Raw genomic sequence first — 144,179 nt, forward strand, 5'->3', positions numbered from 1 at the left:
AAGTGTGATTTCTTTCAATTGGAGATACAGTATTTGGGACATGTTATTTCAGGCGAAGGTATCTCTATAGACCCTACGAAGATCCAGGCAATAGTAGATTGGCCTGCACCCACTACTATGTCGGAGATTCATAGTTTCATGGGTCTAGCTGGGTATTATTGCAGATTTGTTCAAAACTTCTCCAGAATAGCTCACCCTATTACCTCCCTTCAGAGGAAAGGAAAGAAGTTTCTTTGGACAGAAAAGTGTGTAGAAGCATTTCAGAAACTCAAAGAGCTTCTGACCAGTGCACCGATCTTAGCAGTACCTGATCCAGAAGGTGATTTCATGGTGTGTACAGATGCTTCCCTTGAGGGTATTGGAGCAGTTCTAATGCAGAATGAGTGTCAAAAAGTGACCATAAGAATGTATGTATGGTGGTGGCCTTACACACACACATATATGTATGTGTGTGTGTGTGTGTATACACACACACACACATATGTATGTGTGTGTGTGTGTATACACACACACATACATACATACATACATACATACATACATACATATATATACATATACATATATATATATATATATATATATATACATATACATATATATATATATATATATACATATACATATATATATATACATAGATATATATGTATATATATACATATATATCTATGTATGTATATATATGTATATGTATATATATATATATATGTATTTATATATATGTATATATGTATATATATTATATATATATATATGTATATATATTATATATATGTGTGTGTGTGTGTGTGTGTGTGTGTGTGTAATCAAGATCCAGAGGATGGAGGAGGCGAAATGGATAAGATGTGATGGGTATGGTATGAATGGGATAAGTGTGGTGGGTAGAAGAACTTGGCCCCAGGTGTGCAGAGTAGTTGAATGAAAGGATTACACATGATTCTTTCTTGCCAATTTTTCATCATGGTAGTTATCTAAGGTGCTTGTTTGCTAAGTTTTCACCATTGGATGATTTTTTTGACTATTTTTTTAATTGTTAGATTTTTACTCATAAATGTTTGTGTTAGAATATATAGTCAACTGATATAATTGAGAGGGTAGGTGAATCAATTATCTAACTAATATCATAATTATCAACCTTAAACAATCTTAACCATATGAGTAATATAAACTAAAACCACAACAAGATACTCATACATAATAACACCAGATAAGTTAACTAGGAAAACCCTTGATCAGAGGGAAAACCTCAGTGAGGATGGTGCCCACAAGATGATGTATTAATATAAATATTTCTTGTTAGAGGATACACCCTATTATGAGTCTATTACAATATTCAATACATATGAGTCCCTATTAGGAGACTTTCAATCCCTATTAGGAGATTCCAACCCTGTTAAGACTTGTGGAAGATAGCTAAATGCAATAGCCAAACAACTTCAAGGTAAAGACCAATGAACCCACAATCAAAATGATCTATGTATTACTCCTTCCAAAATAACATAATGGTACTGTATTGTTCCTTCCTCTTTCTCTTTCCTATCAACTAGAGCTCTTCTCCTAATGATCCTATAACCAAATCATAAATCTCACATCCTATAATCCCTTGGATTGCTTACATGCATTCAGTAAGGAATCTACTCCTTTTCACACTTCACACTTCTTGCAACAATAGATACAATTTATAATCAAGGAAAACATCATTCCTTTATATGACATCTTCATAATAATTCCTTGAGTTGGCCTCGAGGCTTTCTCAAATAATTATAATAAGATATCTTATTAATTATAATTATAATAGAATTTTCAACTCACAGTCTATAAAAAAATTCACACATGCAATACTAAGGCTTGCACATATGCTAATGTCATCAACTAAATCTCCTCCACCACTACCTAATTGCGCATCTCTTCATTACATCTTAGATGTAAGATAGCCAACAACCATCATGAACTACTTTCCTAATACTTTATCTCTAAACTACTCTATAAATTAGGTACATATTTTTCTTAGACTCTGCTCACTTCACCACATCATCTAGACATTGTACTAAACATGTCCATAACTATGCACAACCAAATAATCAAACTATTGTTTTTACCATCAAGATATATGTCTATTACTTAGCCGATCTTTATAGAAACCATTCTATGATGACATAAATGACAAACACAATATTGAATGCATTTCAATACTCATCAAAGATCAAGATACTCCCCAAAGTAGTATCGTCAACATTCATGCTAACAATCCCCCCCTTTGGCATTGATGGCAACATAGATGAAAAAATATATAATTTCCAAGAATACCAAGTAATATTCTATTGTTACTTCTACTTCCTTTCATGAATCTTTCTAAATCTCTCTAAAAATATTTCTCTACCACATACTTAGGAAATGTTCTCCCCCATACCTTAGGAGACTTTTTCTCGTGCATCATACTCTCCCCCATTGACATTAATGTCAATGGCCTCAAACACATACAAAAGTACCAATTGTTATAACTACTTCTTCAACTCTTAAACTAGCTCGTGTGTCCAAATACACTATTCAATATCAAATAATAATAGTTCTCAATGATTCAGTACATATGAGATACTCTCCCATACAAGAAGAATCAACATTCAATCTAGGCTAATAATAGTGCTCTGTACCACTAGATTGATGCACTATCTACATCATCTAGTTAGAAGTAGGTAGGGGCATAACCCCAAGCATACCTCTCAAGTATTGAAATGTATCTTTAGGAAACCATTTTGTAAAGATATCTACAATCTGATCTTTAGTACGTACATACTCCAATCTAATCTTCTTTTCTACTACTTTCTCTCTCAACACATGATACTTAATAGATATATGCTTAGTCTTAGAATGCAATAGATAATTCTTAGACATACTCACTATACTTGTGTTATCATAGTAAATGATAATAGGTTCTTCAAGCTCAATTCTAATATCCTTTAACATTTTCTTCATCCACATAACTTGATTGTAGATATTTGTTGCTGCAACATACTCTATCTCAACTATACTCTACAAAATAAAATATTATTTCTTTCTTATCCAAGAAACCGATGTTCTTCCAAGAAAGAATGCTCCACCACTAGTGCTCTTTTTTTCATCCATACTACCTACCCAATCCACATCAATATATGCACATAGAGTGAATCACTCAATCTATCATACCAAATTCCATAGTTAGATGTCCCTTTCAAATATTTGAATAATGTCTTTAATGCTACAAAATGATATTCCTTAGGAATAGCTTGAAATCTAGCTACAATCCCAATTGCATTTTTTATATCTATTCTAGTGTGAGTCAGATACTACAAACTTCCAATAATGGATCTCTACTTCTTTTGATCTACTGTAGGTGTCTCATCTTTTTTGGATAACTTGTGACTAGTTATCATAGGTGTACCAACAGGTTTACAACTTTCCAAGCCAAACCTCTTCAACAAACATTTCAAGTAATTAGCTTGTGAAATGAAAATACCATCATTATTATGTATAATCTACAATCCTAGGAAAAACTTCATTTCTCCTATCATGTTCATTTCAAATTCATTCTTTATCTCTTTAACAAATCTATCACTTGCATCATCACTACCTCCAAAAATTATTTCATCAAAAAATATTACAATAATTGAAAAACCATTTTAAAATTTCTTTCAAATACAAGTTATTGTCTGTCATACCTTTAGCAAGTCCAAGCTTTGCCAAATAACTATCGAACCTCACATACTAGGTTCTAGGTACTTGCTTCAAACCATATAAGGCTTTCTTTAATTTTCATACCATGTCTTTATCTTTTGATAATGGAAAACCTTCAAGCTTCTCAATATATACCTCTTCTTCAAGTTCTCCATTTAGAAAGGTTGATTTAACATCCATTTGATAAACCTTGAACTTCTTATTTGCTGCATAAACTACGAACATCCTTACCACTTCCATTGGGCTATAGATCCATATCTCTCCTCATAGTCTATGCCTTCTTGCTGTGAATATCCCTTGCATACAAGTCTAGCCTTGTTCCTCACAACTTTTCCTTGTTCACTCATCTTGTTCTTGATCACTCACTTGGTTCCTAACACATTCTTGTCTTTAGTTCTAGGACTAACTTCCATGTATCATTTTTCACTATCTAATCCAATTATTCCCTCATAGCTTGAATCCAATGATCATCTTTAACTTCTTCATCTGCACTCTTAGGTTCAACTTGAGATATTAGACATATTGCCTCATTTACTATGTTCCTTGTCATCACACCTTTGTCTCTACTTCCAATTATCTATTTAGGAGGGTGATTCTTTGTCAAACTCATATTAGAAGTAAGATTTGACATCTCAACTCTTATCTCTTCTCTTGATTTAGATCTTTGATCTCCTCTTTGCATGCCATTGTGCAAATAATTATTAGTCTCAACGAAAAATTTAACATTCTATCTAACGATGCCAAAATTATTTTCTTCTCTATTTGAATTATAATCTATCATCTTTTCCTTAGTTCCAAAATTCTTATCAATCCTTATATTTGTGCATTTAACTATTGTCTTAGTTCTATAGTTGAAACATCTATAATCCTTTCTTTTCAATGAATAGCCAAGAAACATACCTTCATCACTTCTTGGATCAAACTTACCAATGCCATCATCTCTCTTAATGTAACATTTTCTCCCAAATATTATGACATATTTAATTGATGGTGAATGTCCAAACCATATTTCATAAGGTTTCTTGTCCATACCTTTTTTGATCTCTACTTTGTTTAGAGTATACACTTTTGTATTGACTACCTCTCTCCAAAATGTCTTAGAAATATCATTCTCAAACAACATCACTCTTGCTTCTTCTACTATAGACTTATTCCTTCTCTTAGTAATCTCATTTTTCTCAATTTTTATAGGTATAGATAGTTTCCTTTTGATTCCATTCTTTTCACAAAATATGTTAAACTCTCTAGAAGTGAATTCTCCTCCTCTATCAAATCTTAAACACATTATCTTAACACTAGATTCATTCTCAAATCTATTCTTAAATATCTTAAACTTCTCAAAAGATTCATATTTCTCTATAAGATCTACTACCCACATAATTCTAGTGAAATCATAAACAAAAATTATGAAATACATTTCACCATAGAATCCTCTCATTCTAGAAGGATCACTTAGATCTATGTAAACAATCTCTAGCTTCTCTATGGTAGTGAACTTCTTGCTAGGGAGTGATACTTTCTTCTGCTTAGCTAATATACATTCCTTACAAACAACATTAGTAGGCTTAACAATTTAGGCAAGTCTTTAACTAGAAAAGTTCTACTAACCTTCACAACATTATCAAAGTTTATGTGATAGAATCTTCTGTGCAATAACCAACTGTTATCCACATTAGCTACCAAACATGTCATTTTAGTAGAATTCAACTGGAATACATTACCACTAGATCTAGTGCTAGTTCCAATCATCTTACCATCTCTATCTTTGATAATGTAGGTCTTCTTAGTGAGCTGCAATAGATAACCCTTGTCTACGAACTGTCCAACACTCAACAAGTTATGCTTCAATCCATCAACAAAATAGATGTCATTAGTGTTAGTTTTACCATCAAGAGTAATGGATCCAATTCCTATTATATGGTAGGTTTCATTATTACCAACTCTAACAATACCTCCATTAGGATTCTTGAATTTAACAAACTTATTCAAATCATTAGTCATGTGATGTGAACAACAACTATCAATTATCCAATTAGATTTCTTTTAGCTTGGGTAACTAGAGCTCTTTCTTCTCTAATTTTTCTATCAAGATCATCCACCTTGATAGCTACAAATCCTAATTCATCATCACTTTCACTTTGACCTTCATCTTCATTTGCATACAAATAATTTCTAAATTTATCTCTTCTAGGGTTAAGCTTTCCTTTATACCTTTTCTCTCTTGTGTTACATTTAGATGCATAATGACCAAATTCATTACAAGTAAAACATTTAAATATTTTCTTCCCATCTTTTTCTCTTCTTACTAGAAGGTCTATTCCTTCCTTAATCTTCTTGTCTTCATCAGCTCTGTTGCTACTAGAAAAATATCCATGAGTTCTTGCACTCCTTATCAAATTAGGTTGAATGTTCAAGTCACTGAAAGTTGTTTTGGCTCTTACAAGTTCACCAAAAGGTCTTAGATCTGATTTTGATGATTATAATCTTCCAAGCAACATTTCTTTATGAAATCCTTAGTGTAGGGAATTACTAGTTAAATCATCTGAGTTATCGGCTTGAATGGTGGTGTCAAACTTTTCAAGATCTTCCATATGACTTCATCATCTTCCTTGGTTCCACCATGAGACCAAATTCCTACAATTATTTTTGATATTTTTCCAATATAACTTCTTACAAATTTATCTTCCATCATTGTTGCAGCTTTAAATTCACATATCCAATTCTATAATCTCATTCTCTTTGCATGATCATCACCTACAAAAGTAGATTCTAAAGCTTTCCAAATTTCATAAGATCTTTCAGGTGACTTTAATTGACTATACTCATTCTCTAGAAGAGTTGTTAGTAGATATTATCTTGCTCTCATGTTACACTTGGATAGATCTCTCTCTTCTTTATGACAACCTTCTAACTTTGCTTCTTCAACAATTGTCTTCTTACTCTTTGTCAAGATCCAATATCCTAGACCCATTCATAGTAGATGAGTCTTCATCTTCTCCTTCCAACTATCATAGTTGGCCCCATCAAATATAGGACTTTCCTTTCTAAAAATATTCACCATTGATCTTCCAAAGCTGTTAAGCTCATCCTTCAAGGATTTGATGCTCTTATCCCAATTGTTCGAATATATAGTCCATTGATATAACTAATCAAGGTGGTGGGTGAATCAATTATCCAACTAACATCACAATTATCAACCTTAAATTTTCTTAACCATATGAGTAATATAAAATAAAACCACAATAAGATAATCATACACAATAAAACTAGATATGTTAACTAGGGAAACCCTTGATCAAAGGGAAAACCCTAATGGGGATGGTACCACAATATGATGTACTAATATAAATATTCCTTGTTAGAGGATAGACCCTGTTAGTAGTCTATTACAACATTTAGTACATATGAGTCCCTATTAGGAGACTTTGAATCCCTGTTAGGAGATTCCAACCCTATTAAGAGTTGTGCAAACCCTATTAGGAGTTGTAGAGGACAACTAGACCCACTACCCAAATAGCTTCAAGGGAAAGACCAATGAACCCATTTTCCAAATGATCTCTTTATTATTCCTTGTAGAATAATAAAATGGTATTGTATTGTTCCTTCCACTTTCTTTATCCTATCAACCAGAACTCTACTCCTTCTAATCTTGTAACTAGATCACAAATCTCACATCCAATAATCCCTTCGATCTCTTACACACATTTAGTAAATACGCTGCTCATTTTCACACTTTCCACTTCTTGCAACAATAGATACACTTTGAAATCAAGGAAAAAATCTTTCATTTATATCATGTCTTCATAATAAATTTTCCTTGTGTTGACCTTGAGGCTTTCCTAATAAATTATAATAAGATAATTAATTAATTACAATTAAAATAGCACTGTCATCTCATAGTCTATACAAAACTTCACACATGCGATACTAAGGCTTGCACATATGCTAATGTCATCAACTAACTCTCCCCTATCACTACCTAATTGTGCATCTCTTCATTACATCTTAGATGTAAGATAGCCAACAACCATTAGGAACTACTGTCCCAATACTTTGTCTTTGAACTATTCTCTATAAATTAGGTACATCTTTGACTTAGACTTTGCGCACTTGACCACATCATCTAGACACTATACTAAACATGTCCATAATTGTGCATCACCAAATAATCAAACTATTGTGTGTATCATTAATAGCTTTGTCTTCTACTTAATCAGCCCTTACAAAAACCATGCTATGTTGAAAACAATGACAAACACAGGCATGAATGTAACATGTCAAAGCTCTCCAATGCTTAGGATACTTCCCAAAGTATTATCATCATTATTCATGCTAATAGTTGGTAGGATAGGTGGATAAGAAAGCATGGAAAAAATGGATTAAATAAGTGGAATGGTGGATGTGAGTTGGTAGATAATTGATGGGAAAACATAAGACTTGTCAATAAATGGATGAGGGAATTGGAAAGATTATTAGTGGCACACACCTTGAAGGGTGATGAAGTAGTGGAAAAGATGACATTGAATGAGATTAAGGATAAAATGGAGTAGGAGGAATATAAGGACCAAAAGTAAAGTTGGAAGATAGAGGATTGGTAAAGTAGAATAAGAAGCACAAGGACTAAGAATGAATTGGGTGGATGGAGGATGTATATATGGAGATTTTTATAAATAATCAATGGATGAGGCTTTTTGAATAGTAGGAATGGATACCAATTGACTTTTTTGTTTGAGATGCATTTCTTTTATTAGTATCTTGGGTATCCACATGGTTTTTGACTTATTCATTTTGGGCCTTTGTGGTATTTAAAAGTTTTCTTTCTTTTGGATTAGATGTTTACCTTCTTGAACATGTATTTTAGATGGGACATGTTCATGCTTGGATTTTTGGATTTATGCTTTTTAATTTTCACATCCAATTTTCTTTTGTTAGCCATAGTATGGGAACAAGAGAATGGAGCATATGGAGAGAGTATGGATGGAATTATAAAGGTTGAAGGTTGGATGGAATTCAAGGATGAGTGCCTCTGATGATCTATCTTATGGATTGGAATACAAGATATGGATGCATGTAAGTACCCAAAATAGATGGAAGTAATGAAGTATAAGGACTTAAAATAGATGAAAATGAGGAAAGAGTAGGACCCAAAATATATGGAGGAGATAAAGGATTTGGATTAGTTATATAAGGACCCAAAATGGATGGAAAGGGTGAAGGATGTAGATAAGGGATATAGCAACCCAAAATGGAAGGATGGAAAGAAGTAGTACAATAAGGGCCCAAAATGGATTTGGAATAAGATGGATGGGAAATTTGGGGTGAAGATGGAAGGACTTGGGATTTTAAAAGGATAGAAGGGATACCAACATCTAGAGATGCACTTTTATTTCTTTTTTCAATATGATGATCATTATTTGGAACACAAGACATGAGTCCATTAGTAGGTGGAGGAGTAGAAGTTTTAGGTATGACAATTATTTCTTCTCCTCTAGATGTATTACCATGGATTATAGGAGGTGTTGGATCATGAAGTAGAGGGAATGAAGTTTTACTATCTTTTATTGAATGGTTGGATGGAAATGGATCTTGACTTGGAGGGATGAATGAGACAATTGGATGTTGAAGTGGAGTGGTAGATGAAAGGGTAAAATCTTGATATGGAGGAGATGTTGCATTCTCTTTAGATGGAGTGGATGGTAAAAATGGATCATGATTAATGTCAATGGATATCTCAACATGATTTTGGACAAAATCTTGAATGGATTGGTTGGGAGTGGATGGTGTGATAAGAGATGTATGGGTGAAATCTGCAAATTATTGAATGGGATTTTATTCAATGGGGATGTGTAGATGGAGGATGGACTTATGAGGTTTATCAGATGGGTTTTGGATAATGTTATGAGGAGGAGATGTAGATAGGAATTGCATAGATTCATTAGCTAGGAGGGTTTTAATGGTGGTAGTAGATGGAAGGGGGCCTATAAGTGGGTTGGATCAAAGAGGGATGATAGCTATGGGAGATAGAAGAGGAATGATGGGTGTGTTTGGTGAGAAGTAGTTGATAGTAGGGGTCATTCTTGTCTTTTACTAGCATTGTGGATGAGTTTTATAGCCACTTTTGAGTGGTGATAGGTGGAATCATACATGAAAGTGGTGGTGATGGTGATTGTTTTTGGGAATTTATTTGTGGTGGAGTTGGCACAATGGGGGTGAAAATAAGGATGTTAACAACTTGAATTTGTGATTAGCCTAATCCCCATGGTGATTAGTAATAGATTGTGGGGTGGCATATTGTAGCCTAATACAAGCTAGAGGAGTGATGAAGGACAGAGTAGATGGAATTATATTCAAAAGACTAGGTGAGTTACATTGATGTATTGCATAACTAGGATTGATTTGAGGATTTCAAAACTGGGTTAGAGGATATGAAGATGGTGGATTTGGACTAGGGAAAAGCTAGTAGAATTTCTCTGGAAAGGTGGAGATTATGATATGACTATGGAGGAAGATGGAGACATGGATGATGTATATGGGGGATATATGGGTGGGACATAGGAAGATGGTGTAGATGAATGCAAAACTAGATTTCCCTTGTCAAAGTTAGGATAAGGAGTATTTTTGGGAATGCATGGAGGCATAATGGGTAAAAGTACAAAGTTGTGTCACCTTTCGGGCTAACTTATTAGAACGAATGAATTTGTGTATTTCTATCTAAAAATCAATTATGTTCAAATATATGATCTTGACACTAATACATTTGGCATCGATTTGCGACAATTATGTGTCATAGTTACGACAGCAATGTGTCGCCACTATGACAGTAATAGACGTCATTGTTTTTTAGTCACAAATTACAACGTCTACCCTATACTATCACAATTATGATGCCTATCTATTTCTATGCAACCACTTTATTCAGACGTCAACCCCATCACAATTCTTATGGCTGATGTCACAATTGCGATGGATACCTTGGAAATTGTGATGGTAGTTGGCATCGCTGCTATAGCAACCCCGTTGCAATGCTTGTGGCTGATGTTTCAATTGTGACAGGCACCCTGACAATTGCGATGGTAGTTGGCATCGCTGCTACAACAACCCTATAATAATTCTAGTGGTGGACATCACAATTACGACGAATACAAAGTAAAACAAAAAAAAAATTCTAGCTTACTCAATTGCATTAACCATTAAAGTGCCTAAACTTTTAGGCCATGTTTTACAATGCTGTAAATAATCTTGATCTAAGATGGAGTACTATCAAGCATGGGAATCACATGAAACTAATTGTCAGTTTATAGACATACTTCAGTTATTTTGTATCATGTGCATGTGTGCTACCCATATGTTGCTTCTCTTGGCAATGTAATGATGAGAAGAGTTCACTAACATGGGGAGTCAAACTTACAGAGAGAAATGACCCCTAACAGATATATACTACACCCAAGGCAAGGTCCCTAAGGATGAAAACCAGATATTTGAGACATACTACTTCAATTGGAAGTCTTCCAAATAGGGAAAAACATAAATATATACTTAAGTATTATAAACGAGATAAAAGTTTCTCACACCCTGGTAAATTCTAATATAGATTGTATGAGGAATATTTTGTAGGAGACAACTATTAATGTCAATACATTTACACCAAAGTTTAGGGAATGTGCATTATGTAGAAAATTCATGACTTCTTGAGTAGAGTAAAAAAATCCTTATGTACGAATAAGAATAGCTAAAGATTTGCTAAGCATTTGAGAGTCATTCAAAGTATTCCATACTTCAAAATTTCAATTAGAGAAGGAAAATATATTTAATACTTGATAAAGCCTATGCTATAAATAATCAAATAGATACAATCGACAATTCTAAAAGATGAGATAGGTAAACATTCTGCCTTATGAATACATTATTTCTAGAGCTATATAATTAGATTGGAATTTTTTTTAAAAAGTATACTTTTCTACTTGGATAAGGAAAATTGAGCATGAAGATAATACATACCTTACCCATAATATTGCGCTGTCGACTTATTCCCACCCATTCATAAGTTTTCCCATCAAAATAGTGCACAGTTTTCATACCTACCCATATACCTTCACAAGAAAGAACAATAATGACATTAGGACTAGATTTGTATACTGCTTAAACAATCCATTATACAAAAGAGTGGAAATCAAAGTAAGGTTTGTGAGTTTTTTTGAAGATTGAACTCCCCAATTTAGGCTCAGTTACAATGAGGTGAGACATTGATTATGACATTTGTGGCCCTGATTATATTATTCATAAGCTTTCTTTTCTTTTCCACATTCTATGAGCATTCTATATTACTTGTCACAACCCAATTTATTAACTCATTATGTGAATAAAAAAATTGATTATTAACTAACTATTTATCTGTGTGCATTTGATGTTTCAATACAATGAACTAAATGTGATGACACTAAATACAAATTTATGTCAATCATAAAATTTATTTGAAAGTTCCAATCATTTCTGTTGTCCTTCTGTTGAGACCTTTCTACATTCTTCTTGTCAAAAACAAAGCCCAACCATCAAACTATCATGATCATTTTAAAAATTTACTATTTAGCTTTTGACTTCACATTTCAGAAGTTAAATCACAACAACAACAAAAAAAAGATCCGTTTTGTGAATTTCATGAACAACCCTAAATCCAAAGGGGCATGCTTGGGAAGTAATTTGTTCCCTATCACCTTAGAACTGAAATAAGAAACTAGTTTGTGTTTAAAAGAAACATTGAGAGCATAAACAGACAGAATCACAAAATAACACAAAATTCAGATATTATAATTTATTATCATAGTTTGAAATAGGAAAATTTCATAACAACAATTTATTAGGGAGATCCATGAAAGTTGGCTTACATGTGCTTTTTTTAAAAAGTAATTTCATATTAGCCCTTTTCAACTTTCACTAAAATAAATACACAAAACATATCAAGATACAACCCAAGCTAACTTCAGTAAATAAACAAGAAACAATGTTTAGGAAAGCCATGAATAGTAATAGCTCTTTTAAGTAAAAGTTGCAAGAAACAACTTATATAAAATAGCCTACTAGGAAGCTGTGGTGAAATTTAGAAAAAAAAATGAGGATACAATTCATAACTTTGTTGAATGCTAAGGATACAAATCCAGTTAGGACATGCTTGAATGGGAAGATAGTTGGATCGAAAAGATTAAACATTGAATCCATAATTTTTTTTAAATGTGGAGTATATAAATTGAATAAGGATAGATTTTCATCTTTTCATTAAAGAAAGTTTTAACCAAAACCTACAAGAATCTAATAGTTAAGATTGATCTTAAATCTCTTCAATCCAACTTTCCTACTATTCAACCCAGCTTCTTGAATGCTTTTCTACTTGAGCTTCAACCCATATCAATGGCTTTACTTGCAACGTAATAAAAAAATATGATATGAAACCTACTTTAGAAGGATATCCTTCATAACAGAACTTCAAATATTTGACAACAACCACATTCTCTTGAATATATGAACAAATTTGTGTGCTAAGCCTATAGTTCATAAGATCAAAAGTCCCATCAGGAGGTATGAAGGATATAGTTCTATCATTTTCAAAATGAACAAGATGAACACACCTAATAGAAGAAATAGAAATTAACATATGCCTTTTCTATATACTCCAAAAGTCCCATTAAGAATGCACCTAACTTGACATCTATATACTCCAAAAGTCTTTTCTTGGCCTTATTGACAAATTTATTAAAATTGCCAAAGCTCATTGCGCTGATGTATGAACTGCCCTTAGGAGAGGAAATAAATGTGAGTGAGTCCACCATTGTTTTTCCCAACATTGGCATGGTAGGCAAACTGGATGTCCATCAAATTTTCCAAATCAAAGTTCATATACTTGTCTATTATCTTGGTTTTCCAATTCATTGGAATTATCTTGCCTTTCTACAAGTCTATGGAAAGTTAGTATAAGAAGAATAAAGAATGAACTTACACACTATGAAAAAATGGTTTAACTTTCACAGGAAGAGTCTTATTGATGGTTTTCTTTCTCCAACTGTATGTCCATCATTTAATAGTTGTAGACTCTCCTATTCTTTCTTGTTATAGTTTTCTGTAGTACACATTTCCTCTTTCTATAGTTGTATGTAGTCTAAATTAAATCCATGCTTTTAGTTGAATGAACAATTTTTAGGATGATTTTAGCATAAGGTTTCTTGGGAAATTGGTAATTCTCATTTTCTTCTAAGTTGTAGGTCATCTACTATTTAGTAACATTTTTGGGGGTTCTTTTCGAGGCATTTGGGTATATCATTGTAGACATATGTCTAAACAAGATTGTAAAGTTCATGTCCTGGGCAATTATAATTATTTTCCTTCTCTGATACACTTCTCTATTTTATCTCAGAATACACTCTAAAAGATCCTGAACCATTTAATACTGGGAGTAGAAAAGTTATTCCAATTAGGACATGTAGAATGCATCTTGAGACTTTTATTCTACATCAGCATCATTTTCTATTCAAACTCATGTAGCTTTATATGTTGTTGAAAGAGCCTCATTGTTTTGCCTTCTTGTGATGCTTTCCATCAGTCCTATCCATCACTTAATGTTTTCTAAAGCTCCTATACATATTTGGATAACTATCAGAATAGTCATGAAATGTCTAAACTGATCTTGTTGAGGTTCAAAGCATTCCTTTTAGGCATTTACTTTACAGAAAAATATTCAACCCCAAAGCTTCTTTCACATTCTTTTTTTGCCTGTCATGAATGTTCAATTATAACTGTCTTTGGGTAACCAAACTATGGGAATTTCAGCATGATCAATTTCTTCCATGGATCCATGAGGAAGCTTTTCTAATAGGCCAGAAGATCTTATTATGTTTCTATCTAGGGATTGTGCATTAGATCCCTCTCATGAATGTCAACTGTTGTATCATTGCTGATAACACAGTCCCAAGACAGTGCTGAGATCCAAGGATGCAATAAAAAAGCTACAAGTTTAGAACTTCATGACAATTCAAAGCATGAAGCCTTAGATGCATAGGAAAACAATCTAAACATAGGACAAAATAGAGAAATATTTAGTATCTTATTGACCTTCACTTTGTTTCGAGAATAGTTTAATATTCTCTACTCAACAGGGCCAACCACGTGAAGGTGGAAGTTCATTTGGCCCCACCCCCCTCCCCCTAACATGACTCTACTTTGTCCATTAACATCTAATGTTCATTCATTCTTTCAACCATAAATAAAAATGTAACATTCAATCAATATCACATGATAACATTCATTAACACATTAGATTCATTAACATGCAACATTCATCAATATTCTGCATTAACACATAATTCATGAACATTCATTAGCACATAATTAAATTCATTGAGACATAAAATTCAGTCATTATCAATGAAGGTATGTAGATGACAATCATCTCTTTTTTTTCTTTCTATTTATTTTTTCTATGTAACCTCTAAGAGGAGCATTAGTGTCATCATCAATTCCCCCCTCATCAGTTGTTCTGTTCTCTGTTCTTGATGATCTCAAATTCCTATGCTGTTGCAAAGGGGGGTCCTCTACAATAACAAATAAAAGAGTTAAATTAAAAATAATTTATTATAATTGTTACAAGTATTTAATTATTTTAAATAACATAACTGTGGCTCTTTTTACCTAATCTGACCACATCATTTTGTCTCAACTCAATGTCAACATGCTCATGAACATTGACCCCTTGATCCTCTATGACTGCTATACAAAATGTTATGTTAATCCAAACACCAATTTCAATTACATATAAATTTTTTAATAGCAAATGTATACCTCCACCACTAGGATGCACATCATGTGAACCTTCAACATCCATAGATTGTGTAAAAGGATTGTCAGGCTACATTCTGGAACATCCTATGCATTGTTATCATTGCTTGCTTAAAACAGATATACTCACTTTATATTGGAAATTAACATCAAATATACTAATTGGTAAAGTATTCAATTTGAAATAAATTTCATTTAGCTTATTTACATGTGGCTCAAATGCATCATTATTAGAACCTTCCACACTGATTTCAGCTCGTAGCTGTTTAGCCATGGCTCTATAGCCTTGTTGGAAGCCAATTCTCTTATCCTCTTCTGTGAGGCATCTCTTGAACTTTGAGCCCTGCATTTTTGCATGGTATGGTGAATTTTACTTTCATTATTTCATCAACCAATATAGGGTAGTTAAAATATCAAAAGGAAATGGTAAATAGTTAGTAGGGTTTCCAACCCTTGTTACACCTTATTTTGGTCATGTTGGAGTTGTTCTAAACTATCTTTGGTGTTTGGGAGTCCTAGAGGATCCAATTGCACTCTTGGCTGGGTGTGTAGAATAAAGGTCAAGTGTTGTAATCTACCCTGTGACTGGTAATAGCAAGTTTTCCTTAGACCTGATTTGTTCTGGTTTCCATTTATGTTAGAGGGTTGGAGTTTTCCAAAACACTTGGTGTCAAGGTTGGCTGTATGAGGCCTTGAATGGTACAAGGGAGAAGTAACTAGTACACATCCTTATGTGATGAGTTGGGTCCATGAATTAAAGGAGTAGTTGTAACAACAGATTAGTTCCTTGTTTGAAGGTGAATCAAGCCTTGAATGTTCTTGTGGAGAATAGAGGATTGGGGTCATAACTTGAATTGCTAAGTTGTTCCAAGGTGCTAGGATTTTGTTGGTGCTTCCAAAGCATGTTACTCTGCATCATATATTGGTGTGGAGGAACACTGAGATCCAAGTTGAGGATCAGGAGCATAGACAAGCTAGTCTATCCTAGCATTTCCCATCACAATATGTAAAAAATTTGATACAAATTTTCATTTACTAATACTTACAACTCATTCTTGAAGTTTCAAAAAAACACCAGAGTCGAGCTTGTGTGTCCCGTGCTTCTCTAGTCTTGCCTTTGTTGCCTTTGATGTGTCAGGCAATCTATGAAAAGTTTGAAATATGTTAGATAGTATAAATATAGAGGTTAATTAGTACATTATTACATTCTCAATAGTATCACATACCGTGTTGTACTCTCTACTAGTGTAATATTATTTTTCTTGTCAGCTTTATATTTTCCATCCAAAATCAAAGCCTACCACTTAGCCTTAGGAACATAGGGTAGATGCTCATACCTAGGTTTATCCTGTAATTTTTTTTGTACTGGTCCCTAATATACTTCAAACATAAACTAGCTTTTTCAAGGAGCTTGTTTCTCTCGAATGCATGAGGTCCAAAGAGTTGGGTCATGCTCTCTATAAGATCATCCTTCTTTTTTTAATCTTGGTTATTCCACCTTTTAAGTAAAAAAAAATATGTTAGACTTATAAATGAAGTGAAGCTACCTTTATTATAGTTCAAGAAATGGATGAAAAGGAAAACTATTCTAGCAATGATATGAAATCAAAATAGTGGTTTGGGGTTTTAGTTAGGATATGATGTTCCACTAGGTACATAAGGTGGGCCCGAATATTCACAAACACTCATCACCAAGTTTTTTCCAAAAAACATCATTCCCTACAAAACAATCATGGGATCATTAGTCGATGAAGAGTGATCAAAAACTAAATTACTATTATATCACTATAGAATAATAATAACTTTAAAGTACCTGGAACTTTGGCTACTTTTAATGGAATGCCTTCATCGTCATTGATGATCAATATGACATCCTTTACTGTTCTCGTACTAGGAACATAGGAACATCTAGGAAATGATGTTGCAGCTCCTATAGCAAAAAGTTTCATAAGTTTCATAAGTCTTTGTCACGAAGTATAAAAGAACGAATGATAATTGATGTTAAAATTTTTTAAAAAAAGAACTATTAAATGATAACACTTAAACACATAACAAAAGAGAGAAAAGAGGGATTTGTGTACCAGTAGATGGTGCAATAGTCAATGCCTATAAGCTACATCATGTCGACTTAGCAGTCAAAAAAAGATTTGTGGTTGTCTTGGATGGAGGCAACATCATCATAGGATACAATTGATTTGAAGCTAAAGAATAAAATTGTTAGAGCATGCATAAATATAGAATGCATGGACTAGCATGCACAAGATTGTTAGAGCATTAAAAAAAAGGATTGTTTGAGCATGTATTATCAATGATTATGATCATTCCTATATATATTCAGTGGAGAACACAAGTGGGGAATGGAACATGCGATCTACCTAAACCACCTGCAACACCCTCATCATGGGAATGGGGCTCAAAATCACACACAAAACTCTGTAAAGACAATGCATCCATAGTTTAACTAATGCCTTTAAAGAGCATACCATAAAAACCATTATTGAACTCTTTTTATAATTAAAAATTTCATTAATACTTACTTTTAAGGTTTCAAAGGTGTGCAACAATTCATATCCACTATCTTTTATTTCCTGAGTAGTAGGATTTATGGTTGCCAAACGTATAATTTCTCTGCCAATTTTCTTTAGCACCTTTTTAATCGAACAGATCAGGTCATCGATCTTTGCTTAATCAATATAGAAAGGGTCCTCCTCAGGGGGGGTTGCTGAGGGACTGCAGGTTCCTTTCCCTCCCTCTAACCATTAGCCCTCTATTACAACAATAGTATTAGTATTATTAAAATTACTCCAAAAAAATGAAGAAAACAACATTAAAAAAATAACATTTTGCTTCTATCTAGTTTGCACGATTACAATGAGTTTTACCTGCTCATGTGTAGATGAGTCAGGAACATCGCCAGCATCCCCTCCAAGAAATTGCTCCATATTGTGCCCCTGTGTCAAAGATCAAGTATCAACATTTTAGCCAAAAATTTAATTTCTAAATGGTATGTTGGATTCATTGATTAGAAGTTGGTTTAATAGTATGTACCACCCCCATGATAGTAGCCTCATTTGTATCTATGTGGTTCAAATTGTAATCAATAAGAAGCTCTTCCTCTGCATGTATTGATTTTATCGCACAAATGAATACATGCCTCAAATATGCAATTGGGTTGCTTTATAGTTGACCCAGGTCGTGTACTATTTATAAAACTCACAATATTCCCTATTGCTTTTGGCCTTCCATAAATGTATATATCCACACTTTTACTTTGTCTTGTTATTGTATATAATTTTCCGAGAGGGCATAACTATGCATACTTTTTTATATTGAACAATATGCATCCAACTTTTGTAATCATAGCATGGTCCAACATACTCCATCAATTCATAAACTTTGTTGTAATACACCTTTATGCCATCCATAGAAAATAGGCCCAAACCATGTAATGATGATGGTGCTATGTGATATATCATCTCATTAACACAAAAATCAATGTTTATTGGAGGAAGTTCCTTGGGTACCCAATGGTTTTGTAGATGTTGGTACCTCAAGAGCACCTCAATGTCACCTTCCATCTCATCATCATAAGAACATGACCCCCCTTGAGCAAGTAAAAAATTCATGCATTTATTGAATTTCCTTCTACTCCTTTGACCTCTAGTTAATCTCCCTATTCTAGATAAACTGCATGTCTCACTTTCCTCTTCTATTCCTATATTTCCCTCACTCGAGGAAGACACTTCTAACAAATACCTATTTGCTAGTACCTACAAATGGGAGAGATCTTAGAAGAAATCAATCTTACTATTGATAAGTGTGTTAAATAGACTGTCTATAAGGAGTATTGACTTATACCTATTGATCCATGAGATTGTGTGGGATGCTCCTGAAAGGGATTCAGTTTCTTGAAAATATAATTCAATTATCATGAGCATAATCACATCATAATAATAATCACATCCATCATAAGAATCACATAAAAATTAAAAACATTAAAAGGTACACAATATAACACTTAAATCAGGCTCACATTATAAGCCTACTAGGGAAGTAGGCCTAGTGAAGGGCTAAAACTGGGTTTCTGTATTAGCTGATGAGTTGAGGGCTTAGTCACCTTGGGGAAATGCTATTTGAAGTTTTTTGATGTGTGTGGAGGTGGAGGAAACACCTAGTTAAGGTGAAGTCAAGTTTGGAACCTATTGAGGCATTGTGAACATTTGATAGTTTGTTGATTAGATTGCTTGGATAAATCCATTGGATGGATTGAGGGACATTCATGGGATTATTGCAAAGATGTAGGACCTAAGGTGGCATAAGGATTTGGTGTGCACTCTGATAGGTTATGGAGTTGGCTTGGATCAAGGAGAGGGATCTTATGAAGATTGTTGGTTGGTGTTGTGAGAACACTATGGAAGTCCCTCTTGTTATGAATGATTGCAAGTCCACCTAGGGTCTTTGCATCACCTATAGAGGTAGAATTATTAACAAACAAATTGGGTAAGCACTTATATTATGTTTTCCCTATGAATTTTATTCTAGGTACAACTCCCTTTTATAGATATTTAATGAATTCTCTTTTCTAAACTAAACACTTATAAATACTTTTGACTTGAAAGAAAATAAGGCTCAATACATTCGCGTATCAATATGTGTTTTAAATAATTTTATTTAATTAATTTAGATTAATAGTTAATTTAGATTAGCAATATTCTATTTGTAGTTGAAACTTGTAGCTTTTAAATAGATAATGAATAAACTATGTAACCATATAAGACAAATATATTTCTATCAAGAAATGAATATTAAATAGATTAAGGATTGATGGCATACCTCTAAATTTCATCATAATCATTGTCGTCATCATCATCAACCTCCTCCTCATCATCATCGTCGTCATCATCATCATCCTTGTCATCATCATCATTGTCGTCGTCATTGTTGTTATCATTTTCATCATCATCATCAACATCATCATCATCAATATCAACATCATCTTCATCATCATCATTAGTAGCAGCATCATCATCATAATTTTCTTCTTCTCCTTCATGAAAATTTGTGTCAGGAACATCATCCAATAACTGTCGATCGTGATCACCATCTACATCATCTTCTACTTCTTTGGTATCTTCTTCTTCCATCACATTATACTTTATTGGCCTTCCTCTTCATTCATTTCTAACAACAAATGACCAACTTGGTTTATGTGAAACCTCTGAGTAAAATACCTATTCACATTGGCTTGGAAGAACATAGGGCTTATCCCCAACTGGCTCAAACGACCTTGTATTAACCATTGTAAATCCATTATCATGTTCAATAACAGTTCTATCAAGATCATTTGGATTAATTTGTAGCCTGTACCATTTGACAATGAAGAGTACTAATTTGAAGGAACTAAAGTCACACTCAAGTATATCATCCAAAATGCCATAGTATCAATTTTTAGACTCTCGAGAATGTAAGTCATTTCTAGATGAAATATTAGTCACTTGAAAGACTGTAGTTATTCTTGAATCACAAGATTTTTCATGTCATCCAACACTTTGACATGAATTTTTTGACAATTATAGAACATAGCCTTGTGGTGTTTAACCTACAATAATATGTGAAACATGTCAAAATTATTGTATCATGAGTTGATAAACATACGGGTGATTAATAAATTTGCACATACCTAAAAATCTCTTAAACCACGTGCTAAATCTATTTCCCTTTGCATAACATTGGAATCTCCATTACAATGAGTTTCTTTAACCAATGAAGATACACCTTCCCATGTTAATGTGCGACCAGAATGTTGACATCGTTCAATCCATACTATCATCCAATCGAGATTGTTTGCAATATAAAAATGCAGTGCATCCCACTCTCAAGCACCTGTACAAAAAAAAAATACAAAACTTACAACCGATTTATTTTGAAGATTAAGAAATAATTTATTACAATAACATCTTATAATTTATTACCTCTCACTTTCCTCAATGTACCTTTCCCCATCAAGTACTCCCCTTCTAATTTTTTAAAAGGCTCAAGATCCCAAATGCGATCTAGATGGATATTTGATGCAAACTTAGGAAGATATTTAGTAATGTACACCATAGTCTGATATACCATACACCCCTCTACCATAGAACCCTCAGGATATGCTTTTTGTTGAACCAAAGCCTTCAAAGATTTCAAGTGCCTCTCAACCATCCACATTGACCTAGTGTGTACAGGTCCACACAATTCCATCTCCTCAACTAGGTGTATGAGGTAGTGTTCCTGTGCATTGAAAAAAGTTGGAGGTAGACACTTTTGCATTTCAAATAGTAAATGAGGAATTTTTCTCTTCCAATAGTTTATATCTTCTTTATGGATTTCTTTAGATGACAACCACCTACATTAAGAGATTCAAGTCACAAAAAATATATAGATACGAGACTTTACAAAATAATATACAATAGATTACATAGCAAGAAAAAAAAATCACGAATATAATAAATATATACAACAAATTGAATATATATTACTGCTTACCTCATTTATTTTCCAATATCATATATCACTTGTTTGATGTTATTGTTGAAGTGCTCTGGGAGAGATAGAGGAAGCACATACTACAGTAATATAAACCAATCATTCCATTGTTTTATAACATAACATAATGAACAATACATGTAGTTTATGAATATATTATAAATATAGAAGAACATAACTTACCTTGACGAAAGTATTCCAATCATGCATTTTGAGCCCTGGCCCAAATTCAATTTTTTTTTATATGAGATTCTTTATGTTTGCAGCAAATCCCGTGGGAAATCAAATTTTTTATATGACTTCTTTTATGGCATCACTTTGCTGCTCCATTAATAACCAAGGAAGGGCACTTATATTAATATGATCTCTATTGCTATTTGAGTGAATGAAATTCTTCAATGCATGATTGGATTCATGAATGTTATTACAAATTTTGACAATTTTTTCTTTGTCATGCCTTCCATTCAATATTTTCCACAATGTCTCTATTATATTCTTTCCAATATGCATAGTATCAAACAAATGCATAATTTGTAAGTGCTCATAGTAGGGAAACCTACTAAATTTTTTGGTATAGCTTTTTAGTCCCTTTGGAAGGTTGTTAGTACTACCTTGACGACCTTCACGATCATCAATTACACAATTAGTAAACAAAAATCACAATAGAAATATATAAATTACAAACATAAACCATTAGGTGGAACAACATTACCTCGATGATTTATTCTATTAAATTCCAACTTCCATAGGTGACGTGTCATTCTTTGTGGCTTTGATGTAGTCTCTTCTTTCCCATTGAAAAGATGTCTTTTCATACTTTGATACTTATGATTCCTGTGGAGGAAGTGTCTACACTCATCAAACACCTACTTTCCTAAACTTTTTGAATGATGATATTTCATCTTTGAACCACAAACTGGACATGCAAATTTTCCCTTTGTTTGAAGACCTACAAGATAATGATATAATTGGATTATTACATATGTTGATTTTTATAATTAGAATTATCGTGCACAACTTGAATTCACTATAACATACCACAAAAATGTGTTAGCCCTAGGGCATCATGTATTGTCCATGCAAGTATTGCATGGAATTGAAATTGTCTTTGTCCTATTGGTCTAGACATGTCATACATAGTGACACCATTCCATAACTCCACCAACTCATTGATAAGAGACTCAATATATACATTCATATCTTTTACTTGACATTTACCTACTTGAATGAATAGTAACATTACATAATTATTGTGGCCATTTTACTGCAAGATTTGTAAGTACATGTAAATTAATAACTATCAAATGATAAGATACCTAGAATAATCATTGCCAACATAATGTGCTCCCTCTTTATTGACATTCACAGAGGAATGTTATTGTTGATAAACAAAATAGGCCACACTGAGTAAATAGATCTCATCTCTCCAAATGGATTTACACAATCCACTGCAAATGAAAGCCTAAGATTACAAGGTTCTTCTTTGAAGTGTTGCCACTTTTTCTCTATGTGCATAAATGCCAAACCATCCACAAGGATTTGAATAATGTCATCTCAACTTCTATTGCATGCATGATAATCCATAAATTGAGCCAAGCTACTACACCTGAATAATTGTAGCATCCATGGAATAATGGGGATGTAATGAAGAACCTTTTGAGGCACCCTTTTTGTTAGTTGATCAGTTCAATATCTACTCGTATGACATATAGGGCATTGTGTTGCAAATTCATGTTCTTTATAATATATAATATGATCATTGGGACAAGCATGTATTTCTTCATACTCCATTCCAATATCTTTCATAATAGTAGATAATTCTCGATACGAACGAAGTAGAATATTTGATGGTGGTAACAAAAACTTGCCTATGAATCTACAACAAAAAATATAAGTTGTTAATATAAACAATATTAGTGGTACATTATTCACCCTTTGTTAACTATAAAGACATATATGACATACCTTAACATACGTGACATTATTATGTTGGATAAACCATTCATAACCTTCAAGTTCAACAACAAAAAAACATCAGAGAGAAGATTTGTTTGGGAGTCTTTGTATAGGGGCTCGTATGCCTTCTCAAGTAGAGGTACATCGAGGCTATCATCATAATCATGATCAGATACACTTGGACTAAATGTGTCATGGATCAATGTATGTATACCATCATTTTCAATTGTGTTTTCTAGCACATGATTGTCATCTTCCATGGGATCATTATCTTCACCTTGGATATTTGCACCTCCATGTTCCTCCACTTTGAAAAGCATATTCTTCAGATTGTTGTGGTTCATATCATGTACTTCCATAGGGAGATCAACCTATATAAAATTGATTAACATAAATAAACCATGATCATCAACTCATCATCAAGTGATTTCATATGTATATAAATTGTTAAAATGATATAATGAACAACTTACCAATGGATGATAGTCATGCTCCCCTTCAATGTGACCATTCTCCCTACAATGTCTCTTAACTATTTTGATTAGCAGTCTTCTACGGTTTAAGCCCTTGCAAATTTTGCAAGGATAATAAAATTTTCCATCACCTGTTCTTTTCAAGTTAGACCAAAATCTAGCGATTGTCTCCCTATTTTGTTCTTTAGTTATATTATCTGACATGATCGTTCTTTGTAGGAAGCAAAAATTGGGCTATGAAAACTTCGGTCTACAACTTTCACAAACTAAGAAAAATTGTCAAAAGTACACAAATCTTCTTAGACCTAGCTAAATACTTTAATATTTTAAAAATACTTTCTTTGACTTTATTCCTAAGACATTTAACCCAATCACCTTTTATAACATTCAATCAATTGCTCTAGACAAATTTGTGGATAAGATTATTTGTAAAAATTTGACCAACTGCCTGAAGGTCTTATTTCAAGAGACCTTACAACATTAAGCCACTAAAAGCAATTTCAAAACATATAAGCTAAAAGTATAGTTAAAATATACATTAGATTAAAAAATATACAATTTTCATACCCAAGCGTGCACTATAACTTGTGCAACGGCCTTCTTGCTTAGCTGTAGAAGCTCTCTAGTAATCAAATTATACAAGCTACAAGGCCTAACAGAAATTTCAAAACATATAAGTGACAAGGTAAGACATATTACATGACATGGAAAAAGGAACAAAATTTACAAGCTTTAGCAAGACATATTAAATGACATCATAGTGCTAGAGAGATCACAATTATATGAGTCAAACATAGTCATGAAAAAGAACATAAATTAGTTATTATATGCAATTAAAAGATGTATAGTTAGATAGGGACATCCATAGGGCATATTGAAAATGGAGTAATGAGATCTGGTGGAGGTGAAATAGGTGGCCAAACAAAAAGGAACAACACAATAGTGATAGATGCAAATGAGATGGATTGATGGTGGGTAGTTTCAGTGGCGTTGTGTTTTGGAGTTGGATTTGCCAGCATGATTGCAATGTTGTGCTTTCACCTAAAATCAAGGTACAAGTGTTTTACTTTGATGGATAGTTTTATACAATATCTTTTTGAACGCTGAATTCATGAAGGTTTTATGTTGGTCCTGATGTATTTGAATTTTTATATTTAACTTCTTACATACAGTTAGAAGTCTCATGAAGTAGTTGTTATATGGGTTGAACTAATTCTTCCTCTCCTTTATTTTATTGACCAAATTTCTCAAAATTAACTATTCACATATTGCATTTGATTCCAATTTTCCCTAAATTCTTGTAATTGAATGTTAAATATATAACATTTTGTTAACAATCAAGATAATTTTTCACAATCAAATTTTATTCAAGAAGCAACTTCTTATCACTTTGAAAGGTGACCAATATTTGGTGGATCTACACAATAAAATATATAATTCTTGCATAATTTCGATAATCAGTAGAAAGTATGTGAGAATTTCAAAATACATTTCAATTACCCCAAATACATATTCTTGATAGAATCTTCTTAACAATTTGCATTTCAATAGTACAAACAAAAGAGCTTATTTATACTGAATTAAATATGATTAATGTTGCTTGTTGATATTCTTTCTGCTGAATTTTTTTTGGGAGCTTTGTTTAACAATCTATAGTAATATATTACAAATATTACAAAAAGTAAAACATGGAGGCTCTTCAATATATTTCTAGTGACGCGAAATTTGCAATTGTCTTGTTAACTGGCTCTATTCCACTATCTATATGTCTTGCCAATAATATTTTAGTATTTGTGGACTTTTCAAAGAATGCACTAAGTGATGTCACTCCTACAAATTTGGTTAGATGTTTTCAATTGAGAATTTTGAATTTGACTCAAAATTATTTTAAAGGTGGGGTACTAGAAGAGTTCGGGAATCTTCCTCTACTTGAGACACTAAATCTGAGTAAAGAAAAAATTGCAAGCTATTATTCCTCTTCCTATTGCAAATTGGACAAAACTTTGAGTATTTGACTTGCAAAACAAAATTCAGGGGTGTATCTCAATTCGGATTGGAGAACTAGCAGAGTTACGATTTCTCAGCTTGTCCTTTAATGAGTTGTAAAAAATTCTCTCACCAAAGTTGTTTATGTTCAAGAATCTTCAAATTCTAGATTAATCTCATAATAATTTATGAGGACTGATTCTTGAGGGTTCAGGGATGTTGAATGATACGACAAATGTGACACAAAGTGAAAAACATAGAGACAACATTTAGAGTTTCAGATTGGATTTCATGTTGGCTCCATGTTTCAAATAATGTTTATGAATCAGACACCATTTTGTATTAAAGGACTAGCAACGCCATACCCTAAGATTATCAATGCCTTCCAAATTCATTGATTTTTTTTACAAGAAGCTCCCAAGAAATATTCCTAAGGCACAAAAACTAGAGCCAAACTACCAAACAAACCTTGACAAAAGAATTTCTCCTAAATTGACTATGATTTAGTTTTCTGAATCCCAAACCTTAATAACCTGTAAATCTTGTTAACTTAAACTGCCCTTAATTTTTCTTATCAGCAAGTATCCCTGAAATTGGATTAAAATAACCTGCCCTTAATTTTGTTTGTCAGTAGGTAGCAATCAAAACTAGGGTTTTACTATCATATACTTGGATTGAAAGAAATCATAGAAGGAGAAAATGTGTAGGGCAGAAGAATGCGGTGTTAAAGTTAGTGCTTACCAAGTCGTATTCATGGTGATATGCACTGGTGCAACAACTAATATAAATGAAAGAGCTAAAGGGTATAATTGCTCTGAACATTACAAGATTGTTTTATTCAATATATTTTTCTACATTGAATCCTTGAAGGATATATTATGGATACCATTTCAAGTCTAATACCCTTGAACATCTTCACCTCTAATGACTAGGTGTGTGGAACAATTCTAGACACCAATTCCATTTTTTGTCAGATTAGAAAGTTTGTTGCTTTGCTCTAATATTGCTCCTTTCGTATTGGATTTTCTAAAAATCAACTTACAAATAACATCTCTTGTAGTTGGATTCTATAGTTTTCACAACTGCAATAGTATCTAGGGTTGAGTTCTTGTAATAATAAAATAAAATGAAAAGATGAAACAAGGGAAGTGTGGATACTCACAAAATAATACAAGACCTATAGAGAAAAACTGAGAAAAACCTATGGGGGGTTGGCCTGGGAGGCTTTCCACTCTATCTGCTTCTTTAACGGCTCCATTGATCCCCTTCACTAGCAAAACCAAAGCCAACTCAGTCTGAAAATGGCCTTGCCTCAAACTTGTCCTAAATCATCCACCCATCCATCAACATTGTGTTTGGTAGCAGAACGGGTTCAATATCAAATGAGGTGATGTTGTATAACAAATGAGCAATGTTTTCTTTTCTTTTTTCTCTTATATCCCATTAGCGTCACAATTGCAACATCGTCAGGCTATAATTGAAAAAAAGAGAGCCAAAAACACATTACATTTTCCTACCGTTGCAAATTGACCCCTAATCTATTAGTGTGATAAATTTATTCTAGCTAAGTTATATATGGTCTCACACTTTTCCAATTGGAAATGTCTATTAAATGCATATTTTATACTATTTTCTATCTAATTACTAAAGAAATAAAATTATTTCAAAAAACAAACATTTTAATAACTCTTACTATTTTTTATGTTTTTTTTTAATAACATATAAATACCATTTATTGAGCTTAAAGTCAAGAATAATCTCATATAAAGTTCATAGTGTTTTAATTAGTTATAGTATATTGTAATTAAAGAATTCTACAAGTATGTATTTTAACACTCAAGAAAATATGAATTTTGAGAAAGAAAAAAATATTAAATCATATCAAAAAATTTAAAAATTATATAAAATTCAAGAGAAGAGATTCCTCTTCAAGAATGTATAAGTTTCCTTTTGGTTGGAATAGATTTATTTTGAAAAATGTGGTGGGAGATGAAAACTACTAATTTCAGATGATTTGATAATATAATCGTTATAAAAGAGAAAATATAGGTCTAAAGCTAGTTTTTATTTTGATTTTTCTGGCTACATATGTTATCTATATTATAATCTGTGATCAAAGGGAAATAAGTTTATTTCCACATAGTTTTGTGGTGGGAACTAGATCCCTAATTTTCAAAATTTTCAGTAACTAAAAAGTTATCTTTAAAAAATATGACAATATATCAATTATTATTCCTAATAGTTATTAAAATTTATAATTCTAAATTTCATCCATTTTTACACATTTAACTAGCTTACTTCATATTCAAATTCTAAATAATAATACCAATTTTATGTTATTGAAGGTGAACAATTATACCTTTGTTAGCATTTTCCTTTGTAAAAGGATGACATAGGTTTGTACTTTTACCCTAATGGGATAATTTGGAGGAATGTTTAGATTTTGGAGGATGTTTGGAGAAAGATCTGTCAGATTTTCAATGTATGCATCATAGTTAACAAGACTCTCATCATCACCTAAATAAGATGGAGTGAGATAAAATGTGGGATGACCAAGCTCATCATAATAGAATTTTGACATCATAATTTGATGATGAGTTAGAAAGGGATAAAGGATGAAGATGGACGAGAAAAAGGGGGATTTACTAGAGGACTAGAATAATGATGCTAGAAGAAAAATGATGTTGGATGATAGTAAGGATGAGAATATGAGACTAGGATGACCATGTTGGGAAATTTGGATTATTTTTTTGATGAGGCAGTGACTGCAGTAAGTAAACCTTAGCTTAGGTTTAGATGAAATGTATCTCTAGAATAATCCTATAGTTATTGCAAATGGACTGGCCAGCAACCTTTCAGTAATTAGTGATACAAATGTTAGCAACAAAGTGTAAGATGTGTGATGAGGCTAAAAGGAATCATGATGGTTGATGGATTTGTGGTCAATAATCCTATGGTTTACTCCTTTCATAAGGATTAAATTGTAGACTTTGTTATCCCACTCATTTTGTAATGTTTTTTGACTCCTTTCTATTGGAATATATAGTCCACTAATATAACTGAGATAGGGGGGGAATCATTTATCCAACTATTATCACAATTATCAACCCTAAACAAAGTTAACCATATGATTAATATAAACTGAAACCACAACAAGATACTCATATACAATAACATGAGATATGTTAACAAGGGAAATCCTTGATTAGAAGGAAAACCTCAGTGGGGATGGTACTCACAAGATGATGTACTAATATAAATATTCCTTGTAAGAGGATGGACCTTATTAGGAGTCTATGAATACATTCAATACATATGAGTCCTTAGTAGGAGACTTTGAATCCCTGTTAGGAGATTCCAAATCTATTAGGAGTTGTACCAACCATGTTAGGAGTTTTGGAAGATAGATGGACCCATTGCCCAAAAAACTTCAAGGGCAAGACCAATGAACTCACTATCCAAATGATCTCTATATTATTCCTTGCAAAATAATAGATTTGTACTATATTTTTCCTTCCTCTTTGTTTGTCCTATCAACTAAACTTTTGTTCCTTCTAACCTTGTAACTAGATCACAAATCTAACATCTAATAATCCCTTGTACCACTTACATGCATATAGTAAACACTTTGATACTTTTCACACTTTGTACTTCATACAATGATCACAACACTTATTCCATATTACAAATAAGGAAAACAACTTTCCTTTATGCCATGTCTTCACAATAATTCTTTGAGTTGGTCTTGAGGCTTAAATCCTATTTAATTGTAATAAGATAATTAATTAATTACAATTCCAATAGCACTATCGGCTCACGGTCTATAAAAAAATTTACACGTGCAATACTAGGGCTTACACACTCATTGATGTCATCAGCATATTGTCCTCTATCACTACCTAACTATGAATCTTCTTATGGCATCTTAGATGTAATCTAGTAAACATACATCAAGAATTGATTTCCCAATACTCTGTCTCTAAATTGCTCTCTATAAATCATGTACAACTTTCGTACATCTTTGACTTAGACTCTGTGCACTTAACCATGTCATTAGGACACTATGCCAAGCATGTTTGTAACAATGCATTACCAAACAACCAAGCTATTGCCTATACCATCAAGATCTTTATCTGCTACTTAGCTAGTCTTTACAAAAACCATGCTATGTTGACATCATTGACAAACATAGTCATGAATTCAAAATTTCAATACTCTCCAATGTTTAGGGTACTACCCAAAGTAGTACCATCAACAGTCATACTAACACTTTCTCAATTTTTACTTCTTTTTGAAGTCTAGGATTGGAGGGTGCTAGTTTTTGGTGTGTTGACTCTCTTTCTCCATATTCTATGGATGGTTTAAGCTTGAACATTGTAAACTTGGGATTTGGTTGGTTGGACATGAGTACTTGACTTCTCTATGCAAAAAAATATAATTGCAATAATAAATAGGACAAGTAGTCTTTCAAATAGATAAAGCAATGACATGATTTTATAATTTCAACCAAAAAAATCCTAGGGTTATTGCGAATGAACTTTCTAACAACCTATTGGTACCCAAAGATAGATTTCTTAATAATAAATTAGATAGATGTGAAAAAATAGTCTCTCAAAGGACATAGCAACTTTGAGTGAGACAAGTACATAGTCTATTCTGAAAAAGGATTTTAGAAAATAGGACCAAGAACTATGTATGTTCAATAAATGTTTTCATGAGGTTGAATCACAATGCAACCACTTCAAAAACACATTATCCCTAAGGTCAAATTAGCTTTTTAGAATATGGCTGAAAAGGTAGCTACCATGTTGGTTTGTAACTAGATCCATGGAGTCCTCCCAAATGGTTGTGACACATGTGACCTACTTAAGAGTCTATTATGACCATGTTGAAATCATAGGAAAGTTTTCCTATCTTAGACTACCATAAAAAATGCATCACCTGACCTTGTGTGGATATAAAGAAAGAATTGTTTTTAGTGCCTTGTTTTCATACTAGCCAAGGAATTTCCTAGTGTGAAGTCGTTCTCCAATTGGGTTACAATTTCCAATGGACAGACCTCTCTAGAAGTACTCGTAGGGTTTTTATAGATGATCTTGCTAAGAACCTTCCAATACACACATCGCTTAATTAATTGGATTCTAAAATGCAAGAAATCAAATGAGCCCACAGAAATGTTGTAGTAGAAACACTCCTACAAATACACCAAAAAATTTGTTCTTTCCAAATTGAAGAGTTTTAAGTTGGCTATCTTTGATGAAAGACACATATGATTAAGATGTAATATTCATTTTCCCAACTTGAAAATGCACGTAGTCAACTTAGTAAATCAATCATCAATGCATAAATCATTTGAAGGGGTCAACTTAATAAATCATTTGAAAGGGTCAACTTTAAAATAAATTGAATCATGAAAGTTGGAAAGAGAAGGGAATAAGAGCATGTTAATGTTAGTCATTAAAGAATTGTGCATTCATTTTAAAAGCAAAGTTGAAGTGCACAATTTGCAATATTCTTTGAAACTATAGCATTCAAGATTATGTGACTTCATTTTAGACCCAAGTCAAAAAATTCATTGTTTGGTTCATTCTCTTAATCATTTAAGATTGTGTATATGTGAGGCTATGTATTGTTCTTTTTAGTATCCAAAATGAAATGTGAGTTAAATTTTAAGATTAAAAAATTTAACTCCTAAACCTTTGTTTAGATCTGAACTTTTTAATGCAACCTCCTAACAACATCTCCAACCTACAACAAACATTCATCAGACAATGCCTTTATTTGCTCCTAAAAGAATTTTTTAATGAAAATCATGAAAAAATTATTAATTGATAGCAACTGATCTTAAACTTTTATTTTTTTACTTTAGGTTGTTGACATTGACAACAACCTCCAATATAAATTTAGCTTCCAATTCTTTTATTTGCTCCCAAAATATTTTTGCAATGAAATATCATGGAAAAAAATATAAAAAATAAAAAATTCCTAAAATAAATCTGATTTTTTACTATAACATGGTGACATAACAAAAACCTTTAAAAAAATCAGCTGTTAGTTCTTTGTTTTCACCAAAAATATTTTTCTTATGAAAAATCATGCAAAAATATATAAAAATTTGTAAATTGCTCAAAAAAATGTGAATTGTTTGCAACACCATGGCGACATAAATAGTAACATCCAAAAATCTTTTCACCTCTTATTTCTTTTATTTGGTCTTGAATTTTTTTTAATGAAAAAACATGCAAAAAATATAAAAAATCTTAAATTGATCAAAAAAATCTAAATTTTATACTATAGGTTGTTGACATTAGAAGAAATCTCAAAAAATAAATTTCTAATTCTTTCATTTGTTCCAAATATATTTAAAAAAAAAGAAAAATCACTAAAAAAATTATAAATTTCAAAATTGATCCCAAAAATTAGATTTTTTTTGAAGGATCCTAATATCAACCTTGACTTGCAAAACTCAAGAAACTATGTTATTGAATCACATAAACATAAAAGTGATTGATAATGTTTTAGTCCTTTAAAATAGAAAACACATTTGATAGTGAATGATCCATGTGTAGGGTCTCACCGGGCATACCAAAATGTATGTGTTAGACTTAGGAAGAAAAAGATATGAAGCCAAAGCCAAACATATAACAAACTAAATCAGTGAACAAACATGTATGATAAACCAATAAGGAAACTATTTATAACAATACATGGAAACCTACATCTCCATATAGCCTCCTTGATGTGTTGATGTGGTTGTGATTATGGATGTGTGCTCAAATCTACTGCTCAAGCTTCAACAATGGATGGATTCAATAGATGCATGTAAATCTTAGTATCGCCAAATAGAGTTTTGAAACTAATTAGCTCTTAGAATGGTATAATAATTCTATTTAGAAGGTGGATCATTTCTAAAGAGCATATGATTCAATTTATATACAATTGAGTGAGGAGGAGATAATAATTCCTAATGGATTGTTAATTGAGTGAGGTGTGAGATAGACTTCCATTAATTGAGATAGGTGGAAGAGATAGACTTCTGTGTTTAGAGGTAGATAAGAGAGATGTGGCATGAGAGTGGACTTGGGTTTGAGTCAGGAAGAATAAATCGTGCCTTAATTCATACAAGTGATATATAGAGGGATTTAAGACATGGAAGAGGAGGTGATGTGTTTCAATTAAGGTGGGTGAGGTGGCTCAGTTGACTTGATGATGTAGGAGGTGGATGAATTTGTTAGAGAAAAGGTTGGTGAGTGAACTTAATTAAATAAATGAATTATTTAATTAAATGAATGAATTGTTTAATTAAAAGGGAAATTATTGGTACATGAGATTTAATTAACTAAATGAATTATTCAATTAAAAGGGGAATATTTGATGCATGGGATTTATTTAAATAAATGAATTATTTAATAAAATGAGGAATTATTGGTGCATGAGATTTAATAAAATAAATGAATTATTTAATTTAAAAGAGGAATATTTGTTGCATGAGATTTAATTAAATAAATGAATTATTTAATTTGAAAGAGGAATATATGGTGCATGAATTGAGTTTGTGTAATTGCTAGGTTGAAATGTTAGTTTGTGGGTGTAGGGATTTATTTAATTAAATTAATTAAACAGAGAGGAGTTTTAGAAGATTAAATTAAATGAGTTTTGTATTTATTTATTTTAATAGAGGACAAGGGATTTTATTAATAAAGAAGACTATTGGTTGTCTGTTAATTTATTAATTGGGCTATAATTAATTATTTAAATTAATCAATTAGGAGACAATGCTAAAAGGATTAAATATTTAATATTTAATTAAAATATACTTTAGAAGATGACTAAATTTTATTACAAATGTATGTGATTAGATTTAAGTGTCTACATTTATGAGATGCTAATGTTATTTATGATTTTTTATATTTATGAATAGTATCATCTAGTTAGTTTGTTATATTCTACGGTTATTAAAATTCTATGGGAAATTGCATTTACAAGAGGTCTTTTTGGATATGACATGCTACTGCAACTCCAATTTGTTTAAAATTAAATAATTTTGGTTGTCCTTTTAAAAATTTTTTGTTAAATCAAGGAACTTTTCTACTACACCACTTAACTTAGTGAAAATGTATAGTATGGAAGAGTATTTAAGTACTTAACTATAAAGGTGTAATGTTTGGGAAAATAGTGTCAAGTGTTTGGGAAATTGATATATTATTCATTAATTTTTAACATCTTCTCCATTATGTGTTTCATTTGTTGTGGTGAAATTATTGCTTTATTTAATGACACAACATTAAAAATAAATATAATAAATATGGTATTTCTAGTAAAGTTAGTCTTATACTATTTTGTTGACTGTTATACAAGAATAAAATATTGAAATATAGTGAATATTCAACTAGATGTTTGGTAACATTAGATGTTAAAATTTATTTTTTTAAATAGATTTTTTCACATTGTCTCCTAGAGACATTAGTTGAGATTTAAAAATATATTGTCTTTCAAGAGACAATAATTATGACTAAAGAACTATTGTTTCTCGAATGACAAAAGTGACATTTTCTTAAAGAGGGAATAAAAACTTAATTTGTATTGTCTTTGATAGAAGATATTTAAAGAAAAAGAATTTTTGAAAATATTTGAGACAATAGACAACATTTTTTCCTTCTACAATTAAGATAGTCAGCTCAACAACTATCTTAATAATTGTCTTTAACCACCCCTCTATGTAGTAGTGATTTTTGTCCTTCATCAAATCCTTTAATGATTGAGTTTAGAATCTTACTATCCACCTTTTAAAATGGTCATATTTATCTATCATCTAACTTAAAATATTACTATTATTTATGTAGGGGAGAACATCAGTTAAGATTTTAGAATGGACAACAGAAAAAACTAATATCTGTACATTAAGTCATTTGTTATTAGGAGGCTCATGTGACACCTTATGATATCATAATTGATTAAATGTAATAATAGATTTAATGGATATTTAGAACTATAATAGTTAATTAAAAAAAAATTATTTGATTGGTAAATGTAGTGTTTGGAAGGAATATTTAAGTTCACAAACTTTACATAAGGTTTGATATAAATGGTCTTTCATTTTACAAACACTGTATAAGACATGATCTTAACTCTATTGCTTATGGTATTATATTTTCTATTATAGTCTTAAATTAAATTTGTTTCCCTTTAATATTTGTTCAATTACTACAATTGTACTTTAACATGCTTGGTTTCTATTCTTTTATTTTTCATGCAAGATTTTATGTCAAATTTGAGTTTTTTTTTTTTGTTTTTTTTTTCTTTGTTCAACTTGAATCAAGGGTACAAGTCTAGATTGATAACTCTTTAACTAAAAATTAAGCTCTAATAGGTGAAAGTACATTGGGCATGATCCCAAGCTTATTGTTTGTGGCATTGTGGGCTCGCACTTAATGAGTCTTGATCTCTTTTAATTTCATCCAACTTCATAGATAACTAAAAATTATTTGTTTACAATTAAACCACTATTTGAAAAGTACACTTCATTAACAATCTAAAGCTATTGTCTTAAACATTTGCTTTTAGGTAAATTTGAATACAAAATTATTGTGCCAAAAGTTTGTGTTTGAAATGGTTCAAAATAATTAGTTATAATGAATGTGTGTTATAAGTTGATTCGTTCATGCTTAAAGGGTAAAATTTTTTAGATTCAATGATAACCAAATTCAACACTATGATTAGGCATACATGTTTCTCTCTTAGATGTATCCCACACATTCTTAAAATAATATGTTATATAATTGAAAGCATGATGATATTATGTTTTAAATTTTAAAGTATCTAAATTGATGAAAATCTTTATTATTATTTAATTAATTAAAAGTAAAAGTCTACATTATAATTTAGAGCTATTAAAGTTAACAATATTTATAATTATTTAAATTCAGATATTCCTTGTAGTTGTTTAGGTTCACAAATGGGTATTACTAATGTTAGTTCCTCTCGTGGGCAGTAAAACTAATAGAACTATTTAGTTCTATTAAAAATAAATAAAAAACTTTTGTGCACCAATCAAGTTAAATAATTTCTTAAAGTTTTCAACTTTTTCTAAATTTTGAATTTTAGATGTACTTATTAAAATTTTAAAAGCTTCTTTATTTAAAATATTGGTCACAATGGGAAATTGCAAGGAGAAAAATTATTTCAAACATAAAACAAGAAAATGTCATGTGTATTATCTATCTTTAGTTTTCCCCACCCACACTTGCTTGTCCCATGTGACAATTAAAGATTATTTAAGTTATCATATCTTATATATCCTTAAATTTGGATGGGTATTAAAAAGAAATATTTTTCTTTTTAAATTAATTATATTTTGTAATAAATAATAATATCAAATTATTTATATAAATATATTTTATACCATATAATATGAAGATAATATATTTACATTTAAAGTGATTTATCAAAGATATTTTAAATTTTAAATTTAATATATTAATTTTAAAGTAAATAAAAAAGAAATTAATTACAAAGTAGATAGTGAAAAATTATTTCTTAAAAGTATTAAACTTTTTTCATTTAAAAAAAATTATGATTAAAATGAAATCTAAATAATTTCTTAATTAGGAATATGATCTTAAAAAAATTGTATATTGTTTCTTTTTCTAATTTCTATTTCTAAAATATATTTGTTACTTCTAGTTAACAAATATTATAATATTTAATAGATTTAAAAGAAATCATTAATTAACAATTGTATTCTTTTACGAAATCTTTCATAAATTTTTCTTAAAACTCTAAATTGAAGATGAGTTTCCATTCAATATATATACATATATATACATATATGTATACATATATATACATATATATACATATATGTATACATATATGTATATATATGTATACATATATGTATATATATGTATATATATATGTATGTATATATATGTATACATATATATATATATGTATATATATATGTATGTATATATATGTATACATACATATATATATATATATGTATATATATATGTATGTATATATATGTATACATATATATACATATATATATATATATCTATATATACATATATATGTATGTATATATATACATATATACATAAATATGTATATATACATATATATATATGTATACATATATGTGTATATATCTATATATATACATGTACATGTACATATATATGTACATGTATGTATATATATATATATATATATATATATATATATATATATAATTGTATTTAAACCTTGGACATTATTTAAATGACCTCTAGATTGAAATTATTGCTTACTTGTTCTAATTCTTCTATTCATGCAAATAATTATTCACTATTTACACTTTAATTAAGTTTACTTAGGCCAATGCATAATTTTATTATTTCTTACGTGAGACACTTACAATTTTGCATAGTCTTATGAGTTGTCATGTTGACAACATTGAAGTAAGAAACTCTAATTCAGCACATGGTGTCTACAACACTGGAGTTTGCATAATTAACTAAGTTGTCATGTAGACAACACAGTTATTCACACTCCTATTTTAGCACATGGTGTCTACAACATAATTTTGCATGCTACACCTTTGTAGGCTTATCCTCTCATCATCACACTTACTCCCATGCTTAATGGAGGATAATCCACTTCTGGTGGACATGTACTTGGTTGTAACACTTATTAGTATGCTGATTCCTAGGCATTCTAGAAGCATTCTAGAGGCCTTTATATACAGGAAATCCTAGTGTACTTTCACATTGAATTGAATATCATATCATTATGTTGATCATACTCTTTTGGTCTATTCTTGTGCTTGTGCTTGTGCTTGAGTTCCTTGATATTGGGTGTTTTTGCCCTAAGGAAAATTTTTACATGGTATTAGAGCTTGGAGAGATTCTCTTCACATAGCCATTCGAGATCATTCCTGCTTTAGTACTTTAACCCAAATTAGGAGTATCATAGTCAATGGGAGTGTCTAGAGCCAAAGTAGACCTCACCATAATGTCTAGAATGTCGATTTGGTAAAAAATGACTATAAATTTGCCTATGTTGGGCCAAAGTCAATTTTGAGACAATTTTTTTTACAAACTGCCACCCAAAGGCCCAATTTGCAAATTTGTTGTGATCATTTTTTAGATCTACAAATTAATTCTTTAGATCTAATTTGATTTCTTTAAAAAAAAATTTATATTTTATTTATAATTTTCATGTAAATTTTTTGAATTTTTTAGCCTATTGGGGCTGTAGAGAATTTTTTTTGCAGGAACTGGGCAATGAAACCTTGGCCTCCACAAAATATTCTATTTTATTCAGTGAATATTCCTTACCAAATTTTGACACATTTCCTACTGCAAGCACACATCCTACATTTTCTTAGTGAGCGGCACCATATTCTTGGTGGTGGCCATGCCACTACCCAATAGCTGAACTCAACATATTGGCCAATCACCAACGCCTTTTTTTATTACAAGCTCTGAGGCCTTTATTTTTAAAGTTATCACAGTGTTTCCACTACATACATATGGGATTAATCCCTATTTCTCAAGCACTATGAATCACACATCGCCGACAAATTATGATTCTAACCACCACTGCTCAGAGACATCTCAACGCTAGTGGTCCCCTCACAGTAGTTTGCCAACTAAGAAAGCCCTCAGCCATGTCAGTGACCAAATCCCCACCCTCTACATAACACATGGACCCCTCTGCAACCCCTTGGGCATGTTGACCTCCACCTTAGCAGACCCTCCACAGAGTTGTTCCACCTCAACAAAAGACACATGACTCATCTAGTTAGCCACCAACAAGGAAATCTGTATGCTGAGTCACACTCTTACACATCAGCAATGACATGTAAGTAGACCAAGTTGTGCCCTATCAAAATCCACATTGGATCCATACTTGCTGACATAAGTAGCCATATGCTTACATCATTTGCCATGTTATTAGGGTGGTTTTTTTATTGACATCAACATTTTACAACATTAAATTTGATGACCATTTGACCATCATTTCTAGGAAAATTTGAACTACAATGACAACCATTTGACTGTCAAATCTAACCTCATCTTTTGTTGCTTAGACCCCTCTCTAGATTCATTTTTGATTTGATAGTCTTACTTTAGGAGGCCATATCTCAGTCATCTAGGCTGCAAATCAAGTGCAATTTTATTTATTTTGGCTAGAATTTCCTAAAAAATTTAGTGGTGTAGTTTTTTTCTAGTTTTTGTGCAAAGATTTATCTGAAGTTACATCTTTTGGTGACTATACCTGTCTAATCTTGAATTTTTCAACTTCAAATGCTCCATATGAGATCATCTGGACTTGAAATTAGTTTTCATTTTTTTGAAAGTACATTAATTTTCATCTACATTCTAGATCTGCAATCAGATTATAGGCTTGTGTGGACAAAAATATCACTTTTAGAAATAGGTTCTTTCTTTGCTTTGTATTGCTTCAAAATTTTTGTATATTGAAAAGTTCAAGATTTGTACTCTATAAGGAGGTTGTAAAAAGGCAAAATCAAAAGTCCACAAAGGTCAAAATTAGCAAGTGGCTATTGTAAATGCACTAAATCTCCTCTAAATTTATCAAAACACTCACTATGGAGATGGCAATAAAGTTGAGTTCCTTCCTAATTTAGTAATGGTGCACAATCTAAAAGATGATTCATTGGTTGCAATGGGGAAAGTTAATTATAACACAAGTCTATATTATTTTTCCCACTTTGTGCCTAAGTCTCCTTTACATGCCTTGTTGACTCAATCTCATTCACAAACCAAATTATGGAATGAGTAGTATGGACATCTTGTCTTCTGCTATCTTCATCAACTTTTCTCAAACAACATGGTCAAAGGTCTACCTACAATCAAATTTCCCAAGATGAATGTTCAACATGTTTAGTGGATAGGAATTTAGAGGAGAAGTTTGCTAAAGGGAAGTCTTCAAGAGCACCAATTGTTCTTTAGTTTGTTCACATGGTACTAGCAGGTCCTTTCATAGTGACATTAGTCAACCAGGGTTGCTACATACTCACTTTCATTGATGAATTTTTATGCTACACATGGGTCTACTTTCTTCATCACAAGAATGAAGTGTTGGACAAGTTTCTTTCCTTCAAGATTCATACTAAAAAGCAATCAAAGTTCTTTAGATGGACAATAAAAGTAGATATGTGAACATGAGACTTAATGACTTTAGTAAACTTGAGGAGATTGATCTTCAAAATCCACTAGCATTCAATCCACACAAGACAAATGTTGTAGCACTGAGGTTATGAACTCTTAAGTCTATGGCAAGTTGCATGATACAAGCCAAGTCTCTTGATCCTACACTTGAAGCTGAACCTATAAGTAGTGACAATCACATACTTAATAGGTCTCTTCATAATGCCTTAGATGGAATGACTCCTTTTGAGGCATGGTGTGGGAAAAAAGCAGTTGTGAAACACTTTAGAGTCCTTGGTTGTCTAGCATGGGCAAATATATCTTCTAAGGGATGCAAGAAACCACCACCTGGGCCTTGTACTTTCATCGGATATGAAGACAACATTAATACATATAGACTTAAGGATCCTAAGACACATGAAATTTTCATGGAGAGGAATTTTCACTTTGAGGAAGGTTCATCTAGCCTATCCTCTAATCCTCTCTGCACTTCATATATTGTGGAAACTGATAGTGATACCAACGATAGTAATTCAATAGATCCAGATATGTAGGTTTCTATTGAAATTTACAGTGATAGGTCCATCATAGTAGGGTACACTTTGTTTTCTAGCTCTAGTATCAGTGTATAACTTCTTGCCAGATATTTCATGTTTGTTTGTGGAGTCACACATAGTAGATTTAGGAGATATAATTGATGATATACATCTTCTTCAATTGTCATGAGGGCTCACTCTGACTCTCCTATCCATTCTCTACATGATCAATCTTCATAGGTTGATATGATTGTGGATCATTATGAACAACAGTTGTAGGAGGTCTCTTTATCATTTGAGGAGACAATTGGTTCTTTGGGAACTGTTCTACATCCATCCCTATTAGATCTTCATTTGTTCTTTTCAGCAATGTTGGAAGGGGCAACCATCAACATCAACATAGGGATAGTTGAGCATGTTTTAGAGACATCATTCATCTTTGGGATTCTTTCTACACATAGGTAAAGCATCTCACCTGTACCTCTACCATTGTTTCTTCTAAAAGGGAGGAACATTATTCAACAATCTTGGATTAACTTCTACATTGGAGCAGCTATCACTAATTGACATTCTTCATTTGGGGTGGGTGGGGGGAGGTGCTACCTTGTCTCCTTTCTTCTCTTCCTTTGGGATTGTGTTCTTCTCATACTTCTCTATTGTATATAATTGATGTATGTTGTAATGGGGGGTCTTGATTACTCCATCCATCCATGCATCTTGATTTTTCATCTCTCTTTTTAGGGGAGGGTTTTCCCACAAGATTTTCCCTCTTCCTCCACTTTATAAGAGATTGAATTGCACTCTTGTACATGGGTATCTAACATGGCCTAGTAGCCAAGATCCATCTTTCATTCTTCATCCTAGCATTCATAAGCTTAAGTGCATTCCCCTAAGTTGTATTTAAGGTGGGGGGGAGGGGGGGTGTTGGTGTAAATAATTATGCACTATTTACACTTTACTTAAGTTTACTTAGGTCAATGAATTATTTTATTATTTCGTAGGTGAGACACTTAGGAGTTGTGTACTCTTATGAGTTGTTATGTTGACAACATTGGAGTAAGCAACTCTAATTCAGCACATGGTGTCTACAACACTGGAGTTTGCATAATTAACTAAGTTGTCATGTAGAAAACACAATTAATTATACTCCTATTTTAGCACATGGTGTCTACAACATAATTTTATATGCTACACCTTTGTAGGCTTATCCTCTCATCAGCACACTTACTCCTGTGCTTAATGGAGGATAATCCACTTCTAGTGGACATTTGCTTGGTTGCAAGACTTACTAGTATGTTGATTCCTAAGCATTCTAAAAGCATTCTAGAGGCCTTTATATACATGCACTCCTAGTTTAGTTTCACATTTGAATATCATATCATTATTTTGATCATACTCTTTTGGTCTATTCTTGTGCTTGTGCTTGAGTTCCTTGATCTTGGGTGATTTTTCCCTAAGGCAAATTCTTACATCTTCATTACCAATATACCATTTCCAAAGTTTAAATTTATTAACTTTAATTTCAAAATGTATATACTACATAATATAATAGCGTTTAGTTTACAATTAAATGTACAACTTCACTAACTCTTACCACAAAACCCACCTCACTAAAGGTAGGAACTTTGGCGCTTGAGGCCCTTGTTTTAATTTGGAGCTATTGGAATTTCTTAATTGATCAAGATTTTTTGTTATGACATCAATTTACACTTTGTATTTATTAGAGTATCTAAATTAGCAAATATTTTATAAATGCTTTCAATTTATAATTATTAAATTGTAATGATTTGTTTCTTGATTCGATTGTGTTAAGATTTTTACCATCAATGTTTTGAATCACACTTTGTTTTGCATCTCTTGCTCTTCATCCTAATGATGGGTCACATAGTATGATTCAAAAATTTGATGGTAAAATTCTTAACACAATCAAATCTAGAAACAAATCACTACAATATAATAGATCTTTTTAATTATTGAATTTACAAATGAATGTAATTATTTTAACTTAAAATTGTCAAAATTCCCAAATTAACAAAATTCTCTGTTATCATTGCACGTGAATGCTTTGATTTCAAACCATTAAAAATCTTAAACTAATAAGAAATTAAATTGATTATTGTCAGTCCATTCATATATATGCACATTACAATTGAATAAGTAATAATATTAAGGAAAAAAAAAGAATGGGAAATTAATCCATTAGCACATGGCTTAACAGTTGTATTTAAATTCAAAATACAAAAGTAGTCATGTTAAATGGTTGGCTTGAGATGAACGAATTTTTGGGTGTACGACTACACAATAAACATTGGGGTAAAACAAACAAACACATTCTTGTATACACATGTTTAAACATTGTAGTTTTGGATTTCATGGATTGGTGTAGTGGTTCATTTCTCACCATTGACAGTTGTATTTAAATTAAAATTTCTAGCCATCCATTAGTAATGTTATTTTCATATATATCATTTGATATTTTTTAATTGGAAGATGCAAAAGTTTACAATTATATAAATATATTTAATTTTTTAAACAAAATCTTTAAAAATATATATATCTTTTAGTGACAAAGTTAATGTTCTAACCATTTAGAGAGAGTTGAATTTGAATTTTCACAATAAAATTAAATATTTTATTATTATAAAATATAAATTTATTTAATTAAAATATATATAATTAAATATTCTATATAAAAACCTAAATAGTGACATTATTTATCCATTTGAATTATTCAATAAAATACGCCATCAATGCGAGTGTCATTAAGTTGTGTAGCATTGACACTTATGTTGATGGCATATTTTGTTGAATAATTCAAATGGATAAATAATGTCACTATTTAGGTTTTAATGTAAAATATTTAATATTTTTTTAATTGAAGATGTAAATGTTTACAATTATTTAAATAGATATATTAAAAAGTAATATTTTATCAAAGAATATTTAGTTTAATGAAAAAATCTATGTTGTAAGCATCTAAATAGTGTTCAATTTGAATCTTGTACAAGAAAAATTGGCATTGAAAAATGTGTATGTATATATATTAGGATTATATGTGTCACTCAACTTTCAATTCTAAACTTTCATTATAATTGCATGTGTTAACTAGTATATGTTCTAAGGAATATGTAGTGGGTAAAAATGGTGTTCCTTATGTGTTGAGATATTTTTTGAACTATGAGAATCTAATATTACATGAATATTTATTTTCATGCAACTACATACAACGGAATCTAATATTAATCAATAAGTAGAAGAAGATACATGTGATAGATCATTTAGAAAAAAAATATATTACATGTGCAAGATCAATACACAATTTAGGTGATGAATTTTCAATCCTAAACTAGAGTAGATTTGGACAAGTGATGAAGGATGAAACAAAGACCAACTACTTTTTGGTGAGCCCTAATCCTACCATTTTACAATCTGGCAAGTGTGGTTGTCATGGACCCCTTGCAAGACAATGAGTTTTCGCATTTAATGATTCTTGGAGCCCATTGCATGCTTAAAATAAAGCCACTAAAGATGAAAAAGGACAAGAGTGTAAGGTATCATGGATATAAAAAAAGGCAGGGGAGATTTTTTTTTTTGACACCCACACCCATTTTGATATTTGGATATTGAAAATGAGTGTTTTATTAGCTAAAAGGAAATCTAGTAATTGTTATCCTCAAACGTAACCTTTTAGCATGAAAATGCCAACACGGGATGTTAATGCTTCACCTACTCATACATGAACCCTAGGATTTGTAAAATCACAAGATAAGGTAAGGTAACTAATTTTACCTTACTTGATAACATAATGAAGGTCATTTATGATTGCAAAGAAAAGGCCATTATTCTATCTTTTCTCTTATGCATTCCTTTGGTTTATGGTTTCTTTTTAAATTAACTTGAAATAGAGGGAAGTAAAAGTTTGAGTAATTGAAGCCTTTAAGGGTCTTGGTAGAGGGTATGTAGTCTATAGCTTTTTTGAAAATGACCATGTTTGTATTGTGCTCCACTATGGATCTTGGATTATATGTAGACAAACATGTTATACAAGCTTGAGACTTAGATTTACATCCAAAAGGGATTAAATAATAAAAATATCCCATGTGGGTTGAGTTTTATTTTCTCAACCTATTTTTTCCCTCTCTTTTTCCTTAACATATTGCAACACAACTTGGAAAATTTCTCTGGTATAAATATAATTCTTAGAAATGGGAAAGTCTATATTATCACACCAATTAATGTATTAGATGTGGATTTAACTTGTCCTCTTCCGAGCACAATAAAGTGAATGCAACCCAAATTTGAGTTTAAATAGGCCAAACATGCATTAGTATTACTATAGAGAAGGGCAACATATTTCCTTCTTCTTTTCTCTTTCTTGTTGTCCCTCCCACCACCAAATTTCCTGCCTTCACTCCTTCATCCACCTATCCCATTCTTTTTCCTATCAATTCTTAAAAGATTTGATTTTGGTATCTCAACGTAGAGCCCCAAAAAGCAAAAAGGAAACTGCATCTTGCAATGACAATTTAGAAATGTGATGGTTGATGTAGGGGTTCTCCCTAAGGTTACTTGTCTCTTGAAGGTGTGAAGTTCTAAAGGAACTACAAGATTTTTTAAGCATTACTAAACTAGTTTACTGAGGAAGAAGAGAAGCAAAGGTTGGTTAAGGTTAATAAAAATTACCAATCTTCTAAATCCATTATCAATATATATGTGTGTGTCTATATGTATGTATGTTGCCAATTTTGAGCTTTTCCCTTGTCAACCACAATTGTTCATATTCTTTGAGTTTCTATCCTAGATTGATGTCTAAGTAGCATTTAGGTAACTTACTTTTCATTATTACTGAGGCTCTCACTTTCTATGTTTTTTGGGTCTCCTTTGCTTTGCCTTTACCTATTCCTCTATGCAAGCTTTTTGTTATTCTAATGCATTGAGGGTGTAGGTGATTAGGGTGTGTATTGGATGTGTTTTAGTTATCTTCCCAATGAGAAGTGAATCTTCCTTGTTTCTGTATCTTCTATCTTGCTTCAAAATTCCATGTCTTGCAGATTCTAACAAATTGGCCTAGTTTTCCCCCTTGGTGAAGTTCATCGAGTATGCACCCAAAGAGCGAAGTCACAATGGTATCAAAAAAATTTACGCTTGATTGTCTCATGATTAAATGATCCATGAAGGTGAAAATCAAAGTCGTGAAGATCTCAAGTTAAGTTGCAAGGGTAAAAATCTACTTTTGTGAAGAGAGATAGATCTGTGGGTTTCTAATAGCTCACTAATGGAAACACGATTATTTTGTTCTACTTTCAAAGCTAGTATGGCTTGTGCTAATTTTAAGTATTTGTATATACAAGAAAGATGAGCATGATGTTAAAAGGAACTATTCTGAGGCCATGGTGAATGATCCATGCTCGAGACCTCGTATCATAGCCATCAGATCAAGATTAAAAGGAAGATGTTGTAGAGTTCACTTTGCTTTAAAAAATACTACATTCAAAGGGGTTTTATATCCTTGGGTAATGTAAAAGACTACTTCTCCAAAGACTTTGAAAATATAAAGACAAGTCACTTTAATAAGTGAATGCTCTTTGGAGATGCTCAAAAGGTACTTTTGGCAAAGCTAGCTATGAAGATGTGACCTCAACATAAGGCAAATCAAGTCTTAAGTGATTAGGGCAAAGAATTAATGAATGAAGTGCTCAAGTATTAAAATATCATTTTGCATAATGATTCTTAATCAAAGGAAAGTTGGGCTTATGAAAAATTTGATACATGTTCTCTTCCCCACACATGTTAAGTTATCCAATATATCTTCATTTTGGACTCTGAAGGAAACAAGGTACTTTTCGCTACCCTAAAGTCCTTATTTCGGTAAGTGGCTTCTAAAGATAAGACTTTACTTTAATTAATGTAGCAAGGATTTTGGGGTTATGATTTTTTATGTGCATGAAAAAGGAAACTTTAAATAGTCATGGATTATGATATTTAATGTAAATCATGTCATTATGATCATTGGTTGAATTTAATTTCATTCATGTAGCACTAATATTTGGATTTATGTATCTATTTCATTAGAATTTCTTGAAAGTCATTTCCTCATGTATTTTAAAATGACTATTTATTGAGAACTACATCATGTGTAATCATAGCAAATGGCAATCAAAGCTATAGGTTATAATAAGCTTATAGGTTTAGAGAGTGAGTTAAACAATTTGACAAATACATCATTCAAGTTTTATGATTTAGGTGATCTCCATAGAAGACTTAACTCTCAGCCTATTCACCCAATTACTTAGAAGTTAAAGGAAATCAAATTGGTGGAAGCTACTAGTTTTCTCATGGTTGTAAAAGCTCCAGAGCTAGTAAGGGAGTGCATAAAAAGATATGATCTAGAGACCAAAAAAATTCTACTTCTTTCCCAATCTATCCCCCTCTCAATCAACAAGGCTTTAATGAAATTTTCATTAGGTGTGCCCATGAAAGAGGAATATTGTGACATTTACTTTGGCTCCACTATATCCATGTTCAATGAGAAGAAGACCTTGAGAAGGGAAGATATGCAGAGGACTTAGTTCCAAATGCTTTGTTGAAAGAAGAAAAAGATGCCAAAAACCCTTTTTGGGACCAATATAAAAGGGGAGATCATTGGCATCCTAGCACTATTACTCAAATTAAAAGGAAAGGAAGAAATTCTATAATTTATTGAGCACAGCTTCTTCCTAATGCAAGCCATTTTTGCCAAAGGTCTACAAATTGATTGGGCCAAAATAATACGCAATGAGCTTGTCTCATGGTTGAATTTAGTTAGGGGATTCAGGAAGTTTTACATGTCTTCATACTTAATCTATGCCCTAGCTATGCATCACCTATGGTCAGGTCTTCCTGGAATTGAAGACCACAATGATAATACAAAGGTGTATGAGTTCTACCTACACCTTTAGCTACAGAGGATCTATGAGGAGTATGTCACACTCAATGATGTTTTCACAATGTCATTGTGTCAATAATTACAACGCTACCCTAAAAGGAGATTTTCACCAGAAGTCATTTCAGCTATTAGCCAATTTGGATTCTCATTCATTTAGTTTCTAAGCTTCTCCTACCTATGGATAGGTGCTTTTGATGACTTTCCCAAAATACTTCCTAGGTACCTAGAGGACTAGGTTGTTCTTGTCAAACTATATTGACATATTCTTGAAGTGAAGACATTGTGTTCAAATGTGAAGAAAATAGTTGAGATTTCCTTCCCCATAGTGGTTGGACCTTATTCCTATGTCTCTAGATCTGATGCTCATAATCTAGTGAAGATCTTTAAAAGTACAGTCAAGTTTATTGATTACAAGGTACTCATGCCTTAGTATGACCCACTCAACTTTGTGAGAGATCATGTGAAGTTGGGATACACCTACAAACATATTCTGCACATTGAAGATTACTAGGTTGGATGTCTCAATGAGTGCCAAACTTGGGAGATTTTTTGGTCCTATTAACAATTGTTGAAGTTAAATTGTATACTAATTCTACTAATTTTTTTGACCTTGTAGATGATGGTACCTGCATGCATCCCTCCTCTTATGAATAGATTACAGTCTCTCTCATTGTGTCTACCCCATCTACAGGTCTTGATATTGACACCATGGAGGTCTTGATGCACAAAATTATCAAGAGGATAGACACATGGTTAGAGTAGACTCAAGAAAGGAAGAAGAGAATGGGAAGAATTGATTGTACTAGTGGAATATCTTTTGGAGCTACCCAATCAACTAAAGCAACTACCACTACAACTACTACTTCAACATTTGCAAGCCCAGCTTAGCCTATAGGCCAAGGTAGAGACTAGCCCCTGGATAAGAACGTCCCAATCACTCCTACTTATGGAGGTAGGTCTCTTTAAAATATTGAAAAAATTATGGAGAAGGAAGGGGACAAGGACAAAGAGAAGGAGAAAGAGAAAGAGAAATCCATGGCCAAGCCTACCGCCCTTGTTCAATTCATCAATTTGGATGTCTACACTAACCCCATGGATGGAAAAGATATATCATAACAAGGTGATACTTTGGCCCTCTTAGTGATCAAAGTCATTGTCTTCCCCACTGCTTCTTAGAGCAAGCAAACTCCCCTATTCCTGACAAAGTTATTTGATCCTACTACCCTGTAGTCTATAATCAATCTCCTCTCAATTGAGTCATGGTTGGAGGGTACAATTGATCAAAAGAAGTAGAGGTAAGAAGAAGCTACCCCATTAAAGGATCTTATCACATACAAAAATTCTTCTCAGTCACCCTCCAAGAAGACTTAAGAAAGGAAGAAGAGAATGGGAAGAATTTATTGTACTAGTGGAATATCTTCTGAAGCTACCCAATCAACTAAAGCAACTACTACTTCAACATTTGCAGGCCCATCTTAGCCTATAGGCCAAGGTAGAGACTAGCCCCTGGATAAGAATGTCCCAATCAATCCTACTTATGGAGGTAGGTCTCTTTCAAATATTGAAAAAATTATGGAGAAGGAAGGGGACAAGGACAAAGAGAAGGAGAAAGAGAAAGAGAAATCCATGGCCAAGCCTACCGCCCTTGTTCATTTCATCAATTTGGATGTCTACACTAACCCCATGGATGGACAAGATATATCATAACAAGGTGATACTTTGGCCCTCTTAGTGATCAAAGTCATTGTCTTCCCTAGTGCTTCTTAGAGAAAGAAAACTCCCCTATTCCTGACAAAGTTATTTGATCCTACTACCCTGTAGTCTATAATCAATGTCCTCTCAACTAAGTCATGGTTGGAGGGTACAATTGATCAAAATAAGTAGAGCTAAGAAGAAGCTACCCCATTAAAGGATCTTATCACATAAGAAAATTCTTCTCAGTCACCCTCCAAGAAGACAAAGAAGTAGAAGTCAATTGCAAGATTGGCTACTTATCCATCTACTAGACACATGTTGGTGGAGATAGTAGAGAAACAAAAAGAGGGGAAGTTCCATTAGCTTACTGTGAATGACTTCCAGATTAGAATGGTGGATATTGGGATCCCTATTCATGAATCTATGGTTAATAAATGGAAGTCTACTAATGATAAGATTGAGGATAGGCTAGAAGAGCTGAGAGAGGAAAAGGAGGTCCTCAAGGTCTCAAACAAATAATTGATGGATTATATTAGGTCTACACTCAGGAGTACCTCAGCAAAACAATTTGACTTGAATGTAAAGGAGAACAAGAATTTACTTCTGAAGCAGTAGCAAGAAAGACAATTCAAGAAAATTGGCTAAACATGAGTGGATCAAATGAAGGCTCAAGGTCCCCGATTGATTGAAAATTTGGGAAATCTATTGTTGGATGTTGCCAAGTTGAGGAAGGCAACTTCTATTCATCAAATAACAATTCAAAATGAAGCGGGTAGACTAAAAGAGAAATTGGTACTATTGCAAAAAATGGTCGATATGAAGACCAATGTTGGCATCTCCCATGGGGTCCTTAAAACAAGCATAGATCCATTATTTCAGCCATTTTTTCATTGGAAACAATATTTGGAGTGTATAGTGGAAATCTCTACAAGATCTATAAATGAGCTTAAGGACATGCATGAAGTAGTTGAAAAGGTCATTAAGAGGCTATTTGAATATGTGAAAGTACTTCACACAAAATCATGTGTCCACCAATGGAAAATTAGTAGATATTTGGAGGATAAAGTCAAAGTTCCTAGCATTTCTTGATGAAGCTACTGATCCACTCAATTTCTAGATGTCTAAAATCCAAGAGCTCTCATTAGTGGACTCAATCATAAGGAGGGCATTGGAGAACTTCCAGTCAAAGGTTAACAAAATGGATGAATTGATAGAGATGCATGACTTTTGGATGATTTGAACTGATAATATCATTATCCCTAGTGTCAAGGAGCTAGATAGAGTAATAGATGCAATAAAGGCTTATAGAGCTAAGATAGTTACTCCAAAGAAGGCATGTCACTCTAACATTCTTGCAAACATCTATCATTCCCTTCTCTCTTTCTTTTTGTAGTCATTTATGGCATTCTATGCTGGAATTACAATAGGAAAGGTAAACTTCTGAGAGGATGGGGGGGTGTGGGGGGTGAATTAGTAGTTTAAACTTTGACCCATAAAACTTTCAACATATCCATCTCATGCATTCAATGAGTAAACTAAAATAACATGTAAATCATATACATCTAAATCATGCAAACATGTACAAGAATTCACACACATAACACTAGATATGCTTACCTCGAAACCCTCTAAGCGAGAAGGTAAAACTAGGGTGGGGATGACACCCACAAATCTTCACTACTATAGCAATAAAGTGTATCCAATGAAGGTTACAATTTTTTGACCATGAAACATGATCTACCCTATGAAAGGTCTTCCATATTAAAGGAGTTCATACAACCTATTAGGACTACTCTGTTAAGAGATTTGATTGAAATCACTTGTTAGAATGTCTTAGCATAGATCTTGTGGTTTTCACTCACTTGCCTAATAATAGATCACCTCTAAATAATGTATTCCTGATCCTTCTTGATCAAATTTCCCAATGTTGTATCCTTTTCTCTATCCTCTATTCTACTCTAACTAATTCTACAATTCACTCTCTCTTCATAAATTCTAAGTCACCATGAATGCTCTATTTTCTCATGCAAACTATCCTCTTCACTCCTTTGATTTCCTATACACTCAATAGATAGTTTATGGTTTTTTTCTTCCTTAAGAAGAATTTGGTGGCTTAGCGCTAGATATGAATATATGGGTGAGATTCATTCATTTTGCCACTTAATCCTTCCCATTTTCTAATTAGTTGCATATAATTGCATAAATAATCCAACTAGAGATTTGTTCTCTCCAAAATATCATAATTTACCTTTAATTCAACTCAAAAATGGTTTACAAAATTGGCTGTGCCATTACAAACAAATATGTCAAAACTATGTCACTCAGCATCTAAAGTCTCTGATGCTTGACATGAACTAATCTCTTTGTTGTGACTCAACACCTACATTGCTTAGCATCCACTATTTACTTGGCTCCTAAATCACTCGCCATGGTCTATCTACTCAACACTTGAATGACTCGACACATGAGTGGCTCGATACTCACTGTGACTCGACATGGTCTAATATTTACATGTTGTGCTTGGTATGTACTACTAGTTTGGCATGAACTAAGTAAATAACTTAAGTGTGTTGATACTCACATGTCAAAACCCAATCTAAGATCAATAATCCCCCCCTTTGACATGAGTGTCAAAAACACTTGAATATACATTAATATCCTTGATCTCTCAAGAACAACATATCGACGACTTGGCTTATATACAAAACTTCAAAATTTCAAAATTTTGCAATAGATTGTATACCTCAAAATTTGATAACTCCCCCTAAGTTGATATGTCTATTCTATAACCAAAATTCTATGCTCCTTCTAAGTAAATGTGTCTTTGCTGATACACTTTGACTTCAATGTGTTCTATTACTAATACTCTTTCTTCTTATATTTCTTGTATACTTGCTCTTCCTTAGCTAATATTTCCCCATTTTGTACTCTCTCCCCAAAAATATATATCTCTCCCCCTTTATTCTTAATCTCCCCCTTTTTTGACACTATGTCAAATGGGCTATACACTTATTATGTGTTTGCCCAAAAAGGATTTATGGACATCCAATATTATCTTGAGGGTTGCATTTCAGTTATTACATGCAACATCCAATGACTTGAGTTGGATGGAAAGCTTGGCAACAAGGTGGACTAGACCATCTAAAGTGGATAGGTTGGGATCTTTCTTCAATAAAGTTTTAGCAAAGCCTAGCTCCTTATGCAATATTTCCATATGTGGGGTGAGCGTTGTTTGTATTCTAGTAAGTCTGGCTCTTATGTTAGCCTCATCTTCTATCAATACAGCTAACTAACTTTTTGTTTTAAGTAATTTCTTGAAATTCTTCTCACTCTGAGGTTGATTCATTGGTAGTCTTGACTTGATATAGAAATTTGGATCTCTAGACTCAGAATGTGACTTCTAGTCTCTTGGGTAAAGAGTGATGGGTTGTATAATTTTGTGTATAATGAGAAGATTTTCTCAAGTAACTTCTTCACGTCCTCAACCTTATTTGCCAATGCAACTTGTGTTAGTGTTATCTTAGTAGATATTTTCTCATTCACCTTGTTTTGAAACTTCTTTTCTAACCATTCTAAGAAATTGGCATTTGTATCAAGGTCTTCATTACTAACCTTTTCCACTATATATGTTAGATGTTCCATTAGTGGCTTGGTCTCTTCAGGAGTTGGTAGACTAAATGCACCTAGAAAGATGTCCTTAATGTCTTGAAGTACTTGCTTCTACCTATTTTCTCTCCTGAGAATTTCTTGATGCTTTTTCCTTTCTAGGGCTTGTTGTAATATGACTATTTGTTCTAATGTCATGGTGTCATAGTCATATTTGGGTATAAAAATTTCTTCATCAAGGCTTATATCTGCATAGTGAATTATCTTTTCAACCTTTGATGAACTTGAGCTTGACACTAAGATTTGCAATGGAATAGCTTCTGTGCTCAGCTTCTGAAGAGTTTGTGTGGAAGGAGTGCCAGATGCTAGTAAAGCTACTAGAGCTTAAATGACAACTTGTTCCTTCACCTTAGGTGTTAGCTAACTCTTTTTAGGTTTTCCCTATTCTACCACTACGGCTTGACTTGCACACTTTTCCCTTGTTTTGTAGGTTTAGATAAGTCTATCTAACCTATTTCCCGTCATCTTGTAGTGGTGGCTTGTTCTGTTGTTGTCTTCTTCTCAATAGTCTTGTGTCTTGTCATCTTCTTTCATTTATGTTCCTCCTCCAATAGTATTATCTTTGTCATTATCTTCCTCATCATCATCTTTGACCTTAGAAGGTTTAGGCTCTCCTTTATTTACTGTGGTTAAACCATAAATGAGTTTCCATACCTATGTTAACTTCTTGACAACATCCTCAATATTATTTTGTAAAATGTTAAAGGCTTTGTATTTAGGTGCAAACCTAACTACATACTTTATTACAACCTTAGTAATTTTTTCCTTTTTTAATTCAAGTATCACTTGGGCCAGTGTGGTCTCCCTAATTTGTCTTTCCAAATTTAGACAGTACAACAATTTTTGCTCAACTATGTCATATAGACTCTTAGGTATAGAGTTGGAAAATTCTAGTGGTCTTGTTTTGAATTTTTCCATCATGGCATATAAGGCCTCTTCCACTTTGTGTTTCTCCTCTTTACCCAATTTATCAAAATCAACATGACTAAATCCTAATAGATTTGCATTATTCTTAACATTTTCACATAAATTTTCAAGATCTGAAAGAGGGTTGTGACTCACCACCTGGACTCTGTTTTCTCCTCTTTAAAATTTGGTTGTGAAATGTACTTCCTTCTTGGTCTCTTTTTCTCTTGACCTCCTTGTTCTATTTGTTTTGTATTTTCCTTGACCTTTTGTGTAGTAGCACATGTATTGGCTCTTGTTGTAGGTGCACTATGTTCACTTTTATGCTTTAAGTGTCTTTTTATGTTGTTTAAACAACTATTATTAAATGCTTAAATAATTAGAAATGGATTGTCCTTCTTGGGTTCATTGGTTATGTGTTGTGGATATCTACTTATGTTATGTTTTATAGTTGAGATGACCTAAGGGTTAGATGTTATACCTTGATGCCATTGTGAGATGATAGTGTTTTTTATGATGAGATCTAGTTATCTGGTATTTGGACATATCACTAATTATGTTATGTGATGGATTTAATGATATGGTTATTTACTTCATTCCTACATTGTTATGCTTTATGCAATCATGAGTGATGTAAATAGGTTATTTTGATATAATTAAATAAATGGTTAAATTAGGTGATTTAATGCATTTGTTGCTTCGGCTATGTTATTAAATGCAATTGCACTTGATCGTGTTGTCATCCCTGTATGGTCAACTTATCTTTATTTTAATTATTTAATTAAACCTTTCAATGAATATTAAATCCAAATTCAGGTGCATTATGTGATTAGACTAGTGAGCATGTATGTGCATTTAGAATTTCACAATGTCACGAAAGTTGTTAAGGAAATTTCTATGTTTTTGGATTTTTAGGCTTTTAATTGATTTATTTTAATTTATGGTAGCTTTTCCATAGATGAATTCCTATTTCTAGGAATAGCCTATTTTCATTTGGGTCGATTCAGGGTTTAACTAGGTTGGCTAGTTATTTTCCCTAATTGATTATTCACTTGAAAAGTGAATAAGTATCCAAAAAGGAATTTTAATTTGTCATTTCTCACTTTTGAATTAGAAAGTTGGAGAGTAAAACCCAAAATCCTCTTCATGAGGATTTATTGTTTTCTTCATTGTGGGAGCTATGGGCATGGGATCCTTGCAAGGTTGAGCTTGTTGGATCAGCTTGGGGAGACCTTGGATTGCCATGATTTTCAGCCACTCCTGCCGACATTTTATTTTATGGCTCAGATTTCCATTTTGCCCTTTTGGCTATGTGATAGGGCTTTCTCTTTTTGTTTTTTTGGATCAATTTCTACTTCTATTTTTGGTAGATGTTTGTTAGGAGGCTGAGAACTAGTGTTCCCCTGTACTTTTGTTTGTTCATTTTTTCCAATTGATTGGGTATGAGCATTCCCCTATTTTTCAGGATGAGGTTTGAGGTTTTGTGTCGTTATGCTGGCCATTTTTACATATGGTGTCCAAACTTATTTTGATTTTTGGGATTTTTGTACCCAAAGGCCAAAATGGGTTTTAATTTTTAAGTTTTCCAAAATTTGGGTTTTTTTATCTCATTTTGCATGTTGCCCTATTTTCTTGGGTTTTCTTGGCATGAGTTGGGTCATGGACCTAGATTATCTATTTGGATATTATTCAAACCTTTTTTTTACTTTTTTCTTTGCATTGGGATGTATGCCACATCCAAACTCTTGACTTTGTGTTCGATTGAGTGATTTTATACCTGGTGTTATGGTTTCCTTTGGACCTTTGTTATTATTTTGTGGACACTAGGATTCATGTAGAATCCATCCTCCTGAGTTCATTTTGGTTGAGTGTTATTTTGCATTGTGTTCTCATACTATCCTTATGTTAAGATCTTCATGACGGTGGTGCACCACACATGAGTATGTATGTGTGTACATTTATCAAGTGAATTATGGGGCCCAATCTTCTGTGGTACTTCCAAAAGTTATCATCATTGGGGTTGGGTTGGGAATATGCATGCCCATGGGAACATTTTGTAGCATGAGCATGGGTAGAGTATGGTAGAATATGGAGGGGGCTCCTATCTCATAGCCTAGTAATCATGAAACCATAGGTATGGTAGAGGGAGTTTTAAATAAGTGATAACTAAATAAAATGTGTGAGTGGTAATAAAATTTAAGATAATAAAATGTATGTGTGAGAGTCTTTCCATTAAGGGATGTTGTATCCACATGATCTGAGCTTGGTTTTGTTGATGTCAAGTGACTCTCCACGATGTCAACCCCTACTTAGTAGCCTATTTAGTGTCTCACTAGGACCTATACTTCTTGTAATGTTGTAGGTTCTTGGTTACATCTATCATGCTATCTAGCATGAGTGTTAGCCATGGATGTTGGTTTTATGTGTTTGTGGTTGGATCATTATCTCTATTAGCATGGTGGATGTGGACCTATGGATGCCACATGGTTGGGAGTCATAGCTACCCATACCACTACTAGGGATTTATGTATAGAGATAATCTTTTATCCTAGTGTGACTATTGCTGGATGTTTTCACTTGGTACTTCAGGTTCTAGAGTATGCTTTCTTATGATTTATGCTTTCATTGGAATGCTTCGATATCATATTTAGATGATATTAGTTTATTTGATGCATTCCCATATTATGATGTTTAACATATGACTAAATGATGTGAATTGATGTATTAGATTATCTATTGCTTATTGGTTTAGCATGTTAGATTTCTTTATTATGATGATTAGCATGTGATAGGTGATGTTATCTCTTTTTAGTATTATCCTATGATTTTCTACTAGCATGTTAGATTTCCTTATGCTTATATTGTAGCATGTTTTAGTAGTGATGTCCCTATCACAATAGTATCAATGATCAGATCGGTGGCTTGGGGTGTTACGTGTGGGGGATGGCTAGGATCCATGATGGTCTTATGATGTCATTGATGGTTGGGAGGAACCACATACTTAGTTTTTTTGTTCATTGCAATGTTATTTCTATACATTGTGATGTTTCTTCTATACACTTTAATGTTACTTTTAGTACATTCTTTTACTACTATGGTTTAGATGGATAGATGCTCCTCTTTCTAATTTCATGGTATTTTGTTGTTTTAGCACTTGAGTGTTTGTTCCTTGCTTTATGTGGATCTGGTACTCCCCAACATGAATGTTCTAATATTGGTTTACCTCTTGTTTTTTCTTTTTAATAGTGTTTCCTTATTTTTTGGGTGACCACATGTCAGCATGGGGTGATACAATAATGTATCAAACATCCATTAAAGTTTTGTCATGCAATACTAGAATGTATCACACCCCTTAGGAAGAAATGTCGTGCGATATTGGAAAGTATTGCACCCTCTTTGAAGAAGTTTCATATGATATTGGTAAATTATCACACACCCTTGAGAGAGGTGTCACACAATCCCTAAAAGTGTCACTCTTTTTTTTGAGAAATGTCACGCAATACTAGAAAGTATCACCTAGTATTTATGAAAACCTATCCGGGTGAACAGTGAGCATTTCTCAGTAAGACTCAAACTTTTTGGGAAGTGTTTTGGGTACCGTATTAGGTGTTCTTCAATCCTTTGGTGTTGCATTTTGAATCTAGAATGTTTGATTTGAATTTATTTATGCATCTCTCATTACCAATCGTTTGATTGGTAGTGGCATTCAGAGATTTTTTGGTTGCTTAGGTTGTTGGTGAAGTCTTCCATTGTGATCTATGTGATCCCTATATGATTTTTTCATGTGCATTCATAATTGTAAACTATATATATATATATCTTGGCTTGAATTGAATCCTTGTTCCAAAGATCTCTAGGTGGGGCATTACAACTTGGACCCATAAAACTTTAACCACACATCCATCTCATGCATTCAATGAGCAAACTAAAATAACATATAAAGTATATACATCTAAATCATGCAAACACATAAGCACTCACACACATAAAATCAAATATGTTTACCTAGAAACCCTCCAAGTGAGAAGGAAAAAATGGGGTGGGGATGAACCACAAATCTTCACTATCGTAGCAATCAAGTGTATCCAATGAAGGTTACAATGCTTTGATAATGAAACATGATCTACCTTGTGAAAGGTTTAACCTATTAAAGGCTTACAAAGACTATTATGTCTCACCTTGTTAGAGGATTTTAGGACCCTATTAGAAGTGTGCCTTGTTAGAGGACTTTAGCTTACAACTAAGTAAGTACCTTGTTAAAGGATTTCATACAGCCTATTAGGACTACTCTATTAAGAGATTTGATTGAAATCGCCTGTTAGAATGTCTTGGTATAGATCTTGTGGTTGTCACTTGCATGCATGATAAAAGATCACCTCTAAACAATGTATGATTGATCCTTCTTGATCAAATGTCTCAATGTTGTATCCTTTTCTCTATCCTTTATTCTGCTTTAACTGATTCTACAATTCACTTTATCTTTATAACTTCTAAGTCACCATGAATGCTGTATTTTCTCATGCAATCTATCCTCTTTGCTCCTTCAATTCCCTACACACTCAATAGATAGTTTAGGGTTTTTGTCTTCCTTAAGAAGACTTTGGTGGCTTAGGTTTGGGTATGAATCTATGGCTAACATTCATCTATTTTACCACTTAATCCTTCCCATTTTCTAATTGGCTACATGTAATTACATAGGGAATCCAACTAGAGATTCATTCTTATCTCCAAAATATGATAATTTACCTATAAGTTAGCTCAAAAATGGTTCACATAATTTTTTGTACCATAACAAATAAATATGTCAAAACTGTGTCACTCAGCATTTGAAGTCTTTGATGCTCGACATGCACTGATCGCTCTGTTATGACTCAACATCTACATTTCTCAACATCAACTATTTACTCAGCTCTTGAATCTCTTGGCATGGTCTATCTACTTTGCACTTGAGTGACTTAGCACATGCATGGCTTGGCACTCACTATGACTCCACATGGTCTAATATTTACATGTTGTGCTCGGCACGTACTACTAGTTCAACATGAATTAAGTAAATAACTTAAGCTTGTTGACACCAACCTGTCAAAATTAATTTGAGGTCAACATTGTATTAGTTGGCTTAGTCTCTATAATAGACAATTATTCAATCATTTCCTATTTTTATTTTATTCCATTTAAAGATTCTTTGCATTGCAATCATCTAATGTAACTAACCATTTTGGGAAGGCCAATATATGTAACTTTTTGTGAAGTTAATAAGATCAACAAAATTATTTATTGGCAAACCCCTTTAGTTGGGACTACTACATTTGATTCTAAGTCTATTTTTAATTTTTTTGTTCATTTCATTACTGTATAATATTTGGAATGAATGTGTTGTTGTTGAAAGTTGAATGATTGCAAGTAAACTTGGTCTAATTTCTTTCTTTCAGTAGATTGTAAGCTCTACACTCTTCAACATAAGCATTATTATATTCTTTGTGATATACGTTGTGGTTCATATGTGTAGTTTGATACATTGCATGAGAGGGCCAAAATTTGATTAATGGAGTAGCTAAAAAGGGGAAAATATTGTCAATTATCAGTTCACTTAGTGATCTGGGAATTGCCCATTTTGTCATTCCTTCTACTCTCTCTTGTAATCATAACTAGTCTTGCATGTTCCCATCTCTACATTTAACTTAGAATAGTTTTCATTTCAAGAGTTAGTCCCTATTTTCAAACTGCCTAGGTTGTTAAAAGTGTTGAACAATCTGGTTATTGGCCTCTTCTACTCTTTGGTTAAGAGCATACCCCCAAAACCTTAAAAAAAATCATTGCAAATCTTGCATCTAAAAGGAAGTTGTACCTTTCAATTTAGGGGTGTTTGATAGATTATTACATTTCCCCATTCTATTGGTAAATTCTTTGTTCTCCATTAGTTATTGGGAATGTTAAGAGTCAATTCATAAACCAAAAAATTAAGGGAGACAAACTATTACCCAATAGTTTTTGGAGACTGTACTAGGGATGAACTCATATGTCCTAAGTTTTCTTATTAAGTTTGTTTGTGGCTTTATTGGATAACTTAGAATTTATTTCTAAGGCACTCAACATGTTGAGTCATGCATATTAGCTTGTAAGGAGAAATGGTGTTGCCACACGAAGGACAAATCCTAATAGTGCAACCTAACCTTGGCTTTCAAGATGAACAAGAAGACATAATAAACTAGCTAAATACCCTTCCTAGAAAAAATTGAAAGTCCCTTGACCAATATTGAAGAGTTAGCTTCTCCCTCAAAAGAGAAGAGTCCAATGTTAGGTATTGGGAAGGAGTATTATGAGAAAGAAGACTAAGAGAAGTGTGTCTGTTGTGAATCAAGAAAGTTCATCTTGGATCCTAACTATACCCAAATTACTCATGGCAAAGGGAAAATTGATCCACTATTTGAAGAACTAAAGAAAGTTGAGTTTCTTGTACTAGAAGATCCTCTAAGAAGAGGAAGAGCCTGTGCATAGGATCCAATGTTTCAAGGTATTCATGGAGCTCTATTTCTACCACCCTGGCCTATCTCCTAGATATGAAGTCATTCCTCTTCTTCTCCTATTTTCCATACTCAAATCCCATCATTGTGTAACTCTCTCAGTCTTCATGGAGTAGTTGTCCCTATTGCTATCATTTTTCAGTGCATACCAATAAATCTTCCTGCTTCCATGGTCATGCCCTAGGGTAATGTTATTGGCCCTCTTCGATTTGTTGCTAACAATGACCTACCAAGATCTTCCTGAAAGAACTTCCCCAAGTTCAATAGAAATGGAAAGGCCTCTACTAATGATCAAATTTCTTCTTTCTTCACAACGTGTAGCATCATTTTTTCTTAGCATGAAGATGTAGTAGTAACGATATTTGTGGAAACCCTAGTTGAGAATGTAGCTGACTAATTTCAACATCTTCCAATGGGATGTATCATGACTTGGGATGATATGTGGAATCCATTTGAAGCATGCTATAAGAGTAGAGAAGATGAAAACATGTTGTTGACTCAACTCACCCAAATAAAGAAGGAACCTAGTGTTCTTATGAGAGACTTTATCGTAAAGTTTGACAAGTTGGTCAATTAGATTCTTGGTTCTAGTAGACCAACAACAGATAATCCAAAATTGATTTTCAATGGCTTCATGCCCTTTGACATTAGTTTTCAAATTAGAAAAGAACATGTGGCTAATCATCTAGCTATTTAGATCTTGGTGATAGAATTGGAGGATGATCTAATAGCAGCTAGGAAATGGAAAAGAGAAAGTGGAGCTTCAAAAAGATTTTCTATAGGTATAATCAATAGCACTAAAGCAATGCTTCAAAAGCTATCAAATGAGATGTTTTCCATTAAAAGGAAAATGGGGAAAGTTGTTCCCTTAGTCCAACAACCTTATCAAGATATTCCCAAAAGGCAACATGAAGGCAAACCATTGCAATTGCCATCTACTCAGCAAAAGCTTGTCATTGAGGTAGCTCCCAAAAATAAAAGCATGCATATATTTCACCTAAGAGCATATCATGATGGTAATTCTTGTCCAAAAATGAATAAATATAGACAACTTGATAGTAGTAATGAGATAACAATTGAATATCCTAAAAGTGAAGATAATTCTGCTCCCCTTGGCAACTTTGGAACATTTTTTTTTGAGTATGAATTGGATTAGAATGTTAGAGGTGACTTCTTTGCCACTTTGAATGGAATAAAAATGGTTGTGGCAAAAAGAAGTCAAAGGAAGAAGAACCTAGTCAACTCAATTTTTTCCCGAAATAAAGCCCCTAACTCTTCACCAGCTACAACTAGAGAATCTAGTTCTTCATCTTAGAGGAAAGGACAAACAAGATTTAAACCAAATGTAAGCCTCATTCCTCATTTAATATAATACAATAGTGTAAAGATGCTCATATCTAGGTGTCTCCCCTCAATTATCTAAAAACTCACCCTACCAAATTGCAAAAGCTTGTAGATTACTATAAAGGTGAAGCTAGTTGTATAATACAACCCAATGTCAATATTGTTGTTAGCAATGACAAACCCAAATTGAATGGTGGCCCACTAACTAATGAAGAGCTTGGCTTAACTTTTCTCTTTAAAGAGGAAAAAGTGTCAGTCTTTGCTAACTCCCCTAGTTAGAAACTGAATCCATTTTACAAGTCATTGTACATAAATGGTCATAAACATAGTAACTACATAATTGATTTTAGAGCCTCTGAGAATGTCATGCCTTCCTCTATTGCTCACACTCTAGGGTTGACCCTAGCCAAAATATTTGGATGTTTCTATTCTATGGGTACAAAATAGGTCCCCCTTTTAGGGCAACTAAAAGATGCACAAGTAGCATTAGACACACACCCTACAAAAAGAATGAAAGTGACCATCCTGATAGTTGATATTTTGGCTAGCTATGACATGCTTTTGAGAAGAAGATTTTGTATGGATATAAAAGGTGAAATCAAGATGGATAGGTCTCATGCCATAATTCCCATTAGTAATAAGAAGACCAAGTTAGAACCTGAGGAAAAGTCCAAATTCACTATCTTAAATTTTGATGATCTTAAGGCTCAAATCCTATACCAAGAGATTGAATTTGGAAATTACATGTTGTTCTCTGAATTTAGTCATTCAAAAGAACAATAAGATCCACCTATTAATTAGAAGATTTGGATGTTAGAGTTTGATGGTAGTTGTGCCACTACTAGATTTGGAGCTGGAATTATGCTTGTTTCCTTGGATGGAGAAATAACATAGCTTTCATACAAGTTGCAATTGAAGAATACCAATAATACACTAGAGTACAAAGTATTGTTTTTAGGTATCATTTCTACAAAGTAGAGAGGAGTAAAGATCCTAGAAGCCCAAGTAGATGGAAAGCTTATAGTGCAACAAGTTTGAGCTTAGTACACTATGAAGAATGCAAGGCTTTGAAGCTATAGAAACAAGGTCTTGGATGAGATTGAAGACTTGGACACCTTCTTGATACAAGTTTTTCCAAGGGAGCATGATGTGAGGGAAGATATGTTAGCTACCTCATCTTTGCTTCTACTTCCACATCTAAAGTTCATATATTATTAGTAAAAAGTTGAATTTTTTCTTAGATCGAATGTTCCTAACAATGCTAAATCATTGCAATTCTTCAACAATGACAAGAAAATTCAATGTCTTCTAGAAGGATCCAAACTATTCAATGACCAATACTTCGAAGGAAGTAAGAATGCATGTCAAGAATTTTCCCTTGAAAACAAAAAAGAGTTGGATCTTGGTGCTAAACAACTTAAAGGTAATAAGATTCCTAGACACCTCATTTCCCTTGAAAAATTGTTTGATAGGCATGATGCATTTATCAGAAGGGAAAGGGGTGGAAAAGGGAGAAATTTTGGAGAGTTTTAAGGAATGAATATTGACACCAAGTATAAACCTAAGATAGCTAATATTGGTAGTAGCTACTCAAATGAAGAAAGGACTAAGGCTAAAGGACTACTTTTTGAATACCAAGATGTATTTGCTTGGGGATATGAGGACCTAAAGACCTTTAAAAGTGGTGAGTTCAAGCATTAGATTCCCCTAAAGTCTCAAACAACTCCTTTAGCCAAAAGAAACATAATTACAACCTAATGGTCTAAGATGCCATTTTTAGAGAGGTTCACAAGATGCTAGAAGTAAGAATCATCTACCCCATGCACCATTTGACTTGGATAGCCATCATTATCCTTTTCTGGAAAAAGAATGGGGAGATCAAGATTTGTGTGGAAATCAAAAATATAAATTAGGCATCTCATAAGGATAATTGTACCTTGCCTAACATGGATCATCTACTACAAACAATGGCTAGCTTAGAAATAATTTCCATGTTAGATGGCTTCTTAGGTTTCAACCAAATAGAGGTTGACCTGAAAGATCAATTTAAAACAATGTTCACCGCCCCTTGAGGAATGTTTTCTTATAATAGAATTCCCTTTGGGATCATTAATTTTGGAGCCACCTTTCAAAGGGCCATGAACTCATCCTTTGCTAACCTCAAGGATAAGATTATCTTCATATACTTAGATGATTTGAAAAGCTTTTCCAAGAAAAGAGAAAATCACTTAAGAGACTTGGAGAAAGTGCAAAGAAGATGTAGGGAGCATGAGATTTCACTTAATCCCAAGAATTCTATTTTTTGTGTTACCAAAGGTAGATTTTTGGGTCATATAGTCTCCCAAGAAGGCATCAAGATTGGCCATGCATGTGTTAGAGTCATCTAGCAATTGAATTTTCTGGCAATTAAATCTAGAACCAAGTCCTTCTTTGGATAGGTAAATTTTTTAAGATGCTTCATCCCTGATTTTTGCAAAATCACCAAATGCATAGTTGATATGATGAAGGGTAGCCAAATATTCAAATGGAATAACTCTAGGAGAAAGGATTTTGATTAGATCAAGGATGCCATAGCCAAAGCTCCTATACTAGTCCACCCAGATTACACCAAAGAATTCATACTATATTGCTATATATCGGCTCACACACTTTCTATAATAATCATGCAAGAAAACAAGGAAGGCATTCAAGCATCAATTTCTTTCATGAGTACTCCTCTAAAGGAGCATGAGTTGAGATACTCTCAAATGATAAAACATACTTATGTAGTGGTAAGAGCCTTCTAGAATTTTAGGTTTTACATCTTACACTCTCATTCTATTGTATATGTACTTGATTTTACTATCAACAAAATATTAACCCAACAAGAAATAGGATGTAACACTAGAAGAGCATGGATAGCCAAAGTTCAAGAGTGCGATATTGAGCTAAAACCAACAAAATTGGTGCAAGGAAATGGCCTATGCAAAGTGATTGCAAAAAGACTAGGACTCAAGTCAAGAAGAAGAATCCTCAAGTGCATTAATGGCCAATCTCCAAGACCCATTATTCTCAAATATAGCCTATTTTATCACTTATGGAGATTTCCTTGATGGACTAACATACAAGCATAAAAGAGAACTCCAAATTAAAGAAAGTAGGTATGTCATATATGATGACTAACTGTACAAGAGAGAAATTGATGGAACCTTCTTAAGATGTGTGGATAAGCTGCAACATGAAAGATTGCTTCATACTTTTTATAATGAGGCCTGTGGTTGGAATTTCTCTTCTATAGTTTCAGCCTATAAGATTATGAGGCAATGCTACTATTCGCCCAATATGATTAAAGATTCTTATAAATGGGTGGCCAAATGTGATAATTTTTTTCTAGTAAGGGTCAATTAGCTACCCTACTACTGAAGCCAATAGTAATAGAAGGCCCCTTTTAGTAGTGGAGAATTTACTTTATTGCACCAATAAATCCTCGTTCTTCTACTAGTCACTTATACATTATCACTATTACTAACTACTTCACCAAATGGGTAGAGGCCAAGCCTACCAAGAGAACTACTTCTGAATTTTTCTATGAGTTTATCAAAGAATAGATCCTGGTAAGATTTTGAGTGCCACTATTAAATATTGTCATGGATAATGCAATGTATTTATCTTCTATAGAGATTATAGAATTCTTCTATGAAAACAACATACATGTCACTTATTCATCATACTACTTCCCTCAAGGGAATGGTCAAGTAGTATCATGTAATAAAAACTTGATTAACATCATGAAGAAGTTAGTTTTTGAGAATTAGAAGGACTAGTAAAAAAGACTACATGAAGCTCTTTGGGCAGATAGGGTGACACCCAAGAAGGCCATCATAATTTCTCCATTTGACCTAGCATATGGAGTTGAAGCTAGCATTCCACTCTTGTTGGAAATATCCATCTATAAAATCCAACAACTGATTGAGGATCCAATATTCCATAATGGTCTAAAGAAGCACATCATATATGTAATTAAGCTAGAAGAAGAACACAAAAAACTGGTTGATCACATTATAAAGCATCAAAAGTGCATGAAGAACTTCTTTGACAAGAAGGCTAGACTAAGGAAGTTCATGGAGGGTGATTTGGTCCTATTATGGGACAAGAGGCATGAGCCTTTAAAAGGTATGCAACATAAGGTCAACTCCCTCTAAAAATTCCCTTTCAAAGTTTTTCAAATAAATTAGAATAAATCTTTCACTAGAGAGATTCTACCATTATCCTATAATGGCTCAAATCCCTCTAGAAAGGCCCTTTCAAATTTTTGCAAATAAATTAGAATAAATCTTTCACTAGAGAGATTCTGCCATTATCCTATAATGGCTAGGATCTAAAGCTTTATCAAGTTCATAACTGAAAGTAGGTAACATTTGTAGATTAGTGTTACTCTAGGTAGGCTTTTTCTTTTGCATCTTTCCTTGCTTTGTTTTCCTATTTTCTAGGTTAGTTTTCCTTTTTGTTGCATGTGTAGTTTAGTTTTTCCTATTGTACTTTGTCATTTGAGTTATGTAAAACTAGATATTCTAGGCCCCTTCTCAAATATTTGCAATGCCTAAGTCCCTACTTAGAGCCAGCTATTGGCAACTTTCAATTTTTCCCTTGTTAGCTATAATTTTTTGTATTCATTGAGTTTTTTCCTAGATTGATGCTTAAGTAGGCTTAAGGTAACTTACTTCTCATCATTCCCAGGGCTCTCACTTTCTATATATTTTTCAGTCTCTTTCACTTTTCCTTTACCTATTCCTCCATGCCAGTTTCTTGTTATTCTAATGCATTCAAGGTCTACGTGATTAGGGTGTTGACAGGATGTGTTTTAGGAATCTTCTTAATGAGAAGTAAGTCTTCCTTCTTTTTTTATTTTATATCTTTCTTCAACAGTCCATGTCTTGTAGATTCTGAGCAATCAGGCTAGTTTTTCCCCTTGGTGAAGTTCATCAAGCACATACCCGAAGATAAAAGTAACAAAGGTATCAAAATTTTTTTCACTTGATCATCTCATGATTAAATGATCCATGGAGGTGAAAATTGAAGTTAGGAAGATCTTAAGTTTTAGAGGTAAAAATCTACTTTTATGAATAAAGACAGATATGTGGGTTTTCAGCTGCTCACTAATGGAAATATAGTTATTTTGTTCTACTTCAGAAGCTAATATTCCTTGTTCCAATTTTAATTCTTTAAGTACAAGAAGGATGAGCATGATATTAAAAGGAACTATTTTGAGACCATGATGAATGATCCATTCTCTAGACCTCACCTTGTAGCCATCAGATCAAGATTAAAAGGAATATGTTATAGAGTTCTCATTGCTCTGAAAAATATTGCCTTCAGAGGGGTTTTCCATCCCTGGGTAATGTAAAAGACTACTTCTCTAAAGGCTTTGAAAATAGAAAATCAAGTCACTTTAATAGGCAATTATTCTTTGGAGATGCTCAAAAGATGCTTCTAGCAAGGCCAACTATGAAGGTGTGACCCTGACATAAAGAAAATCAAGTTTTAAGTGCTTAGTAGGGAGAATGAAAGAATGAAGTGTTCAAGTATTAATAGATCATCCCCTATAGTGTTTTTGAATTAAAGGAAATATGAACTTACAAAACAATTGATATGTGCTCTCTCCCCTGCAAATGCTTAGTTATCAAATATATCTTCATTCCAGATTCTATATTGAAACAAGGCACTTTTCGCTAAACTAAAGTCCTTATTTTGGTAAGTGGATTTTAAAGATAATATTTTACTTTAAGTAAAGTAATGTAGTATGTAAAATGCTACAAATAAGAAGCATAAGAAACTATACTACTTTCTACATCATTACATACACCTCAAAATATGGAAGTAAACATGTAAATAATGATGACATGAAATAAAAAAGAGTTTAAACTATTCAAAACAACACTAATGCAAACCTCCTATAATCACTAAGTGTTGATGATGTTAATGTTGGAATGTGGTTGCTCACAACTTGTAGCATAACCATGGATTGAAGATTTCTTAGGGAAATAAGGAGAGGTTTCTTCTTTTATAGGAAATGGGAGGAAATGATGATCAAGATTCAATGTAAGATGAAGGGATAGGATCTCTTAGGATCGATGAGGTGTCCATGAGGTAGAGGCCAAGTGGACTCCATGTGGATTATGGATTTGACCATTCAAAGGGGGAAAGATACTCACACATATGTGGGAAACCTTTGATGTGATGGGTCAATGACATGTGTAAGAGGTTGGAAGCTTAAGGTTTTCCCACACATGTGTGAGCAACATTGGTTCACATATTAAGGGGGACAAATCTATAAGTTTGTAAAAGTCACATGTCACATGTGACTAGGGTTTGCTAATCTCTTGATTACAATTGTGTAAATGATTAAGGATATGATTAGATGGAAAGCTAGGATTAATTAGTGGCTAAGTGGATTGACCTAGGTTCGAAGGATGGGTTAGGTTACGAATGTTAGGTTAGGTGAAGGTTAAAGTTAAAATTCATGTGCTCAAATAGAATTAAATATAATATTTAATTTCAAGTGGAATTAAAATGAATCAATAAAGTTTAAAAAGTCATTTACTTAATTAAAGTGAAGGATTAAGATGCAAGTGGGATGAAGGATTAAATAAATGTAAATTTATTTAAATTAGGGATAGGGGATAAACATGAAAGTAATTAAATAAATATAAATTTATTTAATTAGAGGTAGGATAAGGTTAAAATTAACTAAATAATAAATATCTATTTAATTGGTCAAGATAGGGGTATTTGTGCTCAATTAGAAAATTTTAGGTGCCTACATTTTGCCCCTCTTTGATATAGCATTAGTAATGTTATATCAAAGAAAAATAAAATAGAGTAGATGGAAGGATTAGACTAGTAGGCTAATGACATAGTCATGGAAAGATGAAGAAGGATGATGAGGACGGAATGGTCCTCAAGATGACATGTGAGTTAAGAGAACATGAATGTTCTCTCAAAATGGATAGGAGTATGGAAGGGAGTGGAAAATGATAAGATTGATAAAGTTATTCTGCAATGGTGTAAACAACCAAAGTTTGATATTGTATTCAACACTACGTACCAAGGTATGAGGAACCAAGATGAAAATGTGTCAAGTAAGTGATAAAAAGGGGTCTAATACAACCATATGCCTTATGAAACCATGATATGGAAGATCTTGATTCCTTGGAACAATAGGATGCAAAGACATGATAAATGCAATAAATACTAATACATACAAGTAACAAGAAATCATGTACAATAAACTAAAAGAAAAAAAATAAATTTCCCTTAGTCAAGCTAAAAAAAAATTAATGGATTGATTAATGATGATTTATTGAGGATGACAAAGTTAGTGATAAGAACAATGCAAAACCAAGGATTGTGAAGGAAACATCCCATGATGATGTTCAAATATGGTCAATAGATTATCAATTGATTGGGTTAAATTGATGAATTGATTAAGGATTGATGTACAAGATTGCAAGATTGGATTGATTAGATTAGTATTGATTACACATTGATTGGGATTTTTTTATTTATTTTCAACTTTTTAATTATATGGAGATTATGATAAATATATTGAATTGAAATGCAATTAGAAGAATGAACTTGGATGAGATTGGAAGAATGATTTTGATAGGATGAAAAATGATTGGAATAGAAGATAACGTGATTTGATGTGGAAGGACTAGAAGAAATGAAAATTTATTGAATTAGAGGATAAATGAATTTGATTGAATTGATTAGAAGAATTGGATTGAATTTGATATGAACGGATGTAGGATATAGTAGATTGATACCAATGACAAGGGAGAACCAAGGCATGGTAAATGGATGAGAAGTGTGGGGATACTTCTATGGATGGGATGATATATGGATGGAATGAAAGGTGAAAGAATATGGGAGACCAAAGCATATGGTATCAGAAAATGGGGAGCCAAAGAACATGTTTTAAAGGAGTTGAAATGCCCCATACCAAGGATAGGAAAATAGAGATGGAGTGATTTAATCTTGACATGGAAGAATCATAGTGGATGAAGTGGAGGATCAATGGATGCTAACTCATGAGATGGAGGGGAATTAGTGAAGTGTGCAGTACATGGAATGTCTTGATCTTGATTAGGAAGGGGATCATGAGATATATTAAGAGGGATAAATGGATTTTGAGGGAGAAGGGAATTATGGGATGGGGAATTTCTTGGATCTAGAGGAGAAGAGCAATTCATAATAGCATGCTTTGGAACAATTTATTGAGATGGAATTGGGTGTATGACTTTGGGTGATTGGATAAATTTATTTTTAGTTTGGTACTTAGAAAATATTTCTACCAATGGTTGTCGGATAGAGACATACTTACAAGGTGAGGATGATGTTAATTGTGGAGAATTAGGATTGTGTGGTGATTGGGCATTAGCTAGGGGATTGGGATGATGGTTTTGGACATTAAGCTCAAAGTATGGGGAATTACATGGAGGATTTGGGTTGGATGGAACATTAGGATTATGGACTTGGAAGCATGGGGGAAGAGGGCATATGTTTTGGAAGATAGATGTTTTTTTTTTACTCCCATTTTGTAGGCTAAGGATATAATTCTTCAGTCCTTCACATTCCTGGACAATGGAATTTATGTTTGAGGAATTATATGGGCTATGTGGTGAATCATATGTGGATGAAGGATAATGAGGTGGATCTCCCATGTCAAAGGTAGGAGAATAAGGAATGTGAGATGGATTAGGACTAAACACGTAATTTTGAGGACTGATTTGGTACATGGGTTGAATGGGAGGCATAACTCCATATTGCCCTTGAAGATCTTGAACCATTTTGTTGAGCCAATCCTCAACCATGGAGCTTAGATTAGGGGTGATGAAAGATTTGATGAAGGGTGAAATATGAACTTGGGACTAGGAGCAATTTTGGACTTTGTGTCTGATTTGATTTGGATTTGATTTGACTTGATATTAATGGGATTTGACTTTATTTGATTTGATATTGGATGAAGGTTTAAGATAACCTTGATAACATTTGGGTCACTCAAGATAACTAGGATTAAAGTCCAAGCATTATGATGGTGCTTCTAAGTCCAAAGTGTTGGAATATTCAAATAGGAAAAATGCTTTTGAGAGGGGGGGGGGGGGGTGGGTTGAATCAGAAGTATTGCACTTCAAACATTAAAACTTTTAACTGAAAGTAAATTGCATGCATGTAAACATATCAAAAAACCATGAAAAAGCAAACATGTACCATCACATAACACTTGATATTTTGGTAACCCAAAAACCCTCTAGGAATAAGACGGTAAAATTGGGGTGGGGATGATACCCACAAAATTACTGCAGCAATAATGTTTGACCACTTCTGATGGTCTGCCATGTTAAAGGCTTTATGTTGTGTCAATAGTGACCTGGTTAAAGGATTTAAAAACACTTTACATGAAGTGTTACCCTGTTAAAGGATTTAATCACCTATTTAAAGGATCTACAAAATAGTTTTTAAGCTAACCTATCAACATAGGATTTCCTTTCTAATACAATTACTAGAGAATATTATGTATAATAAACCTGATAGCTTACAATCCTTGATTGCTGAATTCAAGTACTTGATGTACTTTCTCTGATCTTGATTCTATGAAATCTAATATATGTTTGTGTTCCTTGCTTAGTTCTAATCAAACGAATATCTATTTGTTGCTCTTTTCCTCTAAGTCTTTTACTCTTCACTTTGAACTCCACTATAGTTTTTCCATACACTTCTCCATCCATCTCTCGTACAATGAGATTTTGTCTTCCTTATAAAGACATTCAAAGACTTAGGATTATATATGGATCTACAATCCATATTGAATCTTTTTTTCCCGCTCATTCTTTGTAGTTCTATTATTGGTTGCATGCCTTCTCCAATTTTCTTATTGGTTACATGTAGATTGCATAGGAAATACAAAAGATTCGATCTTATCTGTTTGATCCTTTGAGATTCATCATATGTCGGCCATAAAAATGATTTACATATGAGTTTGTGCCTTTTCAAACTCATATATGCATTATGTGTTACTCGAAACTTTACTGATTCTTGATGCTCGACACATATAAGAAACTAGCTTACTCGACCACTGTAGTGATTATATCCTGCTCGATGTCATCTATGACCTGAAACCTAAATATTACTCAGCACTTGTATAATGCTCGGCACCTAAAGTCACTCGACACTTGTATCATGCTCGACACTTGAAGTCACTCAGCACTTGATCTTCACTTAGCACCTAAAGGCTACTTGATGCCTGAAGATCACTTGGCACCTGCTGGATTTTCTGACTCAGCATACATAGTGTACTTGGCTTCAATGTAGAAAGTGGTTAAGTGTGTTGGCACTCAAATGTCAAAACCATTCTGAGACTAACAATCTCTCGCTTTGACATGAGTGTAAAAAACACTTAACTAAGCATTATTTATCTAACCTTATGAGTACATTCACTAATCTGCTTGGTATATATATATACAGAGGTTTTAAAAGAAAACTTGATCAAAATTTTGTAACTTACAATATATACCTCAAAATTATTGTAACTCCCCCTGAGTTGATTGTGCCATTATCTATTCTATCTTGGTAACCAAAATTTTGTGCTATATGTCATTCTCCCCCTTTTATCTTGTCTCCCCCTTTCTCTTTTATCTTATCTCCCCCTTTTTGACACTTATGTCAAAGAGTGCTAAGGGTTAAGACCATATTTTGCCAAAAATGTATTATTTACTTCCATAATCATCTTGAGAGCTGCATCCCAATTATGCAAAGAAATTTGCAATGACTTGTGTTGGATGGCAGTCTCTGCAGCAAGGTGAACAAGTCCATCTAAAGTAGAAAGATTAGGATCTTTCTTGAGAATAGTTTATGCATAGACCTATTCTTTATGGAGTACTTCCAAATGTGGGGTAATGGAGGATTGGAGCTATATCAATTTGGCCTTGATGGTGGCCTCTTCTACTATCAACACAGCTACTTCTTTCTGGGTGTGAAATGTTTGAGAAAAATGCTTCTCATTTTGAGCTAGATCGTGGGGTAGTTGCATGCTTGAAATCTTCAGATTCCTCTCCAGGCTCATTATTCTTTGGCTTGTCTCCTGTGTGAAGTATGAAAAGTCACACAGCTTATTTTATAATGAGAATATATTCTCAAGTATCTTTTTCACTTTGTCAAGCATCTTTGCCAATTCAACCTGGGAAAGTGCAATTTCATTAGATATTTTCTCATTTACTTTCCCTTGGAATTTCCTTTCAGACCATTCCATAAGTTTTACATTTGTTTCTTGGTCTTCATTTGTCACTTGGTCAACAATATTTGATAATTGTTCTATTATATGCTTTGACTCATTCGGTAACTAAAAACTAAAGGCATCCATAAAGATGTCCTTAATCTCATGTAATGTTTACTTTTGTTTATACTCCTTCCTGAGTATCTCCTGCCTCTTTCTTCTATTTAATACTTCATGCACCTCATTGATTTGATCAATGATTATTTTTTTTTAGTCATAACTTGTTATGACTATCTCCTCATCTAATTTAAGGTCTCCATAGTGAAGCACCCTTGCAACTTTTGTAGTACTTGATCTTGGTGCTGACATTTGCAGTGGCATTGCATCATTGCTTGGCTATTTCGAAGGAGTTTTCGAGGTAGGAAAATTTATCAATGTTGGTATTGCCTCCTTCTCTTTAGGGGTTTCCTTTGCTTTCTCCTCCTTCTGTGTACTATCTTGATCAATTATAGAAATTTTAGGAAGTGCACCTTGTGTTTGTGTTGTAGGATCAGATGTAATAGTCTATCTTGTTTGTTCTACTTCTTTGTCTCTTGTTGTACTCGGCTTCTATACTATGGTATCAACTATTCCTAATGAAACAATTATTTGCATTTGAAGTTGACTACCAGTCACTATAGAGATGATGGAAGGTGGTTCTTGTGGATTCACCTTATCTCTAACTATGTTCTAAGAATTGATGTTAAAGGATTGATGTTCTAAGAAGAAGTGTCAGGAACATCTTGTATCATTATAGTATCTACAGGTGTGATGGGTACATGAGGTGGGCTAAAAGGTTGCAATTGTGTGTCTTGCACACTCTGGTTTTGTTGTTTCTCCTGCTCAGCTATTGCCATTTCATCTTGTTTTTTTGTTTCCTCCTCCTCACCTTTTTCTTTTGCCTCTTCATCTTTCTTTTCTTCTTCTCCTTTTTCTGTATTCTTTACTTCTTCCTCCTCTTTCTCACTAGGCTCTTCATGTTCTATGTTTTGTCCCTCAAGGGGATCTTCTTCTCCATCTTTGATAGTAGTCAAACCATATATCAAATTCCATATTTTTGTTGACTTACTAACAACATCTTCGATCTTGTTTTGCAAGATATCAAAGGCTCTATAATTTGTTGTGAAATTTCCACTTTATTTCTTATTAGCCTTTGTTATTTGACCTCTTGTTAGGTCAGGCATCACCTATGCTAAGGTAGATTCTCTTATCTCCTTTTCAATTTTTAGGCAATAATGCCATTTGTTTTTAATTTTCTCATATAATTCTCTAGGGATGGTATTGTCTAGCTCTAGAGGTGTAGACTTGAATTCAGCTATCACGGCATATACTGATTCCTCTATTTTGTTTTTCTCTTCTTTACTTAGCTTATTGAAATCAATTCTTTCCAAATCAGTAAAATTTGCATTCTTAATATTTTCACAAATTTTATCTAAGGCTGATTTGGGAGGATGACTTACCACTCTGAATTGGCTGATATCTTCTAACTTTGTTCTCTCCTCCTCATAAGAATCTGGTTGTGCTACATATTTTCTTCTTTTTCTTGGCACTTCACCAATCTATTCAATAGCCTTCTTCATCTCTTTGATTTGTTCCTTGGCTTTTTTTGAAGATGCCCTTGTGTTAGCCCTTGTGACTAGTATCTATGGCTTGGCTTGAGTTGGCTTAGCACCCTTCTTTGTTTTGGGTTGGGCCGGAGGCTGTACTGTTGCCTTTATTTTCTTTAGCTTAGCTTGGGTTGGTTCTTCCTCATCTTCTTCTTCCTCCACACCTATCTCCTTATCTTCACCTAGGCCTTGAGTCAATTCCATTTGGCCTTGTTCTTGTTCATCCTCATCATCATCATCTTAATAATAATCTTCTTCTTCTGCTTCAGCCTCAATTACTTCACCAAATTTGTTCTTTATTTTCTTCACCAATTTATCTTTCTTCTTCATTAAGGAGGCAGTATTTAATTATGTTACAACTCTAGATTTAACAACATCATTTGTGCCAAAAGGCTTGGCATTCTTATCTATTTCTTCTGCAAGCAATGTAGTGATTGTTGCTGATGCTTCATCCACATCTAGTTCATAACCAAATGGCCTTAGCCATCTCACCCTTGGAACTACTGCTTGTATGTAGGTGAAATCAATATCAACTAAGAAGCATATATCATTAATATGTTTTTTCCACTAAGGAAATTGGTATTCTTACTCTTTGCTTCATGGATTTCTTGAAATCCTCAAAATAGCTTCTCATATGGTCTTCAAAGTTGTCACCCATCTGATCAATAAACTCATTAATTTGTGTAATTATAGTTTTGTTAGGATTCTAGTTTGCCTTTTCTATAGAAGGAAACTCTTCCATTATATAGAAGAATATACACATAAGAACTGAACCAAATTTGCATTGAGCACCTTTTGTTCTCCTTATGGCTCCTAGGTTTTCAGTTATCAGTTGTAGAAAAAGTTCTGAGAAATCATGTGTGTGATCTCTCTTTACCAATTTGTAGGCCACATCAACTGCTATGCATGGTACACTGTTCAATCTGTTGGACTAATAGAATTTGTGGGATATTATCCTCACAACAAAATCTAGAAGGGGATCAGTGATGGTATCAATAGTCATACGTCTCTTATTGCATTTTTCTCCTGTATTCTTTTCAATGACTTCTTTGGAATCACTACGCATGGTCTTAGCCTGATCTAGGGTTGGAAAACCAGTAACCTTATATACTATCCTGTTTGTAATCTTTACTTGACCTTTTTCTAGCCAAAAGAATCCATCATGAATTCTACTTAAAATAATTCGTATCCATTCAATTTTGAATCCTATAGGGTAATTTAGGGCATTGGTCAAACCCTTTCTTTTGAATATCTAGAATTCATCCTTCACAATATTATTCGCACATAATTTTTCATAGACTTGGAATGTTTCAAGATCACCTATGGCACCAATTTTACATTTTTAACACTTCTGTACATCCTGCACCATGACTACGTTGGATGGAACAATGGATAATGCGCCAGTAGGGTTGTTTTTGTAGGCAACTTATGGAATTGGCCTAAAGTTAGGTTGTTTAACCTCATTACTAACCAACTTAACCTCATGACCTTCTTTTCCCTTGGGGTTTTTAGAACTAGAAGCCATTTGTGCAAACTAGGGTTTCCTTTATAAAGAAATATGAAACTGCGTAGCTCGGCACAAATGAAAATACCTCAAGATTGATGAAATCGCATTGTAAGAGGTTGAAATCTTCTTGAAACATTGGATTCTCTACCATGAAGTCACTCCACTCTCTTTCTCTTCTTTTCTTCTCATTCATGATGAAGAAGAATGATTAAAATCGTGATATTATACCCTATTTCCATTGCATTAAATGCTCAACTACCCACTCAACTTCTGAAGGATTTTTAACATTACTCGGCTTGCACTACATTTCCACTTCACTCTGCATCCATTGGAGTTATTTAACTTGACATCAATTATCAACTCAGTTGTTGTTAAGAACTTGGCACCCACTAGAGCTTTACTCGGCCTTTGAGGACAACTTGATAGTTTTGTAAGAATCTTTATATTATGACTTGGCATCTCTACTTATGCTCATTTTTCTTTGCAATACTTCTTTTTCTTAGGACTGATGTATGATTTAACTGTGTATATCAGTCACATGCATCTATTCATCTTTAGTTTGATGAAGTGTGATCACTTGACCCATTGGATGAAGTGATCCCTTCACTTGATGTGCTTCACTCATCTTTCTTTTGCCAAGTCTTATTCATTTTCCCTCTTATCTTTTCAACATCAATCTTTTCTTTTCCTTTGTTGGATTTAGTTTTTGGTGCTTTTGACCTTGTATGATAGTTTTGACTGATATGACTAGTTTTCAAGCAGCTGAAACAAGTGGTTTGACTTAGCCACTTGCTATAATTCCCTCTGAAGTGTGTTCTTATACAATTTTCAAGGATATTTCCATATTCTTGACAATAATGACAGCTATACCTGGTGTTGTAATCCCAACAATAGTGATTTCTATTATCTTTTGTATTTTTGGGTTGATTTGATGTCCACATAGGCTTTGATCTGCATTCAAATATTTTATGTCCATACTTCTTGCAATTATGGCAATGTTCATCAAATCTTTGTGTCCTTGTGACTTTAGTCCTACAATCTTGTGTCATATGTCCTTACATGTTGCACTTGTGATAGTAACCCTTGCTTTTGGGTGTATTTGGCTAATTGATTCTTCTACTCCTACACACATTAGTAGTATGCCCCTTTTTATTACAGTAATAACAAGTGGGTTTAGAATCCTTACCTTTGTCACTTCTTTGTTCAACACTCTTTGATGATTCCCCAACTTCAGTGCTATTGTATCCAATTCCTGATGTATCATGGGTTGATCTTGGAAATTTCAACAACTGTTCAAAGTACTTGATGGCTTCACTTGACCTGTTGAGATTCTCTACTATCTCTTTTTCTCTATTTAATTCATTTTGCAGTTGTTCATTCTGCATCCTTAAGGTAGAGATCTCAATATCCTTCATATTGAGTTCATGATGAAGGTTCATTATTGGGCAAGTGTATCCATCTGCATGTTTGAGATCCTTGTTAATTCAATACATTTTTCTTCTAGTCTGTTTGCAAGATTCCTTTTGTCATCTTCCATCATGACTCTATCCTCAACTACTCTTTTCTTTTGTTTAGTGATTTCACATAATGTTATGGCTTGTGATTCATGTTCCATCTTGAGAGATCTTATCTCTTCTGCTTGAACTTTATTTTTCTCCATTAGTTCTGCTATTGCTGTATCCAACTCTTTAGTATCTCCATTGGAAAACACTTGTGTGGTATTAGTCTCCTTGTAGTTTATATCATTTTCAACTATGACTATCTCCTTTCTTCTTTTTAGGGATTTTCTTAATTCCTCTCTAGCTTCCTCTACCTTGTGTTTAGAAAGATGCACATCTATCACTTGGTTCTCAATGATCTTTCCAAGTTTGAAAACTTCCATCTTTAGATCTTTTCCTCCAAGTTGTTAGCTTTTTCTTGAGAGAACTCAGCTCTAATACCAATTGTTGGAATATTCAAATAGGAAGAATGCTTCTAAGAAGGGGTGGGGGGGAGGTGAATCAGAAGTATTACACTTTAACCATTAAAATTTTTAACTAAAAGTAAATTGCATGCATCTAAACATATCAAAAAACTATGAAAAAACAAACATGTACCATCACATAACACTTGATATTTTGGTAACCCAAAAACCCTCCAGGAATAAGAAGGTAAAACTGGGGTGGGGATGATACTCACAAAATTACTGTAGCAATAATGTTCGACCACTTCTGATAGTCTTCCCTATTAAAGGCTTTACACTGTGTCAATAGTGACCTAGTTAAAGGATTTAAAAATACTTTACATGAAGTGTTACCCTGTTAAAGGATTTAATCACCTATTTAAAGGATCTACAAAATAGTTGTTAAGCTAACCTATCAACATAGGATTTCCTTTCTAATACAATTGCTAGAGAGTATTAGGTATAATAAACCTGATAGCTTACAATCCTTGATTGTTGAATTCAAGCACTTGATCTGCTTTCTCTGATCTTGATTCTATGAAATCTGATATCTGTTCATATTCCTTGCTTAGTTCTGATCAACTGAATATCTATTTGTTACTCTTTTCCTCTGTGTCTTTTACTCTTCACTCTGAACTCCACTATAGTTTTTCCATACACTTCTCCATCTATCTCTCATACAATGAGATTTCATCTTCCTTATAAAGACATTCAAAGACTTAGGGTTAGATATGGATCTATGATCCATATTGAATCTCTGTTTCCCACTCATTCTTGTTGGGTGATGCGACGCGCTCCCCTGCCCATTGGTGGTTAATTATGTGGTGTTCCATGTTCACTAACAGTCATGGCTTTTGGTGCAACAGCAAATGGGCCCTACAATTGGTATCAGAGCTTGGTTTTGGCCTGGTCATGGGTTCAAATCTCCCCGGTGCCATCTCGACCCGCGTAAGCACCTGGTATGCGCGTCAAGGGGGAGATTGTTGGGTGATGTGACGCGCTCCCCTACCCACAGGTGGTTAATTATGTGGTATTCCATGTTCACTAACAGTCATGGCTTTTGGTGCAACGGAAAATGGGCCCTACAATTCTTTGCACTTTTATTATTGGTTGCATGCCTTCTGCACTTTTCTTATTGGTTGCATGTAGATTGCATAAGAAATACAAAATATTTAATCTTATCTATTTGATCGTTCAAGATTCATCATATGTCAACCATAAAAATGATCTACATATGAGTTTGTGCCTTTTCAAACTCATATACGCATTCTATGTTACTCGGTACTTTAATGATTCTTGATGCTCGACACATATAAGAAACTGGCTTACTCGGCTTCTATAGTGATTATATCCTACTCGGCATCATCTATGACTCGATAGCTAAATGTTACTCAACACTTGTATCATGTTCAGCACCTGAAGTCACTTGGCACTTGTATCATGCTTGGCACCTAAAGTCACTCAACACTTGATCTTCACTTGGCACCTGAAGGCTACTCGGTACCTGAAAATCACTTGGCACTTGTTGTATTTTTTGACTTGGCATACACAATGTACTTGGCTTCAATGTAGAAAGTGGTTAAGTGTGTTGGCACTCAAATGTCAAAACCATTCTGAGACTAACACAAAGTAGAAGATTTTGTGAAAATTGAATTAGAAGACTATTTGAATAGATGAAGAAAGATTGATTGATTTTTGATGAAGATGCAAATGGATTGAATTATAAATTTATTAGAAAGGAATAAATTTGACAAGGAATTGGATCAAGAATCATGATGATGAATCATTGGATGAAGGAATTGCATCTTGATGTGGATTATGAACCATGACTAGGATGAAGATTAGGGATTTCATTGAAAGATTAAGAAAATGAGAAAATGATTAAGACGATTCAAGGTTTTGAGGAATGATTTGAATGATTAAGACAAGATATGCACAATGGCGATGAATTTGATGGATAGAGGAAGTGATATGGAAAAATAGAGCTTCTTTTTGTTTGTTGATTTTTGAAATGTTTTTGAATTTTAAAATTTTATGATGTTTTTGGATTTTTTTGAAACATAACATACAAAGGATACAATGAAATACATACAAGAAAATTTTTATATGGTGTGTCCCTTCAAATGGGGTGGGTTTCGAACACTCAAGCACATCAAACACACCAACAACCCTATAAAATTTTGACTAGGATATACAAGCTCAACAGGGGTGTCCTTGATATATGCAAGGTAAGTGAGGCCGAAATCTATAGATGAAAGAAAATAATGCCACATAGCCAGGAGGAGATGGTAACCCAAATCTACACCTTCACTTCCCAAAGGTATAAAGTTCTTTGGGGCTTAGGAAAGAGTGACAAGATTTTACTTCCAAGAGAGGTGTCTTTTGATTCACCTCCCGATATTTATACTATGCATGTACACTAGAGTTAAGGTCATCCCAAGGGGTGATGAAATCTCCAAGTATGCCTCCTAAAACTGTAAAATAAGGCCACTTATTTCTTGTGAACTCAAGGTCAACCAAAGGAGTGAGAGGACTGAATATGTAAGTGGTCTTGGGTTTAAAAGACAGTTGTTCTTTTCCAATGGAGCTTTAGGTCATGTAATCTAGTTTTGAAGACACTCACATTTATAGAATACAATATTCTTTCCAACTTGGTCACATGATCAACATAATAAATCAAGGGTTCACTAACATAAGTAAATCGAGCATCATCAACATAATAAATCAAGGGTTCACCAACATAAGTAAATCAAGCATCATTAACATAAGAAATTTGATAGGGGTAGAAAATATTCCTTTAGGTAATTCAATATTGTATGAGAAAGTTTTAAGCCCAAATCAAAATATTTCATCACATTCTTCTTTGATCTTTAAGCATTCAAGACTATGTTTTTGTTATCTAAGCACCCCTTTTAATGAAAAATTCAATTTCCTTATGGAATTCAAGATTGTGTTTTAGCAACATTCATCCATACAAAAGGTTTGTTCATTCCTTTAAAACATTCAAGATTGCGTTTGAATATCTATTCCAATGAAATATGTGTAAATCCTCTTCAGGACATTCAAGAGTATGTGTGTAATAAAACATTAAGAGAACATGCAAGAAAACACAGTTAGGTATTTTTGAAATGCTCCCATCTATAATGTTTCAATAAAAAACTTGATTAGCTTCAACAAAATCCCAAAAAAATGAAAGCTAACTATGAGAAAATTTTATTTTAACTTTTATTTTTATTTTTTATATACGTAAATAGGCTTAGAATAGCCCCTATCTTGCAAAACCACCAAAAGTCAAATTTTGATTTATATTTAAAAATATATATATTCTAATACTATTGAGAGTGTGCAATGAAAAAGAAAAACAATTAAAAGAAAAAGAAAAAATGAAAAAACCAAAAAAATATATACCTTCCAATGAAATAAATAAATCTGGCCATCGGTGGCAAGGTTCGGTGGGGGTTTTGGGGGTAGAGCTAACTAGACGCCACTGGCGGCTCAGCTAGAAATGTGAGGATAGCGACTAGTGGGACATGACTATGAGTGGTTGTGTAGGTAGAAATGGGAGTGGAAGACATCAGAGAGAGAGAGAGGTTTTAATAGGAGGAGGAGTAAGGCAGAGCATGGGGCATAGTGTGGAGAGGCCATAATGGCAATTTTTTAGGTGGAGCCATGGATGAGAGAGGGTTTGGAGACTATAGTGGAGGTTACTAGTGGTGGCAATGGTGAAGGAAAAGGGTTTGATGGCCACAGGGAGGGTAGAGAGGTTGCATGAAAGTGAAGGAAGCTATGGATGATGAGTGGATGGCTATTACAAAGCTCAGTCGAGAGCCATGGGTGGCACTAGGGCATGGGCTATAGTGAAGATCAGAGATGACAATGAGTGGCATTAAGAATCATTGGTGGCACTAGGGCATGGGTTGCAATGAAGATCAGAGATGGCAATGAGTGGAGGCCATGACTATGAGTAGGGAAACCATGCAAAAGAGAGGTGGGGTGTAAAGTACGTAGAGAGGAAAGGGCTGAGGTGAGCCACAGGCTGTGGGAGCTAAAAGGGCAGCAGCCATAAGGAGAGTAGGAAGAGCAAGCCATGAGATTGTAGGGCATGACACAGGGAAGGAAATAGAGTTGAGGAAAAGAGGAGCAGCAGAGGTTGATGACCAAAAGAGAGGAAGCCATGGGAAAGGTTGAAAAAGTAGGTGGAGGGTTTGGGCAGAGCTAGCGATGGCTGGTGGAGGAAGAAAGATTTGTGATGGTGGCATTTGGAAGAAAGGGAGCCACTGGAGAGCAAGAAAGGCCATCGGCTAAACAACAGAAAGACAAAGCTACCAATGGCTATTGCTACGGGCTGGTGGCCAGCCGATGGAATTGTCGATGGTGGAGATGCCTAAGAAAATAAAAGACAAAAATAATACCCCCTCTATATTTTTTTAATGTGTTTTTAAAATTTTTTTTTGGGATTTTCTAATTCAAAGATTTATATATTGTATATATTTAAATAAAATATATATATTATATATATCAATTTTTATTTTTAAAAAAAACAACAAATGACTTTCAAATAACTTGGAAAATAAGAAAATGAAAGATTTTTATTTATTTTTTCCTATTTTTCTATGAACAAATAAGTATATTCAATGTATATTCACTTCTATAACTTGGAAATAGAGAAATATATGGTGTTATATATCAAAAGACTTATGTCATGTGCTTCAAGCATGATGGTGGGTTTTTTGGCTTGATTTGAGACTCCTCATGGAACTTGATCTCCAAGTGTAAGCCTTCAACCTACAAGCTTAAAATCACAAAATATACTAAAAAATACATTAGATGGTTAGTTTGAACTCGTGAAGTGGGTCCCATCGGGTGTGCCAAAATGTATATAAGAAAACTAAACCTATTGGGAGCACATGTAAAAAAGAAAATTTTAGTTGTACATGTATATAAAAAATTCAAAATAAGTCCAAATAGAACTAATCCCATACTTGAGTTTTACAACTTAATGCAACCAAAAAGAAAGAGTCCTCATGCAACCTCAGAGAAGCTCAACAAGGGCACCCATAAGAGGCCTTGTTGGTGTGCCCAATGATGAGGGATGTGGATATTCTCTTCTCAAACACAACTATGGCTGAATCCCTTAAAATTGATCTAATGAATGCAAGAATGAATGTATGAAACTATGCTAAGATGTTTGTGGAATAACTTCAAGAAATGGCTATGACTAAGCCAACCTCAAAAGGTTTCCAAGGATGTGAATGGAAATGAGATGCAATGAAGAAAGAAATCTAACAATATTATGCTACCACAAAACTATGCAAAATCTAGAAATTGAAACAATGCAAACAACTACCAAGGATTAGCTCCAAGTGTGAAAATCTCTAAAAACTCTAACACTATACTAGCATGATAACAATGCAAATGGAGGAGATCATGAATGCTTGAGACAAGGGCTCTATTTATAGGTTGGAAAAGGGTCTTGGGGAGGTGGAATCTATGTGGCATCCATATATGTGCCACAAGGGAGACACATGGGCTAAGGAGACAAGTCATGCAAAGGTCAACATAAGCCTTTTTGGTGATTGAGATGGCTCAAGGTGTGCTCACACATGTGTGAGCAACCTTGGAGAAAGGAAAGGGGACACATGTGTAAGAGTGTAAGAGGCCTTTTGGATAAATTAATAAAAGGGGGTCTTTCTTGGATTATGAGTTTTCCACACATGTGTGAGCAAACATTTAGGAGTTAAAGGGTGTTTAGGAAGGTGTTTATGATAATTAAGTGGGATTAACTAGTGGGTAGACTTCGAAGAATGAGAGTAATAGCTAGTAGTCTAGGTTTTAGGTGGGATTAGGTTTAAATTAAATAGGATTTATTTTAATCATAGGATTATATAATTTAATAAAGTAGAGGGAAATAAATAAATTATAATTTATTTAAAAGGGGATTTATGGAGCACTATGCATTAAATAAATTTAACTCATTAGAGGGAAGTGTTTAGATTAAATTTAAATACATTAGGGGAGTGAACCTATTTAATTAAATAAGTAGAAGAATATGATAAATATAATTAATTAATTAATAATCAATTATAATGTCAAGGGAAATATTAAATAAATTAATATAGTGTTTGGGATGATTTTAAGTGTCTACAATTATGAGGTACTTAGGCCTCAGTATGACCCAATGAACTTTGTGAGAGATCACTTGAAGTTGGGATATGCCTATAGACATGTTTTAGATATTGAAGATTACTAGCTTGGATGTCTCAATGAGTATCAAACCTGGGAGAAGTTTTGGTCTCGGTTAACGATTGATGAAGTTAAATTGTATAATGATTCTATTGATGTTACTGACCTTGCAGATGATGGCTCCTACATGCATCCCTCATCTTACGAATAGATCAAAGGCACTCTCATTGTGTCTACCTCACCTACAAGTCTTGTCATCAACACCATGGATTTCTTGATGCACATAATTATCAAGAGGATGGACAAGTGGGTATAGTGGACCCGAGCAAGGAAAAAGATAATGGGAAGTACTGGTTCTACTCGTGGAGTATCTTTTGGAGCTACCCAATCAATTGCAATGACTACCAATACAATTGCTACTTCAACATCTCCAAGCCCAAATTAGTCTATAGGCCAAGGTGGAGACTAGCCCCTAGACAAGAATGTTCCAATCACTCCTACTTGTGGAGGTAGCTCTCTTCTGAATATTGGAAAAATTGGGGAGAAGGGGATAAGGACAAAGAGAAGGAGAAGGAGCAAGAGAAATCTATGGCCAAGCCTTCCTCCCATGTTCAAGTCATCTATCTGGATGGTGACACAAACCCCATGGATGGACAAGATACATCAAAGAAAGGGGATACTTTGGCCCTCTTAGTGACCAAAGTCATTGCCTTTCTAGCTACTTCTTAGAGCAAGAAAACTCCCCTAGTCTTGAGGAAGTTGTTTGATCCTGCATCCCTATAGTCTGCAATCAATGTCATCTCAATTGATTCATGGTTGAGGAGACCATTGATCGAAAGAAGTGGAGGTATGAAGAAGCCACCCCATCAAAGGATTTTATCACATAAGCAATTTCTTCGCAACCTCCCTCCAAGAAGATAAAGAAGTAGAGGTCAATTGTAGCATTGGCTACTAATGCTTCTACTAGACACATGTTGGTGGAGATAGAAGAACCACAAAAAGAGGGAAAGTTCGATGAGCTTACCATGAATGACTTATAGATTAGAATAGTGGATCTTTGGATTCTTGTTCATGACTCCATGGTTAATATATGGAATTCTACTAATGAGAAGATTGAGGATAGGCAAGAACAGGTGAAAGTGGAAAAAGAGGTCCACAAGGCCTCAAACAAAGAACTAATGGACTATATTAGGTCTGCACTCTTGGGTACCTCAACAAGCCAATTTGACCCAAATGTAGAGGAGAACAAGAATTTACTTTGGAAGTTGTTGCATGAAAGGGAATTCCAAAAAATTGGCCAAACATGGGTGAATCAGATGAAGGCTCAAGGTCCCCCATTCATTTAAAAATTGTGAAATTTGTTGTTGGATGCTGACAAGTTGAGGGTGGTAGCTTCTAGTCATCAAATTACCATGGAAAATGTAGAAAATAAACTAACAAATAAATTGGCACTATTGCAAGAAGTGGTCAATATGAAGAACAATGTTGCCATCTCCCATGGGATCCTTAAAATAGGTAAAGAGCCACTATTTCATTGGAAACGGTCTTTGGAGTTTATAGTTGAAAGCTCTAAAAGACCTTCAAATGAGCTTAAGGACGTACATGACTTGGTGCAGAAGGTCATTGAGAAGCTATTTGAATATCTAAATGTACTGCACACAGAATCCTATGTTTCCACCAATAGAAAATTATTTGAAATCTCTACAAGATCTGCAAATGAGCTTAAGGATGTATATGACTTGGTGCAAAAGGTCAATGAGAAGCTATTTGAATATCTGAAAGTATTGCACATAGAATCTTATGTTTCCACCAATGGAAAATTTGTAGATATTGAGAGGATGAAGTTGAAGTTTCTAGAATTTGTTGATGAAGTTGTTGATCCACTCAATTTCTAGATGTCAAAAATCCAAGAGCTCTCATCAGCAGACTCGATCATTAGGAGAGAATCAAAGTTCTAGTCAAAGGTTACTAGAGTGGATGAATTGACAATGATGCACAACTACTGGATGGTTCAAGCTAACAATATCATCATCCTAGGTTTTGAGGAGCTAGATATAGTAACAAATGCAGTGAAGGCTTATAGAGCTAAGATAGTTACTCCCATGAAGGCATGATGCTTTGACATTCTTCTAGACATTTATCATTCCCTTCTCTCTCTTTCTTTTTGTAGCCATTTATGGAATTCTATCAAATAGCTTAGTCTCTGTAATGAACAATGATTCAATCATGTCTTATTTTTAGTTTATTCCATTCAGAGATGCTCGACATTACAATCATCTAATGTAACTAGCGATTTAGAGAAGGCCTATATATTTAACTTTTTGTGAAGTTAATAAGATTAGAAAAATTATTTGTGGGAAAACCTTTATAGCTAGGACTATTGTGTGTGACTCTCAATCTACTTTTAATTTTGTGGTTCATTTAGTTATTGTATAATATTTGGAATGAATGTGCTATTGTTGTTATTGAAAATTGAATAATTGCAAGTAAACTTGGATTTATTTCTTTCTTTTAGTGGATTGTAAGCTCTACTCTCTTCAACATAAGCATTATTTTGTTCTTTGTGTTATACATTGTAGTTCATATGTGTAGTTTGATACATTGCATGAGAGGGCCAAAAAAATTGATTAATGAAGTAGATAAAAAAAGGGACAATCCAGGTATTGTCAAATATCAGTTAACTTAGTGATCTAGGAATTGCCCATTTTGTCATTCCTTCTACTCTCTTGAAATTATAGCTAGTCTTGCATATTTCCATCTTTGCATTTAATTTATAATAGTTTTCATTTCAAGAGTTAGTACCTATTTTCAAACTACCTAGGTTGTTAAAAGTGTTGAAAAATCTAGTTACTGACCTCTTCTACTTTTTCATTAAAAGCATACCCCTAAAATCCAAAAAACAAAGTTCATTGCAAATTTTGCATCTAAAAGGGAGTTGTACCTTTCAATTCAAGGGTTTTAATAGATTACGACACTGACCCATTCTATTGTTAACTTCTTTTTTCTCCATTAACTATTGGGAATTTTAAGAGTCAAGGCATAAACCAAAGAATTAAGGGACACAAACTATTGACCAACAATGTGTGTGTGTGTGTGTGTGTGTGTGTGTGTGTGTGTCCACACATACACACACACATATGATTGAATACTTTTTCTTTTTCTTTTTGCAAAATATATTAAAAACATATAATTTACCAATTTAAAACATCGTAATCAATATATTTTTAGTTAAAACAAACATATATTCTATATTCATAAAATCTATTAAATTATTTTCTAAAAGATATTCACAACTTAGAGTTTACCAATTTAGAACATGGTAATCAAGCATTTATTTTATCCTTCTAGATTCACTAATAGTTAAGAATTTAGTGATGAACATAAATGTGTTTTTAACTTAAAGATAAATCTCAATGGCAACACAAATTTAAGAAAGGGCTCGTGACCATGTGGTCAAACCCTAAAGACTTAAAGTTTCACCCCATTCCATGTGCATGTCTCAATATAATTCTCAATTGTTGTGGGTCTATATATGTAAATGTGTGTGTGTGTGTGTGTGTGTGTGCGCGCGTGTGTGTGTACATATATATGTCATGTAGGTATATATATACATACATTCACATACACATGTGTGTGTATGTATTCTTATAGTTTCATTAAGGGGAATACATTTCTTTCAAAAACTCCATTGATAATAAAGCACTTAATTAATGCTTGGACATGACTAATTTTGTATTTTGAATTAAATATTGTTGTCAAATGTACAAGTGCATTTTCTTTGTATTGTATTATTTTTACTGATATTAAATTCATCTAACTATATAGTGGATATGTATGAATGGAGAGAAGATTGGCCAATTTGAATATTCATAAATCTAAGGATATGGATATTTTTAAATCTATATAATTATGTGCAATGTGAATGAAATAGTAATAATTTAAAGTCATTAAACAAAATAAGTCTTTGATTTGAAGATTAGAACAATTCAAAATTAAAACAATCATGTACAATTATGAACTAAAATAGTTATAAATAGATGTCATGTCACATAATGGTTATTAATTTAGGACTTATAACAACTCCAAATCATAAAAAGTGTCATGTAACGGAAAATACTTGTCATTCTAGACTATTGAGATTGGTAAATGTTAAAATATAATAGCCCAATTTCACAATGCCTTGTATTTTTGCATTCAATGTTTAGCATAGTTTGATTGTATTTAGAATGCTACAAAAGAATTGAAGCTATAATTATTTGAATAATATTTGATTAAAGCAAGTTTTTCCTAGTTTTGATAATTAAAAGCTCTATAATTCTATTATAAATGTATTGAGAAATAAATTGACATCAATTTTTTTTTTTTTGAATGTGTATATTTGATTATTTAGTTGCATTTCATTGACATAAGTAATTCTAGTTTTACAATTTATCAGTAGCAATTACATGTAATGAAACCTGGTGAATATAACTAAATATTATAATTTATAATATAGTTAGATTTTAGATTTAAAAAAACAAAGAAATCAACATATGATTTTTTTGTAACCATCCATAGCTATGAAAAAACTTATCTAAGAAAATCAATACAGAATAAACCTCCAAAAAAAGAGCATACATCCAATCAATTTTATGAAAAAAATTTACTTATGATTTGTACTAAACTCACAAATGTTTCAATACAAGTACAAACTTGAATTAATTTATATTGAAGTCATGAAAAAACATCTTCATGAATTAAGGAGCTCCAATGACTCCAAATTAAAACAAGAGGTGCAAGCACCAAAGTTTGTGCCTTTAATTCTTAAGATTTTGGTGAGATTTGAGTGAAATTTTCATATTAGGTAAATTTTTTATGTTAAATATTATAGATTAAAAAAAAATTTCATCATTCTTCTAGCATTAATTATCAACATATTCTTCTTCAAGGCATGATCATTATGTCATGTTTGTTACTTTTACATTTAATGATATAATATATAATGAAACTAGTTATCAAATTGATCTACAAATCAAAATACTAATGAACTCAGAGATCAAATTTCCATAATCTATTATGATTATAGTGATTGGCTTCTGGATTAGAATGTGTTAATTTTTTTTACCATCAATGTTTTGAACTGCACTACATGATCCATCATCAGGATGAAAGAGAGTAAGAGATGCAAAACAAAATGAGTTAAAGTTGGGATTGACTACGTCTCTTGTTGTCTTTCCTTCATGAGAGGAACCTACATGATCCATCATCATGATGAAAGAGAGAAAGAGATGCAAAAAAAGATGAGCTAAAGATGGGATTGACTACATCTTGTGTTCTCTTTCCTTCATGGGAGGGAACTTGTTTTAAATCCAAATAGCTAGAGATTTTAAGGATTGAGGTTATGAAAAGGGTTGCAGATTTGACTTTTCTAAAAAGATATAGGGACTCTCAGTTGAATCTATCTTTCCTTGGTCCCTTTATCTTTTGAGTTAGTCCAATCTACAACTCATTTTGTTTTCCATATCTTGCTCTCTTTCATCCTAATGATGGATCATGTAGTGTTTTCTTTTAGCAAAAAGAGGGGTAAAAATTTATTAAGACAGAAAGGAATACAACAAGGAGCTCGATCCTGAGCAACAAGATCATCAAATTCTTGCACCATCTCAAAGGATAGTTGCCTCCTATCAATAATATTCCAACCCGGATCATGACTAGATGCCCATTTGGCTAAACAATCAGCAGTTCTATTCCATTCACGAGGAATATACATGAACCTAATGAATTGAAAAGAGGAAGAGAAGAAAAGAATCTGCTTAACAATAGTGGCCAGCTACCAACTAACATCCTCAAGCTCTTGCGAAGAAAGCATGTTCACCACCACCTAGGAATCAGACTCGCAGATAATCTTACTCCATCCCCGCAAGCAACATTGTTCCACAGCATGTAAAATAGCCAGAGCTTCCATGAGATTGTTAGTATAATCACCCTTATGAACTGAGAAGAAAAATTTAACATCTGCAGAACTACAACGAGCCACTCCGCCAATACCAGCCAGACCAGGATTCCCACGGGAAGAGCCATCAGTGTTAATTTTCAGAACTCCACAGGGAGGAGGAGTCCAGTGCCCATCCCGGTTAACCCGACCCTTCCTCTGATGGTGAAGCTGCCTGGACATAGAAGGAAACCTATGAGCTGCAGCCCCATCTTGCATATGAAAATTGAGGCGATTACAGATAGCAAGATCAACCGGATCCATACCCCCATCAAGCTCACACTTCACAAGAATAGTTTCCTGAAGAGAATGTGATATTTTCCACCAAAGATGCAAAACACCAAGCCGAACATCTTGGAATATATGACGATTCCTCTCCAACCAGATATGCCAAAGCATGAAAGATGGGCCAGCAATCCAAGCAACATGGAGAAAAGAAGACTTGGAGGGAGCAATACCCAAGCGGGCCCAGAATTCAGGCAAAGAGGAAGCATGCCGACAAGAGAAAATCATGTAGTGTTATTTGAAGCATTGATGGTAGATTTTTTTAACACAATCAAATCCAAAAGCCAATCATTATAACTAATGAACCCTTCATCTATAAGTTTTTCATTGTATCAATTCAACCTGTATCTAAAGAAGATTATATTGTATGTTTCACTTTATTTTTTTACTATTATATTTTATTCTATGTTAATTTCATTCATTGTGACTATGATTTGTGAATTCAAATATCAAATTATGCTTTGGTTGAAGCTACAAGTTGTCTTTAGACAAGTCAGACATGAAATTGGATTTTTTTAAACCTCTAGCTAACATGTTCAACTATAGAATATTCAAATTTTTATGGGTAACAAAGTGTAAACTAATTTTCTTAAAATTTGGCCATTTCACTACCTTTATTTTGCCCCTTTGTGTGTTTGCATCTAGACAATAATTAGTGCTTATTTTTGAAGCCTACAATAAAATGGTATTTGCATGAAAATTTTGATTTTTAAGATATGAATCAAGTGCCCCATAAAATTTGGCAACCTAGCTCAATACATAAAAATAAAAAGTATTAAAAAAAATTATTTAAAAATATTAAAGCGTAAAATTGTATTATATGTATAAGCCTTACAAAGTTTAAAATCAACTTGCAAAATCTATATTGTCAAATGCTTCTAACACATTTCCAAGCTAAAATATATTCCAATCAAAACATAAAATTAAAAGCAAAATAGATTTTTTAAATCTAAAATTTGATGTTGTGTATATTAAAAATATATTTAATATTATATAAATTTACATTTTAATTATTATATATCCTGTACTAATTATTATATTTATAAATTAAAGTAAAATCTTTGATTTATTCAATAATTCATAATACTAAAAATATATAATATAATAATCAAGTCAACGTAAATAATAAATACATTTCTATTAAAAATATCAAACTATTATTTATATTGAAGCTATATTTTAATTGCAATCACAAATGTGTTATACTTTTGTTTTCCCAAAAAATTGTAATGTTAAAATTGTAATTTTTAAAAAAAATTAGTGCTCCCAAGTTGCCTTTGTGGGTGAATGCCAGATCTGTTAGCACATAAGAAAGCATGAATACTAAAATTGGGGAACATTGAAATGGGCGCAAAGGCTCCTGCGAATGTTACGAGTGGGGGAAGGTTTGGACATTTGGTGGTGGTTGTGTCACATACATGTTGTCTTTTCCTTGCACTTGGCAAGTAGCAACAACTAACTTTAAAGAAAAAGAAATTCCTAAAGATGATCCCTGCATAGCGACTCCTTTCTGGTTAGAGCTTGAAGCTGTGACTGATGCTCCTCCGAGAGCTTTGCACAGTCATGTGACATCATACCCTCGCTTCTCTTCTCGATTGCGTTCAAGCCCTTACAGCTCTCTTCTTCTATTTTTCTCATTCACAGAGGTTCTATCCGAGATCGTATTTTGGAATTGTTGAGATTTGATGTGTGCCCTGGGGTTTCTTTGCAATTCATTTTTGACACAATTGTTCTACTTTGGTCTAGGTTTCTAGTATTTGGTTGTACACTTGTCAATAGCATTTAGGAAAGGGCAACAAATAATGTTGTTAACATACTAGCTAGTGTAGCATTCACATTGTGTTTCAGAGGAGGAGTGGAAATTTGGAAAGCCAGGCTAATTATTTGAGCTAATATTGACTTCGTTTTTAAGCCAGATTGTTATAGTGCTGAAAATGTAGAGCCTCTGCAGATTCCAGCTACAATGATTAGTTACATATTTAATTTAACATAGTTACAATACAAGAAAATATGTTCCTGGCAGTTTCATCAGCGATAAAGTATTTTTCTCATTGCCCCTACCACTGAGAATTAAGATAATTCATTTTTAAAAATTATAAAAAAAAAAATAACATTATTCAACTATTACATTTTTATGTGTTAAAATTTAATCTTCTGTTATGATTGGTTATTTCAAATAACTCAAATGGAACTCAACAGTTCCATAAGGAACTAATAATAATAATAATGACCACTCTGAATTTAAAGAGCTCTAAATTTAAGTAAATACATATTTGTAAATATGATTTTTTTTAATTAATTAAAATAATAAGAAGAATTTTATTCAATTTAGACATTTTTATAATTACAATTTAAAACATAAGTCACGTGCTTTCATTTATAAAATGGATTGCAATTAGTAGGTTAAAGAAATTAGATTTCTACATTACATCTATGTTATTTGAGAGGAAGACTCTTACACAAGTTATCTTGGAAATTGTAAAATACAATTTTCAAATACAATCGTTGAGGTGTTAAACTTTGCCAAACACCAAATCTAAGATTTTTAAGCTTAGGTGAATCGATTTTTATAGCCCACCATCATACCAAGCAACCAAGCCAAGATCTTTTGAACCTATAAGTTAATATTAAAGGCAACGTGCTTCAAAATGTCAACTTTGTTTATTTTTCCAAATATTAAACTCTAGGTATTAAACTCTAGGTATCAAGTCTTATTGAGTGTTATTGAGTGCAATCCCCCAATGCAACAAGCAATAACAAGCAATGATATTGTGACATATTTAGTGAAATTAGATATCTCTTAATTATTAGTTGAGAAGGTATCAACCTAAACAAGTTATAAGGCTATAATTGAAACTAAAATTCCAAAAAAAAAAAGTTTGAGGTCATTGATCCTTGTAATGTTTGTAGAATTAAATAACCCTTAGGTCTTAGTCAAAGAAATATCTTTGTAATGTTTGTAGAATTAAATACCCCTTAGGTCTTAGTCAAAAAGATATCCATCCAGACTTGTAGCATTGAATCAAATTCTCAACCAACATTTAAATTTACCAACATTTAATATTTGATACACACTAGATACATAGAAAAACAAAAAGTTAAACAAACTAAGCATGTCAATGTAGATTTTTAATATCTAAACAAATTTCAAAAGATTATGAAACTAGAAATACAAGACTCTAACTAAAATTAAACTTGACAAAAATTTCAAACTCGATGAATTACTTGCATAAATTGCATTTAAATTTGATACACACTAGATACATAGAAAAATAAAAAGCTAAACAAACTAAGCAAGTCAATGTGGATTTTTAATATCTAAACAAATTTCGAAAGAGTATGAAACTAGAACTACAAGACTTTAACTAAAACTAAACTTGACAAAAAATTTAGACTTGATGAATTACTTGCATAACTTGCATGTCGTTTGTGTTGCTTAGATTGTGTCTTGATCTAGCATGAGGATCATAATGTGAAAAATGCACTATGTACTATATATATAAACTTGCATGACAAAGATTTAATATACATGCCTATATATACGTCTTTTCTACAAATGAATTTAATGGCAGATAAGTATTTGTGTTTTCAATATTTTGGATTTTATTTAGTGGTTACAAGGGAGAAGGAGGGGACTTGGTAGTAGTTAGAGTGTATTTTGAAAGCTGTGATGATACATGTTGATTTAATGCCTAATATTATTGGCAGTATTGCACAGATAGTTGTGTGTTTAAAGTTCTTATTGTTGATGATGACTACACATAATTGAATAAATTGTGTTCCTTACATCTAAAAGGTAACAAATCATCTGATGTCATTAAAGAATGACTTAGTTGCACAAGTATGAGTCTCACATTTTTTTGCTCATTTTTGAAAACCCACACAAAATTATTGGTCCATTTTGAAAACTTTGACACTAAATTTTGTAGAAACTACTGTAAAAAAATGAAAGCAATTTGAAACTTGTAAAATTAAAGAGCTCAATTATTAAATTCTTTTCCCTATATAAATAATGTTTTAAGTTAGATAAAAATAACCATTTCAAAAGTTGGATAGAGAGTCCTAAAGTCCTCCCTTAATATTTGGTTAAAGTAACCAATCGAAAAATATTTCTGAGAATCTAGAAAATAGAAAAATAAAAACAATTTTGTTAGAGCCAAAATTTAAATTTTTACATCTAGAAATTACCAAATCAATCCAACTGTACCTTCATGAAGTAGTTGTATGTGTATGTTTTCTTAAGTATGGAAAACAATTGTCACTCGTAGAAACGGACTTGCACATTTGCATATGAGTATTTCCACTGGTACGTGTGTAGAGTAGTTTGCATTGTTTGGGGTTTGGCTTTGCTATGTCTAGTTGTTAAAAACCTAGGTAGATAACAAATGGAAACTATGGAAGAAGCCAGAGAGAGTGGCAACTCTATACACTCGTTTGGATCAATAGGTGGCAATGTTGATGTTACATAAAATGAAAGCCTTGTGAATATAGAAGATGAAAGGGGGCATCTTTTAATTGAGGCAACAAAGGGAGGGGATTCAAATATGGTAAACAACTCATTGAGAGTGACATAGACCTCTTTGAAACATATGAAGATGGAGAAAAAATGACAACATTACACTTTGCAGTAGAATAGGATCATGTTGAAACCATAGAGATGCTACTTGCAAAGGAAGAAAGTCTTGCAAACACACTCGATATGTTTAATTCTACTCCTCTACATAAGGCTTCTTGGCATGGAAAAGACAAAATATGTGTGCTACTCCTCCAAAAAGCAAACCTGGTAGCTAAAAATGTGCCTAATAGGATTGCGCTTCATGATGCATTTGAAACATGGGAGAATGGTGTTAACTAACATTGATTTGGCAATTATTTTCTTTCCTTGTATAGTTTTAGACTATTTCCCCAAATGAATTAATTTTTTTCTAATTCTTGGGATTTCATCTGATCATATGAAATTGGTCACTATAATACTCTCTCTCTCTCTCTCTCTCCCTCTCTCTCTATATGTGTGTGTGCGTGTGTGCGTGTGTGTGTGCGTGTGTGCGCGCGTGCGTGTGTGTCTTTATTCTCAATGTAAATACATAAGACATTTATAATTTGTCATGGTATCAGAGCAGTAACGATATTAACAACTCCCTTCCTATTTTTTTCTTTTCTCCCCTTCAACCTAGCATTTATGATCATTATTGTCATGGAAGCCTCTTCTATGGCTAATGATCTTTCTTCAATTAATACCCATTGTCAAAATACCCCACTCAATTCCATGAGCCCTTACTTCCTTCATAATTTCAACAACCTAGGCACTATTTTTGTCTCTTATATCTTGATAGGAGACAATTTTTCTACTTGGAATCAAGCCATGTAAATGACATTGGGTGCAAAGAACAAGTTGGGGTTCATTGATGGGACCATTCCCAAGTCAGACTTATATCTAAATTTAGATGATTTTTCTCTATGAAAACATTACAATGATATGGTTCTCCCCTAGATCCTCATTTTTGTCGATGTGGAGCATGCCAATAACATCATCTACATAGATTCTACTTTAGAGGTATGGGCAGATTTAATTGAGCATTTTTCTCAAAGCAATGCTCCTTGTCTCTATCAAATTTGACAAGCCATTTTGTCTCTTACACAAGACTAATCTTCTATGGTTGCATATTTCAAAAAATCAAAGGGATATTGGGATCAATTAGCATCTTATTCACCCACGCCCTGATGTACTTGTGGAGTGATGAAGAACCTTCACAGTCATGATCAAGAAGAAAAAATTCTCTAGTTTCTCGTGGGACTTCATGACTCTTGTGCTACTATTCATGGACATATTCTACTCGTGAATCCTCTTCCTCTTCCTAATAGAGCCTATGCCCTTGGTTTGCAAGAAGAAAAAGAGAGAGAAATTGCCAACTCTTTTTGCAATTCTGATGGTGCACCTCTTGCTATAAACTATTCTTCTTCTGGTTCCCACTTTGCTCTTGACTCTAGGGCATATGCTTATGGACAAGGAAAAGGAAAAGAATATTCTATCCATGACCATTGCTAGAGCCTTGGCCTTCCTAGAATTGGTCACTCCATTGATCAGTGCTATTGTCTGCATGGCTCTCTGCCTGGCCATCCCAAGAACAATAATTCCACCAAAGGTGTTTTTAGTGTCAAACTATCCTCTTACAGTGTAACTAAAGATGAGTCCACTGCATCATTCATTCTGACATAGTATAAGAAAATTCTTGCTTTGCTCCATGAAGGTACCTCCCATAGCTCAGCCAACATCATAGGTACTTGTTGCCCATCCTCCACTTCTACTACTTCCTTCTCTAGCTTCAACACTTTTTCAAAAACCTCATGGATTATTGACATAGGGGCTACTCATCACATGATTTCTTCTTTTTGATTTTTTCACTAGTTGCACTTCCCTTGCTACTTCAACTCCCATTTGATTTTCGAATGGAGCTTCAGTTTATGTTTCCTCTAGTAGTTCCATTGATCTCGCTTCAACTTTACATTTGGATGATTCTTTCCATGTTCTAGCATTCAATATCAATTTGATATCTGTTAACAAACTCACTCGATCACTTCATTATTTTATTACTTTTTCCCCTAATTTTTGTCTTTTTCTAGACCTTGCAATAAGAATGATGATTGGATTGGGTAAAGAAGTTGGTGGCCTCTACCTATTCAACCTGACACCACTAACTTGCGTAAAGCTTATGCTACTTTCAATAAAGCCCCACCTCAAATTTGGCATCAATGTCTGGGACATCCATCTCATGCCTGACTAGAACATCTCACATGAGTGCTGCCTGACATTAGTTTTGATGCTTCTTTAATTTGTGAATTTTTTCCTTTGGCAAAAAAAACTCATCTTCCATTTCTTGTTAGTTCCATAACTTCTAGTCAAACCTTTGATCTCATTCATTATGGCATTTGGGGTGGTCATTCTGTTGCTTCATTATTTGGTGCTCATTATTTTCTTACCATCATGGATGATTTTTCACATTGTACTTGGGTTTACCTTATGTGTTTTAAATATGAAACATGTACTCTTCTCAAATCTTTTTTTTACGTGGTTGAAACTCAATTTGGTTGTCGAATTAAATGCATTCATTCTGACAATGGTGCAAAAAAAATTTTCCCATGAGTTACATTCCTTCTTTCATGATCATGGTGTAATTCAACAACACAATTGCATAAATACTCCACATTGAATGCAAACATCGTCATCTCCTCAATGTTGCCCGAGCACTTTGTTTTTATTCCTCCTTACCCATGACTTTTTGGGGTGAATGCATTCTCATAGCCACTTACCTTATTAATAGAATGCCCACACCCCTTCTTTTAGGAAAAACACCCTATGAGATTTTATTTCAAATTTCACCTACCTATGTTCATTTATGTGTTTTTGGATGTCTATCTTTTTCCACTTCTATTTTTTCTAAAGGAAAATTTTCTAGTTGTGCACATCATTGTGTGTTTATTGGGTGTGCATATGGATGAAAAGGGTATCATCTTTATGACCTTGATTCTAAGAAGGTACTCACTAGTTGAGATGTTTTCTTCCATGAAAATGTGTTCCCATTTGCTTCCCATGGAACTCATGATCCATAAATTGAGCAGCCCACCTTTCCACTTCCTACTCTAGATTTTCCCTTATGAGGTAGCTCTCCCTCATTACAACCCTCTATCTCATTGACAGAATCAACTCCCTCTTTCGACTTTGTCTCGTCACACATGAACATTAGTGTTGATCCTCTACCTTCCAATACCCTTCACCAATCCACCTGACCCTATCAAACTCCTTCTTATCTTCAAGAATACCACTACCCCATGCTCCTACTTCTTCTCCCACTCTAGCCCCAAATTCTTTGCAAGTTCCCACTAAAGGTACTTTCTTTCCTTTATCTCATTTTCTCTCATATGATTAGTTGACCCCTCCTCATTGTTCTTTCATTGCCACTATTTATGTGCAACAAGAAACTACCAGATTTGATCAAGCTATGTAGGACTTACATTGGTGTCAAGCCATGGATGTTGAATTTGTCACCTTGGATACTAACAACACATGTACTCTCATTGAATTTTCTCCTGGTCATTTCCTGAGTGGTTGTCATTGGGTTTAAAAAATTGAGTACAAAGCTAATGGTTTCATAGAACACTATAAAGCCCACTTTGTTGCCAAACGATACACTCAATGAGAACGTCTAGACTATCATAAGACTTTTGCACTAGTTGCAAAATTAACTAATGTCCATTTCCTTTTAGTACTTGTCACAGTTTGCAATTGGTCTCTCCATCAACTAGATGTCCATAATGTTTTTCTTCATGGAGCTTTGGATGAAGAAGTTTACATGGCTCTTCCTCTTGGCCTTGGCAAACAAGGGGACATATGCGTTTATCGCTTGAATAAGTCTATACATGGTCTTAAAAAAGCTTCAAAAAATTGGTTTGCCACACTTTCTTCTTCTCTTTAGGATGCTAGCTTCACACCCTCCAAGGTTGACTATTCTTTATTTGCTTGCAAGAAAGGAGCTTGCTTTATAGTCATTCTATTCTATATGGATGATATCATCATTGCTAGCAATGATTCTTTAGCCATCACCCACTTCAAACACTTTCCTCAAGATCAATTTCATATTAAAGACCTTAGCCAACTCAACTACTTCCTCGAAATAGAAGTGACTCATTCTAAACAAGGCATTTTCATTTCACAAAGGAAGTATGTGCTAGATATTTTATTCGATGCAAGTCTTCTTGGGGCTTGACCTGTAGATTTTCCAATGGAGCAAAAATGAAAACTATCTAATGAGGAAGGCCAACTTCTCCATAATTCTTCCTCTTATTGCCACTTGGTAGGGCACCTTATTTATCTCACAATAACTTAGTTAGATATTATATTTGTTGTTCATACCTTGAGCCAATTTATGCATGCACCTTACAGACCTCATAAAGATGCAGCTATGCAAATACTTTGATAACTCAAGGGTTCCCCTAGTCAACGGCTTTTATATTCAGCCATGAGATCCCTTTCTCTCATGGCTTATTTTGATTTAGATTGGGCAAATTGTCTGATGAAATGACACTCCACAATAGGCTTCTGCACCTTACTTGGCAATTCTTTACCCTCTTGGAAAACTAAGAAACACAATATTGTATCTCACTCCTCTACTAAAGAAGAGTATTGTTCCATGGCCACTACCAACTATGAACTTACCTAGATTTTTTACCTCATTCATGATTTGCAAAGTTCTCATTCTCAACCAGCAGTTCTATATTGTGACAAGAAGTCAACATTACATATTGCCGCCAATCCCCTTTTTCATGAAAGAACAAAGCATATCAAACTAGATTGCCACATCATTCATGAGAATTAATTCAGACTGCTTATGTACCTGCTATGCATCAACTAGCAGATATTTTCACCAAGCCATTTGGACACTCAATAATTTTCTATCTTCTTTGTAAGTTGGGTATTCATGATGTTAATACTCTAACTTGAGGAGGATTTTTAACTAATGTTGATTTTGCAACTATTTTCTTTCCTTGTATAGTTTTAGAATTTTTTCCAGAATGAATTGATTATTTTTAATTCTTGGGATCTCATCTAATCATATTAATACTCTATATAAATACATCTTTCTCCTCAATGTATTTACATAAGACATTTATAATTTGTCAAATGGATCCAAAAATGAAGAGGTTGTTCGTGTTCTTATGGCAGCAAAAGGGAGCAAAAGATTGCTAGATGTCGAGTGAAAAGGTGGAAAGATGCATTCGAATTATGCTCTAGTAGATGAATATTGGAGTGTGAATATGATGGCATGGCTACTCTCAATGTCTAGCCAACCAGCATTGTTTTTTTTAGTTGGGCACAGTGGGCATGTGAAGATCTCAACGTATTTGTGCGATTCTTTGCAAATGAGGTATGTGGATATGCTACAAAAGTTGGTGAAGGATGGAGGAGTAGAGGGAGGAAAGACAACACTTCACTACACTATGGAGGGTGAACTTGATGTGAATGTGAGACTGGAAATTATTCAAAAGTTATTGGATGTAGGGGTCAATCATTTTTAGATAGATGATCAAGGTAAGAAAACACTTCACTAAGCTATCGAGGGTGCTCTTGGTGAGGAAGTGGCATTGCAAATTATTGAGCGTCTAGGGGGAATGGTGTGAGAAATAGAAAAAATAATTTAAAACTCACAACCCTAAACCTAAAAAATATGCTGAGCACATGAAGGTGTTGAGTGCCATTTTTACTCGGCACTTGAAGGTGTCGAGTCACAAATTGCTTGACACTTGATGGTGCTAAGTGACAGGCAATAGATGTCGAGTGAGCTCAGCACACAAAAGAAAAATGCAGTAGGTATCGAGTTAGCTTGGTACTCAAAAGAAATGCTCAGCAATAATGGAAATACTCAGCACCAATGGATGCCTAGTGAGCTCGGCTCCAACTAAAATTTATAACTTAGAAAATATTAACAACAGAAGAGGATGCTGAGTGTTCTGTTTCAAACTAAAAAAATTATAACTTAGAAAATTCCAACGTGAATGCTTTCACCATTAAAACCAAAGAGCCAAAACTTTAAGCTTCCAAACAAAACATGTCAAATGAAATGAACAAAGGAAGAGAAATAGATTCAAGTATGTCTATTTGCTTTACTATTCAACTAAGATTTAAACTATTACAAAATTTGGGAGCATTTAGCTTCAACGAGAAAAACCCTAAAATAACCCTAAACTGGTAAAACTTCAAACTTCAATAAACTTTAAACTTGCAACACTAATGTTTGCATACAATGGTGGTTGGAAAAATCACTGCTTCAATAGGTCGAATCCAACAATGAAAAACTTACAGAGTGAATAGGGGAAACACGTGCAATTGCAAGCAAAAATTTCTTTCCTTCTTCCTTTTTTACTCTGCTCTGCAACTTCTCTCTGATCTACTTGATCACACACATTCTCAATAATCAATCTCAAAATATTCCTTTTTTTCATATTTTCCCCCTCAACATCCAAATTCAAAATCTCACCTACCAAAAATAAATGCATGTTGTTCATGGAACACACAAACAAGGTAAATGGGTGTGGGGCTCGAGGACAACCTACTGGCTCTCCAATGTTTAATTTTTCCAACACTCTCCCTTTGTCCTGAGACCCACAAACAAAGATCACTGCTAATCCAAATCAACTACACCAAGACACTCTCTTAGGTGTACAAAAGTTCCAATGCCTAATGGCTTTGTGAAAATGTCTACTAGCTGCTGCTTAGACTTGCAAAATTTCATCTTGATGTCCCCATTCTCCACCAACTCTCTGATGAAGTGATATCTAATCTCTATATGCTTGCTTCTCCCATGGAAGATTGGGTTCTTAGAAAATGCAATTGATGAAATGTTGTCACAATAAATTGTGGTTCCATCCTCTTGCCTTTCATTCAAATCATTCAAAATCCTTCTTAACTAAATAGCTTGACATGCTGCTACATTTGTTGCTATGTATTTAGCCTCTTCTGTAGATTGAGCAAAAATAGGTTGCTTATTGGATGCCCATGAAATTGCACCCAATCCCATATGAAACATATATCTAGAAGTGCTCTTCCTATCATCTATACTTCCAACCCAATCACTATCAGTATAACCCACCAACTTGAAATCATTATTTGCAGTATAAAAAATTCCAAATCTTTTGGTACCTTTCACATACCTTAGGATCCTCTTTCCCGCTTGCCAATGGGAATGCTTTGGTGTTTCCATAGATCTAGAAATCAAATTTATTCCATGCATTAGGTATGGCTGAGTTACAGTCAAATACATAAAACTTCCAACCATACTCTTGTATAATGCTGGATCCACTCTCTTGCTAGAGTCTTCCTTGCTCAACTTTAGACCTATTGCTATTGGTGTGGGGGATATATTACTATTTTGCATTTTAAATCTCTCCAAGATCTGCCCTGCATATTTTTCTTGAGAGATAAAGATACCATCATGCATGTGTTTTATTTCTATGCCTAGAAAATATTTGAAGAGACCTAGGTCTATCATTTCAAATTCACTTTTCATGGCCTCTTTAAACTCACCAATTAGAGCCTTCTCATTTCTAGTAAAAATTAAGTCATCTACATACAAGACAACAATCAATACATTACCATCTGCTACCTTGATGTAAAGAGTGGACTAACCATTGCTCATCAAATATGAGTCAGTCGTACTGTACCATGCCCTTGGAGCTTGCTTGAGCCCATAAAGAGCTCTCTTTAATCTATATACTTTGTTCTCTTCACCTGCAACTTCATAACCAGGTGGCTCCACATATACTTCTTCCTTCAATACACCAAATTTCACATCCATTTTGAATACCTTCCATTTTTGTTGAGCTGCAATTGCTATGATAGCACGTACGGTTTCCATTCTTGCAACCGAGGTATATGTCTCATCATAATCTCTTCCATACTACTGTTTGTAGCCCTTGACTACCAGCCTTGCATTATGCCTATCAAGTTTTCCTTCAGCATTTCATTTGGTCTTGTAGACCCATTTCACTCCAATCACTTGCTTCTTGGGAGGCAATTCAGATAGCTTCCATGTCTCATTCCTTTCTATAGCATCTATCTCCTCATCCATGGCTTTACACCATTTCTTCTCTTTGATTGCTTCTTCACAATATATTGGATCACTATGAGAGAATAATGCAAAATTAACACTCTCATCATAATCTTCATACCTTTCATCTTGGTATAACTCCCTAAGACTCTTAGTCTTTCTTGGTAATAGGGAGGAGAGTGTGGGATCAGAATCTTCACTGCTGCTACATTGTCGACTAGCTCGGTCTTCACTGGTACTCAGCACTGACACTCGGTCATGCCTAGAGGAGCTCGAAAATGATTGAACCTACTTGCCTTTTCTTCTATTTGCTCCTTCTTCTTCTTGTTCATCAGCATCTTCTTCACTCATAATTGGCATTTTACTTGAAGTGCTCGGTGACTCCTCAGTTGGGCCATACCAAGACTGATTTTCAAGAAATTCCACATCTCTTGAGAGAATCATCTTGCTGTTCAATGGATCATACAATCTATATGCCTTAAATTTTGGGCTATACCTTGTGAAAATACATTTCACACCTTTGTCATCCAATTTCTGCCTTTGCTCTTTAGGCCATGTGCATATGCAATATAGCCAAACACCCTTAGATGTTCAACTATCCATCTTCTTCATGACCATGCTTCCATTGGAATTCTATTACGGACTACCTTTGTAGGACACCTATTGATTAGATAAATTTTTGTTGCTACAACCTCTCCCCAAAATTTAGTAGGGAGACCTTTCTCTTTCATCATGCTCCTTGCCATTTCAACAATGGTCATGTTCTGTCTTTCAACCACTCCATTCTTCTGTGGTGTATAGTTGGCTATGAGCTCTTTCTTTACGCCATGTTTCCTACAAAAATTTACAAAAGAACTGGAGGTATACTCCCCTCCTCTATTTTATTTGATGACCTTGATATAATGTCCACATTCCTTTTCAGCCTGGGCTTTAAATTCTAAAAATTTATCAAGCGCTTCAGATTTATTCTTTAAGAAATACACCTATGTCCTATGACTAAAATCAACTATGAATGTCATAAAATAAGTACTCCCCCCAATGGAAGTAACTTGTATAGGGCTGACTAGGTCAGTATGCACTAATTCTAATGGATATCTAGCCCTCCTAGAATTTCCAAAATTAAAGGGAAGCCTATGTTGCTTACCAAAAATACAAGCCTCACACTTGTCACATGAATTTCCTATGTGTGGCAAACCTTCTACCATTCTTTTATTTGACAACAAATTTAAACCAGCATAGCCAAGATGACCATACCTAAGGTACCATAGCTGTGAGGGGTCTTCAATCACATTCTATTCTTTTTCATTTGAACTGCTACAAGTAAGTTCTTGCTCCCATCCTTTTCATGAATAACACAAGTGTCATTCTACATCAGCACTTTGTATCCATTTTGAATGAGCTGACCAATGCTCATTAAATTGTGCTTCATACTAGGGGCAAAATACACATTTTGTATTTCCTTCTTCTCACCTTTCTTGGTGTGGACCATAATTGATCTTTTGCCCACTACTGGTAGGGTTCCATTGTTACCCATTTTAATCTTAAATTTGAAACTCTTGTAAATGATTGAAAACAAGGTTTCATTACCACTCATGTGGTTGCTACATCCACTACCGAGGTACCAAACCTTAGGGCTTCCTTCTTCACCAACATTACACATGATGAAGGTAGTGGCATTGTTTCCACTTCCCATGTTCACATTAGCCACATTTTCTTGTCCTGATAGATCATTTTGCTTCTTCCAACATTCACTTGCATAATGCCCATATTTATGATAGTAGTAGCATTCTACATTACTCTTATTTGAGTTGTAGTTTTTCTTACCTCCTCTTGAAGTATTTTGTAAGCTACTTGCTCCATCTGCTCTTCCTGAGCTTTCTGCTGCAGCATCTCTTTGTCCTCCATTTCCTTAGCCTCTACCTCTAGAGTTTCTGCCTGAACCATTTCTTCCTCTCCCCCTTCCTCTTGGATTTGACTAAGCCTTGAATGCTTGCTCTTGGGAAGAAGAGGATGTAGATCTATTGATCTTATGCTCATGGGTTTGAAGAGTACCCATCAACTCATCCATTGTTAAAACAGTGAGGTCTTTTGCCTCTTCTATGGTCATGACCAAATTGTCATATTTATGAGGTAAACTCTTCAATATCTTTTCCACTATCCTCTACTCTTGATAGTCTTCTCTATTTGATTTCAGTTAATTAATCACATTGGAGGTCCTTGAACTGAAATCTACAACTAATTCATTTTCCTTTATTTGAAAGTTCTCAAACTCCCTCCTTATATTTTGTAGCTTTACAGTACAGACTTTATCAGTCCCCTTGAAGTTTGTCTCAAGGATATCCCAAGCTTCCTTTGCATAATTTGTTGTTGCAATCTTTGGGAATACCATCTCTGTCATTGTTGCTTGAATAAGACTTAATGCCTTTGCATTTTTCCTCCTTGACTCTTTCAAATGAGTCTTTTGTGCATTTTTGAGGGCAGCATATTGAGTTGGATCAGTCACATCATTGAATCCATTAACCACAAACTCCCATAAATCATTTGCAACCATTATGGTCTTTATCTTCTTTGTTCATGTATCATAGTTTTGCCCCTTGAATGGTGGTGGTTGCTGCCATATATTTCCTATATCTACTGCCATGTCAAATATCCCAAGAAAAAAAGTGCCCTAACTCACTGTGGATGTGGGGCCTCAAAGCTCTGATACCATGTGAGAAATAGGAAAAACAAATTTAAAACTCACAACCCTGAACCTAAAAAATTTGCTTAGCACATGAAGGTGTCGAGTAGTAGTTTTGCTCGGCTCTTGAAGGTGCTAAGTCATAGATTCTTTTGCACTTGATGGTATCGAGTGACAGGCAATAGGTGCCAAGTGAGCTTGGCACACAAAAGAAAAATGTAATAGGTGCCGAGTTAGCTTAACACTCAAAAGAAATGGTTAGCAACAATGGAAATGCTCAGCACCAATGGATGCCGAGTGAGCTTGGCTCCAACTAAAATTTATAACTTAGAAAATATTAACAACAAAAGAGGATGCTGAGTGTTTTGTTTCAAACTGAAAAAATTATAACTTAGGAAATTCCAACGTTAATGCTTTCACCATTAAAATCAGAGAGCCAAAACTTTAAGCTTCCAAACAAAACTTGTCAAATGCAATGAACAAAGGAAGAGCAATGGATTCAAGTATGCATGTTTGCTTTACTATTCAACTGAGATTTAAACTATTACAAAATCTGGGAGCATTTAGTTTCAACCAGAAAACCCTAAAATAACCCTAAATTGGTAAAACTTCAAACTTCAATAAACTTTAAACTTGCAACACTAATGGCTGCATACAATAGTGCCTAAAGCAATCACTGCTTCAATAGGTTGAATCCAACAATGAAAAACTTACAGAGTGAATAGGAGAAACACGTGCAACTACAAGCACAAACTTCTTTCCTTCTTCCTTCTCTACTCTGCTCTGCAACTTCTCTCTGATCTACTTGATCACACACACTCTGAATAATCAATCTCAAAACATTCTTTTTTGTCATATTTTCCCCTTCAACATCCAAATTCAAAATCTCACCTGCCAAAAATAAATGCCTACTGTTTATGAAACGCATAGATAGGATAGATGGGTGTGGGGCTCGAGGACAACCTGCTGGCTCTCCAACATTTAATTTTTCCAACAAATGGACTGGGGGAAAGCGCTCAGCCGGTGTGATAAATTTGGTAGAAACTTTTTCCACGTCCCAGCTTTCCTCGAAAAGGAAGAGCTTTGTGGTAAGCTTTTAGATCGTCACAGAAGTCTAATAGATAGCAATGATCGTGATGGATGGACTGCAATATTTAATGCAGTAGCTTGACCTCATAACGATCCAACTATTTTCGAATTCTTCATTTCTAGAGCGCAAGCTGCTACGAATCCAGTTTTGGACAAAGACTCGAGCCAAACAACCCTTTTGTATGTGGGTGCTGCTAGAGGCAACCCAACTGTTGTCGACAAAATTCGCACCAAGTTTCCATCACAAGGGCATGTGAATTGGGTTTGGGCAGCGAATGACCTAGGTCAAACAGGGCTGCATAAGGCAGTGAGTGGAGGCCATGTTCACAATTCTTCTCGTAAATGGAGCCCATCCATTCAAAGAACATGACTATGAAAGCAAAACAACTCTACATTATGCCACTAATAATGGTGAAGATTCTATGAGAATAGCTGAGTTACTTCTGGGCAAGTGTGAATCGAAGGATTAGAAAATGCTTCTTTTGTTTGCTTCTATAGTTGGAATTGGTTTATACAATTCTTCTTTGCTTTAGAATTATCTTATAAAGGAAAGAAGTAAGATAAAAGAGCCAGAGAATTTGCTCAGAATAGCGGCAAAATTTGGTGATATATAGATTTGACAGTCTCGTACATCACCAGGGACCAAAATATTGCTCTCATTCGTAGTGAGCAATGGATAGCCAAGCTTTCAGCAGAAGAAGAAAGGAAAAACAATCGAGATGGTATTTTTTCTTCTATTTTCATCTTTTTTGAATTGAACAAATAAGTATGCACTATGCAGTTGTGGATGGTTTTTAATTTTTCTCTTTTCATTTTTTAAACACAGTTCTGGAGCAAATAAAGACTATTCTCGAACAAGGGGCCGATGAACTAGCTCTACAAGATTATCTCAGTATGTGTAGTTATCTCGACTCGTGTAATGATCTAGTTTAGTTTTATAATAGAAGATGGGAGAATTCACCTGCAAAATCTTCTTACATTTTCAATTTTTAACATTGGTCAGGACAAAGTCCCTATGCTATTGGTCTCCCTGTGTTCTTCTTGAATCCTTTTATGAGATCTCCTATTACCGTTGGAATTTTGGGAGAATGGGGGATGGGCAAATCTAGTGTTATGCTTAAGGTAATTATCCTTTCTAAAACTTTACTATGTTTACCTCACATTATTATAAATGGTATTAATCTTGACAAAATTGTTTTGATTTCAGATGGAGACCGTTCTTCTAAACACAACTACAGACGTACCTGCATTAAGGATTGTAGTTGTATGGGGTTTAGGAAAGTCTATTGTCTCTTTTGTCAAACCAATCACTTTACAAGTGGATTACTTATGTCTACCAAACCATAGTCAAATGCTTGGTTATCATCAAAAAGTTATTGATGATATCAATTTTTTGAAAGAAGAACTCAGTTATAGACCTTCTTCGATGTGGAAGATGTTTTCTTTTATATGGTGCTGCATTACATGGGTTGAGATGAAAACTGTGTTTCTAGAACAAAGATTTGTAAGTTCTCCCCTACTTTGGTAATAATCTCAAGATGATAGTATTTGTCGATGATCTGGATCTCTCTAAAGAAAGCATAATTCTATAGGTATCATTTAAAAAAAACTAGTCAATTTATAATTCTAAAATTTCTAAATTCCTTTATTAACTTTTATCTAGTAGATATTATCAATAGCGAATCTAGTTTTGGCCACTTGTGAGATCAACACTATTTTGAGCATGGAAAATAGCATGATTGCAAGGGCCATAATAAGAATGTATGGGGACAACAATAGCAAAGCTAATAATTCAAATGAGTAGCTAGCAGACAACTACTTAAGAAAGATAGTTTAGCTATCCCTACATCTGTCAAACCCTACTGAGAAAGAGTCCAGAGACTTTTTGGAAATGTAGCTAGGTATATGAAAAGGGTCTACGAATAAAAAGGAAAACCATCTTTGGCATGGAAACGTAAATCCAGCATATCAAATTGAAGATGAACCTATATAGGGTGACAATAATTTTATATTTATGTTTTTCTATTTACTAGTAGGATAAGTCACATTTTATATATGCATCAAGGTACAACACCACTTTAACTAATGAATCTGAAGACAAATAGAAAACATCCCTCATACTCGACATTTCAGGTGAATATTCCAAATGTAATCATTCTAAGCTAAACAAAAAATAAGAGCTTGTTAATTTTAATATGGCCCTGATGGAGGTCCGCTCTGATACCACTTGATGGAGGTCCGCTCTGATACCACTTGATAAAGGGCCACACCACCCTTACCCACTCACAATCAAGAAAGCAACAATATAGAGACCAAGAAAAAAAAAAATGCTTCAGAAATAATTTTATTATACTTGAAAAATCCTTACAACACCCACAAGATGATATGACTTCTTCAACATAAGAGAAATCCTAAATAAGAGTCTTCACACCAAGAGCTTCACCAATAACTTCTACTTGAAGAGCTACACCTTTAGAGTTTTCACACCTTGAAGTCTTCACGCCTTCTAGCTTCTACTTCTCAAACTTCTCCTTGAGCTTCTACTCCTCAAGCTTCCCCCTTGAGCTTCTACTCCTCAAACTTCCCCCTTGAGCTTGATTTAGAAATGCTCATATTCCTCGCTTAAATAGGCACTTCTAACCCAAGACATTACAAACACAACCAATGTGGGATACAACTATCTTTAAATAAATATTAAATTTCCACCCAAATACAACTAAGCACCCAACAAATATTAAATACATGATTTATCCAAAACCTTCTAGAATTTCCACCTACACACCTCGATTAATGGAATGACAACTATTTTTCTTATTTTTCTATTTTATGCCATCTATGCACCTCGAAAATAGAAATTCCTCTTTTTTTTCTTTTTCTCCTTTTTATTTTTTTATTATTTCTCCTCTAATTTTCGTCACTTTTCTCTCTCGTCCAGATTTTTTTTTTTTTCTTCCAATAATTTTCCAATGCAAGATGCTCCTGCATCAGGCCCTCAACTTGAGAATGTTACTTTCTTGCACAGATATGATCCAACAAGAAAAAATAAGGAAGAACTAAGACAAAATTTTAATTTATTATTGAAATACATAGAATATTTTATTTGATGATCTATGCAAAGTATCTTCACACATTCACAATTAGTTTTTACTCAATATGTGTCTTTGCAGAATGCTCTGGTGTTGAACAAAGGATTGGGATAGAAGAACAAGCAATAAACATAGATGAACAAAGTGTAGGTTTCATGTTTGATAAGTTGGCTATATTATATCACTATTTTTTTTTATGAGTTTCTTAACCCAAATCGCTTATATTACAAAAATTTAATTTTTTTGTATTATACATTTTAATTTTCTCTATTAAATCTATGTAAATAGTCTTGGTTTTTTTATCTACATAATCATGGCCTATGATGATTGGAAATGTACCTTTGTCATGTAGACTAATGAATTTATAAAGCCATGAATAAAAGATCTATCATGATTAGTGCTTGATGTTTGTTCTAGGTGATCATGAAAAGGGGCCAGAAAATAGGAGGAGTCTCTTGTTAATAATTATTGCAATGCTCATCCCCAAGTATAACCAAGGAGAAAGGAATGCTTTCTGCTTTCTCCACACTTGGTGCACATGCAGTAGAAAAATTCCTCGTGAATGGAAATGTTCCATGACATACTATTGGCTAGGATGGAATATTATGAGTCTAAGCCCAGACATTATTCAAGTCTAAGGATGGAAAGTTCAATTTATTGCATGGATTTTTGTGCACTAGCAATGGAGACACCTCATAACAACTCTTATACAAGTAAGATGTACCCCCATTAATTTTTTTAGTTCTAGCTCACGTATATTCAATCTAGTAGATGATGTTAGTTACTCATTGAATAAGAACACAAATATTAGTTCTAATAACCAAAAATAAAAATTCTTTGAATGCATTGACATAGAAATGAGACAAACTTGAGGTTTTAATAAAGTGAAAAGGTGTAGAGAGGCCTTAGAGAGATTGTTAAGAGTTAAATTGATAAAGAGTTTGCAGCTGACTTGAAAATGAAGAAAACAAGTGGAAAAATGCTAGAGAAAAACATTATAGAAGGAGATTATTATATCAAGAAACTTCAGGGAAAGGTTTTGAGAGAGCAGGAGGATATGAAGCTAGTTTTGAATATGATCAAGAAGAGAGTTTTCAGTGAGGAAGAAGGAAACGAAGGAGAAAGCTCAGTGAAAAAATACAAGATGGCTGAGGTTGAAGAGGAGGAGTGAGAAGAATGGAGCAAGCTGAGAAACACATTGCGATGGTACAATGTTATAATGGAAGGCATTCAAGCCTTCCAAAAGTTTAGGTTTTACTACCAACCTAGACATCTTCCATGGCCATTGCCTGAACAAGACTAATCCTCACCAAATCTAGCTGGAATGCACTTCCACCATGGATTGTTCTCTTTCAAAATAAAACATTTTCTTCCTATAATGGTTGTTCAAATCTGTAAACATGCTTTGACTAAAAAATGTAGTCTTCAAAGGGCTATCATAATAGTGTCAAAAATTTATTGAAATAGGTCGGTTGCCCATAGAGCTAAACAGCCACCTACCACCCTGATGGCCTACACAATAGTTAGAAATATTGAATGTAGGTAGGTGAGTTCAAATCCGAAATGAGAGGGAAAAGTTTTTGTCAAGAGACAAAAGGAATGAATCTGATTCATTTGATCAATTGAAGAGAGAGAGAGAAAAAGAGTTAGATTAGTTGCAGAGCAGAGAGAGAAGAGAAGTGCAGAGGAAAAGAAGTAGATCAATAGATCAGAGTAGAGGAAGAAAGTGCAAAAAGTTTAGAAGATAGAAGGAAGCTTCAACACATGTTGGACTCTTTTTGTTATTATGTAAGTTCATACTGATTTGACCTATGAAGAAGTGATTTCTCTAGGCATTGTTGCATGTAGTCATTAAAGCTGCAAGTTTGATTTTAAGTTTTATCAGTTTGAAGTTTTAAGGTTTTTTTGGTTGAAGCCAAATGCTCCTAGATTTTTTAATAGTTTTGTTAAATAGAATATAAGCAAGCAAGTAGGCAGGCATACTTGGAAATCTATTGTCCTCCTTCTACTTAACATTACATGTTTTTCATTTAAGTTTTCCATACTTGCAAGTTTCAAAATTTTTCCCTCTTAGTTTTAATGGCAAAAATGTCTAGACTGTAAGTTTTCTAAATAGCTCACTCAGTTTAGTCTTTGGCCAAGTTCACTCTCTGATGTTACTACCAAGCTCACTCGACATCCTCTATTGTTGAGCATCACCTTGCAATGGTGATCGAGCTAACTCAACATTTCACTACTAAGCTCACTCAATATACACTGTGCTGAGTCACTCGACTCCTTCTTGTGCCAAGCTTACTCGACACCATCTTCCTATCACTTGGTGCCCTCTTATGTTGAGCAAGTCTATCACTTGACATGGCTTTGTGCCAAGCAAAATTTTAATGGGTTGTGATTTAATTTTCATATGGTATCAAAGCTTTGAGGCCCTACATCCATAGTGAGTTAGGGCATTTCAATTTTCTAGAATATTTGACATGGCAGGAGATGTAGGAAAGATATGGCAACAACCACCGAACTTTAATGGATAGAATTATGATACATGGGAAAAGAAGATGGAAACCATAATGGTAGCAAATGATTTATGTGAGTTTTTGATAAATAGATTCAGTGATGTTATAGTTCCAACATTGTATGTTTCCTTCAAAAATCCACAGAAGACTTAGTTGAAAGAGTCAAGAAGAAATGATGATAAAGAATTAAGTTTGATTGAGGTAGCAATGACAAAGACAGTTTTTCTCAAGATTGCAGTAGAAAATTATACAAAGGAAGCATGGGATATCCTTGAGGAAAACTTCAAGGGGACTTATAAGGTTAGATTAGTGAAGCTACATATGATTAGAAGAGAGTTTGGGAACCTTCAGATGAGGGACAATGAACCTATTGTAGAGTTCGGCTCACAAAACTCCACTTTGATAAATCAGCTCAAATCAAATGGAGAAGATTATGAAGAGTAGAGGATCGTAGAGAAGATATTGAGGATTTTACCTTAGAAATATGATAATCTTATGATGACCATTGATGAAGAAAAGGAATTCACCACATTGATCATGGATGAGTTGATGGGAACTCTTCAAACCTATGAGCACCAGATAAATAGATCAGCAATAACTTCCCAAGAGCAATCTTTCAAGGCTCAAGACAATACAAGAGGTAGGGGAGGAAGAAATGGCTTTGGTAGAGGCTCAAGAAGTAGAGTTCATAGAAGGAATGGTCAAAGCAATGCTGGTATAGAAAGCTCAAGATGAGAAAACAACCAAGAGGGAGCAAGCACCTCTCAAAACAACTCTAAAGGAGTCAAGAAGAATTACAACTCCAACAAGAGTGATGTTGAATGCTACTACTATCATAAGTATGGGAATTATGCTAGTGAATTTATGCTAGTGAATGTTGGAAGAAGTAGGATGATCAGTCAAAGTAGAATTCTAATGTGGCTGATATGAACATGGGAAATGAATAAAATCTCACAACCTTCATTATTTGTAACATTGGTGAAGAAGGCAACCCTAAGGTATGGTACCTGGACAATAGATGTAGCAACCACATGAGTAGTAATGAAAGTTTATTTTCATTCACTGACAAGAATTTTAAGTCTAAAATTAAGATGGGAAATAATGGAACCATCCCCATAGTGGACAAAGGATCTATCACGGTCCACACCAAGCAATGTGAAAAGGAGATACAGATTGTGTATTTTGCCCCTAGTATGAAGCACAACTTTATGAGTGATGGACAACTCATTCAAAATGGATACAAGGTACCAATGGAAAATGACAAGTCTATCATTCATGAGAAGGATGAGAGTAATAGATTACTTTAAATAGTCCAAATGGCAAAGAACTAGATGTTCCCATTGAAGATACATACGTGTTTGTCTTCTCAAGTCAGTGTTACACCTCCCAAACATGCATGTACAATAGTACATTAGCAATCAGATCTTAGGAGCATGATTGAAGACCCCTCCAAGCTTTGACATCTCAAGTATGGACAACTTGGATTTTCTAATTTAAATTTGTTTGTCCAAGAAAAGAATGATAGATGGTTTGCCAAGCATAGTAGATTCTTATGACAAGTGTGAGACTTGCATTTTAGGTAAGCAACATAGGCTTCCTTTTAATTCTAGAAATTCTAGAAGTGCTAGAGAACCATTAGAATTGGTGCATTCTTATTTATTAGGCCCTATGAAAAATACTTCTATTGGGGGAGTACTTATTTTATGACATTCATAGATGATTTCAGTCATAGGACATGGGTGTATTTTTTGAAGAACAAATCTGAAGCATTTGATAAATTTGTTGAATTCAAAGAATTGGCTGAAAAAGAATGTGGACACTATGTAAAGGTTCTTAGATCATATAGTAGAGGGGAGTATACCTCCATATGTTTGTAAATTTTTGTAGGTAAAATGGCATCAAGAAAGAGCTTACAGCTAGTTATACTTTGTAGCAAAATGGAGAGGTTGAGAGAAAGAATAGGACCATTGTTGAAATGACAAGAAGCATGATGAAAGAAAATGACTCCCAACTAATTATTTGGGAGAAGATATAGAAAAAATATATATATTTGACTAATAGGTGTCTTACAAAATTAGTTTGTGATAAGATACCTCTTGAGGCTTGGTCAAGGAACAGATGGATAGTTGAAGACTTGAGAGGGTTTAGATGTGTAGCAGATGCACATGTGCCTAAAGAACAAAGGAAAAAGCTAGATGAAAAATGTGTGAAGTGCATATTCATAGGATACAACTTAGAATCAAAATCCTATAGGCCATATGATCCAATTGTCAAGAAGATCAACATTTCAAGAGATGTGGAATTTCTTGAAAATCAGTCATGGGATGGCTCAGTAGATGAATCCTCAAGCACTTCAAGTGCCTACTATTGAAGAGGAAGAAGATGGCACTGGTGATCAACAAGATGATGGAGCAACAAACATAGATTGTAGAAAAAGGAAAAAAGGGAAGTAACCCTTAACATGTCGAGCAATAACTCCAAGCACATCAAGATAGCCCTAAGCTAGTATGCAAAATAATACAGCAGTAGCTATACTGAGAATTCAAATCCCACTCTCACCTCCCTATTGCCTAGAAAAACTAAAATTCTAAGGGAGATATACCAAGATGGAAGGTATGAGAAAGATTATGATGAGAGTGTAAATTTTGCATTGTTTTCTCATAGTGATCCAATTTATTTTGAGGAAGCTATAAATAAAGAGAAATGGTGTAATGCCATAGATGAGGAAATAGATGCCATTGAAAGAAATGAGACATGGGAGTTAACTAATTTTCCTTCCAAGAAACAAGTAATTGGAGTGAAATGGGTTTACAAGACCAAGTGCAATGCTAAAGGAAAAATAGATAGGCATAATGTACAATTAGTGGTCAAGGGGTATAAGTAGAAATATGGAAGAGATTATGATGAGACGTATTCCTTGGTTGTAAGAATGGAAACCATGTGTGTTGTCATAGCAATTACAGCCCAACAAAAATGGAAGGTATATCAAATGGATGTGAATTCTACCTTCTTGAATGGTGTATTGAAGGAAGAAGTATATGTGGAGCAGCAACCTAGTTATGAAGTTGCAGTGAAGAATATAAAGTGTATATATTGAAGAGAGCTCTTTATGGGCATAAGCAAGATGTACATGCATAGTATAAGAAGATTAACTCATATTTGATGAGTAATGGCTTTAGCAAAAGCAATAGTGAGCACACTCTCTACATCAAGCTAGGAAGAAAATGGCAATATGTTGATTTATTTCATGTATGTAAATGATTTAATCTTCACTACAAATGATAATTTCCTAAGTTGAGAGTTCAAAGAGGACATGAAAAATAATTTTGAAATGATATACCTAGGTCTCTTGAAGTACTTTCTAGGAATAGAAGTAAAACAAATGCATGATGGCATCTTCATTTCTCAAGAAAAATAGGCAAGGTAGATCTTGGGTAGATTCAAAATACAAAACAAAAAAGTAGCCACAACACCAAAAATAGTAGGTTTGAAGTTGAACAAAGAAGATTGCAACAAAAGTGTGAATCCAACACTGTACAAGAGTATAGTTGGAAGTTTGATATATTTGACTACAACTTGGGTAGACATAATACACATAGTAAGTTTGATTTCCAGATTTATGGAAGCACCAAAGGATTCCAATTGGAAAGTGGGAAACAGGATCCTAAGGTATGTGAATGGTACCAAGGGATTTGAAATTTTGTATACTGCAGAAAATGATTTCAAGTTGGTTGGTTACATGTACAATGATTGGGCTAGAAGTTTAGATAATAGGAAGAGCACTTCTAGATATATGTTCCATATAGGATTGGGTGCAATTTCATAGGCATCCAAGAAGAAACCTATTGTTGCTCAATCTATAGGAGAGGTTGAATACATAGCAACAAATGCAATAGCACATCAAGCTATTTGGTTAAGGAGGATCCTGACAAATTTGAATGAAAAACAAGAGGATGGAACCACAATCTTTTGTGACAACATCTCCTTAATTACACTATCTATGAATCTAGTCTTCCATGGGAGAAGAAAGAATATAGAGATTAGATATCACCTCATCAGAGAATTGGTGGAAAATGGTGATATCAAGATGGAATTTTGTAAGTCTAAGCAATAGCTAGTAGACATATTCACTAAGCATGAAGGAATTTGAAATTTTTTGCACCTAAGAAAGTGTCTTGGTGTAGCTGATTTGGATCAGAAGTGATCCTTGTTTGTTTGGCTTGGGAGAAAGGGGGAGTGTCAAAAATTTAAAGTAGGTTGGTTGCCCCTAGAGCCAAATGCCCACCTACCACCCTAACAACTTGTACAATAGTAAAAAATATTGAATGTGAGTAGGTGAGTTCAAATTCAGAATGAGAGGGAAATTTTTTTGCCAAGAGAGAAAAGGAATGAATTTGATTCATTTAATTAGTTAAAGAGAGATAGCAGCATAGTTAGATTAGATGTAGAGTACAGAGAAAAAAGAAGTGTAGAGGGAAAGAAGTAGATCAGTAGATCAGAGCAGAGGAAGAAAGTGAAAATATTTTAAAAGACAGAAGGAAGCTTCAATATGTGTTGGACTCTTTTTTTAATTCTATAAGTTCATATTGATTCAACCTATGAAGTAGTGATTGCTCCAGGCATTATTGTATACAGCCATTAGAGCTATAAGTTTGAAGTTTAAGTTTGATCAATTTGAAGTTTTAGGGTTTTTTGGTTGAAGCCAAATGCTCCAAGAATTTTTAATAATTTTGTTGAATAGAATGTAAGAAAGTTAAGTTTGATTAGTTTGAAGTTTTAGGGTTTTTTTGGTTGAAGTCAAATGCTCCAAGATTTTGTAATAGCTTTGTTGAATAGAATATAAGAAAGCAAGCAAGCAACCATACTTGGCAATCTATTGCCCTCCTTCTACTTAACATTACATCTTTTGCATTCAAGATTTCCATAATTGCAAGTTTTGAAGTTTTTCCCTCTGAGTTTTAATGGAAAAAATGTCCAGACTATTAGTCTATTGAATAGCTCACTCGGTTTAGTCTTTGGCCAATTTCACTCTCTTCTGTTACTATTGAGCTCACTTGGTATCCTCTATTGCCAATCATAACCTTCCAATAGTGATTGAGCTCACTTGGAATTTCATTGCCAAGCTCACTCGACATACACTATGCTAAGTTTCCCTTAGTGTTGAGTCACTCGGCTCCTTCTTGTGCTAAGCTTACTTGGCACCATCTTCCTATCACTTGACACCCTCTTGTACTGAGCAAGTTTCTCACTTGACATTTCTTTGTGCTAAGAAAAATTTTAATAGGTTGTGATTTATTTTTCACAAATAGGGCATATCAGCAAGCATAAGACTAGCTTTGGACAAAAGTGGATTCAACATGATTATTTCCTCTTTGAAAAGAAAAACCTATGAAAACTAATGGCATTGTTGAATTTGGATACAACTAAATTGACTAAGGAAATGCTCAAATTAAATGTAGCACACCAGATTTCTTATTCTAGCAACATATGAACAATATGGTAATGTGTGACAAAGTATTGATCACAATTTAGTGTTCCATCCATTCCAATAATTTCAACTGAGTAAGGTTGGCCTCTCATTATCTATCTCATTATCTCATTATCTATTTGAATTATACTATAGCTCATTATCTATCTAAATTATACTTTAGAGAAGTCTTTTAGTCAAATTGTTTGATGAGTATAGGAATGGGAAATTTAGGTATTCCATGAGATAACAGAGGGTGAATTCAAAATTTGAAAATCTTTTAGAATATATGATGCTAAATTTGTAAAAGTATGGGATCTCTTCTTCAACTTGAATTGCTCACCAAGGAAGAAGATAAGAAATCACAATTAAGTGCCTTTTTTGATGAAGAAGAAGGCGAGGATAAGAACCAAGCAAGGTTTGAGGCTCACAGGAATAAATTGCAAATGAGAATGGCCCAAATGTTACCCAATGGAAAATGTTACTTTAAAGTGACCAAAACTAACACTCAAAGTATCATGTTATGCTAGTTAACTACATTATGGAGAATTGTAGAGAATTTGAGCTTTTCTTCAATCAAGAAGATGAAAAGACTTTCAAAGAATACTATAAAAAAATGGTGGAATCTAGAAGGTGACAAACTTTATTTCAAAATAATTTCATAGCATTTTCAAACAATGTTGCTTATTGTGTGTTACAATCATTTTAAAAGAATGTCATTATGTGAACTACAATACATTTTAGAACCCTACACTTCATAGAACATGTGTGGATAAGAAATAATGTTGAACTTTTATATCATTGGAAATCTTGTATATAAGTAAGGTAGAGGTTCTAGCTCTAAGAAACTCAACGTAGAGCGAAGAAGTGTTGGGTATTTGCACAAAGTATGAAAAAAGTGATAGACTTCTTGAGGTGGTTTAGAAACAATCAGAAGGTTGGGTTTATAACTTTGGGGGATGATTAATTAAAATTTCTAGTAGGTGTATATAGACAATGGGGACATTTGAAAACTACATTTGGTAGCCCAACTTGATAATAATCCACTAATAGTCTTCCATATTGTGCTCATCACTTTCTAGTTTGTTGAGTATTTCCACTATTTCTTGCTCTTGCTACAATGTTAAACATATCCCTTGTGCATTCCCAAATTTTTCTTGCATCAAGTGGTATCAGAGCTGGTTTTACTAGTCCTACTAGTTATTTGTGTCTGCAAGCACTTGGAATCTCATCTTTGACTTACATCTCTTATTTTTGTGTAGTGGTAGAAGTTGAAATTCTAATCTACTTCAACTAGAGGCTAGTGCAATGTAGGAAAAAAAGGATTCACAAATGAAAAATTGAGATCACACTTGTGAACTTTGTTTCGGGGTGGAAGAAGATCACATCTAACTTATGACTATGGTATTTTCACAAGAAGGATTTGTAATCACCCAAAAATGGTCTTGTAAATTATAAGCTCATTTTCAACATTTTAATCTCTATGCTATATCACATTATTCACTTACTCAATCTAACGTAATTTATTCAATCAATTATCCTTGATCAAATCAACAATTTTTCATTTATTTATTTTTTCCTATTGTTTGACTACCTTATCCTATTTTTTATTTAATTAGAAAATCATGCTCCCTCTTAATTAAATAAAGAACTCCCTTTATCCTACCTATGCATATGAAAAATAAATTTGATAATTTAAAAATAAAATAAAATGTCTTTTTATCTATACTGAATGCACCCTTTCCAAGGTGAGTGGAATCTCTTTTGCCTCTTAATCCCAACCAATCTTTTTACTTCTTCAAAATATCTTGCACATGGCTAAACTAAGACTTAATCTCCAATGTTGTTTTTGCCTCTTAATCTCTAACTGTCAAAATCTCCTTAAAATAAGGCTTTCTCCTCACTCTCTCATATATCCTATGGTTATGTTGTTTCCTTGATTCTTGATTCCTTGAGAACTTAAGCACTCACTTTGCACTCTCATATTTACATCTTATATTAGTCTTTTCTTTATTTCATTTAGCATTAGCTCACATAGCTTAACTACAAGGATTGTAAGCTTGATCTTGATAGTTTAGTTTACTTCATTTGTACTTTCATTTTCATCTTAGCTACTTGCATTTCCTTCTCATTTAAAGCTTTTAGTTACTAGTATTCTTTCTCTTACTCCTTGAATCTTACATTCTATGTTGCACCTTGCATGGGTCTCCATCTTTGGGCTAATTTGAGAGAAAAAATCACATCACTTTGATTCTTTTAAATCACAGATATGAATCTATAAACCACCACTTGAGTCTCCTAATCCATGGGATCACTTTAGAATAAGGGCTTGTAGAAGAGTTCCTACTTTTAGCATACAAGATTTACTACTTGGTGAATTTGACAAGTTTTAGGTAGTTATCAAAGAAACTTGATTTATTGAGGGATTACCTTTTTTGAAGGATTGTAAAATTAGATTAGGGAAATAAAAATCTATGATTAGATTGTTGAACCTAAGGAATTGAAGATTGACATAATGGTAAATACTCCACCTAGAACAATGAATCCTAGAAGACTAGAGTAGATGATAGAGGCTTATAGAAATGAGATAAGCACTGAGACCCAAAATCCTTTAGCAAGGGCAAGGAGAAACCCTAAGACAAAGGAAGAATTTAAAGAAGTAGTTGAAGATCTTGAGACACCCAAAGTTGAGATTCCTTCTGAAGAGGAAAGATTATTGAGAACTATGACACAAATGGGTAGAATTCATAGAATTGATGTTGCATGATTTTCTTATTCTTTACATCTAGGTAAATTTATGGATTGGATTGATGATCTAGATGATTATGTTGAACTATGTTGAACTTGAATATGTTAAGGATCCATAGAGAGTTAGGTTAGCACACACTAAGTTTAAGCCCATCAGTATACTCTCTCTTCTATACACCTCATTAGTATTGTCAAAGTATGCATTTTTCAAATATATCCTATATTTGATGACTAGTATTGAAACCTTATTTTTGTAGTTGTTGGTGACATGCTAATTTGCACAAGGATGTATCCTAATATCCTAAGAATGTCACATTTTCTTCAAATTAATTTCAAAAAATAGGGAAACCTTGCCTAAAATTTTTTTTAGAGAGGTTTCTTTCAAGATGTTCTAATAATTTTTAAAATAAGGGATTTGAGAAAAAAATTAAGCACCCCTTTTGGGTATCCCTTTCCATATAAAATTTCTAGGGCTATACATTTTATCAACAAGATTGTCTTTCTATTTTTCATGTATTCAAGCTTTCTCACCAATTTAGTTTTCTTGAAAGATTGAAGGACCTTTTAATTTATTCCCATGTAGATGCTTCAAATACTCTTTTTCAAAGAACTCTAGAATTGTCTTATTGTTATCTAATTTTTATTGTCATTCTTACTGCTTGGCTCCTCAAGATAGATCACATAGCATTTCCAATGTACAAAAACTTTCAAGAAAAATTTATGTTGGAAATATAAGAGGAGTAACTAAGAGGGGAGGGGTGAATTAGTTACCACAAAACTAAATCCCAAATCCCTTAGATGTCAATACAAATCAAACCCAAATACTCCTGAAACTCAATTAGCATAGAGGCACTTGGTTAATACTAAAAATATGTTTTAACTAAACAAGCCCTATAATATCAACTATTACTTGAAAAATACTAAACATGTAGATCTTAAGATAGGTGTGATTAACCTTAATTTTCTAGTTGTATGCACACAAAAGAAATAGTAGGAACACAAGTGAAACCAAGATTTAATGTGGAAACCCAATTTTGGAAAAACCACCAATTGCAACTAGTTACTAATTTTCACTCTTCTAAAGTGAGCCATGTTAGGAGCCAACCCTGTTAAAGGTTACAAAACACACTATTAGGTGTGACCCTATTAAAGGATTTAATCACCCTATTAGGAGTGGCCTTGTTAGAGGTCTTTAGACACTTAAATCTAGAAATGTTAGCTTATTAGAGGATTTAAAAATAGCTCCTAGGATAATTCTATTAAGAGATTTGATTCACTACTACAATGTTTGGAGAATAACAATGAAGTGACCTAATTGCTGATTTTAGATCTCAATTCTGGCTCAAATACTTGATCCTACCTGATCAGATTAATATTTGTATCCCAGCAAGGTTATTATTCTTATCCTTCCAATTTGCTTCCTCTAAGCATATTCTTATCTTCCACACACTCACACACATTCAATACTCAACTTGAACTTATACAAATCTCATATATATTGTTAAGTCAACTAGATCCAACAAATAAGTCCATTAAAATCAATATTCCAAAACAAAAAAATCCTTTGTTAGCCAACTCAACTCGGTAGACACTAACACTAAAATGATTTTCCTATGTTAACCAAGTGAAATCTATTAACACTACAACTTCATAAACTTCTTTTAGTATTTGAGTGAGCTCGATTAATACTAGTTCCATCCAACTTTCCTTTGTTAACTGAGTGAGCTTGGTTAACATTTTACTTCTAGGAACTTCTCTTTGGTGTCTGAGTGAACTCAGTAGACATTATCTTCTAAACTTGGTAAATAGTGGAATGCTTGATAGATACAAGAAACTATCTTCATCGCCTGAGTGAGCTTGATAGACACTAATAGGTAAAGATATGACATTTTCTGTAACAACAAAGAAAATATATAATTAATTAATTTTTTCAACAATCTCCCTTTTTAGCATTGATGGCAACACAACATGTCATAATATAATAAATTGTTTTTTAGAGAAAAATAAAAGTAATGCTAATATCCTTAGTTTCATTCTAATTCTCATTTAATAGAACTCCCTCTATTAGTGTGAACTCCCTTTGACATTAATCTCTCCCTCTGATTTTAGTTTCTCCTTCTGTTAGCAAACTCTCCAATTTTATTCTTCATCAAACTCTTCCTCTTTGATATATTCATAAGATTTTCTCTGATATAGAAAACTCCCCCTTTACAAAATTTCAAGGTCTCCCTTTATAATATTTTTTATGATATGACAAAAAAATTCTCCCTCTTTGACATCTTATGCCAAATACAACATTTAGTGAATTTCAATGTACCTGATGTACTAATTCATATGCAATATTCCCTTTTATTACTACATCAACTTGACTAATCTTCAACATGCTCTAGTTGATGCATCACTAAACTTTATTTAGTGAAATATGGGAATTACCCCTAGCTTACCTCTTAGATACAAAATTGCATCCTTAGCTAATACCTTGGTGAACATGTCTAAAAAAATTCTTTAGTACTCACATATTCCAATCTCACCTCTTTTTTGTGCAACAATTCTCTCATAAAATGATATTTTATTATAATGTGTTTCATCTTGGTATGCATCATAAGATTATTTGATATATTAATTATGTTGATGTCCAGTAGACATATCTAGTAAACCTCCTTGGAATCATCATTTTTGGAAAGCTTATCTCCAATAGACATAGGTGTACCAACTGGTCTTGAATCCTCCATTCCAAAATTCTTCAGTATCTCCTTGATATACTTAGATTGAGTAATGTAGATATCATCTTTCTTATATTTAATCTACAAGCCAACAAAGAATTTGATTTTTCCAAACATTGACATCTCAAATTCCTTATATTTGCAAAAATCATCATTTCTAGTAAGCAATATATCATCTACAAATATTTTTTCCAACACAATCTTCTTATTTGGTCCTTCTTTGATGTAAATGTTAGTGTTATTATTTGTCCTATTAAAACCAATCTTCATCAAATATTTATGAACTCCTTCATACCAAGCTCTGGGAGCTTGTTGGAGACCATATAATGCTTTACATAGTTTACAAACCATATCCTTTTTGCTAGGATCTACAAAACCTTTAGGTTTCTCTATGTATACTTCTTCTTCTAGAATTTGATTCAAGAATGAATATTTCACATCAATCTAATACACTTTAAATCTTTTATGTGCAGCATAAGAAAGTAGAGTCCTAATACCTTCTAATCTTGCAACAGGAGCAAATATTTCACCATAATCAATACCTTTCTCTTGAGAATAAACTTTGCATAGTAGCCTTACTTTGTTTATTAAAAATTCTCCATCTTCATTCAGCTTATTTCTAAACCCCCACTTAGTGCCAATTATGTTTTTATCCTTGGCTCTAGGAAGAAGATTCTCGATCTTATTCCTTTCTATCTTTTTTGTCTCTTCATTCATTTCTTCAATCCAACTTTCATTATCCAAATCATCTTTAAGTATTCAAGGTTCAAATTCAATAAGAAAACATGTACCTTTCAATTTGTTCCTTGTTATTGTACCATCTAATTTGCCTCTAATGATTTTTCTTAGGTGCATGGTGCCTTCTAACATATGTTGCAAGTATAGGTAATTTGGATTTAGATCTTATTTCACTTGCCTCATCATGATCTTCTTCATCATGCTCAAGTCCCACTATCTATGACTCAGGTCGTTCAGACTTAGACTCATGTTGCACTAGCTACAACTTGGCAGCTTCTAACTGCAACTTGGGTCCTTCAAATTGTGTCTTGGGTTGTACTGGCTGCAACTCAAGTGCATTCAGAGATTTTGGGGATTTTGGAGGTGAATTTTTCTAGCTTCAAATTGGATGAGGCAATGTATTAGGTTCAAAGTAAGTAAACTTTTTGTAGTCTTTAGGTTCTTTGCTACTTTCTACTTCACTCTTTTTTGCAAACTTGTCAATCTTCACATGTGCACTTTCTATGATCTTATGAGTATTTAGATTAAAAAATTGTATCCTTTACTTTTGTTGGAGTATCCTAAGAATATTCCTTCATCACTTTTGACATTAAATTTACTAGTCTCCTTCGAAATATAACATTTTCTACCAAATACTTTGAAGTAACTTACATTAGGTTTATAGCCATACCATAGTTCATAAGGAGTTTGATTTGAGTCTTTCTTTAGTTGTACTTTGTTTAAGGTATGAACTATTTTACTAACTGCCTCCTTCTAGTATTTGATTGCAACATTCTTTTCTATCATTAGGGTTCTTGCACAATCCATGATTGATCTATTCCTTTTTTCTTCTATACCATTTTGTTGAGGTGTACTAGGGGCTGATACTTGTCTTTTGATTCCTATTTTAGTTCATAGTTCATTAGATTCATTCAAAATGAATTCACCTCCTCTATTTGACTTTAAACACTTTAGCTTCTTTCCTATTTCTTTCTCAACTCTAGCTAGATACCATTTGAACTTTTCAAAAGCTTTAGACCTTATCTTTTAGATACATTACTGTCATCATCCTAGAATAATCATCAACAAATAAAATGAAATACTTATCTCCACTATAGATATCTATGCCAATAGGTCCACAAAAATCTAAATGAACCAACTTTAAGACTTCATTAGATTGATAGTTCTTTCTTTTGAAACATGTCTTGCTCATCTTACGAATTAGACAATTCTTGCACATGCCTATGTCAAGATTCCTTAGACTAGGAATACCTCTCATTCTTTTTTTTTTTGTTATTTGATCAGGTTATCAAATTTGACATGACACAATATTTTATTCTATAACTAGATTTCTTCTACTTGAGGAATGAAACATGAACTTTCATTTATATATAGGTAGAATAAGTTACCTTTTTGTTTTATTACCAGACCCAACTAGATTTCCTTTTCCATCTACTAGCTTGACCTTCCCACTCATGAATTATACCTTGAATCCAATGTTGTTCAATTGTGCTACACTTAGTAAATTATGTGTCAGTCCTTCAACCCAATAAGCATTATCACATTTGAGTTCATTAGTTAGTGAAATACAAGCCTTTTTCTTTTATGAAGCATGGTTCATTGTTTCCAAATCTAACACTCCCACCATCATAGTGCTCCATATGTTCAATTTTTTTTTTTCACTAGAAATATGATGAGAATAACCATTATCAATAATCCATGTATCAATTTTTTTAACATGAGATATAAGTTCCATCTTATCATCATCATTATCAAAATCATCTTTTACAACAATATAAACCATTTCAACATCATCACTACTAGCAAAATCTTTAGCTATAAAATAGGACTTCTTACCTTTACCCTTGTAGTCTTTGTAGCTTTTGAAATCCTTCTTTCCTTTGTACTTGCTATTCTTCTTTTCTTCTTTCTCTTCTCTATTTGGACACCTTGCAGTAATGTGACCGACTTCTTCACAAGGAAAAACATATTAGAGGAATTTTACCTTTGTACTTTCCTTTTCTATTGAGATATCTTCTTGCAAGAAAGACTTCAATAGCTTCAAGAGAACTATCAAAACTATCTTCCTCTTCACTTTTAGATTGTTTTCCTTTTAACTTTGTAACTTTCTTCTTGAGTGACAACTTAGCTTTAAATGCATACTCAAGATTTCTAGAACTAGGAACATAATTATCATAGTTATCTAGCTCAAATGTTGTCAACCTTCCCACTAGAGAATCCTAACTTATCTTATTATTGGGATTATAGTTCATCTCTTGAATAGCTCACACTCCAATTTCATAGATAGCAAGAAGGGTTCTAAGTACCTTACTTAGAACTATGACATCATCAATTTTCCCTCCAGAAGCTTTGGTTGTAGTTACACTAGCTTTGATTCTCTCAACATTTTTTGCAATGTTTTCATCTTCTCTCATCTTCATCTGATCAAACTAATCTCTTAATCTTTCTACCTTGGATCTCCTCACATTATCATCACCTCCATATATATCTTTCAACTTTTTCCACATCTCATGCACAATAGCACACCCCTTGGCTTCATCAAATTCACCATAGTTAAGAGTAGATGCAATATCAATCATCATTATGTTATGGTTCTTCTTTATATGTGCATCAAATTTTTATTTTTATTTTTCTATTTACTAGTAGGATAAGTCACATTTAATATGTGCATCAAGATACAACACCACTTTAATTGATGAATATGAAGACAAATAGAAAACACCCCTCACATCCAACATTTTAGGTGAATATTCCAAGTGTAATCATTCTAAGCTAAACAAAAACTAAGAGATTTGTTGATTTTAATATGGCCCTCAACTTGAGAATGTTGTTTTCCTACATAGATGTAGTCCAACAAGAAAAAATAAAGAAGAAATAATTAAGAAATAATTTGAATTTATTATTCAAATACGTAGATATTTGATGATCTACACAAAGTATCTTCACACATTCATAATCAATTTTCACTCAAAAATTGTGTCTGCAGAATGCTTTGGTGTTGAACAAAGGAATGGGATAGAAGAAAAAGCAATCAACATAGATGAACAAAGTGCAAGTTTTATGTTTGATAAGTTGGCTATATTATATCATTATTACATTTTACAAGTTTGATCTGAATCCAAATCAATTATATTACAAAAAATTACTTTTTTTGTATTATACATTTTAATTTTCTCTATTAAATCTATGTAAATAGATGTGGTATTTTACCTATATAATCATGGTCTGCTATGACTGGAAAATGTTCCGCTATCATGTAGACTAATGAATTTGTAATGCATCACTTAATAGATCTATCATGATTAGTGCATGATGTCTATTTTAGATGATCATGAAAAGGGGCTAGAAAATAGGGAGAGTCTCTTGTCAATAATTACTAAAGTGCTCATCCCCAAGTATAACCACGGAGAAAGTAAATTCATCACATATAAAAAATTGTGTCATTCATTACATTGAGAAAAAAGTACTCATTGAATAAGCACACAAATATTAGTTCTAATAACCTAAAATGAAAATTCTTTGAACACATTGATGCAAAAATGGGACAAGCTTAAGGTTTTAATAAAGTGGAAAAGTGGAGAGGGGCCTTCTTTGAGAGAGATTTTTGAGCATTATATTTATAAGGAGTTGATAGCTGCCTTTAAAATGAGGAAAAAAAGTGGCAACATGCTTGAGAAAAATATTACAAATGGAGATTATTATATCAAGGAGCTTCTGAGAAAGGTTTTGAGAGAGAAGGAGGAGATGGAGGTAGTTCTAAATATGATCTAGAAGAGAGTTTTTAGTGAGGAAGAAGACAATGAAGGAGAAAGATTAGTGCAATAATATTGGATGGTTGAGGATGAAGAGAAGTGAGAAGAGTGGATAAAGTTGAGCAACACATCGTGGCAGTACAATGTTACAATAGTAGTACAAAATTACAATGGAAGACATTCAAGCCTTCCAAAAGTTTAGGTTTTATTTCCAGCCTAGACATCTTCCTTGGCTATTGCCCAAACAAGACTAATCCTCACCAAATCTAGCTAGCATGCACTTCACCGTGGATTGTTCTCTTTCTAAATAAACTATTTTCCTTCTTTAATTGAACTATCTGTTAGTATTAATTCTCTCCTAAAGTAAACTAATTTGTCAAAATAATTACTTACTCAGTCATAGTATATATTGAATCACTTAGTCATGGCTTCAAGTGAATGTGTTAAATTAATAGTAATATGATCAATCTTGTTTATATAACTTGATTTTTAAGCTAATATTTGTTTATATGAACCGAGCAGGCTAATCTTGATCATTGATGGTCTAAATTTCTCAATTAATTAGAAGTAATAATAGTACCTAAAGTTATTAGAGAGCTTTTTTTCTTGAGATGCCAGTGCATGGAAAAAATAAATCCTATATAGATTAATTAGAATTGGATTTTCACAAGGACAAAATACTTGTGCATGCTTAGTAAGAAAAAAATTTGTTTTGGATGTATAAAAAACCCTCTATATTTAGAAATTAAAGTTTTGCTTCTAGAAGTACAAGCAATGCTACCCACTCAAAGTTTTTGGAGAAATATAATTTCTGTTAAAGTGGTCTTTGCAAAAAAGCTTTATAGTTTTTGATAAGATAAATAGGTTTTACTGGGGCCCTAAAACCCAAAAGTTAAAACATATCTAAGGCTGATATAATAAGCAAGTTAAGCCCAACCATAAAATAAAGGCCAAGCAAAGGGCTAGTTCAACTTACAAAAAAAAAGCCAGAACCAAAAGAAGCCAACTTGACAAAAAGCAATAGAAAACTAATAGCAAAAGTCAGGAAAAAAAGACCCAAGATTACTTGTCTGTCTTTTGCTCAAGCTCCTACATCATCTGTGCTACTTCATAGACTTTGTGAGTCTCCTCAACCATTTTCTCCTGAATCTTTTGACCTTCCCAATCCAAGCCGCTAAAATTTATTTCAGTCGTCACGTCCTCTTCCATCCTAGCTTTTCCTCTATCCTTGTCCTCAGCCTAATCCTACAAACCTTTGGCTTTCAAAATTCTAGTAAGGAATAAAATGTTATCATTGATAGAGGTGATAATGGAAATCATTTGATTTGCTAGATTATGATTATAGTTTTCCAAATTCTAGATTCTCTTCTCAGCCAAATTGAGATGATCCCCCTGATCCTTCTGATTTCCCCAATCTGGCTCCTCCTTTTGTTTTCCAGATGGCCAATTTTTTCTTTGAACTCTTCCAATTCATAGTAAAGCCATTTGATTGACCTAAAATTGTTGATCATGTTATTTCTAACATTATTTAATAGATTCAAGCTAAATTCCCTAGCACTATTTGTTATTACCACCATAGTTGGATCAATGAGATCCTCAAATTGGAGTTGCCCCTATTTTTCTTCTAGAATTTGGGGGTTCATTGTCTCTCTAACAATAACCATATTGGTAGTTCTAACATTGAAATTTCTCTAGGCCTTTCACCTATCCTTCATAACCACCTCTCCTCCCTCACCATCAATTTCCTCCTTCTCTAATTATCGAGGATGAATAGGGGAAAGAGGAATGGTAGAGATATCTGGCCCCAAACCCAAAGTCCACTCAACATCCTTCTCTTTTGACCTCCTCTATTTTTTAGTGAAAGATTCCTCTTTCTTAATTTCTATCTCCTCCTCATCCTCTTCTTCAAATTGCATATCATCCCTATACTCATTGTCATCTTCATAGCCCTTGCCTAAAGTATTAGACCCATGTCCTCTAGGGCTCTTCCTATTAGGGGTAATAGACAAGGGCAGAATCTTCTCAGACTCTTTAGTGTTCTTTCTAGTCGAAATGTATTCCTCGCCCTCTAAACTGATACTTTGGACATCCTCCATATCAAAGGAAAAGCTAGAGCTACCTAATTCCATTGAAGCTTATGTACCTTGTAGAGGAGATTTGCTAATGGTCCATGCTTTAAAATGCTCATAAATTAGAAGCAATAATCCCTCATGCAGGGTAGGATTCACTGAGGGTTTTTTCTTGAACCTAATGATAGCCATATTTATGGAAGTAAATAAATAAAAGGGGAAAGAAATCTTGATGTCATGGTGGAAATGATTGAGAAAAATAAAGTGGTGATTTCTCACTTGGTCAAATCTAGTATCCAAAGAAATGTACTCTATAATAACCCATAAACCATACCTCCATAGTTTTTTGATAGAGTCTATTTCATTGTACATTTCACATTTTACCAGTTCATTCCTCTCCTCTAATTTCTTTGCAAAATCCTTGACAGTGTCCACCGAAAACTTCTCGTCTCTATAAATTTGAACTCCTCAGTCAAAATTACAAAAAAAAGAGCAATGACATCCTCTATAATTTGAAATGAAACCCCATCCACTTTAACCCTCTCGTCCTTCCAAGAATTTACCATACTGTTAGTGACCGCTGGGTCAAAACCATGGAGTTTAGCAATATAATTCACTAGACCTCCCTTCTCCAATTTCTTCAAAGTTTTTGCCCTTTGTTTCCATTTTTCTACTTCACCAATAGGTTCCTTCCTACTTCACTCCCCCACAATTTCAGAACTCTCCACACCAACAATTCTCATAAATGTCGACCTCTAAGAACCCTTCTCAAGCCTTTGAACACCCTAGTTTTTGCTACTTTGATAAGTGCCAAAATATTTTTTGGTACTCTAGAAAAGATAGCAGAGGATGAAAAAATTGACCCAGAAAACATGTTGATATGATAGAGATAACCTCACCTGATTACATTTTTTGAAAATGCCATAACTGCAAAAAATCACACCCAAACTACCATTTATGATCATTATTACAATAAGATTTCCACCATACCTCCCTAGATTTTAAGTAGCTCCATAAGAATCTTCACTTCTTCTAGAATATTCTCTCCCAAATTCCAAATCATTAGCTTTTCTTGCTTCACTACTTCATTGGCAAACCAATCTACCATGAGGTTAGGCTCCCTATAAACATGGGTGACATGGACACATTCAAAATTTTCAAGGTAATTGTGGGTCTCTTCAATAAGATTAGCTATAGTCCATGAAGGTTGAGTGATTCCTTTAATACATCTAATAACGTTATTAGAATCCCCCTCCAACCATAATTTTTTAATCCCCATGTCCAAGGCCAATTTCATTATGTGGCGAGCAACATTGGCTTCTACAAAATGGTTAGTCTAGAAACCCAAAGGATGAGAAAAGGATGCCACCCCTCCACCATAATTATTTCTAATGATACCTCCACAACTCGAAGGTCTAGGCTTTCCTTTTGTTGCACCATCAAAATTTTCTTTATGCCATCCCTCAGGAGGGAGCAACCATTTCACCTCCTATCTTTTTGTCCTCCTATCCTTATCTTTCTTCCTTCTTGCTACCACCATTTTCAATATCTCCCCCCTTCCTAACCTAGTAATTTTCCTTTATGTTTCTATAAATCTTTTCCCCTATAACATCAATTGTTTCCTCTCTATCTCTAAAAATTCTATTGTTTCTTTCCTTCTAGACTCACCAATAGAAATGAGGCAAAGTGCAGGTGCTTAAATCTTTCAAATTTGAGCCTTTGAACATACTTATCCATTGGCAAAAGAAAGCCAAAAGATTAGTTGGTTTGCACTAGCTTACCCCAAGATTCTTTGTTAAGTTGTTCAAAACGTCCCTTGAGAAAGGACAATGGATAAACATATGGTTGATTGATTTTAGTTGGTTTTTACATAGGATACATCTATTGGGCATTAGATGTCCTCTTTTTATTAAATTTTCCTAAGTAAGGATTTTGTCTTGCAAGGCTAGCTAGTAAAAAATATTAATCTTTGGGGTAAGACCAGGTAACTAGGCTTTCGCCCAAGGGGGTTTCTCATTCAAGCTCAAAAGAGGGTTATAACCTAAAGCCATTGAGTAATATCAATTATGGTTTTCTCCCCATATTAACTCATCATTCGTATTGTTAATAACCATAGATTTTAGCATTTTCATAATTGGCTTGAGATCCTCAGAGATGAAAGACAAGTCTCTCCATCCTTGGTTAGTTCTATAATCACTAACTTTCAAACCAAATTGCCCAATACAATCATTAGCCTAGATTTCAAATATTAGATTATTTATAAGATGTCCTTGAATCAACCAATTTTCATGCTAGAAGAGGATTTCCTCCCCATTACCCACTTTCCAAATAACCTTAGCCTTGGTTAGGTCTCTTGCCTTAAGAATACCATTCCAAATAACATACCCATTCAAGATGTCCTCATTGTTAAGCAAGAACTAAATAGTAGGTCTTTTGATATACTTATCAACAAAGATATCTCTCCATTTCCCTATACTATTAAAGATGCACCAGATCTATTTTGCTAGGAGAGCCATATTGAGATGTTTTAATTTCCTAATTCCTAGGCCCCTAAAGCACTTAGGAAGAAAGACATTATCCCAAGCTACAAGGGGATATCTTTTCCAACCTTCAAGACCTAACCATAGAAAATCTCTCTAAATCTTTTCCATTTTCTCTACAAATTTAACTAAAATCCCAAAGAGGCTCAAGGCATACATTGGGAGGTTCTAAAGAGTAGATTTAACCAAAAGGTAGTTGTCTACTTGACTACGAGAAGCCCCTTTTCACCCCACCAGCTTCTTACTGGACCTATCAATGATTCCATTCCAAAAGGAATTATGAGGCTTAGTACCCAAAGGGAGACCAAGATAACTAGAAGGAAGCTTTTCCACTCCACACCCAAGGATCCTCACAACTTTCCTCTACTTGTCCTTTGGAGTATTAATGAAGAAAACCAAGCTTTTATCCCAATTTATAAGCTGTACTGATCCTCTAGAATAAAAATATAGAATCTCCTTCATCACCTTTTCCTACTTGATAGAAGCTTCCCCTCCCATAATAGTGTCATCCACAAACTAGTGATGGAAAAATGATCACACCTTGAGGACAATTTAATCCCTTTAAGTCTTGCTTCTTGTTTGTACTTCTTGATTAACCTTCCAATGAATTCAACCAAAATAATGAACAAAATAGGAAAAAGAGGATCCCCCTACCTAAGCCCTGTTGAGGGTTTGAAAAAATAAAAGGGAGCTCCATTAACCAAAATTGCAAGAGAAGAAGTAGAAATAATATAAGAAATAAGCTTGCAAACTTTTTGATCAAAGCCATAAGCTTGGAGCACCGAACCAAGGAAAGTCTAGTCAATCCAATCATAGCCTTTGGATAGATCTAGCTTAAGGAGCATTCCATCTCTTTTTCCAGCTTCCATAGAATGAATCACTTCATGCACCATCATGATCAAATCCAAAATCTATTTACTAGGGAGAAGTCATGTCTGTTGGTGAGATATGATCAAAAGAAGAATTTTAAGAATTCTAGAGGTTAGTACCTTTGAAATAATCTTGTAGAAAGAGTTACAAAGACTGATAGGTCTAAATTTATCCAAAGAGTCAGCCCCTGGGACTTTAGAATAAGGACCAAAAAAAATGAATTGGTCTCTTTCAGAATTCTCCTTGCTCCAAAAAATTCCTGGACAACCTTCACCACATCTTCCATAACCACCTCCCAATAGATTTAGAAAAAGAAAGTTGGAAAACCATCTTGACCTGGGTACTTATCCATAGGCAGGGAAAATAAAGCTTCTTTGACTTCCTGCACATTAGGAATAGCCCTCAACATTTTAATATGATAAGGTTGGATTATCTATCGAAGACAAGAGGCAATTTCATTCTGATCTAGCTCTAATAACAAGGGATCCCAGAATAGAAGGGAAGAGAAAAAGGAAATAGCCCTAGCAAAAATTTCATTCTCTTTAGTCAAAAGATCCTGGCCCTTTTTCAATCCTAAAATACTATTATTAGCTCTATGCTTTAGAGTAGAAATGTGGAAGAACCAAGTGTTTTGATTCCCCTCTTCTACCCAATTAATTATTGATCTTTGCTTCCAAAAATTCTCTTCTTTACTTATAATATTGTGCAAGTCAGTCAAAATAGACAACTCAACATTCTTGTTCAAATCATTGTACCCTTCCTATCGGATAGTATCCTAAATTGAGGTGAGTTTGATAAAAAATCATCTTTATTATGAAAAAAATGGCCAAAATCCATTTTATTGTAGACTTTTATCATTTGTTTCACATTACTCAACTTCTTCACAACTCTAAATATTGCTATTCCTTCCACTTCCATCTCCCACCAATGGCTTATCTTATTCAATAAGTCTAGATGAGAAATCCAAATCTTTTCAAACTGAAAAGGGAAGTTCCTCCTTGGTTCAATAGAGACAATCAAGAGGAAAATAGGGGAGTGATCAGAGCCAACTCTAGGAAGTAGAGACAACTTGTAGGAGAAAGACTATAGCTAGTCTGGAGAGATAAGAGCTCTATCTAATTGAACTTGAATGCAATCCCTACCAATTCTTTTATTTGACTAGGTAAAAGCACACTTGATAGATCCATATCCACATAAGCTAGGTTGTTTACAAAATTGGAGAGATCCATTTTGCTTTCCTAGTCTGGAGCCAAATGTCCCAGGTTATCCTCATCCAATAATGAAGTATTGAAGCACCCATAAAAACACATTCTTTTTATGTTACTAGTATGAATCATATCACAAAATTTAGACCAATAATACTTCCTCTCTCTTTTGGAATTAGGGGCATAGACATTCAAAAGGAACTAGATATCATTGGAGAACATATGAAACACTTTACAAAAAAGGATATTGCCATCATTGTATAGAGTAGTTAATTTGAACTACTTGTTATTGAAAAGAGTAAGCAAACCTCTAGACACTCCTTCAGAATTTGAGGCCTCCCAACTCATATTATTGTTGAAATAAATTTTACCCAAGCTCTCTTTCTTCATTTTAGTTTCTTGTATCATCAAAATATTAGGTCTTTAATCTCTAATCATATTCCTAATGATTTCTTTCTTATGGGCTCTATTAAGGCCCCTAATATTCCAAGAAATTTTCTTCATTTAAAACTAGAGGTGCACTCGAAAAGAGTTCTTTGGCTCCCATATGCCACACTTCTTTCGGTCTCATCTTGTATGACTTGACTAGCAGATCTCCTTCCTCTTGATCTTCACCTTACTCCCACATCAGGTCTACTATAACTCCTAGTCTCAACTACCAAAACTGGGGAGGGCTCCCAACTGCTTTTCCTTTTAGGCTTTGGAGATAAGGAGTTATCCCTCTCTAATCTCTTTTCCAGATTACATGAAATATTTTGGTCCTTCCTAGGAGATGAGGGGAGACCCAAGACATCCTCTTGTTGCTCCCACACTGACTCCCCTTCTATATTCAAGGCTTGCTCCTCCATTCTCTACGTTTGGGAATCTGATACAATAATTTCCTAAGGTTGACCATCATTCTCTATTTTGATCTCCTTCATCAATGCTTGAGAATGGACCAATAATGCTCCATTAGCCTCCTTAACTTTTGAGAATCCAAGATTCTTTATTAGTTCTTCCTCCTCTCTTTTAGACAAACCATTTTTAATTGTCTAATCTTCTCTTGAGACTCTAAGGTCTAGCTCTTTCCCTCCTTCAATAGGGCCTTCCATTGTCTTTATTGGATCTACCACCTTAATAGTCTTTGGTCTAGAGATGACATCATCCACTCTCCTATCTACCTTAGGATCAATCTAGATCAGTTTAATCCCTCCTTTGATTGGGATATTCAAAACCTCAACAAACTAAGTCTTCTAGTCACCCTTAGTATCCTTTTTTTCCAAATCTTTCTCTCCTTTCCTAGATAGGGAGAAGGAATCCTATTCTTTTCAGCTTTAACCTTTAGACAATGATTTTCCTTATGGCCAAACTTTAGATAGTGGAAAAAAGAAAAATGAATGCTTTCATAAACCAATTGCTAAGTATGAGTTCCCATCTTAGAGTGAAAGCTCACAACTTTTGGCATATCATCCCCTTCCCTGACTCTGATACAAATCCTTGCATAAGTTAATCTACTCCTAGAAGCTATTATCAGGTCAATTGACACAATTTCCCCAAAGAAATTTGTCACTCCCTCAAACATATCCTTATTCCAAAATTCCAAAGGTAGCTCTAGAAGTCTAACCCAAACCGGTGCTTGTACAAAGAAAGATTCATTCAAATCTAGCTTTGATGACCATTTCTAAAGCACTAGGGTAGAACAACCAATACTCCATCGACCTTCACACAAGATGTTTGACAAGTCCTCTTTGCATGTAAAATCAAAAGACAAGAATCCTTTTTCCATAGCCATAACATTGACTTGTCCTTTAAGGATCCATTTCTACTGAGTGAAAGATCTCACTATGTCTATGTTTGGCCTTTGCCCAATAAACTTTCCAACCAGAGTGGAAGCCATTAAAGAAATAATATGATCTACCAACTCATCTAGAATAACAATTGCACAAGACCCCTTTTCCAAGCTAGAAATAATCTTAATTAGAGAAAAGGAAGACTTACCAAAAGTTTTAACACCAAAAAGAGATGACCATTTTGCCAAAAGAACCCCAGACTGATCCTCCTTGCATGGCAAAAAAGGCTTGTCTGGACCTCTGCTCTTGTCACTTGATTCCCCACCACCATTCTCCATCAAATTTTTAGTCTCTACTGTTCCCTGATACTCTAAAAACCCCTCCTTCATTTCTAGTTTCTGATTCCCTCCTCCTTATGGAATCCCATCCAAGATAGGTTTCAAATTTTGAAAATGCACACTACCCCACCCTCTTCCCTGACTACTCCTACTTGCCATAAGTTTTGTGGAAAAAGAGGAAAATGAATAAATAGATTATGTATTTTTTCTTGCTTGGGTATTTCTTATCACATTTAAGATTTCCTCAGAAAGAACAAAGTGAAGAAACATTTTAGTCACACCCTTGTTTCAATTTAGAACTCTGTTGGCTTTCCTCATTTTGATGAAAGATCACTAGGAATGATCTTAGTTAGACTAATTAAATTTGGGTATTACAAAATTTGAAAAACATATTTCTTAAACTCTCACATAAATTGATGGCTGTAAATATTAAATATTAAATCAAGCAAAGAAACAAAATAAAGAAAAGGAATACACAAACACAAGATTTATCATGTTTCAAAAAATATTTCCTACATCCACACTTGGGCAAGGAATACTTTATTATGAGTAACCAATACATTACATGGGTTGCACACATTTTTTATAAAGAGCTTTATGAATATGAAGACTCAAGGTAGAATGAATAGTCAGTGATGTTTGCACTTCATATTTTAACAAAATCCCCCATGAAGTCCAATCAGTATACCCATGTGCATTACCATCCTTTCTTCCCATCTCAAATTTTAGAAAATAATAAGGCCTTGAGAAAATCTCAAGGTTTCTAGACTTTTCCCCAACATTGTATGGATGAGTCTTCTCCACATTTTATCAAACTTGATAAACTAGTAGAAGAATATCTTATTTTCTAGATTTTATAGGTGCAAACTAACTCCCAAATTCACTATCAAAAATATCATTTTTGGAAAATGTAAATAAAATTCCTCCATCATCCACGTGACATACATGCAGATGTAATATTCCATCCATGTCTTCCCATTGATGCTTGAGTACTCTAACATTTGAATCAAAAACTTTTTCCATTTCAGCTTTGGCCACCATAACAAAATGGACATATCTGTTGCATAGCTAAAAATGCCTTTTTGCTTCCCATGATGTGTTGAACTACTTCACATGGGATTGCACTTGAGCATTAGCTCTATTGTGTGGGTCCAATGGGGTTGAACAAGCTTTAAAACTCCTAATATCTTAGCATGTAATGGTGTTGTATATACCACTTACTAAATTGGGAAAATAACACTAACTACATGAGTAAACCCCCCAAGGGCATCCACACTATGCATTATTTGAAAGATTTGAGAAATACACAATACAAATCCATAAAGCCCAATGAATACCTACATGTAAAAACTTGTCACAGAGAAGAAAAAGACAAGAAGAGGAAAGGATTTTCTCTAAAAATATGCAAATTGTATTCTCAAAAAATGACAAGATACAAGATAATTAAAAATGATCTATCCTTATAGAAAGAGATTGAAACTTGAAAAGGGTAACCTAAAAGGTATAAGCTATTTAATTATTACTAATCAATTATTAAATAAGAATCCAAAAGGTGGATAAAGTGAAATCTTAAGAAGGAAGAAAAGGTAATTTAATTAATGAAATTAAATTAACCTTTTTCTCTAACATCCCCCCTTATGATGAGCAACAAACCTACAAAAAATATAGAAAGAGCAATGAGAATACAATGCAATGAGGAAAGAAAACTTGGGTCTTGGCAACAAGGCCTGATGGGGTACCCAATCACAATGAAATATCTATGAAATAGAGAAAAACTAGTGGGAAAATTTCTAGTCCAAAAAGAGATAGAAAAGAATGCACAAATGAAGCATCTCAAGAAAATCTCTCAAGACCATAAGTACAATGAAAGCCTCCATTATAGAAGCTTGAGATTCCATATCCCCCTTAGAATGGAAGAACTCCTATATTGATGAACATAGAAATGTGGATCCAATCTAAAGGAAATAAAGGCCATGGACAAGGATGATAAAACCCATGTATGTAAGGTGCAACAGGAAGTCCTAGCTAATGCTGAAAGGAGAAAGGATGAGAATCCTGAAATATAATCTCCAATGGAGGTGAAATAATAGGTGTATTGAATCTATGATATGAGAGGAGATGCATGTCCTCTGATATATCCTCAACAATTGTAGTAGGTGGTTCAATGATTGTAGCTACAATAGCAGGCAATGCTAAAGAGTAATTCTGAGCAAGAGGTGGAATTTGAATAGGATGTGGATGTGTAGAAGTTACAACATTGGTCTTAGGAACAACACATAAGTTCAAGAGACGTAACTTCACCTCAATAGAATGTTGAGAAAAAAGAGAGCGAGTCTTCGATAGTGACCAAAATGTGAGAAGGAATATAGGTGAGAAGCATGACCAATGGTCCCTATAATAATAATATTCCCTGATTCACTATATCTAATGTGCATTGAATCCTATGTAAACTCAACTATCTTCCTTGTCCCAGTATGTGTAATCTAATAAATAGAGAGAAGGTTAGAGGAAAAGTATGGAACAAAAAGTACATAATGAAATTTACCATCGTCAATGTTAATAGAACCTTTCTCACATACAGTTATAATAGCATTATTCCCCATCAAAATTTGTGGAGTAGGAGAAGTCTCAAAAGAAGAGAAAAAATCTTGAGAAGATGCCATATGGTGTGAAGCACCTAAATTTAGTAACCAACTAGAAGAATAAGGGATAGTAGTTTTTCATAGTGTATGACCCTTTCCAATATCTTTACCATCTAAATGAAGTGATGATGATGAAGAAGTTATGTGAGAAGTCGAAGAAGTATCAATGTTTCTCTTTTGTAGGAGAGCAATCAAATCTGAAATCTGTTTGGCACATCCATGTAACTTCTTCTCATAGCAATGTGACTCATCATGATTAGGCTTATTAAAACAAGTACACTTCAGTCTTTATGTCTTTGATTTACCCACTTTAGGAGGAGGTGGCCCTAATGAACTGTTAGAGATAGAATCAATCTAAGACTCTATAGAATGAGATTTCTTAGTCTTCTCCTTCATCCCTAAAGTTGGTTGAGCTACCAATGCATGACTCTGTGAGCTTGTGAGAGAATCTAATTGAGAGAGCTTAGGTTTTTCTTGAGTCAACTGATCACAAAAAACCTTAAAGGATGACATGGAAAATCTATTACCCAAAGCATCTTTGGTGGAATAGAAGGTAGAAGAAAAAAACTAAAAGTTTCCATGAAGCTTAGAATGAATTGGATAGATACACTCAGTGTCAGTCTCCATTTTCTCACAACCTTGCAATAAAGGTTTAAGTTTCTTGAATTTCATCAAGAAGTCCTCAATGAAGGGAAAAAATTATGATATCAGAGAGGTAAGCTCTACCTCAATCTGAAGTTCCTTGAACTCATTCACTATACCAAAAAATCCTTCAAGCTTGGTCCACATAGCTAAAGGGGTATTGCACCCATCAAGATGAAACTATAGACTATCAGAGACTTATAAGAAAATCAATCTTGCTGCCTCATCCATCTTGTTCCTATACTATATGACCACAAAAGGCCTCTATAAAACTAGCTGCATTGCATCTAAACAAGAGCACAACCCTTTTGACTAGAGAAGTCATGTCATCAAGGTCTTTCATGTGTGACAGTTATGAGGGGTTAGGATATCTAGACAAGAAGAGGTCTTGGCCATTTTTTTACAAGGTGTTGTATTATTTATTAATGTATTTCTAGTTTACATAAGTAAATAATAGAAACAATACAATGAAACACCCCCCACAATGCAAAACACAAAACCCTAGCTGCTAGAAAGAATGCATAAATGAGTGAAGAGAAAAAAGGCTTAGAAATAAATTACAAATACCTGCTAGAAAATACTAGGAAAATGATAGAGAGTTTGGAAAGAGCTTGAGAAGAGCTTTCTAACAATTATTTCAGAATTAAAAATAGAGTTATAACAAAGATGTTATTCCCCCAAAAGTTAGAAGTCATCAACAGACTTCAAGCACCATAATAGGTACCAAACTGAAAAAAGAATCCCAAAAACTCCTAATCCATCATCTTTGTTTTAGAACTTTCTTTTTTATGCTTCTTTTTTATAAGAAAAAGACCCGGTATGTTCAAGATATTGCAAAAAGAAGGATAGGGCCCCCGTATGAGCATACAAATGAATTTATTTATTTAAAAATAAATAAATTTAAAAATCACCACTACCACCATTAGTGGTGTGGTGGTGGATAAGTGGTGCAACCACCACTAGAACCACTAGATAAGCAATGGTTGAGAGAAGTGGTAGCCAGGAGGTGTGGCAGTGGTGGGAAGGTGTGGTGTAGGGGGAGAATCTTGATAGAGGTAGCGGATTAGAGGCAACCATTAGAAAAGGAATGTATAGGCTGGGGAGTACCTTGGTGGTACCAAAAGGCACTTATAGTGCCAAAAAGCACCTTGATGGTGCCAAAAAATGGGTCTGCAGGCCAAAAAATGGCTTGTGGTCCACCTTTTTTTTTTTTTTTTGAAAAAATTCTCCTCATTCTATGTGTAGGAGGTCGTATGACCCTATTAGGCAAATTTTTTTTGCCTCTCAGATCAATATTGTCCAAAATGGACAAAATTTACATGAAAATGGGAGTTTTGATACATTCGAAATCCAACTGTGAGGTTTGTTTGGCCTTAGAGTGCTCTATAAACTAGGGACCCCTTTGTTTTCACAAGAAATACCCAAAAACTCTAGATATGTTTTGTCAAATCCTCATTCTCCTTTTTCTCCAAATATTGAACAAGCTATAGTAGATTTGGCTCTGATACCATGAAGAATTTTAGAAATACGCAATACAAATCCACAAAACCCAACAAATACTTGCTTTTAAAAACCTATCATAGAGAAGAAAAAGACAAGAAGAGGCAAGAATTTGCTCTAAGAATATGCAAATTGTATTCTCAAAAAATGAAAATATACAAGATAATTACAAATGATCTATCCTTATAGAATGAGATCAAAACTTAGAAAAGGTAACCTAAAAGGTACAATATATTTAATAATTACTAATTAATTATTAAATAAGAATTTAAAAGGTGCATAAAGTGAAATCTTAAGAAGGGAGAAAAGGTAATTTAATAAATGGAATTAAATTAGCCTTTTTCTCTAACAGTATTGACAAAGACTCCCACTTATTATTAGACATCAAAAATAGACCTTGCTCTGTGGGAAAAATTCATAACTGCATGAGGAAATAATGAGTAAACAAGAAAGAGAGGTTGAGGCACTATCTTTATGAGGAACATTTCTCTCAATAATTCTCTATGGCATTGGACCATCCATTATCCTCCTTGTACAACATTGAGGAGGTTGTATCTAGACTGCATCCTCCCAATTTTGTTTTCTATGTTGGGGGTCCTCAATGGGTAGAGAAGTATTATGTTCTCCATTTATGACTTCTTCAAGCTGGTTATCATCTAGCATCCCAACAATAGTCCCACCCATTTCATGTTTTCTTAGGTGTCTATTCATCTGCCCATTCACTATGTTACAAATTTGGTTATTGTCATCCCAATTTGATGTGCCACACAACATAGAGAATCCTTTTATTTTCCAATGAAAGTTATCATCTTCTACATGTGAAGGAGAATCAAATCTCCCACTTAAAAATAACTTGTGAGATCCTTCACCTGGCTCACTTTAAGTTCTTCTATCTTTGGAAGGAAAAATTAACAGTGCCTCCTCTTCTATAGGATGAGCAGTAATTTGTACCTCTTGACCTTCTTGGTCAATATACAAGCCTCTCCTTGGGGCCTCCACTAGAAGCCTATGCCTAGCAACATGTTTTCAAGCTTCATCCTCCTCAACTTGAGAGGAAAATTTCACATCAGTTTTGACTTGAGACTCTAATGAAAAATCTTTTTAAACTTCATCATTCATAAAACCAGAATCTATATCTATCTTCGACATAGGGAAAAGAAGTTGGAAACTTGTCTTACAAGGCCAACTATTGCTTTGAATAAATTTTATAGGCATCAACATTGTGAAACAAAATAGTTCCATCTTTTTCCTTGTCTTCAGGTGAATTCTCCTCCTTTTTCCAACCATCCCACCAGCATACACGACATTCCTTTATTACTTTCACATACACATCATCTCTTTCTAAATTATCAATAAACTCATTGATAAAAAAATCAACTTCGTCTTCTTATACCTCTGCTCAACCTCACCAAGATTTGATACCAATTGTAAATATTAAATAGTAAATCAAGAAAATAAATAGAATAAAGAAGATGAATACATGAACACAAGATTTATTGTGGTTCAGAAAAAATTTCCTACGTCAACACTTGAGTAGGGAATACTTCATTATGAGTAATTGATACATTACATGGGATGCACAAAACCTTTATAAAGAGCTTTATGGTCGAGGGAGAATGAATAGTTAGTGATTGTTGGGCTTCATATCCCAACCTTGACAACTCTATAACATCTTCTCCAATGAGCCTCAGCCTTATAGCGAACCATCCAAATGTGTAACCATGTTTTGACTAAAAACTAGAGCCTTCAAAGGATTGTACAAATGGGGAAATCGGCAAGCATGACATTACTTTTGGAAAAAAGTGGAGCTAACAACATTATTTCCTATTTGAAATATCAAAACTTGTGAGAACTATTGATATTGTTCAATTTGGATATGGGTATGTGTAGGATCGTGGTGTGGTAAAATGTGATGATCTAAAAAATATGTAGTTCTGAAATGCTTCAAAGCATTTCAAAATGTATTCCAACTTTTTTCTCACCCATCTTTATACTAAATGAAAACAATTAATGCCTTTATGAGGACTGGTATATCTTTCGATACCAACCCTATATGGTCAACTTTAAAAACATCTTGGAAATGTGTTTTGGCCTCTGCTTATGTATCTTTTACTTCAAACATGTAGCTGACAACTTTTTTTTCACCAATATTTGATGAAATGAAAAGGTCTTCTTAATAATGTTCTTAGCTT

The sequence above is a fragment of the Cupressus sempervirens genome, chromosome 4 (genome assembly GCF_028749045.1).
Source record: "Cupressus sempervirens isolate cs-2001-9-10 chromosome 4, ASM2874904v1, whole genome shotgun sequence".
In the NCBI taxonomy this organism is placed as follows: domain Eukaryota; kingdom Viridiplantae; phylum Streptophyta; class Pinopsida; order Cupressales; family Cupressaceae; genus Cupressus; species Cupressus sempervirens.